General features: G+C 46.4%; 2 protein-coding genes across 2 annotated transcripts; one reads left to right on the plus strand and one right to left on the minus strand.

The window, feature by feature from the left end:
- Positions 1-6,760: 6,760 nt before the first annotated feature.
- On the minus strand, positions 6,761-83,818 carry LOC115093352 (autophagy-related protein 9A-like). The gene is given in 10 exon segments (XM_029604983.1): positions 6,761-6,874; positions 7,903-8,150; positions 8,153-8,653; positions 19,825-19,966; positions 28,820-28,981; positions 63,163-63,227; positions 63,922-63,965; positions 77,721-77,864; positions 81,889-81,974; positions 83,752-83,818. Coding segments are annotated over 8 exon segments (1,368 nt in total). The 5' UTR covers positions 77,824-77,864; positions 81,889-81,974; positions 83,752-83,818; the 3' UTR covers positions 6,761-6,771.
- A 157-nt stretch (positions 83,819-83,975) lies between these two features.
- Positions 83,976-118,111, plus strand: LOC115093353 (ankyrin repeat and zinc finger domain-containing protein 1-like). Its single transcript, XM_029604984.1, has 5 exons — positions 83,976-84,012; positions 90,248-90,404; positions 115,346-115,455; positions 115,712-115,814; positions 117,822-118,111. The coding sequence occupies exons 2-5, from the start codon at positions 90,269-90,271 to the stop codon at positions 118,094-118,096; spliced, it is 624 nt and encodes a 207-aa protein (XP_029460844.1). The 5' UTR covers positions 83,976-84,012; positions 90,248-90,268; the 3' UTR covers positions 118,097-118,111.
- The last annotated feature ends 6,978 nt before the right edge of the window (positions 118,112-125,089 follow it).

Below are 125,089 nucleotides of genomic sequence, written 5' to 3' on the forward strand. Positions count from 1 at the left end.
AGCACGGCGCCCCTCTCCGCACCATCACCGTGAGACTAAAGAGGAGCACGGCGCCCCTCTCCCGCACCATCACCGGGAGAAAAAGAGGAGCACGGCGCCCCTCTCCCGCACCGTCACCGTGAGACTAAAGAGGAGCACGGCGCCCCTCTCCCGCACCGTCACCGTGAGACTAAAGAGGAGCACGGCGCCCCTCTCCTCACCATCACTGAGACTAAAGAGGAGCACGGCGCCCTTCTCCTCACCATCACCGTGAGACTAAAGAGGAGCACGGCGCCCCTCTCCTCACCATCACTGAGACTAAAGAGGAGCACGGCGCCCTTCTCTCACCATCACCGTGAGACTAAAGAGGAGCACGGCGCCCCTCTCCCACCATCACTGAGACTAAAGAGGAGCACGGCGCCCCTCTCCTCACCATCACTGAGACTAAAGAGAGGAGCACGGCGCCCCTCTCTCACCATCACCGTGAGACTAAAGAGGAGCACGGCGCCCCTCTCCCGCACCATCACCGTGAGACTAAAGAGGAGCACGGCGCCCCTCTCCTCACCATCACCGTGAGACTAAAGAGGAGCACGGCGCCCCTCTCCACCATCACCGTGAGACTAAAGAGCACGGCGCCCCTCTCCTCACCATCACCGTGAGACTAAAGAGGAGCACGGCGCCCCTCTCCCGCACCATCACTGAGACTAAAGAGGAGCACGGCGCCCCTCTCCGCACCATCACTGAGATTAAAGAGGAGCACGGCGCCCCTCTCCTCACCATCACCGTGAGACTAAAGAGGAGCACGGCGCCCCTCCCCTCACCATCACTGAGACTAAAGAGGAGCACGGCGCCCCTCTCCTCACCATCACCGTGAGACTAAAGAGGAGCACGGCGCCCCTCTCCTCACCATCACCGTGAGACTAAAGAGGAGCACGGCGCCCCTCTCCCATCATCAAACTAAAGAGGAGCACGGCGCCCCTCTCCTCACCATCACTGAGACTAAAGAGGAGCACGGCGCCCCTCTCCTCACCATCACCGTGAGACTAAGAGGAGCACGGCGCCCCTCTCCCGCACCATCACTGAGACTAAAGAGGAGCACGGCGCCCCTCTCCCGCACCATCCCGTGAGACTAAAGAGGAGCACAGCACCCCTCTCCTCATCATCACCGTGAGACTAAAGAGGAGCACGGCGCCCCTCTCCTCATCATCACCGTGAGACTAAAGAGGAGCACGGCGCCCCTCTCCCGCACCATCACCGTGAGACTAAAGAGGAGCACGGCGCCCCTCTCCCGCACCATCCCGTGAGACTGGTAGGAATACAGCCTTCCTCTTTGGCAGGAGCATATGTGGTTCCAAACATGAGTTTGTAGTCTATTTAATTAGAACAATGGCCCATGAAATCCAGCATCTTGTCTCCGACAATGCCAATCCACATCACTATGAAGTACCTGTTAAATCCAAATGAGTATATCCATTTCCTCTTGGTCACTCACCAAGGTAAGAAGTGGCGATCCCAATTTGTACATAATTGTTAATGGACCTGTCTTTCAAAAACTTGACCTAGTCCCACTTGACTTGACCACAACACCAAGCAACAAATTCCACAGCTTAATTGTGCAAAGACTGAAAAATTACTTTGCTTCATGAACTGTCCCTGGTCTTTATACTACTTGAAAAAGTAAATAACCATTTCCTATTTACCTGACTTTATATATCTCTATCATATCATAACATTCGGTTTACTTTGAGAACTGCTGCACACTGAGCCGAGGATTTCACTATATTATCCAGAGTGACCTTTACCTGAGTGACTCCCAATACAGAACCTGGCATTGTGTACCTGTACTTGTGATTATTTTTCCTTATGTTCATCACTTTGCACTTTTCTATTTTAAATTTCATCTGCCATTCAGTTGCCCAATCTCTGAGTCTCACAAGTTCTCTCTGCAGTTCCTTGTATTTCACTGCCATTTTAACAAATTTGAATAATTTTATGTCATCTGCAAGTTTGATCACCTCAGTCATGGTTCCCTTTTCCAGATCCCTCTGCTATTACTGGCATCAGTAGCATGGGATCTATTTAGTGTTTGGGTACTTGCCAGGTACTTGTAGCCTGGATTGGCCACTGTTGGAAACAGGATACTGCCTTGGTCTGACCCAGTATGGGGATTACTTATAGGTCACAGTATCGTGCCCTACGTACTCTGCTAAAGAAAAATTGGTTCTAACCTGCTAATTTTAGTTCCTGGAATAACACAGATCAGTCCAGACAAGTGGGTTTTGCATCCCTACCAACAGAAGGAAGAAGAGAATAAAATCTTTTCAGATACTGCTACAAAACCGAGAGTGCCACCTGCAATCCCTCAGTATTGACCTGTACCCAAGTCAAGATGTTTACTTCAAACCACCAAGGATTTATTCATTCAGAGTGAGTCAGGATCAAAGTTGGAACCCCCAATAAATTTGGACCCCCCAACCTCAAGGGCAATGAAAACTTCCAACCCAAAACTGATTAAACCATGTACAATTATGCAAATTCTGCATCACCAGCATCCAGAAGCAGGAATGGTCTTTCAAAAAATAATGGGGATGGGTCTTTGGACTGATCTGTGGTATTCCAGGAATGAAAATTAGCATGTAAGAACCAATTATCCTTTCTTGTTCATACCCCAGATCAATCCAGACAACTGGGATATACACAAGCCCCTCTACACTGGGCGGGAACCCGAAAGACCCGCACGCAGCACAATTTCTCCAATTGTGGCTTCCTCCGGAGCCCAAACATCCAAACAATAATGCTTGGTAAAAGTGTGCAATGAAGAGCGTGTTGCTGCTCGACAAATCTCCTGCAGAGATAACAGCTGGCACTTCGCCCAAGAGGCTGCCTGCGCCCTAAGAGAATGCACCCACAGTTCCTCTGGAACCAGCTGACCCTTACAGATATAAGCCGAAATATTCGCTTCCTTCAACTATCGTGCAAACATGCTTTTAGCAGCTTTATAACCTCTCTTTGCTCCACTGAATAAAACAAAGAGATGATCCGACTTCTAAAAGTCATTCGTATCTTTAAGATACCGCAACAGAACCCGATAAATGTCAAATGGTGAAGCTCCTTCACATGTGGCGAATCTGATGTCAGGTGCGGAAAGGCCAGCAATTCCACCATATGGCTGAGATGAAAAGAAGATATGACCTTGAGCAAAAAGGAACTGTATGCAATGAGACTCCATTGTCCAAACTCTGCAGAAAAGGATCCCTGCACAACAAGGCCTGTAGCTCTGAAATTTGCCTAGCCTTACAAATTGCCACCAGGAAAACGATCTTCAAGGTGAGGTCCTTTAAAGACACCCTTCTCAGTGGTTCAAAAAGAGGCCCATAAAGCACTCTAAGAACAAGATTAAGGTTCCATGATGGACACATCCTACTAATCCGAGGGCACAAATGCTTTGCGCCCCTTTAAGAAAACATACAATATCAGGCTGATACCTGTACTCGAAGAGAATTATAGGCTAATCCCTTTGACAAGCCATTTGCAAAAAGGCCAAGATCTGGGCAACATCCACCTCCAAAGGATCAATGTTGTGGACCCCACAACATGACTCAAACAAGTGCCACACTCAGATATACACCAGAGAAGTAGATGACCTGAAGTACAGTAGTAATCACTGGTTCTGAATACTCTTTCAAGTGAAAGTGCCACCTCTCAAAAGCCAGGCCACTAGACAGAGGCGATCTGCCTGTTCCGAAAAAATGGCCCTTGGCGAAGTAACCTCTGCAGGTGACTTAATGGACCAGGACCATCTACTGCTAGTTGAAACCAGATTCAGATGGCACGGCCATTCTGGCACCACTAGGATGTTTATTCCTGGATGTTGTTCGATGCGATGTAACACCTGCCCTGTGAACGGCCACAGAATACATACAGCAGAAGTCTCACTGGCCACGGCTGCACTAGAGCATCAATTCCTTTGAAGCTGAATTCCCTCCTGCAGCTGAAAATCCTGACAGTCTTTGCATTTCCTCAAGTTGCCCTCAGATCGAACTGGGGCTTGCCCCACCTGTGCCGAATGAGGGCGAAGGCCTCCGTTGACAGCTCCCTTTCCCCCAGGTCCAGCTGCTGTCTGCTGAGATAATCCGCCTGCACGTTGTCCACTCCTGCCCTGTTAGAAGCTGCTAGTATTGCCAGATTTTTTCCACCAAAAGAGCTCCAGAACCACTAGCTGACTCTTTGTTCCGCCCTGACGACTGATGTAAGCCACTGTTGTTGCATTGTCTGTCTGAGAACACTTGCACCACAAGCCCCCGAATCTGTCGAAGGAAGGCAAGTAACTCCCTGCGAACCTCTCGTTTCCAGTCAGTTGATCAACTAGGACAATTCTACCGGCATCCACTGACCTTGAGTCACCAATCCCTGACATACCGCTCTCTTCAACCACTGAGGCTGGCATTCTGTAGTCACTATCACCCAGTCCAGGACCTCCAGCTCCACCCCCTTTCTCCAACTGGAACACAACAGCCACCATGAGAGACTGGATCTGGATTCCCTCTGGAGTGGTAATGGTAGCTGAAACTCCTCTGATAACGGATTTCAACTGGAAAAAGCACCTTCTGGAGAGGTCGCATGCGAGCAAACGCCCATGGAATCAACTCCAGCATAAATGCCATGGAACCTAGAACCTGTAAATAATCCCAAACTCTGACAGATTCAGCAGTTAAAACTTGCTAAAACTTGAGCCTGCAACTTGACCACTCTCTCCAAGGTAAGGAACACCTTGCCTAACCGGGTATCAAATCAAGCCCCAGATACTCCAATGACTGAGACAGCTGCAGGTGGCTCTTTGTTAGGTTTATCACCCAGCCCAGGGACCTTAACCATTCCGTAACGTGTCGAATCAAACAGAGGGTTGTGTCCAGTGTCTAATAAAAAACACACTTGACCTTACGGTTTCTAGATCCTCTGCATCACTAACTGGATGCAGCCTTTCTTTATGTTAAAACAAGCCTCCAGGGACTGAGAAGGTTGCAACTTGCTCTTTGAAAGTTTATTACCCAACTCAGTTCCTGCAGCAACTGAACCACCCTGGTGGTCACTGTCTTGCTTTCCTGGGCCGACTTTGCCACAGATTAACCAATCCTCCAGATAAGGATGAACCAAAATTCCTTCTCGATACAACTACTACAACTACTACCATAATCTTGGAAAAGGTCCTTTGGGTGGTGGCCAATCCAAAAGAAAGGGCTCAAAACTGAAAATGGCCTCCCAATACAACAAAGAAAAGTTATTTCTGGTGACTTTCTTTGATGGGAATGTGCAGCTATGTGCCCTTCTCTTCCAAGGATGTTAGGAATTCTCCATATCTCACTGCCACTATGAACAATTTCAAAGTCTCCATCCTGAAGTGAGGTACTTTTAGGGCCTTGTTGACTTATTTCAAGTCTATAATAAAGCAAAAAGATCCCTCCTTCTTGGAGAACACAAAATAAATTGAATGCCAACTTTGACCCCACTATTGGATTGCGACCAGAACTACTGCCTCTATGTAAAGAAGGAGACCAAATGTTGTTCATATTGCCTCCTTTTGAGCAGAATACAAGAAGAAATCATATCTGAAATGAGACGAGAAAACTCGGCAGTAAGCTAGTGTGTATGTGTGTTGAAGAGCACGTGTATGTGAGTGTCAAGAAGTTATTGCGTCCCCTCCCCACCTCAACTATTAATCCATGACAATCTCAGGGTGACTAGAAATCAAACGTTCCCAGGTATGGAAAGAATACTGGCAGGTTGAGGTCAGCATGGGAGCCTATATGGGGTGATGTCAGCAAGCGTTTTAGTCTCTGTCACCATCTCCTGTTTGGCAGATATAATCCATGCATCTGAACTACTCTGGCTGGATAAAGAGGAAATCTATTTTGGGATATACTAGGTATTTGTTATCTGGACCGGCTACTGTCAGAGACAGGATGCTGGGCTCGATGGACCTTAGTCTAACCCATCATGGCATTTCATATGTTCTTATGTAGAAAACATTTCATGGAACTAGCAGGTTGCAAATTTAAAACAAACTGGAGAAACTATTTTTTCAGTCAACACACAATTAAGCTAATTATAGTATTTACAAACAGTCTTAGAAATGTTAAGTTAGTTTTATCATTTTTATGTTGTTTGTATTATTTTGAATTTTATGAATGTTTTATTCTGTGATGTTTTATTCTGTGAACAGTTTAGAACCATGGATAAGGAAGCATATAAATACAAAAATAAATAGGAAATTTGTTGCTGGACAGTGTAGTTATGGCTAGAAGTATAGCTGAGTTAAAAAAAAGGTTTGGATAAGTTTCTGGAGGACTAGTCCATTAATAATTGTTAGCCAAGTAGACTTTGGAGTCTCCATATCTTACTTCTGGGAACAACAGATCTACCTATAAAGATCTACCAAATACTTCCAGGCAACCCAGATAGGCCACTTTCACAAACAGAATGCTGAGCTCAATGGACTTTGGTCTGAAACAGCACAGCACTTCTTATGTTTTACATACAATTTGCTAATGATCATGTTTATTCCTATTTTCCTCATTAGTACTCGTTTCCAATTTTTAGAGGATACCTTTTTAGCTTTAATAGCATCTTTCACAGCAGCATTTAGCCATGCTGATAGTCATTTGGCCTTCTTTGGACTATTTTTTTTTGTTTTACTTGTGGAATACTTTTTCTCTGGGCTTCCAAAAATTTATTTTTAAACAGTTTCCTCACCTTACGCAGACTTTTAACCTTTATAACTGCTCCTTTCAGTGTCTAACTTCTTCCTCCAGTGATTATCTTGAATTTGATTGCATTCTGATTACTACTGCCAAGCGATTCCACCATCATTACCCTTTGTATCAGGTCTTGTGTTCTCCTGAGTACCAAAGTGGAGGAATAGTCTAATGGTTAGAGCAGTGGGCTATGAAGCAAGGAAACCACCGTTCAACTCCTGCTGCCACTCCTTGTGACCTTGGGCACATCACTTCACTCTCCATTGTCTCAGGTACAAACTTAAATTATGAACCCCCTGGGTACAGGGAAATATCTATAGTACCTGAATGTGATCCACTTTGAATTCCATGAAAAGCATAATTTAAATCAAATAATAACTAAATAAATATACCTAAAAGTAGCCTCCCCCTCTCTCTCGCTGATTCCAGGTCCAACTGCTCCAAGAAATGGTGATTTATGGCACCTAGAATGTCTTGATAAGACGTTCACTCATTCAATACTGGGATAACTGAAATCTTACATTATTGTGTTTTCAATTTGTCTATTTATTTATTTTGAAATTTTTATATTCTACAGCATCCCATCTCTATTAGTACTTCACAAGTTGTTTCCCCAATTCTGGTCAGGTGCATGATAGTATAACGCCCTTGCTAAACTCTTCCCCGTCACACACATAATTTCTATCTATAGAATTTCCAGAGTACACTTTGCTGCTTGCAGAAATGTTATCATACTTAACTCTATTCCATCCCAAGACCAGCATAGTCTATTCTGTTATATTGATAGATTTTGTATTCTGGTATCACAGTGTCCCCTTGGTTGTCCTCTTTACACCAGGTGTCCAAGATGCTTATCTGATCTATATTTTTGTTTAGTGCCATATGTTCTAACTCTCCAGTTTTATTTTTTTGTACCCCTGGCATTTTACACAGACAACTAAATGTATTCTTTTTATTCCTATTCACAGACTGCTTATTATTAGCAGTTGATTCAGGTAATTTGGAATCATTCATATTTGTTTGTTCTTCATGTAAATCCATCTGAGCTATCTTAAATAGGTGAGGAGAAAACAGGCAGAATACTCCCAAAATAATAAGTTTACAGTACTGTGACTAGCAAGACTATTTATTGAAAAGATACAGACTGCTTACTGAGCAGAGGACTCCTCACCTGCAGATGGTGATGCACACACCCAACAGAGTGACCATAGTTAGCACATGTTCTACAGCCAGTACATCCTCATCATAGACGGTGAGTGCAATCAGGACAGCTAAAATGGAGCCTGCAAAGAAAGCCACGTTCTTGGCCACAATGGTAAGAAGCGGTGACAGAAAGCAGTTCATGTACTTGAAGGCAGGCTTATAGCCTTTGCTGAGGCGGGAGTGCAGCTCATGATCTAGTTCATTGAAGTGGCCGCAGGGTAGCAACGTCCATAGAGTGACCAGCAGCGTGCCCCCAGGCTGCCAGGCTCCCGTTTCAGGATCTCTGTGTAGCTGAAAAAGGCATAAAGGATCTGCCAGATGAGGATGAGTGGGCACAACAGCAAATTGGCTATGCCTGTCCACAGAATGCGGGAGCCTAGCTTCTCAGCCAGTTCCAGTCGATTCCCCACACGCTTGTACTCACTCTTCAAGCTCCACTCATTCTCAAACAGAGAGCCTGGACCCCAGAAGAAGATAAGCTGGAAATTGTATTTGAGGCCACGAGTGTAGAAGACTGTGTCTCCCAGCAGTGGCAACTGGAAGCGGATTGGCAGCAGAGACTTGTTGACCATGGCCACCATGTAGTTCTTGAAACGCAAAATGCGGTGGTAGATGTCCAGCTCTGTCAGTTCTTTTTTGTGAATGCAGATTTGATGTTCCTTCTGGATCTGGACAATACGGGCTTGGACCTCTTGCCATGTGTAATAGGGGAGGTCAGACTGTGGAAGGAAGGAATAGAGAGAAAACATCAGAGATCAAAATGCACAGATATATCAATACTCATACAACATTCATTGAGAAAGAGCCGGAGACAGAATTCAAGAAAGCTCAGGAGAAGTATGGAAGATTTGTGAGCAAGAGGAACAGATTGTAAAGCTATGCAGATGTGTAGATGGGCAGACTGGATGGGCCATATGGTCTTTATGTGACATCATGTTCTATATTTCTAAGAGCGAGAAAGAGAGTGAAGGGCCACCGAACACTTAAAAAAAAAAAAAAAAAAAGCTGACAGGAAGGAGTGGGGACCGGGCCATAATTTAACATTTATTTATTTAACATTTTTCTATACCGACCTTCAAGGATGAATACCATATCAGGTCGGTTTACATCGAACAGGGGGTAGATAAATATAACATAAGGAACAACTTTTATAATCAGAAGAAGCAAAAAGTATAAAAGTAAAAAGTTACATAAAACAAGGACCATGAACTTGGAAGCTGATTCAGCTGGAAGAAGAAAGGCCTTAAGAAGGTATTAAATACAGTGATTCATGTCCGAGTCTGGTCTAGAGCCAGTTAACTTATTAGGGTAGGTAACTAGTAAAAGAGGTGAATATTGGAGGAGCGGAGTTCCATATTAATGAGCGGATTAGTTATCTAGTGAGAGTCTGATGGATCAGGGAAGGCTTATATGAACAGCCAAGTTTTGAGTTTTTTCTTAAATGTTAGCAGGCAAGGTTCCAGTCTGAGTTCTGCGGGGAGGTGGTTCCAGATGGCTGGTCCTGCTGTAGAAAAAGCTCGGTCCCTGGTCGAGATGAGTCGTGTGGCTTTAGTTGGCGGGGCTTGTAGTGCTCCTTTGTAGGTTTCTCTCATTGGTCTGTTAGAAGTATGGAGTTTGAATGGGAATTCGAGGTCGAGATGGAGGAGATTATGAATAGATTTGTGAATTAAAGTTAGAGATTTGTGTAGAACCCTGTGATTGACTGGTAACCAGTGTAGGTTTCGGAGGATGGGTGTAATATGGTCTCTCCGGTTGGTGCTTGTCAAAATTCTAGCTGCGGCGTTCTGTATCATCTGTAAGGGCTTGGTTGTTGAGCTGGGTAGGCCTGTGAAGAGAGCGCTGCAGTAGTCTATTTTGGCAAATATCAAGGATTGAAGGACCGTCCTAAAGTCATGGAAATATAGGAGAGGTTTGAGTCTTTTTAACACCTGTAGTCTGTAGAAGCAATCTTTGGTTGTGGTTTTGATCATATTCTTTAGGTTAAGGCGGTTGTCGATAATTACTCCAAGGGCTCTTACGTGAGTGTGGGTGAAAAGGTGGTTGTGATGGGTCTGAGACGGGAGGTTATCTTGGTTGGAGGAAATGAAGAGGAGTTCAGTCTTAGAAGCAAAGAGGACCAAATTTAGACTGTTGAGGAGATTAGTGATGGCTTGTAGGCTGTTGTTCCAGAGTGAAAGGGATTTGTTAATAGATTCTGTTATGGGAATCAGAATCTGAACATCGTCCGCATAGATGTAGTGAATGAGGTTAAGACTTGTTAACAGTTGGCAAAGGGGGAGGAGGTAAATATTGAAAAGAGTGGGTGATAGGGAAGAACCTTGTGGTACACCAAGAGAGGAATTTGGAGATGGTGATTCTTTATTGTTGATTTTGACTTTAAAACTTCTGTTACTGAGGAAAGACTTGAACCAATTGTGGATTGTTCCTGATATGCCTATGTCTGAAAGGCGATTAAGGAGGATGGAGTGGTTGACGGTGTCGAAGGCCGCCGAGATGTCTAAAAGGATTAAGAGAAAGGAGTGTCCTTTGTCTAGACCCATAATAATGTGGTCTGTTAGAGATATGAGTAGTGTTTCTGTGCTGCGAGATTTGCGGAACTCATATTGGGAAGGGAAAAGTAAATTGTGATCTTTTAAATAATCCGAAAGCTGGATGTTGACCAATTTCTCTGTGAGTTTGGCTAAAAATGGTAGATTCGAGATGGGGCGGAAATTAGCTAGTACACCAGGGTCTAAATTATGTTTCTTGAGGAGTGATCCCTGGTTCTGCTGATTTTTTTCTTACCATAAGAAAAAAATCAGCAGAACCAGGGGTCACGATTTGAAGCTCCAGGGAGGAAGATTCAGAACCAATGTTAGGAAGTATTTCTTCACGGAGAGGGTGGTGGATGCCTGGAATGCCCTTCCGGAGGAAGTGGTGAAGACCAGAACTGTGAAGGACTTCAAAGGGGCGTGGGATAAACACTGTGGATCCATAAAGTCAAGAGGCCGCCAATGAAGAGTGGGTGACTCGCCAGAATGATGGCTACTGCCTGGAGACAATACCCTTAGTCAATAAACAGACACATGGTTACTGTGACTCCAACATCATTCTAAGCTTCAACAGCAAGAGGAAATGTGGAAAAAAGGATTTGCACTCACAAAGACGGGAGTAGCTGGCTTGTTACAGCGGTTACTACCCCAAACCAAATATCCAAATTACTACCTCCACCTTCCTCTATTCCTGATGCCTTTCAACTAGCTTGATCACTCCATTCTTATACTTCACTTTCAATGCATATCCAGCATAGTTCTCTGCTTCAACAGCAGGGGAAAAGAAAAACTGTTACTTCACACATCCAGCAGAGCTCTCTGCTTAAATGGCAGGGGAGAAGAAAAAAGGGTTCGCACTCACAAAGCGGGGAGTAGCTGGCTTGTTACGGCGGTTACTACCCCAAACCAAATGTACCTGATACTTCACTCTCGACGCATATCCAGCATGGCTCTCTGCTTCAACGGCATGGGAGAAAGACTGATACATCACGAATTTCCAGCATAGCTCTCTGCTTCAACGGCAGGGGAAAAAAAAAACTGATACTTCACGCATATCCAGCATAACTTCAACGGCAGGGGAGAAGAAAAAAGGATTCACACTCACAAAGCGGGGAGTAGCTGGCTTGTTACGGTGGTTACTACCCCAAACCAAATGTGCCTGATACTTCACTTTCGATGCATATCCAGCATAGCTCTCTGCTTCAATGGCAGGGGAGAAGATAAACAACCAATAAGGGCTGTATAACATAATCTGGGTAAAAACAAATAAGCATGGGTGTAGCTTGCTTATTGCGGCGGTTACTACCCCTACTACCTCTAACTAATCAAGCTAGATATTTCACTTGGATGCAGCTCCATCACCGCTCTCTACATTAATGGCGGGGGTGGAAGGGAATTAGAACCAAGAGCTAAGAGAAACAGATAAGTATGGGAGAAGAAATGAGGGAAGCTTGCTGGGCAGACTGGATGGGCCATTTGGTCTTCTTCTGCCGTCATTTCTATGTTTCTATGTTTCTATGTTTAAGGGACGCGTTTTTTAGACTATCTGGGTAGAATCCTTGTGTTAAGCAGCAGTTTATGATGTTGGTTAAGGGTCCGGAGATTATGTTTGGGATAAGTAGCAGTAGCTTGGAGGGTATGTTGTCTGATGGGTGGCTGGAAGGTTTCTGCCTTTTAAGAATGGATTCGATCTCTTTGGTAGATGTTAATTCGAATTTGTCGAATTTGACTCCCTTAAGCATGTAGGGAGATTCAAATATGCAGGAAGGCTGTCCTCACACATGGTTGAATCCGTAGCTACAAGTTGTTCCCCCACATAAAAGGGGACCAACAAAACACCAAAAGGCACAACAAACAAGTTCCGAAGAACAGACTGGACAAACCTGCTGTTGCGTCAGCCATCCCTATCCAGACAGTAATGTGATGTGAATGTGTGGAGAGAACTTCCATGTTGCAGCTCTGCAGATCTCCTCCATAGGAACTGCTCACAAATGGGCCACCAATGTTGTCATGGCTCGTACAGAGTGAGCCTTAACATGCAATTCTGCATGGCCATAACAGAAGGAGATGCAGTCAGCTAGCCAAAAGGGATATGCATTCATGTGCATCCATTCATTTGATTAGTTTCAATGCTAAGCGCATATCTAACAAATGGACACACAAAACGAATGGTGTGCACTTATGTGCTTGCCCACAGACATAAGCAAACACACTTCATTTTGTGCGCCTAGCATCCATTCATTAGATACGCACTTAGTGGTGAAATCAAACGAATGGATGCACAAATGCACATCCCTAGAAGCCAACTGAAGAGTATCTGCTTGGCAATGGCAATACCCAGCCTGTTCTGGTCAAAAGAAACAAAAAGCTGGGAGGCCTGTATGAGCTTCTATCCACTCCAGATAGAAAGCTAAGGCTCTTTTGCAGTCCAAACTGTGCAGAGCTTGTTCGCCTTGGTGTGAATGGGGCCTGGGAAGGAATGTTGGCAAGACGATGAACTGGTGAAGATAGAAGTCCAACTCATAAAAAAGAGCTCGAAAAATCCATCAAAAATATACGCTAGTCATAGGAAAAGATGGAAATGTTATTTGAATTTTGAAAAAATGCTCCAATAAAACTAATTTTATAGCCTTTGTTGTCTATTTTTTATATTTCCAGTTTTTTTAATTTTTAATTTTTTAATTTTTTTAATTTTTGATTTTTAATTTATGTTACAAATTTTGTGAAGAACAGAAAAATGCTTAAATATTATTGTGAATGTGAACTGCATCAGCAAGCCAGTCGGCGGCAGACCAAGAATTTTTATGGTGAGCGCCCGGTCTTCTCAATCATTTGTAGTCACTTGTATAGCTTTGTTTCATCTTTGTATGTAAGTAACTAGAACTGATGCAATAGATAGAAGTCCAACACTATCTTAGACAGGAACTTAGTGAAGCTTCAAGAAAGTCTTCACTACCAGTGGAGACTGAGGATATGCGTACAGAAGACCCTCGTCTCAATATGATGTGCCTTACGAATGTTGGTAAAGAAAAAAGCTCATAAATAAATAAATATAGGGTGAAGGCATCTGAGGCTGGCCTACTGTGAGTTGGAAGATACAATTCACCACACCCTGATCCAGAGACCACTTGTAGGGCCTTAAGGCATGACTCAGCCTGTCTGCTAATATATTCTCCATGCCGGCCAGATACATGGCCCTGAGCATTATCCCGTGGGAATGAGCACCTGACCAGATCGGAACCGCTTCCTGACACAGGAGGTACGAATCCGTGCCTCCCTCTTTGCTGACATACCACAACATTGCAACTCGGTTGTTGGTCTATATCAGGACAATTTTGTTAGACAGACAATCTCTGAAAGCCCAAAGCGTGCACCTGATCACCCAGAAGTTCCAGGAAATTGATCTGATAACGCCTTTCCTGGGAGGAGCATAAACCTTGGGTACTGAGCCCATCTACATTATGGGCTCAGCACATGTCAACATAATTTGAACCTGGGGACTTTGGAAGGTAACAGAGAAGGGCAACTAAAATGATAAAGGGCATAGAACAGCTCCCCTTTGAGGAAAGGCTGAAGAGGTTAGGGCTGTTCAGCTTGGAGAAGAGACGGCTGAGGGAGGATATGATAGAGGTCTATAAATTCACAAAAGGACTTGAACAAGTAAATGTGAATCGGTTGTTTACTCTTTCAGATAATAGAAGGACTAGAGGGCACTCCATGAAGTTAGCAAGTAGCATATTTAAAACAAATTGGAGAAAATTCTTTTTCACTCAACACACAAGCTCTGGAGTTCATTGCCAGAGGATGTGGTTAGTGCAGTTAGTGTAGCTGGATTTAAAAAAAGGTTTGTGTAAGAACTGTAAACCTTGCTGCTGTTGTGAGATTGGCTCAGCCTATAGGGTAGGCCCAGGAGGCCCTAACCAACAGCTGGTGGAACTATGCTAGAGAGAGATGGAATAGGAACTTCTCCTATACCAACCTTGTTCCTCTTGGGTTGAGCCTTTGGGTTCCAGGGGCTGGCAGGTCTTAGGCAACAGTCTCTGTGGAAATGGCATAAGTGTGTATCCAGGGCCAGGCTAGGGTCTGGGCAGGTGGCAAAGAAGAATGGTCAATGTCCAGGCAGGGTCATATCCAGAAGTCAGTCCAAGGGAATACAAGTCAAGGCAAGGTGGAACTGGAAAGACAAGTCAAGACTTGGCTGGAGAGACTAGGCAGGAAGTAGGAGCACAGGAACACAGAACCCATGTAGGATACCCGTTGCTTAGGTGAAGAGGAGACATTCAGGGAACTCTTATATAGGGTAATCAACAGTGATGTCATCCAAGGGCGCTGTTGCCTTTTCCCACCGTGGGCCCTTTAAATGTTATAAGATTGGGCACATGTGTGCCTATGGAGCAGCGGCAGGGGTCTTCGCGGCTTCCCGCTGGGCATACAAACTCTGGCAGATCCCACCGGCAAGGAGAGGCCCAGCTGTGCATGGCGTTCGAAGGCGAGTGCAGCAACTTGCAGGGTCATCCTGCAAGCTGCCAAATGTAACAGTTTGGTTAAGCTCCTGAAGGAGAAGTCCATAAACTGCTATTAATCAAGCTGACTTAGGGAATAGCCACTGCAACAGGATGCTGGGCTTGATGGACCCTCTGTATGCCTCAGTATGACAACTTATGTTCTTAACCCCTCCCATTCCAGATTGGAAATGTCCCACCACCAGGACAGAGTCCCAGAGGGCCAGAGAGATTCGAATGTCTTCTCGGAGGTCCTGTGTGGCCTGATGCCACACGGGACCTCAGGGTCTCTCATGTGCAGCCGTGCTAGGGGAGTGGCATGCACTGTAGTGGCCATATGGCCCAGCAAAAATCAACATGTCCCGGGCTGATACCTGGCTCTTTTGCATCCCCGCCACAATGGTCATCAGTTTGATGACCCATTGCTGTGGTAGGAAGGCCTTGGCCTGAGCCATGTCTAGCAGGGCTCCGATAAAGTCTAGTTAAGGTGACTGGCTGAGATGGGACTTCAGATAGTTAATGACAAACCCTAGTGATTCCAGTACTTGAAAGGTCGAGCACATGGACGCTTTGGCTCCTGCCCGAGAGGCGCTCTTGACGAACCAATTGTCCAGATAGAGGAAAACATGGACTCTCAGCCTGTCCAACTGCACCGCCCCCACAGCTAGGCATTTTGCAAAGAAATGTGGGGCGGACACTAGCACAAATGGCAGTACATGGTACTGGAAGTGTTGAGTTCCCACCATAAACTGGAGATACTTCCGATGACTGTGGAAGATCTCAATATGGGTGTACGTATCTTTCAGATCAAGAGAGCATAACCAGTCTCCTTTTTGAAAGAAAGAGATTACAATGACCAGGGAAACCATCTTGAACTTGTGCTTATTCAGAAATGTGTTCAAGGCCCTTAGTTCTAGGATGGGACAGAGTCCCCCTGCTTTCTTTGATATCAGGAAATACCAAAAGTAAAATCCCCCACCCTCTTTCCCCTAGTGAAACAAGTTTGACCACTCTGGCTGTTAAGAGGGAGAAGAGTTCCTGGTCTTCAAAAAGGACTTGGGGGGAGGGGCAATTTGGTGGGGCACTCAAATTTAATTTGTACCTATTGCACACGATGGCAAGGACCCACTGGTCTAAAGTTACATTGGGCCACAGGTTCACATAGCATTGCAGCTTGCCCCAGGACTGGAAGATCCCTTGCCATGGGTACGGTGGACCTGGCTCTGCTCCTCCTAATCCAGAGATATCATAGAGGTCTATAAAATCATAAGTGGTATGGAATGGGTAAATAGGGAACACTTGTTTACCCTTTCCAATAGTGCTAAGACTAGGGGTCACTCCATGAAGATAATAGATAGCACATTTAAAACAAATCAGAAAGAGTATTTTCTCACTTAGCACACAAACTGTGGAATTTGTTGTAGGAGGATTTGGTGAAAGCATTTAGTGTAGTTGGGTTTAAAAAAAGGGTTAGACAATTTCCTGGAGGAAAAGTCCATAAACCATTACTAGCCATGTACACTTGAGAAAGTCACTACTTATCCCTGGCTGTAAGCAAGAAGGACTGGACCCATTCTTCGGAATCCTGCCAGGTACTTGTGACCTGGCCTGGCCACTGTTGGAGAAAGAATGATGGGCTTGATGGATCTTTGGTCTGTCCCAACATGGCATTTCTTATATTCTCACATAATACATTAACAAATAAACTGAGTATGCATGACCACTACTACTGGGTGGTACACAAATGATGGGAAAATGATTCCTAGATCAGTTATTAACGCTGTATCCGTATGTGAGGACACAGCAAGTGGGGTTCTAAAGGAATCAGTCTTGAGTCCAGTACTATTCAATAATTTTTATGATGGGCTAGAGAGCACTCTTATAAGATCTGCAGATGGTACTGAATTGAGAACAGGATTATAAGTCAAAATGATATGAACATAAGAACATAGAATATGTCAGCATATAAGGATGGTCTGACTCACAGTTGCCACCTCCCTCCCTTGTCCTCACCACTCTGTGCCTGTCCAGAGTTTACTTGAATTCTCTCTCAATACTTGTTTCCACCATCTTTGCTAGTGGCTCTTTCAGGCATTCACTTCCCTCTCAGTAAAGAAATAGTTTCTTCTGAGCCTCTTTCCCTCCAAATTCAGATTATGACTCCTTGTCCTTGAATTTTTTTTCTACAGAAAATGCCTCCATTGTTATTGATGTGGACCCTTGTCTCGAGGTAGGCAGCTACCGTCGATGGGCGAGGCCTCTGGACAGGAAGAAGTTGATTGAAGACTTCACCCTGGAAGCACGTAATCCCCCCGGAAGGAGCCTGTAGGGATCCGGCCGCTGGGACTTAGGAAACTCCTCTGAAAACTGAAGAAAGGTCTGGATGCAGGCGCCTCCTGAAGGTCGTGGGTTCCAGACGGCTGGCGCCTCCAGCAGGTTGTAGCAGTCTGAGGACGGAGTCATAGAAGAGTCAAAAAGCCGGTCCAGGGGTTCGGTACACAGACGAGGTCGAAATCCAGTCCAGGGTTTAAGCAGGAGAATGGTCCAGAGCCATACCAGGGTCAAGTCAGGAGAAGGGTCCAAAGCCATACCAGGATCACGCCAGGAGAAGACACGTCCACCAGTCCAGAAGTCAAATAGCCAAGAATCAATCCACGGAACAGGCAGCAGAGAAGGACGAAGAACCACGAACAGAGATCGCTGGAGCAGCTCAAGGCAGGAACCTCAATACCAAGGCAAGGTCTGAGACCCAGACCTTGCCTTAAATACAGGATGTTGGGGGCGGAGTCTCAGGGGGAGCCATGACAGTTTCCTGTCATGGCTCCTTTAAGAATCGTCTTCAGCCACGCGCGCGGCCCTAGAGGAAGAGAGGGGTGGAGTCGAATCCGCGGAGCCAGCCAGCCGGACCCGAAGCAGTCGCGAACGGAGCAGAAGGGCAGCCTGCCCCGCCGGAGCCCCGGATGACACCCGAAGTCATTTTTTATTTATTTATTTATTTCGGATTTTTATATACCGGCATTCGAGATAGCAATCACATCATGCTGGTTCACATAGAACAGGGGTGCAAAGTAAAACATTAACTATAACAATGGTGCGGAAAAATGCAGTTACATTTAACAGGGATGTTATGGGTAATTACCGTATTTTTCGCTCCATAAGACGCACCTGACCATAAGACGCACCTAGGATTCAGAGGGGGAAAATTTAAAAAAAAAAAAATTGTGCTAAACCGGCTCTGCGTCTGGGCGTCTTATGGAGCAAATTAGGGGAGTGCATAGGTTTTTTTTTTCTCCCCATTTTGTTTTCGGGTCTGGGGAGGGCCATTTCGGTCCACTCCCCAGATCAGAAAATTTTTCTTTCTGTGGGAACCCCCAAACCCCCCCCCCTATCCCAACCCTTTAAATTAACAACCTCCACCCCCCTGACCCCCCCAAGACCTGCCGAATTAATTTCCTGCAACCCCCCACCCTCCTGACCCCCCCCAAGACCTGCCGAATTAATTTCCTGCAACCCCCCACCCTCCTGACCCCCCCAAGACCTGCCAAACGTCCCTGGTGGTCCAGCGGGGGTCCAGGAGCGGTCCGGGAACGATCTCCTGGGCGTGAGCCGTCGGCTGCCAGTAAACAAAATGGCGCCGACGGCCCTATGCCTCACTATGTCACTGAGACCGACCGCTGCTATTGGTCGGTCTCAGTGACATAGTGAGGGCATAGGGCCGTCGGCGCCATTTTGTTTGCTGGCAGCCGACAGCCCTATGCCCTCACTATGTCACTGAGACCGACCAATAGCAGCGATCGGTCTCAGTGACATAGTGAGGGCATAGGGCCGTCGGCTGCCAGTAAACAACATGGCGCCGACGGCCCTATGCCCTCACTATGTCACTGAGACCGACCAATAGCAGCGGTCGGTCTCAGTGACATAGTGAGGGCATAGGGCCGTCGGCGCCATTTTGTTTACTGGCAGCCGACGGCCCACGCCCAGGAGATCATTCCCGGACCCCCGCTGGACCACCAGGACGTTTGGCAGGTCTTGGGGGGGTCAGGAGGGTGGGGGGTTGCAGGAAATTAATTTGTCAGGTCTTGGGGGGGGGGGGGGTTGTAGGAAATTAAGTCGGCAGGTCTTGGGGAGTCGGGGGGGGGGGGTGTTTGTTAGATTTTTGTTTGGTTTCTTTTTTATATTCGCTCCATAAGACGCACATACATTTTCCCCCCACCTTTGGGGGAAAAAAAGTGCGTCTTATGGAGCGAAAAATACGGTACTCCTGCAGCACCCGCCGGTCTGCCACGGCCGGCGGCCATGGCGCCCGGCCCCGGTCGCGGCTTGCCGCAGCCGGTGATGCTAACATCCATACTCAAGGCAGAGAAATATTTGAAATGTTTCTACCACATCCACCCCCTTCTCTTATTTCTTAGAGAGAGTACATGACAGCACTTCCCTTGTTCTTGTATTTCGGCGGAATAAGGTCTAGGCTGCAGGCTCCAGTGCATATAACAAGAAATTGTTACATACACTGTATGGGAGGATCATAATTTGATTGCTGGTTTGACCAGTGATGTCTTGCCCCTGAAGAACGATCTTTGAACCCCAATGTCAGTGTCAGGTTATGCATCTACTTGGACCTTATTTTCCACTTGCAATAAGATATAGTAAATGTTGCTATTTTTGAATATTTTAATGCATAAGAAAAAAAGTTGATTTGTTATGACCAATGATTATAAATGATGGATGGTTGCTGTTGATTTTTGCACAGCATTCTTAGACCAAGTATGATGGGCTTTCTCATTCATTTTTGCCTTATCTGAGCAGCATTTGCATAAGGAGACTCGATTACTTACTTTTAATTTAGAGAGAACTTACCATGGGGATCTTAAGAGCACTAATGTAGAACGAATGAATCTCCCAGTAGCAGCAAATGTTGTAGATAAATTTAATCAGTCGATGGATCCAGAAAACACTGGCAATTAGCAGGATGAACATTAGAAAACCATTGCTCTGTATGCTGTAAAAGAAAAAACACCGCGATCAAAACCACCCAACGGAACAAGAATTCAGAAAACTCGTAGAGATGATTCTGGTGCCAGGCACCTTTAAAGACTACGTCAAACCCTGGGAAAACACCAACCTGCAGGGCCTGACAGCAACAGCTTGCAGAATTTATTTTAAATCCTCTCCCTGAACATATGGCTGATTGGGTACCCAGGAAGAAACCCAAAGAACGGACTGACCTGGCATATCCCTGGGAGGATGCTCTGCTGATTCTAATATTAAAATCACACATTTACCGTACTTTTGTAGAACTCCCTTACCAGAGGTATTACACACACCCCCTGAGAAAACCATCAACTTCCACAAACCATGTAAAACTGAAGACCTCATTGAAGCCCTCTCAGATGAACTTCCCAAGCTGGACCTTACAGATGCCAACACCGCCCTCTCCTCTTGGATTCAACTTACCAACACAGTGGCTGACAAATTATGCCCCACACAATGTCGAGAAATCAACCCTGCCAATAATAAAAAGAAACCATGGTACACTCCCGAACTCAGAACCATGAAAACTCACCTCAGAAAACTCGAAAAAAGATGGCGCAATGAGCAAGTCCCTGCCCTACAAGTGCAGTTTCGATCATCCTTCCACACCTATCGTGAAGCCACCGACAAAGCCAAAAAAGACTTCTACTCTCATAGAATTCACCAGTTCTAATTCAACCCCCGAGCCCTCTTTCAATATGTTTCCAATTTAATTACATCTCCCCTCAAACCCTCCCCCGACAACAACGACCAATCCAAATGCGAAAAACTGGCCTTATTTTTCCATAATAAAATTGAAACACTGATGTCATGCTTCACCTCCCCCCTCACACCCACCAACACCCTTCCAACTAGTTCTACGTCTACCATGCTCAATACCACTCAAACAGCAAACACCACTGCTACACTTACTTCCTTTGAGAACACCACCCCCTTAGAAACAGAATCCACCCTCAAGAAAATAAAACCGCCAGTGCATCCCTCGGATACTATCCCTACCAAGACCCTCCTCACCATTCCCAACATCATATCTAAACCCATAGCCAACATTATTTACAAATCCATATCCCTTGGCTTGGTTCCAACGCAACTTAAACACGCCATCATAAAACCTATTCTAACACCCCCCCCCCCCCCCCCGGATCCCTCTGAACCCACCAACTATCGCCCTGTCTCCAACCTTCCTTTCTTTTCTAAAATCCTGGAAAAAATCATCAAACGGCAGCTGACTGACTACCTTGATGATCATCACATTCTCTTCCCCTCCCAATATGGGTTTCGCAGACATCATAGCACCAAACCCCTTCTCATCTCCCTCTCGGAATGCATACTTAAAGCTCTTGACAAAGGGCAATCCTACATTCTTGCTCTCAGACATTTCATCCACATTCGACACGGTCAATCACAACATCCTTCTAAAGTGCCTTAAAGAGATCGGTATCTCTGGTACCCCCCTCCGCTGGTTCCAATCATATCTAAACGACAGGCACTACAGTGTAAAAATTGGACACTGTGAATCAAAACCTATTAGCCTGTCTAAGGGGTGCCACAAGGCTCCTCACTTTCCTCCACACTCTTCAATATTTACCTCCTCCCTTTCTGTCAACTCCTCTCCAAACTCTTTATCTATGCTGATGATGTGCAGATTCTTATTCCCATTACTGATTCATTAACGAATGCCTTAAAAACCTGGGACTCAGCACTCACTGACATCAACAATCTACTTTCAGACAACTTCCTGGCGCTTAACACCGCTAAAACAGAGCTCCTTATCATATCATCCCACAACATCTCCTTCCACTCCCCATCACTCCACACTCAATCCCCTCCCACCACATTCCCTCAGCATGTCCGCAGCCTCGGTGTAAACCTAGACAATCACTTCAACCTAAAAAAGTTCATCTCCTCCACCCTTAAAGATGGCTTCTTCAAACTTCACACTCTCAAAAGACTAAAACCCCTCTTACACCTCCACGACTTTCGCACCGTGCTCCAAGCTACTATCCTAGCCAAGATTGATTACTGCAATGCTATCCTCCTAGGCCTCCCAAAATATTCCATCCAACCCCTGCAGATGCTACAAAATGCTGCCGCCCGCATACTCAGCAATGCCCACAGTCACAATCACATTGCACTGGTTCTCCAACACCTTCACTGGCTACCAATCTCCTCCAGGATAATTTACAAATCCCTCACCCTCATACACAAATCCATACACAACCAAAACATGCAATGGTTCTCACAGCAATTCATATTCTGCAATCCTAACAGACCAACCAGAACACAGCATCAGCAAAACTACTTACACCATCACCCAAACTTACTAAGCATGTCTCCACCAGAGAACGCTCTCTTACCACTGCAGGACCAGCCCTATGGAACAAAATGCCCCCAGGTCTACGCCAGGAATTGTGCCCCAGGAAATTCAAACAAAACCTCAAGACCTGGCTTTTCAAACAGGCATACTCTTGATTTCCTCGTACCTGGCAATTCACCCAAGACATCAATCATACTGGCACCTATTACCCCTCTCAAGATAATTTCCCCTGTAATACCCTCTCCAATTGCTCACACTATCTCACTATGTCAAAGCACTGCTCTTAATCTTTTGTTGATCTGCTTTTATTCTCATTTCTCAGTCGCTGTTAAGTTTTTAAGTATTACCGTATTTTTCGCTCCATAAGACGCACTTTTTTTCCCCCAAAGGTGGGGGGAAAATGTATGTGCGTCTTATGGAGCGAATATAAAAAAGAAACCAAACAAAAATCTAACAAACACCCCCCCCCCCGACTCCCCCAAGACCTGCCGACTTAATTTCCTACAACCCCCCCCCCCAAGACCTGACAAATTAATTTCCTGCAACCCCCCACCCTCCTGACCCCCCCAAGACCTGCCAAACGTCCCTGGTGGTCCAGCGGGGGTCCGGGAATGATCTCCTGGGCGTGGGCCGTCGGCTGCCAGTAAACAAAATGGCGCCGACGGCCCTATGCCCTCACTATGTCACTGAGACCGACCGCTGCTATTAGTCGGTCTCAGTGACATAGTGAGGGCATAGGGCCGTCGGCGCCATGTTGTTTACTGGCAGCCGACGGCCCTATGCCCTCACTATGTCACTGAGACCGATCGCTGCTATTGGTCGGTCTCAGTGACATAGTGAGGGCATAGGGCTGTCGGCTGCCAGCAAACAAAATGGCGCCGACGGCCCTATGCCCTCACTATGTCACTGAGACCGACCAATAGCAGCGGTCAGTCTCAGTGACATAGTGAGGGCATAGGGCCGTCGGCGCCATTTTGTTTACTGGCAGCCGACGGCTCACGCCCAGGAGATCGTTCCCGGACCGCTCCTGGACCCCCGCTGGACCACCAGGGACGTTTGGCAGGTCTTGGGGGGGTCAGGAGGGTGGGGGGTTGCAGGAAATTAATTCGGCAGGTCTTGGGGGGGGTCAGGAGGGTGGGGGGTTGCAGGAAATTAATTCGGCAGGTCTTGGGGGGTCAGGGGGGTGGAGGTTGTTAATTTAAAGGGTTGGGATAGGGGGGGGGGTTTGGGGGTTCCCACAGAAAGAAAAATTTTCTGATCTGGGGAGTGGACCGAAATGGCCCTCCCCAGACCCGAAAACAAAATGGGGAGAAAAAAAAAAACTATGCACTCCCCTAATTTGCTCCATAAGACGCCCAGACGCAGAGCCGGTTTAGCACAATTTTTTTTTTTTTAAATTTTCCCCCTCTGAATCCTAGGTGCGTCTTATGGTCAGGTGCGTCTTATGGAGCGAAAAATACGGTAATATGAAGTTCCCGTTAACTTATGGATTTCTGTGTAATGCCTGTTACCTTTTGTTAGTTGTTAAGTGTTTTATGTAAAGCCCGTTGCTGCATTATGTTTTACTGTAAACCGAGGTGATGTTGCAAGCGTGCCGCGGTATATAAAAATCTCTTAAGTAAATAAAAAATAAATAAATAGTATAGTACGAGGAGGAAAACCTGGCTTTGAAATGCTGCTTTCAACAACTCATTTTCTGGATTTAGGCAATATATGCTGGTCACATATTTTTGAAATATGGTTGCACATTTGATTTATTAAGAGGATTTTAATTGTAATTGTTGTTGTTTTATTTTTGGCTTTTACTATGATATGAGTGCCACGGTACCTTACCATGCATTATATTAATGAAGTTTATTTTGTCTGAATTTATTTTTGTATTACTGTATTAAAAAAAAAAAAAAAGTAACATCCAAGAATTTACTTGTAACAGAAAAAGGGTAGAATACAAAACTGACAGCAGTTGGGGAATGGATGAGCTCCAATGGACTTGTTCTAAATTTATTTATGTTTGTTTTTAGCTTTTCTATACCGATGTTCCTGTAAAATATACATATCACAACGGTTTACAATGCAACTAAAACGTTCGCTCAGGGCGATACAAAGAACAGAGGTAGCAATTAACAGTAGAACAGGACCTAACATAACATATCCTTACATGATAACTCAAAGCAAATCATCTCAAAACAAATGAGATGAAAACTGGATAAAACAACGGAGATAATGAACTGGACAATTTAGCTAAATCCAAAGTGTTATGGATTTTTAGAAGACCAAGACCAGACGACTTCCAGACTATAGTAATTTTGCAGATCAGGTAAAAAATCTGGGTGTTATTTTTGATAGTAATTTGGATTTTAAGGCTCAGTTGAATCATATTCTTAACACTGGTTATTATAAGCTGAGGCTTCTCTATTTTGGATCCCACATCCTTTAGAACAGCGGTCCAAGCTTTTATTTTATCTTCCATAGCTTATTGTAACTCATTATATGCGGGTTTACCCCAAAACTGTCTGCGGGTTTTACAGTTGCTGCAAAACTCTGCAGTGCGTTTAACTGCAAAAAGTCCATTAAAAGAGCATGTCACTCCCCAGCTACAACTCCTTCACTGGTTACCATTTGTGTTTCGAGTTAAATTTAAAATATTAATTATGGAATTTAAAGTTTTACAAGGGAACTGTAAATATGTTTAAGTTTTACCAGCCATTTCATGGCCTACGATCTGCCACTCAAAGGCTTTTAGTGGTTCCGCCCATGGGGGAGAAAGTCGGTCATAGTCCACGAGGAGCCGGGCTTCATCTTTCTATGGGCTTCTGTCCGCTCCAGTCCAAATTGTGCAGTGCTCTTTCGCCTTGGTGCGAATGCTGGCAGGACGATGGACTGGTTAAGATGGAAATCCGTCACCACCTTAGGCAGAACTTAGGATGCATACGCACGACCACCCTGTCATGATAAAACAGTGTAAGGTAGATAAGTCACTAAGGTCTGGAGCTCGCTGACCCTGCGTGCTGAGGTGACTGCCACCAAAAATATGACCTTCCAGATTAGGTATTTCAGGTCACGGGTGTGCAGTGGCTCAAAAGGAGCTTTCATCAGCTGAGCTAACACCATGTTGAGGTCCCAAAACACAGCGGGAGGCCTTATGGGATGCTTCAACTGAAGCAGGTGTTGCATGAAACATACAACTATAGTCTGTACAGAGATGGGCTGGTGGTATGTGCCAATTGCACTCAGGTGAACTCTTACGGAATTGGGTTTTAAGCCAGCTTCTGATAGGTGTAGAAGGTAATCTAGCAGTTTTTGTGTGGGGCAGGAGAACAGATCTAGGGTCTTCTGCTCCCACTAGATGGAAAACCTCCACTATTTCAGTGCATAGGACTTTCTAATGGAAGGTTTTCTAGAAGCCACCAGAACCCGAGACACATCTTGTGAAAGATTAAGAGGTTGCAGGATTAACTTCTAGGCTGTGAGGGATGCCGTAACCTGCCTCGATCTTGCGTGATGAGATCTGGGGAAGTCTTAAGACTGATCAGTCTCCGAATGGACAACTCCCGTAGGAGTGGAAACCAGAACTGTTTTGGCCAGTGACAAGCTATGAGGATCATAGTCCCCTTGTCTTCGTGAAGCTTCAAGAGAGCCTTTGCCACTAAGGGAATCAGAGAATATGCATACAGAAGACCCTTTCCTCAATGACAGGCGAGGGTTTAAGAGGCTGGTTTGATGTCTGACCTGTACAGGGAGCAATACCGAGGCACCTTCCTGTTGCAAAGGGACGCGAACAGATCTATGTCTGGGCTCCCTCAGAGGCGGAAGAGCTGATTTGCTACCCCCTGGTCCAGGGAACACTCGGGAGTTTGAAGGCTCGACTGAGCCTGTCCGCTACCATATTCGCCATCCCGGCCAGGTACATGGCCCTGAGCACCATCCCATGGGACAGGGCCCACAACCAGATCTGGACTGCTTCCTGACACAGGAGGTACAATCCTGTGCCTCCCTGCTTTTTGACATACCACATGGCTACCTGGTTGTCTGTTTGGATCAGGACAACTTTTCTGCACAGCTGACCTCTGAAAGCCCATAGCACATACCTGATTGCCCGAAGCTCCAGGAAGTTGATTTGACAGTGTTCCTGAGCGGATATGAGCCCATCTACATGAGCTCCCCATCCCAGGGTGGACGCATCCGTGGTTAAGACAATTTGGGTACGGGGACTTTGAAAAAAGATCCCTCGTGCTCCCAATAAAGTACAGAATCTTATACAAAACACTAACAATCGTTCACAAAACCATACACAATCTCATTCCTCTGGATCTCAACATTCCACTTCAATTTCATCTACCAACCAGACCAACGAGAACAGCTTACAAAAACACTCTCATAACACCACACACCAAATCTTCTCTAAGCAAACGTTCCTTTTCTGCAGCAGGCCCAACTCAATGGAACTCTCTACCGCCAGCACTCAGGACAGAACAATGCCCAATCAACTTCAAAAAGAAACTAAAAACCTGGCTTTTCGAGCAAGCGTTCCAATTATGATAACAATTACCTCAACACCACCACACTTTTCAACAGACTAAATAAAGACTCTTAAACCAAGCTTATAATATCACATTTTATAATAAGATTAAGTTACGTTTTTGTTTCTCTTTTTCTATTATGTTCCTTGTTTTACTGTATACTGTACCAAGTTTTATTTCCTGTTCTATGTAATTAGCATTCTTACATGCTTGTTTTTTCAGTTACAATGTAAACCGAGACGATATGCTAATTCGCATGAATCCCGGTATATAAAAATGTTAAATAAATAAATACATTTGAAAGTACCCGCCACCAGGACAATGAATCCCGGAGAGATGGGATGACTCGGATGGAGAGGCCTGGCACCACTGCAACCTCAGGGTCCATTGAGTTCTGCACATGTGTAAACGTGCGAAGGGAGTGACAAGGATGGCTGTGACCATATGGCCCAACATGTGCCAGGCTGGCATTTTCTGGCTCTGCTGAATCTCTTAGCGGCAAGCCTGGCGACGTGTTCAAACGTACAAAGTTGAACCGTCCGGTCTGATAATCATTTGCGGCTCTTACCGGCTGTGAAGCCTGTAATGAAGTGTTTTTTTGTATTCAGAGTTTTTAGCAATATTATTATAATCCCGTATAGAAAACAGCTCTTAGGCTTGTCACACTGTCCCAACTGTGTGAAATGTAATTCTGAGACCGACAGCGGCCGGTGTTTCGCTGCAAAAGTGCAGTTTCAGCGGGAGAGAATCACCTCCTTCTTATGGACACCAAGTCTCGTAGCAATTCTTCATAAACCTGTTTTCTATACGGGATTATAATAATTTATTTATTTATTTATTTTATTTATTTTATAATATTATTATAATAATATTGCTAAAAACTCTGAATACAAAAAAACACTTCATTACAGGCTTCACAGCCGGTAAGAGCCGCAAATGATTATCAGACCGGACGGTTCAACTTTGTACGTTTGAACACGTCGCCAGGCTCCCACATTTGGCACTGGTTGAGGAACCTGTAGAGAGGAATGGACCGGTCGACTTTCACTGGGGAGTCGTAGCCCCCGATCCCGATGGAGGGCCACTTTGTTTCCCAAATCTTCTGCCATGAAAGGACAAAGGCCAAGACGATTGCCGGGACGAGCTTGTCTGGTAAGACGACCCAGAAGACCTCGCTGGACGAGACTTCCTGTTCCCCCGGAACCGGGTCTTCGAGGCCGAGGCCTGTCCTCAGGCAGCTTGTAAGCCTTGTTGTCTCCGAGGGATTGCATCAGATCATCCAACTGCTTGCCAAACAACAACTTTCCCTTGAACGGAAGGGAACCAAGGTGGGCCTTGGAAGAACCATCCACGCCCAATTCCGAAGCCAAAGGAGACGGCGAGCGGAAACCACGGAGACCATGGATCTGGCAGACGTGTGCAGAAGGTCATACAGCGCATCCACGCTGTAGGCGATCACCGCCTCCAAACGATTCGCTTGAGCCGCTCCGACCGGTCGGAGCAGCTCAGGGTTTGTTCCAACCCTTCCTTAGGCATGAATTTCAGGGCTGAGACGAGCAAGAAAATGTTCTCCTGCTTGCACCTCCTTTCCCTCCTCTCACATTTAAGCTCTGGAATTCGATGCCAGAGGATGTGGTTAAGGCAGCTGATGTAGCCGTGTTTAAAAAAGGTTTAGATAAGTTCCTGGAGAAGTCCATGAAACAGCTATTAATCAAAAGGGAATAGCTATTGGTTCTTGCCTGCATTAGTAGCAGGGGATCTATTTGTTTGGGTACTTGCCAGGTACTAGTGATGTGGATTGGCCACTGTTGGAATCAGGATACTGGATGTGATGGACCCTTGGTCTGACCCAGTATGGCATATCTTATGATCTTATGTAGACACCAGCGGGAGGGCATCAGGCAAAGCAGAGAGATGCTAATAACCAGTGCTGCAGACACTGCTAGGACACAACAGGCAGTGAGAGACAGACAGATGCTGTTACCTGGCACTGCAGACACTGGGCATCAGGAAAGCGTCGGGCAGTGTTATTTTGACATGGTCACTTGGGTGCTGGCTGTGGTTCACCATCTTGTTTGCGAAGAGAATGTCATAGTCAATGCAGCTGACGAGGAAAGTGCTGAAGGTAACCACGAAGATAAACTGTCTGCAGAGAGAAGGCAAAGGGGGAGAGAGTAAAATAAAGATGGCAAAGCTGGACTCTGCACACACACATACAAAGACATATCAGTTACCCAGGAATGAATACACACACACACACACACACATACAAAGACATATCAGTTACCCAGGAATGAATACACACATCTGCCCAGGAACAGCATAGTATTATCCCAGGAATAAACACACACACACACACATACAAAGACTTATCAGTTACCCAGGAATGAATACACACATCTGCCCAAGAACAGCATAGTATTATCCCAGGAATAAAACACACACACACACACACACACACACATACAAAGACATAGCAGTTATCACAGGAATGAATACACACATCTGCCCAGGAACAGCATAGTATTATCCCAGGAATAAACACACACACACATACAAAGACATAGCAGTTATCCCAGGAATGAATACACACATCTGCCCAGGAACAGCATAGTATTATCCCAGGAATAAACACACACACACACACACACACAAAGACATATCAGTTACCCAAGAATGAATACACACATCTGCCCAGGAACAGCATAGTATTATCCCAGGAATAAACACACACACACACACACACACACACACACACACACACACACACACACATACAAAGACATATCAGTTACCCAGGAATGAATACACACACACACACACACATACAAAGACATATCAGTTACCCAGGAATGAATACACACATCTGCCCAGGAACAGCATAGTATTATCCCAGGAATAAACACACACACACACACACACACACACATACAAAGACATATCAGTTACCCAGGAATGAATACACACATCTGCCCAGGAACAGCATAGTATTATCCCAGGAATAAACACACACAAAGACATATCAGTTACCCAGGAATGAATACACACATCTGCCCAGGAACAGCATAGTATTATCCCAGGAATAAACACACACAAAGACATATCAGTTACCCAGGAATGAATACACACATCTGCCCAGGTACAGCATAGTATTATCCTGGGAATAAACACACACACACACACACACACACACACATACAAAGACATAGCAGTTATCACAGGAATGAATACACACATCTGCCCAGGAACAGCATAGTATTATCCCAGGAATAAACACACACACACACACACACATACACATATACAAAGACATATCAGTTACCCAGGAATGAATACACACATCTGCCCAGGAACAGCATAGTATTATCCCAGGAATAAACACACACACACACACATACAAAGACATAGCAGTTATCACAGGAATGAATACACACATCTGCCCAGGAACAGCATAGTATTATCCTGGGAATAAACACACACACACACACACACACACATACAAAGACATATCAGTTACCCAGGAATGAATACACACATCTGCCCAGGAACAGCATAGTATTATCCCAGGAATAAACACACACAAAGACATATCAGTTACCCAGGAATGAATACACACATCTGCCCAGGAACAGCATAGTATTATCCCAGGAATAAACACACACAAAGACATATCAGTTACCCAGGAATGAATACACACATCTGCCCAGGAACAGCATAGTATTATCCCAGGAATAAACACACACAAAGACATATCAGTTACCCAGGAATGAATACACACATCTGCCCAGGAACAGCATAGTATTATCCCATGAATAAACACACACACACCGTACCCAAGGAACAGGAAAGAGTTATCCCAAGAACGAACACACACACACACATACACATGCAAAGACATATCAGTTATCCCAGGAATGAATACACACATCTGCCCAGGAACAGCATAGTATTATCCCAGGAATGAATACACACACATACTGCTGCCCAGTATTTATTTATTTATTTTATTTAAAAACTTTTCTATGCCGTCGTTAAGTTAAATACCATCACAACGGTTTACAGAAGGGCGCGTTAAAGAAACATATGGGTGGTATAGATTACAAATTAATCATGTGCCATCATAGTACGGTAACAATTTAAAATAATAAACTAAGTGTGTAAATTAATCCTGATTGTTAGGAACAAGTTAGGCAGTTTGATTTTAACATTAATATGCTTTTGTAGGTTACTAATAACTTCTAGCTTGGTGCATTCTTATCTATCAACTATTTTTCTCCTTCTCTTTATCTTTATAAAATGCTTGTTTAAAAAGCCAGGTTTTCAGATTAGTTTTGAATAATTTCACATTTCTCTGTAGTCTTATTTCGAGTGGCATGGTGTTCCATAGCACAGGACCAGCCAGTGACAGTGCTCTTTCCCTTACTTGCGTGAGATGTGCTGATATGACAGAGGGGATGGTTAGAAGAGCCTTATTAGCAGATCTCACATTTCTCTGTAGTCTTATTTCGAGTGGCATGGTGTTCCATAGCACAGGACCAGCCAGTGACAGTGCTCTTTCCCTTACTTGCGTGAGATGTGCTGATATGACAGAGGGGACGGTTAGAAGAGCCTTATTAGCAGATCTCACATTTCTCTGTAGTCTTATTTCGAGTGGCAAGGTGTTCCATAGCACGGGGCCTGCCAGTGACAGTGCTCTTTCCCTTACTTGCGTGAGATGTGCTGATATGACAGAGGGGACGGTTAGAAGAGCCTTATTAGCAGATCTCACATTTCTCTGTAGTCTTATTTCGAGTGGCATGGTGTTCCATAGCACAGGACCAGCCAGTGACAGTGCTCTTTCCCTTACTTGCGTGAGATGTGCTGATATGACAGAGGGGACGGTAAGAAGAGCCTTATTAGCAGATCTCACATTTCTCTGTAGTCTTATTTCGAGTGGGATGGTGTTCCATAGCACAGGACCAGCCAGTGACAGTGCTCTTTCCCTTACTTGCGTGAGATGTGCTGATATGACAGAGGGGACGGTTAGAAGAGCCTTATTAGCAGATCTCACATTTCTCTGTAGTCTTATTTCGAGTGGGATGGTGTTCCATAGCACAGGACCAGCCAGTGACAGTGCTCTTTCCCTTACTTGCGTGAGATGTGCTGATATGACAGAGGGGATGGTTAGAAGAGCCTTATTAGCAGATCTCACATTTCTCTGTAGTCTTATTTCCACTGGCATGGAGTTCCATAGCACGGGGCCTGCCAGTGACAGTGCTCTTTCCCTTACTTGCATGAGATGTGCTGATATGACAGAGGGGATGGTTAGAAGAGCCTTATTAGCAGATCTCACATTTCTCTGTAGTCTTATTTCGAGTGGGATGGTGTTCCATAGCACAGGACCAGCCAGTGACAGTGCTCTTTCCCTTACTTGCATGAGATGTGCTGATATGACAGAGGGGATGGTTAGAAGAGCCTTATTAGCAGATCTCACATTTCTCTGTAGTCTTATTTCCACTGGCATGGAGTTCCATAGCACGGGGCCTGCCAGTGACAGTGCTCTTTCCCTTACTTGCATGAGATGTGCTGATATGACAGAGGGGATGGTTAGAAGAGCCTTATTAGCAGATCTCACATTTCTCTGTAGTCTTATTTCGAGTGGGATGGTGTTCCATAGCACAGGACCAGCCAGTGACAGTGCTCTTTCCCTTACTTGCGTGAGATGTGCTGATATGACAGAGGGGACAGTTAGTAGAGCTTTATTTGCAGATCTCAGGTTTCTTTGTGGTACGTGCACCCGCAGTGCCGTAAGTCAGTCTGCTTTTTCATCGTGGATTAGTTTATGGATTATACAAAGTGCTTTATATTGTATTCTTTGTTCAATTGGAAGCCAGTGGAGTTCAGCAAGTGTTCCTGTAATATGGTCACTCTTTTTTTTTTTGCCTGTCAAAAATCTGGCAGCGGAATTTTGCAATATTTGCAGAGGCCGAATTGTATATTGAGGTAGTCCTAAAAGCAGGGAGTTACAATAATCTGTGCTAGCGAATATCATTGCTTGTAGAACTGTGCAAAAATTGTTAATCGTTAGTAGAGGTTTTAGTCTTCTCAGGATCATTAGTTTTGTGTAACCTTCTTTTATTTTCTGTGAGATGTGTTGTTTCATGTTTAGTTCAGGGTCAACTATTACTCCTAGATCCCTAACTTTTATTGCTAACTCAGCGGTTTGAATGTTGGTTGTGTTTGGTGTGTGTTTTTACGTTCAAGGTGTAAGAATTCAGTTTTGTCAATGTTTATTACCAGTTCCATCTGGTTTAGGAGCTGTTTGATTATTTCTAGATACATATTGGCTTGTTTCATTGTTTCTTCGATGGTGTTTGGAATGGGTAACAGTAATTGTATATCATCTGCGTAAATGTAGTGTATGATTCCCAGTCCTGCTAGTAAATGACATACTGGGAGGAGGTAAATGTTAGAGTGTTGCAGATAGGGCTGATCCCTGTGGGACACCAGTTAGCAGTGTGACTTTGTCTGATAGTGCATTTTTGATTTGTACCTGGAAACATCTATTGTTTAAGTATGACTCGAACCATTTTATTGTTTTGTTAGTGAGTCCTATTTCTTTTAGTCTATTGATTAGTATTCTGTGGTTTACAGTGTCAAATGCTGCAGAGAGATCTAATAGAACCAGAATGTATTGTGTTCCTGTATCAAATCCTCTTAAGATATTGTCTGATAGAGCTAATAGCAACGTTTCTGTACTGTAGTGTTTGCGGAATCCATGTTGTGCTGGGGTATGTTGTTATTTTCAAGGTGGTTTGATAGTTGTTTTTTTAACTGATTTTTCGATTAGTTTGGCTATTAGGGGTAAGTTGGAGACTGGTCTGTAGTTGCTAAGATTTAAGGGGTCAAGGTTCTTTTTCTTAATAATTGGTATGATTACCAGCACACAGTTATCTCAAGAATGAACACACACACACCTCTGCCCTGGAAAAGCATAGAGTTATCCAAAGAATGAACATACCCACACACACCGCTGCCCAGTTCCAGCATGCATACACACACACACACACACCTCTGCCCTGGAAAAGCATAGAGTTATCCAAAGAATGAACACACACACACACAAACACACTGCTGGCCAAGAACAGCACACAGATATCCCAAGAATTAGCACACACACCCTCTTCTGGAACAGCTCACACATTTTCAAGAAACAAGCTTAAACACACAGAAGTTGATATTTGAAGGCATTGTGCAGATAACGTTTGAGTTACCCAGATAAAACTGATGTTTGAATATCAGCAGAACTTATCTGGATAAAATGTAGCCAAATTATTTAGGGGCGCCTGAGTGGCATTGTGTGGCTGAATAAGTTATTTGGCTAACTCTAAAAATGTGGCCCTGAGAAGATAGCACATTTTCTTACTGTAAGTGGTGTTCTCCATAGACAGCAGGAAGAATTAGCTGTGACACATGGATGACATCGTCCGACAGTGCAGAACAGACTTTTCTCTCTCAGGGGCTGATGCAAAAAATGTTGCGCTGAAAGTGGGCGCTGTGTGTTCAGCGCCCTCTTTCCTAACGCGCCCCCAGGCACCTCACCTGGGGACGTGATGCAATATTTAAAATTAGGGCTCGTGCTGTCGAGGCTCCTTGACAGAGTGCACCGGAGAGAGGTCCTCTGTCGATGGCTGTCTGCCTGTTAAGAAAACGGACGGCCATTTTCCTGACCAGTGCACATGTAGGGGTTAGGAAAACGGACGCTGATAAATATAGCATCCATTCTCCGAACCTGACTACCGGCACCAGAAGGAATGTATAAATCAATATTAAATATTAATTTATTCACTCCTTCACTTATTGCCCATTGGTCCCTTCACTGTCACATGTCAGTGAAAGGACCAATCATCTTTCAGAAGGCTGTCCTAAAAGGGGATTGGTCCTTTCACTGACAAAAGTCAGTGAAAAGGACCAATGATATTAAGTAGGAGGCAGTACAGAAAAGCAGTTTTTTCTGCTTTTTATTCATTTTATTTATTTGCAGTTTTTATATACCGACATTTGTTTAGTAACCTCACATCGGCTCACAATTAACAGAAACATTGCAGCTGTGCTAAATAAAACGAACATTTGCAACAGTGCTTTACAATAAACGTATTAACCGGGGGGGGGGGGGGGGGGGGAGACAGTGGAACAATGAATAAGAAACGTAAAATAAATAATGGTACATTGATATATTGCTGAACTTATAGGTCTATAAATAAATGGAATGAACTTTTACTATAAAGTTGGGAAAAGGAAAAACAAGGGGTGGGGGAGAAAGGGGAGGGGTAGAAATCTTTTAGAAGCGCTCAGCAATTAATGCCTGCTCTGGTCCTAGACACCCTTTTTTTTTTCATTGGGCGTGAATAGCTAAAAGCCTCATTCACATGCATAAGCATGTGATGAGCGCTATTAGTTTCACTCCTCGTTAGACGTGCATTGTGGAGGCGCTAATCCCCTTATTGCATAAAGGGATCAGTTAGCGCCTATACAACCCGTGTCCAACTGCGGGTTATATAGTGCGCCCTGTATTGCAGCGGCCCCTTAGTTTATAGAGGTTTTGTTCTGCTGAGCATGTGCAGGAGCTGCTGCACAGGATTTGTCTCCTAAGCCCCTCAGTCTATTTTAGAGACAGCTTTAGCTAGATCTCTAAACCTCCAGGGATGTGGGGTGGGGGCGGTATTAAGCATGACTAAGTCTATAGAGAACACTACTTACGTTAAGCAAACTTGCTTTCTCCATTGAGGATCAGTGCTGAATTAGCCATGACACAGGGGAGCCCCAAGCTAAGGGCTGCAGCAGAGCATTTCCTGAATAAAGCAACGTAGACTCCACCATGGAGACTAGACTACTGAGGGAACAGGCTGCACTGAGAGGAGGGGGTCACCTTGCTGGTGGCTGAAAGGAATCAGTACGTTTTGCTTGGGAATTTTTTTTTTAAAGTATTGGGGCGAAGTAAACTATTGCGGTATATTATTTAGTGTGTTTGTGATTTTAGTAGTCAGTAAGGCAGCAAAGAAACAGAGGTTAGACTTAGTTTTTGAGTACTTGCCAGGTTCTTATGGCCTGGATTGGCTGATGGACACAGGATGCTGGGCTTGATGGACCCTTGGTCTGACCCAGTATGGCACGTTCTTATGTTCTTATCTACTGTCACTTCTTGACAAACTATCTAGACAGTAATGGGATGTGAAAGTGTGTACTGACGACCAAGTTGCAGCTTTGCAGATGTCCTCAAAAGGCACAGCTCGCGGACGAGCCACTGGTGCATAAGAACATAAGAAATTGCCATGCTGGGTCAGACCAAAAGGTCCATCAAGCCCAGCATCCTGTTTCCAACAGAGGCCAAACCAGGCCACAAGAAGCTGGCACGTACCCGAATACTAAGTCTATCCCATGCTACTGTTGCTAGTAATAGCAGTAAGCTATTTTCTAAGTCAACTTAATAGCAGGTAATGGACTTCTCCTTCAAGAACGTATCCAATCCTTTTTTAAACCCAGCTACACTAACTGCACTAACCACACCCTCTGGCAACAAATTCCAGAGTTTAATTGTGCGTTGAGTGAAAAAGAACTTTCTCCGATTAGTCGTAAATGTGCCACATGCTAACTTCATGGAGTGCCCCCTAGTCCTTCTATTATCCAAAAGTATAAATAACCGATTCACATCTACTCGTTCAAGACCTCTCATGATCTTAAAGACCTTTATCATATCCCCCCCTCAGCCGTCTCTTCTCCAAGCTGAACAGCCCTAACCTCTTTAGCCTTTCCTCATAGGGGAGCTGTTCCATCCCCTTTATCATTTTGGTAGCCCTTCTCTGTACCTTCTCCATCGCAAATATATCTTTTTTGAGATGCGGCGACTAGAATTGTACACAGTATTCAAGGTGCGGTCTCACCATGGAGCGATACAGAGGCATTATGACAATTTTCTGTTTTATTAACCATTCCCTTCCTAATAATTCCTAACATTCTGTTTGCTTTTTTGACTGCTGCAGCACACTGAGCCGACGATTTTAAAGTATTATCCACTATGATGCCTAGATCTTTTTCCTGGGTGGTAGATCCTAATATGGAACCTAACCGTGTAACAAAGCAAGGATTATTTTCCCCTAAATGCAACACCTTGCTCTTCTCCACATTAAATTTCATCTGCCATTTGGATGCCCAATCTTCCAGTCTTGCAAGGTCCTCCTGCAATTTATCACAGGCCACTTGTGATATAATTACTCTGAATAATTTTGTATCATCTGCAAATTTGATAACCTCACTCGTCGTATTCCTTTCCAGATCATTTATAAAAATATTGAAAAGCACCGGTCCAAGTACAGCTCTCTGAGGCACTCCACTGTTTACCCTTTTCCGCTGAGAAAATTGACCATTTATAGAAACATAGAAATGACGGCAGAAGACCAAATGGCCCATCCAGTCTGCCCAGCAAGCTTTCACATTTATTTTTTTTTCTCATACTTATCAGTTACTCTTGTCCCTTATTAGTAACTCTTTGGTTCTATTTCCCTTCCACCCCCGCCATCGATGTAGAGAGCAGTGCTGGAGCTGCATCTAAGTGAAATATCTAGCTTAATTGGTAAGGGGTAGTAACTGCCGCAATAAGCAAGCTACTCCCACGCTGATTTGTTTACCCAGCCTGTGCAATTCAGTCCTTGTTGGTTATCTGAATATAAATCCTCTTTTCTTTATTCCCCCTGCCGTTGAAGCAGAGCACTGCTGGATATGTATTCCAAGTGAAGTATCAGGCTTAACTGATTCAGGGCAGTAACCGCCATAACAAGTAAGCTACACCCATACTTATTTGTTTACCCAGACTATGTAAGTCAGTCCTTGTTGCCTGAATATAAATCCTCTTTTCCTCTTTCTCCCATGTCGTTGAAGTACAGAGTTATGCTGGATATGCGTGAAGTATCAGACTTACTTGGTTTGGGGTAGTAACTGCCGCAACAAGCAAGCTATGCCCCTGCCTTTTTGTGAATGCAAATCCTTTTTTCCACATCTCCTCTTGCCGTTGAAGCATAGAGCAATGTTGGAGTCGCATTAACAATGTCCAATGTTGGAGTCGCATTAATCCCACTCTCAGTTTCCTGACTTTTAACCAGCTTGAAATCCACAAAAGGACATCGCCTCCTATCCCAGGACTTTTTAGTTTTCTTAGAAGCCTCTCATGCGGAACTTTGGCAAACGCCTTCTGAAAATCCAAATATACCACATCTACCGGTTCACCTTTGTCCACGTTTATTCACCCCTTCAAAAAAGTGTAGGAGATTTGTGAGGAAAGTCTTCCCTTGGATAAATCACTGTTGGCTGGGCCCCATCAAACCATGTCTATCTAAATGTTCTGTGATTTTATTCCTTATAATAGTGTCCATGATTTTTCCCAGCCCTGAAGTCAGGCTCACAGGTCTATAGTTTCCCGCCTCACCCAGGAAGCTGCCTGCGCTCTCATAGAATGTGTTTTCAAACCAACTGGAATGGGCCAAAAATAACCTAGCACCACCAAGCAGACGTGCAGGAAGGCAGCCGGCAGCGGAGAAAACCAAAATGGCTCCCACGCTTAAAATACCTTGGCACCGCCAAGCAATCGCGTGCAGGGAGGCTCCAACCTCAGCCGGGAAAGGACAAGCCCCACGGCCCTGTAAGAAAGCTACCTGCTCCCCCCTCCAGAACCCTCCTGATCAAAGGGCTGCTGGGCTCAGCCCTGCCGAGCAGACTGAGGCACCCGACAGAGCTGCTGACCTAAGAAATCAGAGGGAAGAAAACTTTTTCTTTTTACTTAACATATCAATGAAAACAACAAAACTTCCTCAAAACGGATACTTCCCTGAGCCAGCTGACACCCAGAGGGAGGCTTCGGGACCGCTGAGAGAGCCAGTCCCCTGGCTATTGGGAGTCCCAGGACACTTGGGCTATCACTGCCAGGGGTATCTAACCCCCCGTTCACCCAGCTCTACCCAAGGGATGGCCCAATACAGAACCTGGCACCTTGGGGAGCAACCAACTCCAGAAAGCTCAGCCAAGAGCTGCAGGTATGCACCACCACCATCTGCTGGAGACAGAGAAATACTGAGGAGCTGCAGGTGGCACACCTGGGGCCGGATTTTAAATGCCCTGCGCGCGTAAATCCGGCCGGATTTGCGCGCGCAGGGCCCTGGCGCGCCTATTTTGCATAGGCCGCCGGCGCGCGCACAGCCGCGGGACACACGCAAGTCCCGGGGCTTCGTAAAAGGGGCGGGGAGGGACGTGACCAGGGGCGTGGCGCCGGCCCGGGGGTGTGGTCGAGGCCTCCAGACCAGCCCCTGGGTCGGGTGATGGCGCACCAGCAGCCCGCTGGCAGGCGTAAATCTGCCAACAAATGTAAGGGGGGGGGTGGAAAGAAAGTTCCCTCTGAGGCCGCTCCGATTTCGGAGCGGCCTCGGAGGGAACAGGGAGCACGCGCCAGGCTCGGCGCGTGCAGGTTGCACAAATGTGCACCCCCTTGTGCGCGCCGACCCCGGATTTTATAAGATACGCACGGCATCTCTTATAAAATCCAGCATACTTTTGTTCGCGCTCGCGCAAATTTATAAAATCTGCCTGTTGGGATATAGCAGTTCCTCAAAGTTTTGTTCTCTGCCTCCATCTGCTGGTGGGAGTGCATAACCCACTGGTCTGGACTGATCTGGGTATGTCTAGGAACATAAAATAAATAGGCCCACACTACATGGTCAAATGCCTTTAAAACATCAAAGTTGACCATGAGCAAGGCGGTCCCATTTCGTCTACTCATCTCCATAGCCACCAGTATGCTTCACACATTAGTTATGGAGATGAGACATCTCACAAACCCCATATGAATTGTCAAAATATATTCAGGGAGAAAAAGAGTGAATCTATCTGCCCACAACTTCACAAGAAGTTTCACCTCAAAGTTTATTTATTGGCAATTGATATTGCACTTTTTACCATGAATGGCTTTCGAACCGATTACAATAAATTTAAAGTAGGTTACCATAGTGTTAAATCAACACACAATATTTATTTATTTAATTCTTTTCTAGACTGATGTTCATGGCAAGGTCATATCACATCTGTTTACATCGAACATGGGTGAATTGCCTGAAGATCTTTTGTTGTTGCTGTAGAAAAAGGAATACTTCTGTGGTAACTAGGTTGCTGGTCAGGAAGTCTTTGTTGAGAATGTTTGGCTAAAAAGCCAAGATTTAGCTTTCTTTCAGAAGGTGAGGTAACGTAAGGATAATGGACGCATGGTCCAGATCTGTGGTGTGTAACACCTAAATCAGAGAAATCAGATGGTAAGATCCCACAAGGATTGGATCCTTCGCTGGTTTAAGAATAACTATAATCAGAGCTATGTTCGAGTTGAGGGATAACCACTCCATTTGGATCAAAGCATTAAAATACATATTTACAGGCTTCACCACTTCGTCCAATAACACCTTGTAGAACTCTGCCCTAAAGCCATTGGGTCCTGGAAAGTTACAGGCCTTAGCCTTTTGAATACCAGCCACAACCTCGTCCCTAGTCTTGTCATTAATCGAGGAAGAGATATGTGCCTTAGAAGGAGGCACATCGGTCCATATCACTCCCCTGAGTACAGCAGCAATCTACATAAAATTCCTCCAACATCTTGGAGATCTCTGAACTAGTGGCTGCAGCTTTTTATTTTTTAATGTTTAAATTTATTATTATTGAAAAAGGCAACTTACAACAAAAATACTTCATATTGGATCCAGGAAGTACATCAAAATCATGCATATCACACAAAAATAATCAGGAAATGAAACCAACATCGACTAAGCATGATAGAACAAATAAAATGGAGACTGAAGCGTCCCGAACCTTCATTGATAAGTTGGAAGAGAGAGAACAGAAGAATAAAAGAGAAAAAGAGAAGAAAAGGAGAGTGAAAGGGCAGAGAGATAGAGAAAAAGTTCGAGAGAATACTAGATGTCGAAGGAAGAAGGCATAGTGTCAGTTTACAAGGCACATTTTGGTAAAGATAAGAACATAAGAAAATGCCATACTGGGTCAGACCAAGGGTCCATCAAGCCCAGCATCCTGTTTCCAACAGTGGCCAATCCAGGCCATAAGAACCTGGCAAGTACCCAAAAACTAAGTCTATTCCATGTAACCATTGCTAATGGCAGTAGCTATTCTCTAAGTGAACTTAATAGCAGGTAATGGACTTCTCCTCCAAGAACTTATCCAATCCTTTTTTAAACACAGCTATACTAACTGCACTAACCACATCCTCTGGCAACAAATTCCAGAGTTTAATTGTGCGTTGAGTAAAAAAGAGCTTTCTCCGATTAGTTTTAAATGTGCCCCATGCTAACTTCATGGAGTGCCCCCTAGTCTTTCTATTATCTGAAAGAGTAAATAACGATTCACATCTACCCGTTCTAGACCTCTCATGATTTTAAACACCTCTATCATATCCCCCCTCAGTCGTCTCTTCTCCAAGCTGAAAAGTCCTAACCTCTTTAGTCTTTCCTCATAGGGGAGTTGTTCCATTCCCCTTATCATTTTGGTAACCCTTCTCTGTACCTTCTCCATCGCAATTATATCTTTTTTGAGATGCGGCGACCAGAATTGTACACAGTATTCAAGGTGCGGTCTCACCATGGAGCGAAACAGAGGCATTATGACATTTTCCGTTTTATTCACCATTCCCTTTCTAATAATTTCCAACATTCTGTTTGCTTTTTTGACTGCCGCAGCAAACTGTACCGACGATTTCAATGTGTTATCCACTATGACACCTAGATCTCTTTCTTGGGTTGTAGCACCTAATATGGAACCCAACATTTTGTAATTATAGCATGGGTTATTTTTCCCTATATGCATCACCTTGCACTTATCCACATTAAATTTCATCTGCTATTTGGATGCCCAATATTCCAGTCTCACAAGGTCTTCCTGCAATTTATCACAATCTGCTTGTGATTTAACTACTCTGAACAATTTTGTGTCATCTGCAAATTTGATTATCTCACTCGTCGTATTTCTTTCCAGATCATTTATAAATATATTGAAAAGTAAGGGTCCCAATACAGATCCCTGAGGCACTCCACTGTCCACTCCTTTCCACTGAGAAAATTGACCATTTAATCCTACTCTCTGTTTCCTGTCTTTTAGCCAGTTTGCAATCCACGAAAGGACATCGCCACCTATCCCATGACTTTTTACTTTTCCTAGAAGCCTCTCATGAGGAACTTTGTCAAACGCCTTCTGAAAATCCAAGTATACTATATCTACCGGTTCACCTTTATCCACATGTTTAACTCCTTCAAAAAAGTGAAGCAGATTTGTGAGGCAAGACTTGCCCTGGGTAAAGCCATGCTGACTTTGTTCCATTAAACCATGTCTTTCTATATGTTCTGTGATTTTGATGTTTAGAACACTTTCCACTATTTTTCCTGGCACAGAAGTCAGGCTAACCAGTCTGTAGTTTCCCGGATCGCCCCTGGAGCCCTTTTTAAATAATGGGGTTACATTTGCTATCCTCCAGTCTTCAGGTACAATGGATGATTTTAATGATAAGTTACAAATGTTTACTAATAGGTCTGAAATTTCATTTTTTAGTTCCTTCAGAACTCTGGGGTGTATACCATCCGGTCCCGGTGATTTACTACTCTTCAGTTTGTCAATCAGGCCTACCACCATTTTCTAAGTTCACCGTGATTTGATTCAGTCCATCTGAATCATTACCCATGAAAACCTTCTCCATTACGGGTACCTCCCCAACATCCTCTTCAGTAAACACCGAAGCAAAGAAATCACTGAACAGTGGTCTGAATTCTTCCCATATCTGAAGATACCCTACTTACCATAATTAACAAGCAGAAACCATCTAACTCTCCTGAAAATCCATGTTCAGGCGCCTTCTTTAAAGCTCTTGGCCCACATGCCAGTACTTTTCTCTGTTCTTTAGTTAACCAATCCCTAGAAACAGGACATTTTCCAAATAAGTTAAAAATGACTTCTATTTTACCTATCTTGAAATCGAAAACAAAAGATGTAACAGATCTTAACAACTATAGACCTATTGCTACACTCACCTCTTTAGCCAAAGTAATTGAATCTGCAGTTCTTCGCCAACTAACCGAATTTCTTTCAGATAATAATATTCTCCACATCAACCAACACGGCTTTAGAAAAGGACATTCTACAGAAACTCTTCTTTTAGCATCTTTTGACACTCTATTCCGTGCTTTTGACTCTTACACCGATTATATCATTGTTTTCTTAGATATCTCTGCAGCCTTTGACACTGTAGATCATCACATACTTATTTCCGGTCTCAAATCCATTGGCATCACAGGTACAGTCTTAAACTGGTTCACTTCCTTTCTTACAAATCGTCCCCAACAAGTTAACTTTAATCATCATTCCTCCGAATCTTATACAATTCCATCAGGTGTTCCGCAAGGTTCCTCACTGTCTCCTATATTATTTAATATATACCTCCTGCCCCTCTGTCATATTCTCTCATCACTCAACCTACAATTCAAAATCTATGCAGACGACATTCAGTTCCTAGTACCCTACAAAACATCCTGGTCTAATACATTATCTATGGTCTCTCTTTACTTGTCTACCATCAACTCCTGGCTTTCCCACAACCGTCTAAAATTGAACCCATCCAAGACTGAAATTGTTCATCTAACATCCATTTCAGACACTTCTATAGGCCCACCCCCATACTGGTCTATAAACGGATCACCTATTCCCATTACACAATTCGCTACAAATCTAGGTGTCATCATAAATTCAGATCTATCAATGAAACAACACATCTCTTCTATAACAAAAAAATCCTTTTACAAGTTACAGCTCCTTAAACGTCTCCGTCCTCTTCTTTTTCACCAAGATTTCCGAACTATTCTCCAATCTTTAATTTTTTCTGGCTTAGATTACTGCAACGCTCTCTATATAGGACTCCCCGACTCTACAATTCATCCCTTACAAATTATTCAAAACAGTGCAGCTCGCATTTTATCAGGTATTTCTATTCGAAATCATATTACACCTATCCTTCAATCTCTTCATTGGTTACCCATAAAATACAGAATAAAATATAAAATCCTTACTATCATTCACGGTCTAATAAATAACCCATCTTCTACTTGGCTTTGCTCATTACTCCGTATCTATAAACCAGTAAGACATCTAAGATCACTCACCCAAAATCTACTTGACACTCCTTCCCCCCGACAGGCTAGACTAGACATCACCAGGAAAAGGGCCTTCTCAGTCGCAGGCCCTCTTCTCTGGAACTCACTACCCAATCCTCTTCGTCTAATATCCAACCCCCAACAATTCAAAAAATCATTAAAAACACATTTTTTCCAATTGGCATTCAATACTTCTCCACAAACAACTCAACATCACTCCACAACTTAGTAATCGCTCAATTCCCATATCTTTATTTTTTATTTTTTCCTTTACTTCACATCCCCCCCTCCCCCAAACCGCTACCCTCCTGATTTTTGAATTCAGGCCCAGCTCCATTAATAGTCATTTTTGTTAAATATTTTATTTTTTACCTATAAGGTATATATCAGTTTTATGTATTTTTATAGTATTTTTTTTAGTTTCTTCCATCTATTTATTTTTACTTTTATTTTATTGTAAACCGTTTTGACAAGATACCTTGTTTTGAAAAGCGGTATATAAATACTTTTAAATAAATAAATAAATAAATTTAATCTTTCCGCGATGGCCTTATCTTCTCTAAGTGCCCCTTTAACCCCTCTATCATCTAACGGTCCAACTGACTCCCTCACAGGCTTTCTGCTTCGGATATATTTAAAAAAGTTTTTACTGTGAGTTTTTGCCTCTACAGCCAACTTCTTTTCAAATTCTCTCTTAGCCTGTCTTATCAATGTCTTACATTTAACTTGCCAACGTTTATGCTTTATCCTATTTTCTTCTGTTGGATCCTTCTTCCAATTTTTGAATGAAGATCTTTTGGCTAAAATAGCTTTTCACCTCCCCTTTTAACCATGCCGGTAATTGTTTTGCCTTCTTTCCACCTTTCTTAATGTGTGGAATACATCTGGACTGTGCTTCTAGAATGATATTTTTTAACAATGACCACGCCTCTTGGACATTTTTTACTTTTGTAGCTGCTCCTTTCAGTTTTTTTTCTAACAATTTTTCTCATTTTATCAAAGTTTCCCTTTTGAAAGTTTAGCACGAGAGCCTTGGATTTGCACACTGTACAGAGAAGGGCAACCAAAATGATAAAGGGGATGGAACAGCTCCCCTATGAGGAAAGGCTGAAGAGGTTAGGGCTGTTCAGCTTGGATCATGAAAGGTCTTGAACGAGTAGATGTGACTCTGTTATTTACACTTTCGAATAGTAGAAGGACTAGGGTGCATTCCATGAAGTTAGCAAGTAACACATTTAAGACTAATCGGAGAAAATTCTTTCACTCAACGCACAATAAAGCTCTGGAATTTGTTGCCAGAGAAGGTAGTTAGTGCAGTTAGTGTAGCTGGGTTCAAAAAAGGTTTGGATAAGTTCTTGGAGGAGAAGTCCATTAATGGCTATTAATCAATTATACTTAGGGAATAGCCACTGCTATTAATTGCATCAGTAGCATGGGTTCTTCTTAGTGTTTGGGTAATTGCCAGGTTCTTGTGGCCTGGTTTTTGGCCTCTGTTGGAAACAGGATGCTGGGCTTGATGAACCCTTGGTCTGTCCCAGCATGGCAATTTCTTATGTTCTTATTAAATCAAATTTGATCATATTATGATCACTATTGCCAAGCGGCCCCACCACCGTTATCTCTCTCACCAAGTCCTGTGCTCCACTGAGAATTAGATCTAAAATTGCTCCCTCTCTCGTCGGTTGCTGAACCAATTGCATAGTCATCCAATAGCTTCCACACTTGAGCCCAAAACGCTAGTCTATGATATTTAATAACCATAGTTTTTTCGTATTTACTACAGAGACAAACTGAATTCCACCAGAGACGATACGAGAGCAGGTCATTGCGTTTCCAGTTTGACATAATATTGTGTAATGCTACCATGAATAGGAAGTCAAATAGCTTCCGTTGGGGTAAGGAGAGATCCAAAGTTGGGTTCGCACCCTTGAAAAAAACCATAGCATAAGTGAGAGGTTGAGTGATGGAAAAAATGGATGATATGGTTTGCCAAATTTGCATCCAAAAAAGTATGAACAAAGGGCAAGAAAATATCATGTGTTGCAAGGTGGCCTTGGGTGTGAAGCAGGTCCAGCAACAAAAGAAAATTAGGTTCTTACCTTCTGCTAATTTTCGTTCCTGTAGTACCGATGATCAGTCCAGACTCCTGTGTTTTGACCCCCCTCTAGCAGATGGAGACAGAAGTTTATAAACAAAAACTCCGCCTATATCTAGGCTGGTGCCACCTACAGTCTGGCAGTATTACTTAATGTCAAAGCAGCAGGATAACCCGCAACATATAACCACGAGAACACGCAAAATACCACAAAACTATGGCAAAAAACGAAGCATGAACTCCACTCAACTGGGTACCGAACTCGAGGTAACCAACAAACAAAAATCTTCCTGATTCAGTTAACGCACACACAGCCCACACAACCTCTCCCGGCAGAAAAGAACACTGGGCAGGACTCTGGACTGATCCTCGGTACTACAGGAACGAAAATTAGTAGAAGGTAAGAACCTAATTTTCTTTTCCCTGTACGTACCAGGATCAGTCCAGACTCCTGGGATGTACCAGAGCTTACCTTACTTAGGGTGGGAGCCGGAGAGGCCTGCTCTAAGCACCCCTTCTCCAAACCCCGACGACACTGGCGCTTTCACATCCAAACGATAGTGCCGGGCAAAAGTGTGGACCGATTTCCAGGTGGCCGCCCTACAGATCTCCTCCGTAGGTATATGGTGGCATTCCGCCCAGGAAGCAGCCTGGGCTCGAGTAGAGTGGGCTCTCAGCCCCACAGGCAACGACCTCCCCTGCAACAGGTATGCCGACCGAATGGTTTCTTTCAACCATCGAGCAATCGTAGTCTTGGAGGCCGCCTTACCCCGCCTTGAACCACCATAGAGCACGAATAGGTGGTCGGACTCCCTGAAGGCATTAGTGACTTCCAAATAATGCAGCAATAACGCCGCACATCTAACTTACGAAGATCCTTAGCCATAGGGTACGAAGACGGCACCTGCCCAAAGGGTGGCAGCTCTACCGTCTGATTCACGTGAAACGATGAGACCACCTTGGGTAAAAAAGACGGTACCGTCCGCAATGAGATTCCTGAATCCGAAATCCGCAAAAAAGGCTCCCGATACGACAGAGCCGGAAGCTCAGAAATCCGCCGCGCCGAGACCATGGCCACCAAGAATACCACCTTTAGCGTCAAATCCTTAAGGGTGGCATGGCGAAGAGGTTCAAAAGGTGCCGAACACAACGCCTTAAGAACAATATTCAAATTCCAAGACGGGCACGGCTGTCGAAACGGAGGGCGCAACTGCTTCGCCCCCCGAAGGAAACGTACCACATCCGGATGCGCCGCCATCGAAGCTCCATGCACCCGACCACGGAAGGAACCTAACGCCGCCACTTGAACCCTCAAGGAACTACAGGAAAGCCCTTTGGACAACCCGTCCTGGAGAAACAGCAGTATGTCCGGAATAGCCGCCCGGGTAGGCACTACACCGCGCTCCAAACACCAAGACTCAAAAAGTCTCCACACTCGCACATAAGCCATGGACGTAGACTTCTTACGGGAACGCAAAAGTGTAGATACTACCGACTCAGCATACCCCTTTGATCTCAACCGCTGCCTCTCAAAAGCCATGCCGCTAGACAAAAGCGATGAACCAGGTCGAAACAAACGGGCCCCTGATGCAGGAGGTCCGGAAGAAACGGAAAACGAAGCGGCCCCTCGACCGCTAGATTCAGTAGATCTGCGAACCACGGCCTCCTTGGCCATTCTGGGGCGACCATGATCACATGCGCCGGGTGCTTCTCTTTGCGACGCAGCACCCTTCCTATGAGTGGCCACGGAGGGAACACGTATAGTAACACATCCATCGGCCACGGTACCACCAGCACGTCTACTCCTTCCGCCGACGTCTCCCGGCGGCGAGCAAAAAACCGTGGAGCTTTTGCATTCTTGAAAGTAGCCATCAGGTCTACCGCTGGTGAGCCCCACCGATCGCAGACGAGCCGGAATGCTTCCTCCGCGAGCTCCCACTCTCCGGGATCCAACCAATGGCGACTGAGAAAATCCGCCTGGACGTTTTCTACTCCGGCTATGTGTGAGGCCGCAATACTGCTCAGGTGGGCTTTCACCCATATCATCAATGACCGAGCTTCGGCCGCTACCGGCTGACTCCGGGTTCCCCCCTGCCGATTGATGTAAGCTACCGTGGTCGCATTGTCTGACAGAATCCTGACCGACCGACCGCGGACGAGCGGGAGAAAATTCAACAGAGCCAGCCGCACCGCTCGAGTTTCCAACCGATTGATGGACCACGACGCCTCCCGAGCCGACCAAGTTCCCTGAACTGCCTGCCCGAGACAGACCGCTCCCCAACCGAGCAGACTGGCGTCCGTGGTAACCACCGTCCACGATGGAGTTTCCAACGAAACCCCTCGACTCAAGTTTGCCTGGCAGAGCCACCACGGCAAGCTGTCTCTGGCGTCCTGGGTCAATGGCAAGCTGAGGAAAAATTCCTCCGAGACGGGGCGCCAGCGGGATAGCAACGCTGACTGCAAGGGACGCATATGCGCAAACGCCCATGGAACTAACTCTAGCGTGGAGTTCATAGAGCCCAATACCTGTAAATAATCCCATACTACTGGTACTGGTTTGCGTAACAACCTGTGAATCTGACCCTGCAATTTTAATATTCGATCCTGCGTTAAGGTCACCGTACCTCGACACGTGTCGAACACAGCTCCCAAATATTCCAGGGATTGCGACGGAACCAGATGGCTCTTGGCTACATTGACCACCCAACCCAGCGAGCGTAAAAAATGTAGAACTCGCTGGACCGCCAGATGACAAAGTTCTCTCGATTTGGCCCAAATCAGCCAATCGTCCAAGTACGGATGCACCAACAGCCCCTCCTCGCGGAGTCTCGCTGCCACCACCACCATAATCTTGGTGAATGTGCGCGGAGCCGTTGCCAGGCCAAACGGCAACGCCTGAAACTGGTAATGCTGCCCCATTACCGCAAACCGGAGAAACCGTTGGTGCTCCTGACGAATGGCAATGTGAAGATACGCCTCCGTGAGATCTAGCGAGGCCAAAAACTCCCCTTTCCTTACGGACGCGATTACGGACCGCAGGGTTTCCAACCGAAAACGCGGCACCCGTAGACACTTGTTGACACTCTTCAGATCGAGAATGGGACGAAACGTTCCCTCCTTCTTGGGTACTATGAAATAAATGGAATAACGGCCCTGCCGGAGCTCGTCGGGAGGGACCGGCACTACGGCCCCGAGCTCGCGCAGCCGAGCCAAGGTCGCTCTTACCGCCTGACGCTTCTCTGAAAACCCGCAAGGGGACACCAGGAAGCACTGAGGTGGGTGGTAAGAAAAATCTAACGCATAGCCTTGTCTTATCACCTCTAGCACCCACTGATCCGATGTGATTCTGGTCCATTCCTCGTAAAAGTGGCTTAATCTTCCGCCAATTTTGGGAACGGGGGAATGGACCGGCCGCACATCATTGAGTTTGCTTACTGCTCTGCGCCGATTGACCAGCTCCCGGACAGCCGAAACGGCGCCCACGAAAGGACTGAGAATACATTGCTGGCGAGTAGCACTGTGACGAAACGACGAGTTTGACCCTCGAGACGCCTGAGGTCTACGACCCCCGCGAAAGCGAGGTCGGGAGGCCGGAACCCCCCGGTACCGGTGTCTATCCTCCGGGAGACGGTGCACCTTATTCTCCCCCAAGGACTCAATTAAATCTTCCAGTTCCTTGCCAAACAGCAACTTCCCCTTGAAGGGAAGGGAGCCCAATCTAGCCTTGGAGGTGCCATCCGCCACCCAATGGCGCAGCCAGAGCAGTCGCCGCGCCGCTACCACGGAGACCATGGTCCTTGCAGAAGTGCACAGGAGATCATAAAAAGCATTGGCACTGTAGGCTATGACTGCCTCTAACCGACTGGCCTGCCTTACCTCGTCCTGTGACAGGGACTCATTAGCCAGAAGCTGCTGAGCCCAGCGAAGACCTGCTCTCAACGAAAAATTACTACAAATTGCTGCACAGATACCCAACGCCAAAACCTCAAAAATGCGCTTCAGTTGAACTTCCAACTTCCTGTCCTGATTATCCTTCAGCGCCGTACCTCCCGTTACCGGGATGGTGGTCTTTTTGGTTACCGCTGCTACCGCGGAATCAATCCGTGGCAACCCGCAAGAGCTCCAGAACGTCCTCAGGCAGTGGATATAACTTATCCATGGCCTTTGCAACCTTTAGGCCCAAATCCGGAGTATCCCACTCCTTAAAGAGTAAATCCAATGCCGAAAAGTGTAGCGGGAATGCCGAAGACGGACCCCGGAGCCCCAGGACGACCGGATCCGTCTGGCCAAGACGAGACTCAACCTGGGGAAGCGGAATCCCCAGCTCCCCCAGGATTTCCGGAATGAGGGGTCCTAACTCCTCCTTATGGAAAAGCCGGACCACCTTCGGGTCATCCCCTTCCGCTCCATGGGGGCCGGCACCTTTAACTCCCGTCTCCCCATACCCCTCAACCCCCCTCGGGGGCTGGGATGGGAACTCCAGATCCTCCTCCTGCTCCTCGAGCTCCTCCGACGAGGAGTCTTGAGAAACCCCAGTCCCCCGGGAGCGAAGAGGCCGGACCCGAGCCGGCCCCCCTCCCCCGGGCCGGGTTTCTTCACCTTCTCCGCAGGAGCCCCAGACTCCGAGGCAGGGGTCCCCTGCGGTCTTTTCCTGGCCAATCGTCTGGCCTTAAAGGCCTTGTGCATTAGCAAAACAAATTGAGAATTAAAGGAGGAGTCCGAAGACCCCTCCTCATCACCCCCTTCCCCGGGGGAATCAGCATCAGTAATTATAGTACCTGCTGGCCTGTCCCCCCCCGTAGGGCCCTGCTGGGGGGACAAACGTGGAGGATCCACCAAGTCTGCTGTGCCGCGCCGGCCCTCGCTGATCTCAGCTGCCCGCGCTGAGAAAATGGCTACCGTTCCCACCGAAAATGCTGACAAAATGGCGGTCGCCCCCGGCTGCACCGAGGACGACCGCTCCGAAAAAGAAAAAATCGCGGAGGAGGCCTCAACGCGCGACTGCCTGCCCCTCCGGGTCCTTGGAGCTGCTGTCGACCCCCCCCTCTCCGCCGCCCACGCACCCAGAGCACAGGCTGTCTCGCGACAGCCGTGCCGCCGCCGCGGACCCGCAGGCCCTGCAGGCTGCCTGCCTGGGCATCACGAACGCCACGGAGACGGAAGAGAGCCCGAACAAACAAACAAAAAAAAAAAAAAGAAAAAAGTAAGTTTCCCCGAACAAAACTCCCCGGATCGCCAAGCCCCAGCCCCCCCGAGGAAGGAAGCCAAAACAGTAACAGGTTCACACACAGACAGGAACAAAACACACAGAATAACTTTTTTTTTTTTAAACTCAACAAAAAAAAGAACTTTACCTCGGATCCGGAGCCGGCTGGGGGAAGTGAGCCGGGACCCCCGGTATCACCCCCAGTCCTGTAAGAGCCGGTACGTGGGGCTCCCCCACTCCTCGGCTGCCTCTACCAGGGGGAAATAGTCCCCTCAGGACCCTACCGTCCCCTGGGAGGCGGGGACTGGGACCAGCAGGCAAGCCTCTGCGGTCCTTCCCCTCCGAAAAAACACAACACCTACCTGTGCCATATTACAATGAACTTTAAACTTTTTTTTTTTTTTTACAATCACCTAACCTAGGCCCTAATAGACTGTAGGTTTTGCACCCTCTCCACCTGCTAGGAGACAGAAGAAGACTGCCAGACTGTAGGTGGCACCAGCCTAGATATAGGCGGAGTTTTTGTTTATAACCTTCTGTCTCCATCTGCTAGAGGGGGGGGGGGGGCAAAACCCAGGAGTCTGGACTGATCCTGGTATGTACAGGGAATGGGACATAAGAAGGCCTGCCCTGTGTAATTTCCATAGAGTCCTTGTAGCTCTATGCAGAATTAAAAAGGAAGATTGTATCAAACTGGATGATAATGAAATGGTTGTAGATGTGGACCTTAAATGCTTCCATATTTGATTCGTTATGGGAATATTAATGTCCGTGGCCCAAGCAAAACCTAAATGATTCAGTTTAGGAAGATTGGAGAACTTTATTATAAGTTTATAGATCCTGGAGGCTAAGTGTCCTTTTGTTCCGTGCTCCCGGTAAATGCTGAGAAGAAAGGGGCATTTATTCTGCCAATGAACTAACATTAAATTGGAAGAAAGAATGCTCCATAATTGTAACCAATAATAGAATTGGTTATCTGGTAGGTCAAATTTCATTTGGAGTGCAGAAAAGGATAGCAACTGGGTATTGTCAATGACAGAGGAAAGAAACCAGATGCCCTTTGCGTACCAGGGAGGCCAATTAAGAGTGTGACTTCGAGATTTCAGTAACAGGTTACGCCACAAAGGGACCATGTTAGAATTATTCCAGGGCCATTCACCTGCAGGACATAAGGAGTTCAAATTTACAAACACTTTGTGCAAGGAGCGTAATATAGGTTGGGACGCGTGCTGATAGAGTAATTTCATACCAGGAAAACAGGAGGTTGTTATGGTGCAAGAATGCTATTTTCTATGCTTAACCATCTGGGTTGTTCCCAAGGGTGTCTCTCAGTAACAAAATGGTGATACACCTGCTGTAATATAAAAGCTGGGTGGTAGGCATAAAAGTCAGGAAAACTGACGCACCCCCCCCCTCAATTTTTGTCCTCTTCAATTTAGATAAACTAATACAAGGAACTTTGTTGCACCATAGGAATTTGAAAAGTAGTCTATCAATATGTTTGTAGAAGTCGGTAGTAAAAATTATAGGTAACATGGAAAGAATATATGTAATCTTAGGTGCAATAACTATTTTGATGGTTTCCAAACGTCCCCACCATGTTAAATGTAAAGGGGACCACCTGAGCACCAAATCACGTATGGTAAGTAGGAAGTGGGTCTCTGCATGACTCAGAGTAACCTGTGGGTCAGAAGAAAATTGAATCCTTAAGTATTTGAGACCTTGGGGAACCTTTCGGATCGGAGACTGAGATATATCTACCAGGGAACCCAAATAGTTAAGGGGAAGAAGTTCGGTCTTATTCCAATTTATTTTATATCCAGATATGGAAGAACAGGAAGCTATCAGATCCAACAAGCGGGGGAGAGATGAGTCCGGATTAAGAAGGAATAACAAAACATCATCCACATATGCAGAAAGTTTAAACATATTAGAGCCAATTGTCACTCCTTCGATGCTTGGATCCTGTCTAATTGCAATAAGTAGTGGTTCCAAAGCCAGGTTAAATAATAAGGGGGAAAGAGGGTAGCCCTGGCGGGTGCCTCTATGCAGTGAAAAGAGGGGTGATCTCTGGTTATTTATATAAAGGAAAGCTGTAGGGAAGTGATATAATAATTGTATCCAGGAAATTAATGTGGGCCCAAACCCAAAGCTACGCAAGGTGGAAAAAAGAAAAGGCCATTCGACCCGGTCGAAGGCCTTTTCTGCGTCTAGAGCTACCGCTACTGCCGGAGAATGGAGTGATAGGGCGGCCTCATGTATATGAAGAAAAAGACGGGTATTATTAGCAATCAACTGGTGCTTTATAAATCCTGATTGATCAGGGTGGATCAGAGATGTCATGATTGTCCTCAATCTAGTGGCCAATATTTTAGTAAAAATCTTATAGTCCGTGTTCAGGAGAGAGATTGGACGATAGTTACCAATATGAGACTCATCTCTGCCTGGCTTTGGCAGTACCACTACACATGCTTCTGAGAAAGAAGAAAAAGATTAGGCTGTAAAGGAGCTGCCAAGTAATAGGCATGTAGGTGCGGAAGCAGTTCCTTCTGAAAGGCTCGGAAGAAATCCATAGTAAACCCATCTGGTCCAGGCGCCTTTCCCGTAGAGAGAGTGGTGATGGCTTTAGTGATTTCCATAGCTGATATAGGCTCATCTAAGCGTGCCATTTGTTCCGGTGTTAGAGAAGGATGAGAGATGGTGGAAAATAATTTTTGGACAGTGGTATCAGTGGAAGTTAGTTCAGACTCATAAGTTATCAAAGAAGTCTCAAAGCTTGCAAAATATCTGCATCAGTGGTCAGTGGACGATTGGATGGAGAATAAACCTTGACCACTCTCTTCTTATCCACTATTTTTTTCAGATAAGATGCTAATAAATGACCACACTTATTATTTCCAGCATAATATAAAGCATGCGAATGAGACACATGTAATCGCACTGATGCAGTAAGTGCTTGATTATAGAGATATTTTGCCTGTAATAAAGAGATGGACGGCGGAGAAGTCTGTGGCTCCGGCCGTGGTGAAGAGGAGGCTTGATGGGTGGCCTCTGGGCCACAGGAAAACGGCAAGTCCGCGTCTCCGGCCGCGATGAAGACCAGGACTAGATGGGCGGCCTCTGGGCCGCGAAGATAACTGAGGCCGCGGCTCCAGCCACGCGGGAGGGCCCGACTTCGGCGGCTCCGAGCCGCGTCGGGCATGGCAGCAAAAACCAGGTGAGCAGTGCCTGCTTGCGGGGGGGGGGGAACGGGACGGACCCAAAACATGAGGATAGAGTAACGCTTTAAATATAATTGGCCTGGGGTATTTCGCTTGTGAGGGAGGCCTTGATGGGATCCTGTGCGCTCTCTCTGTTTCAAAATGTGAGCCAAATCCAAACGCAGGCATTCGGGAATCATACGCGCCAAAAATTGCAGCATATCTGATCCCTCGTATCCTTCCGGGATCCCCAGAATTCGTATATTGTTGCATCTGTTGCGATTTGAGAGATCTTGTAGTGTTTGTTGCATTTTTTCAAAATCTTTCATGAGGCGAGGAATCGACGCGGTAGTGATCAATAAAGACTATACTTGAGTCTCAACGTCGTCTATACGAGTTTGAAAAACTTCCATCTTCATTGTCATAGACTGTAAGTCACTCCATATGGCTGTCGTCGCCTCAATATTTAATTGGATTAAGTCTTTCAATTGCTTAAGCTCAGTGAGCACTAAATCCGCAGACGCCATTACCTTCGTAGGCGGGCCTTGTCCGGCGATGGAGGATCTGCTTTTGCTCATTTAGAGCCGGAGGCAGCTGTGAAGGCGGCTTCAATCTTCCCTGATTTATTGGTCGCCATCCAGCAAGATTATGAATGTTATTAGAATTCAAAATTGTTCCGTAAACTGGCCAAATTTCTCCGTTAAGGAGCAAGGTCTGCAGGAGCTGCGGGCTTAAGCGGCCATCTTGGTCGCTGCTCAAGAGCGCCCCCCGGCTGCGGCTTTTTTTTAAAGACTTACAAAGCTTAATCTCAGAGACTTCAGAAACATCCAGCCACAGTAGCAGAAATTAGTGCATCATGATTAGGCTTGAAACACTGGTAACAAATATCATAGCCAGTGACAGACATCTTCTTATCGCACACACAGTTCTTGAAGTTGGCTGAGGGTGGACTTCCTGGAGCCTCACTTTATTTATTTATTTATTTTATTTTTTGAAAGGTAGCACTTAAAAAGTGCTGTTTGGGGACTGCTGAGGTAGTGAGGCAACAGTTTCTAAGAAAAAAAAATCAAAAAATAATGAAAAATATAAAGAAAAACTGAGACAAGGGTACACTTTTGTGTTGTAGCTTGGAGAAAAAAAAAAAAAGACTGAGGGGCTGACGAGGCAACACCCACATGGGAATTCCTGCACATGTTTGGTACAGAAAAAGCTCAATGAGCTGAAAGAAGGATCCATTCAGTACCATCAGATAACGTAACCCAGGTGTGTCATGGCTAATTCTATCTTATTTCTGTTCCATCCCCTTTATCATTTTGGTAGCCCTTCTCTGTACCTTCTCCATCGCAATTATATCATTTTTGAGATGCGGCGACCAGAATTGTACACAGTATTCAAGGTGCAGTCTCACCATGGAGCGATACAGAGGATTTTCAGTGCCAGTGCAAGCCCCGGGAATGAAGAAATGGAAGAATGGACTTGAGAGAAGTCACTTCGAAAAATTCCCCCTCTGGTTTTTTTTGGTAGTACCTGTAGTTCTTACAGGATATGTCTCTGGTTAGGTGACAAGTGTAGTCTTAAGACGACAATGGAAGTCGATGTAATGTGATTTCAGGCTGAAAGACAAGTGGGCAATCGTCATCCCAGATGTGGTGATGGCGGCCTTATGATTGCAAAAAAAATTATTTTTTTTTTTTGGTTGAGGATTCGGCAGCAGCTGACGAGTCGTCGTAGCATGCTGACATGATACCTGTTGTTGAGTAGTGTGTTGTCTCGATGGTTAGCGAGACTGAGACTTATAGTAGGAGTGAGGCTTAAGCTTTTTCTTTTTTTTTTTTTTCCGATCCTCATCCTGCTGTCCTGTGAGAACACCTGTTACAGGTAAGCAACTCTGCTTTCTTGATGCCAGGAACAATGACATAGGAGATGCCTTCAAACAAACATTTTATTATGCCATCAGTTTTTTCTCTCTTTTCATGTCTTTAAAATTGCTGAGAACTTCGTGATATAGAAGTTGGTTGTTGTTTTCCATTCATTAAGTCTTGTGAACAGTTCAGTGCACTGATGCTGAAAAAGGTTTCTCAACTATATGGTAAAGCTTTCCATATGTCTGGTACCTCTTCTCTTATGGTTGTCAACCAGACGTCTTCCATGATTGCGTCATCTAGGCATTTGCTGAAGTTTTAGAAGAGACAACAAATATTTAAGAAATGGAATTACAGAAGTGCCTCCATCCCTTTTTTGAGGGAATGGCATGGAGGAGGAAAAGATAGCCTCCTCTTCCACCCGGACGTCCCGACCCGAGGGGTTCGCAGGCCTGAGCAATCGGCGCAAGGGACCCACCGGGGTAAGGCCTAACTTTAATCCTCTTACCCCAGCGGGTCCACCCGGCCGACCACGAGGCTCCCTCCGTTCTTCTTAGGGCCTCTTCCGTCCGGCTGCAGCGCTTACCTCACCGACGATCCGGCCAATCAGGGATCTTCTTCCTCGCTGCAGACAGCCAATCAGGCTGTCCCTTCGGCGTTTCAAAATCCAGCTCCTGCCGGCACCGCCTCCTCTTCCACCCGGACGTCCCGACCCGAGGGGTTCGCAGGCCTGCGCAATCGGCGCAAGGGACCCACCGGGGTAAGGCCTAACTTTAATCCTCTTACCCCAGCGGGTCCACCCAGCCGACCACGAGGCTCCCTCCATTCTTCTTAGGGCCTCTTCCGTTCGGCTGCAGCGCTTACCTCACCGACGATCCGGCCAATCAGGGACCTTCTTCCTCGCTGCAGACAGCCAGTCAGGCTGTCCCTTCGGCGCTTCAAAATCCAGCTCCTGACGGCGCCGCACGCCGAAGGTGCGCGACAAAGGGGCTAGCCCCTTTGTGCGCCCCTTCGTGTGGACTCTAAGAACGTAGCGGAACTTCACAGCGGTAAGCAAAATCAAACTAGTTCATCCTCAAACACCCACCAGCGTCCTTCCTTTCCTTTCGACGTCTATGTGGCACACACAGTGCAGCCTCACCAAACATTAACCATACAAACCACCAGTCATCCTATCCTTCTTCATACGTCTGCAGACAAACAGACAATACAAACAGAGAATCAGACAATACAGCACAGACAACTAGACATTCAAACTAACGAAACGAAACTTCCAGACGCCACAACTTAAACTACTACTCAGACAGCTCAACTTCTACTCAGACAACAACTCAGACAACAACTCAGACAACTCTCCTTCTACTCACAAACACCAACACTACTAACAATGCAAACAATGTGCCAAGGTCTCCCAATACCGATTTTCCATCATCGAACGCTACTCACAGGAAAATCAACCATACTCTACAATCAACGCACCTACAAATCCCTCATCCCTATCATGATTGCTCCAATCACCCAACTTCTAGGATTTACTCTTTTTTCACTGATACTATTTAATGCACAATCACTTTCCAAGAAATCACTGATCTTAAATGACCTTCTCCTAGACGCGAACCCAGACCTCTATGCTATAACAGAAACGTGGCTAAAATCTACAGATACAGCTTTAATTAATCAGCTACCAACTCAGACCTATGACTTCTTCTCCATCCCTCGACAGAAGAAAAGGGGTGGGGGTATTCTCCTAGCAGCTAAAAAAGATCTTAGATTCTCACACCACCCAATTAAAACTGACTCAAAACTAGAAACAGGCCTGTTCAAATCAGACACTCTCCAAATCCTTCTAGTATACGCCCCACCTGGCCTCCTAGAAGCAGATGCATCACCTATCCTAGAAATCATAGCATCTTATCTTAAACCAGACTCTCCAACGATAATCCTAGGAGATTTTAATTTACACGTCGACAACCCCACACTCTCAACCAGCTGCGAAACATTCCTTACCGCTATGTCCGCAATGGGATTCAAACAAATAATCAATGAACCTACGCACAAGGCAGGTCACACACTGGACCTTATCTTTCTGAACTCAGGTATAAGACATTTTACACACCCTACATGCAAACCAGTTCCCTGGTCAGACTATTCACTAATCTCCACCACCTTTGACGACCCAAATGAGCAACAACCACCCCTCACAACACTCATTTCTCTACAGAAAAGTATGCTCATCTGACGATCTCAGCAATCATCTAATCACGGATCTCTCACTCATAGACGTCACGACACCTAATTCAGCCATAAACTCCTGGTCAACAATAACAGAAAATGTGGCAAACAAACTATGTCCACTGATAACAAAAAAAGTCAAACAAGGTGCATCAAAAAGGCAGCCTTGGTTTACAAACGAACTTAAAAACCTCAAACTCAATTTACGTCAGAAAGAAAGTAAATGGCGTAAAGCCCCTTCCCCCACTACACTTTCTTCTTACAAACTCGCCCTCCACTCATACAAGAGCTCCACATTAAAAACAAAAAGAGACTACTACGCACATAAGATTCATGACATTATCTTCGACCCCAAAGCGCTTTTCACTTTCGTCTCCAATTTAACTCAGGCTAATACACCGGACATACCATCCAACCAAGCTCAATCAAAAGCTGATAAGCTGGCACTCTTCTTCAGTAATAAAATTACAAACCTTCTAACACATCTTAAGCCCAATACAGGCACCCCAGCCAGCACTTACGAACTCCACAACAAGGAAATATCCCTACAATCTTTTGAACTCACCACCTCCGCAGAGATCCAAACACTTCTGAAGAAAATGAAACCTTCTTCTCATCCCTTCGACCAAATCCCATCTAAATTACTACTTCTAATCCCAGACACCATAAACAAATCTCTAGCGGACATCATAAACTGCTCATTCACCCAGGGTTACTATCCAGATGACCTTAAACTAGCATCCATCAAACCGCTTCTCAAGAAACCTAATCTGGACCCCAAAGATCCTAACAGCTACCGTCCAATTTCCAATCTTCCTTTCATTGCCAAGGCGATGGAGAAACTAGTAAACACGCAACTATCGGATTACATAGAAAAACACAAAATTCTATTCCCTACTCAATTCGGTTTCAGAAAAGCCTCAAGTACCGAATCACTACTCATTTCACTTACGGACTACCTGACTTTGGGCCTCGACAAAGGACAGGCCTTCCTATTGATCCTATTAGATCTATCGGCGGCTTTCGACACTGTAAACCACGCCATATTACTAAACCAGCTGGCGAACATCGGTATTGCAGGATCAGCGCTGACTTGGTTCAAGACTTTCTTAGAGAACAGAGGTTTCAAAGTTAAAATCAACAACAAAGAATCCCATAGATACCCATCTTCACAAGGAGTTCCTCAGGGTTCCTCTCTCTCACCAACACTCTTCAACTTATATCTTCTCCCGCTTTGCCAACTTCTAAACAAATTGAACCTAATACACTTTATTTATGCCGACGACGTCCAGATTGTGATCCCCCTTAAAGAATCCATCAACAAAACTCTAGAATTGTGGGAAAACTGTTTTCAAGAAATTAATGACCTTCTATCCAGCTTAAACCTAATTCTTAACCAATCAAAAAGTGAATTCCTGCTAATCTCTCCAGATAACTGCAAAATCTCCACGAACCCGCCAGCCAACTTACAAATCTCAAAAGTAAGAGATCTAGGAGTTTCGATAGACAACCAACTAAACCTAAAATCATTTATTAATCAAACAACTAAAGACTGCTTCCACAAACTACACACATTAAAAAGAATAAAACCCCTATTTCCATGATTACAGAACAGTGCTCCAAGCAATAATCTTTGCGAAAATAGATTACTGCAACGCTATTCTACTAGGCCTCCCATCATCCCATACTAAACCTCTCCAAATGATTCAGAACACGGCAGCAAGAATCCTAACGAACAAGAGGAGAAGAGATCACATTACGCCAGTACTTAAAGACCTTCACTGGCTGCCAATCCACTACAGAATAATCCATAAGTCCCTCACCACAATCTTCAAAATATTCATGGACTAGCTCCTCTCAATCTACAAATAGCTCTCAAAAAACACTCCTCCAACAGACCCATCAGAGAAGCGTACAGAGAATATCTACAGGTACCACACGCCAATACCACCCAACATATAACACTGAGAGACAGGGCCTTCTCTACAGCAGGTCCCCCATTATGGAACTCAATCCCCTTAGAATTACAACAGGAACCATGTCTTCCAACCTTCAGAAAGAGACTTAAGACATGGCTGTTCAAGAAAGCCTTTCCGGACCCTGACTGATGCTCTCCCACCAAACACAGCAAGACTGATTATCACCCACTAAACTGATACAGACTTACCAACCACTGCACGTTCTCCTTCTTGTTAAACTTCTTGTTAAACTTCTATCATCCTCTTCTTCAACTCCCAGTTAGAACCATCCTTGTTTTATTGTAACTGCTTTTTCTGCGCACTTGTTATAATTTGTTATATTTTGCAAATGTATACTCTCATGTTATAGTTATGTACGTTTATAATTTATTGATCACCCCTTGTTTTATGTAAACCGACATGATACGAACTCCGTGAATGCCGGTATAGAAAAAACTCAAATAAATAAATAAATAAATAAATAAAATATGCCGAGGTTTGCTGGAGATGCGTGATGGTTTGAAGGGAGGCCTAAGTATTTCAGATGCCCGGGTCTATGCCTCCCTTTTTTTTTTTTTTTAAACAGTTATCCAGTGACTTATTACCTGCAGTCTGTGGTGTGGCTTGGATTTACAAGCCAATGACCTTGTCGACTGGACCGCCAGGGAGCAACTGAAAGGAGAACTTGCATTGTACTTCAAGTCGATGATAGGAAAAGTTGGTATCATAGGACTTTTATATGTTGTGCATTGGATTTTGTTAAGTTACTGGTTCCGTAGGCATGGTACCAACCCTTTGAATACCCAGAAGTCCACTGACGTGGAAGTGGACTCAGGCTGGTGTCTGTGACTAGTATGTCACCGAAGTACACGGCCCGCTTTTGAGGTAGAACGCGACTGAGTACGTAACGGGCTCTAGTATGCGAGACTCCGTTCGTAATTTTTTATTTTCTTCCATTATTAGTTTGTAATCCAAAATAATTACCTGGATTTTTGCAATATAAAATTTGTTAAAATCTTTAATAAAATATATAAAAAAAAAAAAAAAAGACAAAGGAAAGGTCTGGGACTCATCTGAGTCCCGATCCTGGGGAAAATCACCTCCATCAGAGCTTTCATGAACCAGAGGGAAATCCTCCGTCTGAATCTCCCCGGTCTATCCCTACGCCTGCCACCGCCGCAGGCAGATGCAATGGAGAACCCCTGGCCTCTCTCAAAAAATCAGTCAGCTGCGTAGCAGAATCCAACATGGCCGTTGTTCCCGTGCTATGAAGACGGTCTGGCTATCCACACCAAAGAAACAGATCAGCTGACGCACCCTTCCCACCTGAAACACACCCAGAACACAAGTCTTCACTATTCAGGTGCAAACGTGAGCTCCCACAGGCACGGCATATGCTGTTGCGCACCATTACCCTACCCACAGGGTCCCGAATCACATGCCTCACTTTACACTGCTGTGTGCCTCGGGAGGCCTGACCTGCGCTCCCTGCCTCGGGTCGATTCACCAGAAACCAGCTCCGCACGCCCGAGCAACGGCACACTCCTGCACAACAGCACAAACAAAACAGAGCGCCCTTCTTTTTTTCTTTCAAATAACTTTAGCAAGCAGCACAGGAAACCACCATAAAATAATACTTCCCTGCTCCTTCTGGGCTCATTATGTAGAGTTGCCAGCAGGTTATCACGCTGTCTCATGAGGTCCGAGGGATCTGGTCCACCACATGGACCTCAGGACTGAACTATAAAAGGTCACCAACCCCAAGCTCGTCCACATCAAAACCAGGGGGATGGCCCCACGAGGACCTCAACCTCCTGGGAGAAACAAGAAATCTTCTGCTGATCACTTCTTCTCTTTCTTTTTTTTTTCCTTTCACCAGACAGCAGGTTTTTCACTATCTGCTGGAGACAGAAATACTGAGGGGCTGCAGGTGTACACTGGGTTACATACAGTCTCAGTCAAACTTTCTCTGTCTCCACCTGCTGGCAGAGAGGCAAAACCCAGGAGTCTGGACTGATCTGGGTACGTACTGGAACTAAAGTTATCCAGAAACATGCTCCCGGATAACAGCCGGTTACCTGGCCATCTCATGGTTTTTTTTAAACAGCCTTGCAGGCTTGGCAGCAGGATTCCCTGACTCCCTCCCCACGCCGGGCTGAGCTTTCACCTCACCAAGCTCTTGAAACATTACCTAAACAGGTAAAGTGATGTGGGCTGATCGCTGCCCCATCAGCTTCCCAAACCCCTCTGTTCACTAGTTAATGGAACTCTCACACGGCTCCCAGCAGCTTCCAGCATCGCTCTGACAGCAACAAGTACCCACAAAACGTTAAACCTAACTGATGATATTTGAAGCTAGCTGTCTATATTTAAAGTTATCTGGATAACTTTATTCAAGGATTTTCAGCAGAACATTTATCAAACTGAATAGCCGGTTTAACTTATTTGGTTAACTTTAGCCATATAAGTTATCCATCTTTTTAAACATTGGTCACACAATATTTCCAGGAAAAGAACTACATCCAGCTCCATCATACACACAGCCACACACATTTACTCACATTAGCTCAAAAATCTCTCCAGTCAGCATGCAGGTAAAACCATTCTTCTGGTGCAGATGATATACCTGAGAACATCAGTCAAGGACAAAGTTCTCTCAGCCTGGATCCTGTCCTCATTGCAGAATGTGTCATTATATAAGCAGATTCCTACACCAGGGGTTCTCTGTGAAGGGTGCATGGGTCTCAGAACGAAATTAATTCACATAGCTTGGTTACTCAGAAAACCAGAGCAGTTCTGGCTCTCAAGTACTGGAGTTGAGAGCCCCTACCATAGGTCATCAGTCAAGCAAGAAATCCTTTGGCACCAAGAGGATCTAACAGGTGTCTCAGGGCATCACAATACCATCCTGCCTCTCTGTCCTAGACTGTAACTCATCTAAGCGGATACTACAAAAACTTTGGTTGATATTCAAAGGTTTTCCCAAGTAACTTTTAGAGCTAACTGCACAAAATCTGAGATCTGAATATTTTCCCAACTGAGTGGCTAAAAAGAGGCAGCACTAGAGGCATTCCAGGGCAGTAAATGCTGAGATAACGTCTGGTTGGTACGACACCTGGATGAATTTACCTGGATATATGCTGCATATCACTCACCCGGTAGAATGGCACTGAATATATGGGAAAGTCGCCTTTCTGACATGTGAAAATTAAAGCATATCTGGATAACTGAATATTGATCTCTCTGTAACCCCTAAGTGCCATCCCCCAGAACCTGACTCTGCAAGCACCGTGTCCAAATGTGGCCACCAGAAAGGATACACGACAGAAGAACAGATCCAGGTTTTCTATGTGATGCCATTGAGCTGCAATGAATAGGAGACAGGTTAATGCAACTACACAAGAGAAAGACTTCCTGCAGATGTGGCCAATTTCCCCGTCCCTTGACATCGCCTCATTCCACTGAACTCTCTGAATCACTATGTGAATCTCCTCTGTTTCTCTGTGCTTTCCCAGCCCAGTTTCCTACCTCTGATGGTAACCAGCAGCAGCTGCAAAGCAGAAATGTATGAGAAACACGGCCAGCTTAGAGATTCCCTTCTTACAGTCAGGGTTTAGAGATTTTTGAAACTGGGATAACATTCCTGGCTATTATGATAAATAATCTGTGACTTAACATAGTAAATGCAAGAAGATAAAAGCCAAACTGGTCCAACCAGTCTGCCCAGTTGAGATTCTGCCACTTGGAATAGGTGAGAACATAAATTCCCATATGTAACAAGCTCCTTCCACACCATATCATTTTCACCAACCTTCAAGATAGGAAAATTGGTTCTTACCTGCTAATTTTCATTCCTGCAGTACCCCAGTTCAGTCCAGACAAGTAGGTTTTTCATCCCTACCAGAAGATGGAGGCAAAGAATAAAAACTTTGAGTAATTGCTATATAACAGAGTGCCACCTGCAGTCCCTCAGTATTGACCTGTACCCAAGCCAAACTAAGTAAAACGCAACTATCCTCTGTCCTCGCAGGGCGAACGTCAAATCATGAGTTGGATCCCCCACATCAACCCCACAGAACCAATCAAACTTGGTAATCCTGTTTAAGTTCTGAATATATACATAATGAAATTCCTCAGATGGCATCAATGCAAGTTGAACAGTCTTCAGTCTTTTGTAAATAAGGGGCTGGATCTCTAGACTGATCTATGGTACTTCAGGAATGAAAATTAGCAGGTAAGAACCAATTTTTCTTTCCTGTTCATACCCCGCATCAGTCCAGACAAGTGGGATGTTCAAAAAGTGCTCTTACACTGGGCAGACATGCAAAAGATCCGCTCTCAACACTCACCAAAATTCGATTCTGCTGGCGATTGAACACTCAACCGAGAGAAAGTGTGCAATGAAGACCACATTGCTGCCCAACAGATCTATGATGACCCTAAATGACACTCAGTCCAAGAGGCTCTCTGAGCCCTATTAAGAGTGCGCCTGCAATCCCTCTGGAACCTTCCGACCCTTGCAGAAGTAGGCCGAAAAAATAGCTTCCTTCAACCAACGAGCAATAGCACCCTTCTTTGGCCCACCAAACAATACAAATAGATGATCAGACAGCCGGAAACTGTTGATGATCTTCAGATATCGCAACAGTACCCGACAAACATCCAATAAATGAAGCTCCCTTGACTATGGTGTCTCAGACAACCAATTCAGAAACATGGGAAGGTCCACTGGCTGGTTAAGGTGAAACGAGGAAATAACCTTGGGTGGAAACAAGGGTACTGCGGGCAAAGACCCCCCCCCCCCTCTGTACTTCTCAGAAATGGCTCTCTACAAGACAAAGCCTATAGCTCCAAAATCCATCTGGTTGAACAAATCGCACCAGAAAAACCATCTTCAGGATGATATCTTCCGTAGCAGTTCAAACGGAAGTCCACATAGCACTCAAAGGACTAAGTTCAAACTCTTCGCCAGACCGAATCTGCACACCAGCAGCTGTAAATGCTTGGCCCCCTTCAAATACTATACCACATCCGGTTGCGACGCCAAAGTCCTCCCTTGTAGCTTACCTCTGAGACATCCCAAGGCTGCCACTTGCACCCAAAAGGAAACTGTAAGCTAAGCCTTTGGACAAGCCCTGTTGTAAAAAGGCCAAAATATGAGAGATCTCCATGTGCAAACGGTCTAGGCCTCCCTCTATTCACCAAGACTCAAAGACCCTCCACACCCGGAAATAAGCCATAGATGTGGACAGTCTCCTGGCCTAAAGAAAAGTGGCAATGACTGCCTCTGAGTAACCTTAAACATCTCCACTCAAAAGCCAGGCCATGAGAGAAAAGAAATCCGCCCGATCTGAGAAGATAGTCCCTTGTTATAATAGGCCCGGAAGATGAGCCAACATGTGGGGTCCATCTACAGTGAAGTGAATCAGATTCACGGTCAACACGGCCACTCCAGCGCCACAAGTACTATCCGACCTGGTTGTTTCTCGATGCATCTCAACATGTGACACATACAGCAGTATCCCTATCGGCCATGGGAGAACTAGAGTGTCTATGCCCTTGGCTCTGACCACTCTTCTGTGACCAAAAAACCATGGCATCTTTGCATTGCTCCACAACGCCATCAGATCCAGCTGGGGGGCTGCCCCAGTGAACCCGAATCAGGTCGAAGGCCTCTATCGACAACTCCCATTTCCCCAGGTCCAGCTGTTGCCTGCTGAGATAGTCCACTTGCATATTGTCCACTCTGGCCACATGAGAATCTGCCATCCTTTCCAAATGCCACTCCACCCAGACAAAAAAAACAAAACTCTTGGGCCTCCTGAGCCACAGTGTGACTCTTTGTGCCACCCTGCCGACTGATATTTGCCACTGTCGTTGAATTGTCTGAGAAAATTCACCATACGTCCTCAGACCTGAGGGAGGAAATAAACACCTTGCAAACTGCCCTCATTTCCAAATGATTGATAGACCAGGTTGCTTCCATAGGTGGCCACAGACCTTGAGACATCCGTCCAAGGCAGAGCACCCCCCAACCACCAAGGCTGGCATCCATGGTCATCACTACCCAGTGTGGAGTCTCCAGATTCACCCCTTCTCCAAATTGTGGTAAGACAGCCACCATGAGAGACTGGATCTGGGTTCCCCCTGCAGTGGTAAAGGCCATTGATAATCCTCCGACCACAGACTCCAACGGGACAACAGCGCCCAGTGGAGAGGTCTCAGGCATGGCACCAAATATAATGGAGATGCCATAGAACCCAGCATCTGTAAATAATCCCAGGCCTTGGGAACTGGCAGCCTCAAGAAACGCCCTATCTGACCCTGAATCTTTGAGATTCTCTCCAAGGTGAGAAAAGCCCTGCCCACCTGGGTATCGAGCCACGCCCCCAGATAGTCCAACGACTGGGTTGACACCAGATGACTCTTGGCTAAATTTATCACCCATCCGAACAACTAACACCTCCATCACCCGGCGCACCAACTGACAACGTTCCCCTTTGGACTTTGCTCAAACGAGCCAGTCATTCAGATAAAGGTGGACCAGAATCCCTTCCCTCCTTAACACTGCCACCACCAGCACCATCACCTTTGTGAATGTTCATGGTGCTATACCCAAAAGGAAGAGCCCGAAACTGGAAATGCTGTCCCAGCACCATAAACCTCAAAACGTTTTGGTGCTCCAGCCGAATAAGGATATGCAGATAGAATTCAGTCAGATCCAGGGACGCCAGAAATTCTCTTTTCCGAACCTCTGGAATGACCATCTGCAGCATCTCCATCTTGAAACGTGGCACCCGCAGCACCAGGTTGAACTTCTGGAGATCCAAGATGAGTCTGAATGTACCCTCTTCCTTGGGAATCACAAAATAGCTAGAGTACCTTCTTTGCTCCCTTTCCAGAGCAGGAACTGGCACAACAGCATTCAGCTCTTGTAAGCTAAGAAGAGTGCCCCGTATCGCCTTTCGTTTGGATCGGGATACGCAATTGGACACCATGAAAGCGTCCTGTATTGGCTGGGAAAATTCTAAGGTGTAACTATCTCTTATCACCTCTAGAACTCACTGGTCCGCCATGATCCTGGTCCACTCCTCATAAAAGTGGGCCAATCTCCCTCCTACTGCTTTGACCAAAGAGTGGACCAGCCTGACTTAATTGTGAAGTCTTACCTCATCTGGTTCCTTGACTGGAACCAACCCTGGAAATCTGGCAGGAACCCTGAAAGGACTGCTGACAACCAGAGGCCTGCTTTTGCCCCCGCCTGAGGCCATCTTGCCAGATCCTTCTGCCGCATATCCCTAAACTGGGTACGTGGCAGACATGTATTCTTGACAGCCTTCTTGTCCTCTGGAAATCTATTCCCCTCGGATTCCCCCAGACTATTCATCAACATCTCTAGGTCTTTACCAAACAGCAACTTCCCCTTAAAAGGAAGATTACACAACTGCGACTTAGATCACACATCCACCGAACAGTTATGCACCCATAGCAGCCTACTCATCACCACTGCATATTCCTGGCCGTCCGGACCAAGCCATATAGTGCATCAGCCACATAGGCCATTCCCAGCTTCCAGCCGAGCCACCTGCTTAGAAGGTTCTGGTGAATCATCTTTCTCCTATGCCTTCTGCACCCAGCGCAAACAGACCTGTTAAATCAGGCTACCACAAATCGCCACCTGAAGGCTCAAGGCAGACACCTTGAACATTCTCCTTAACTGGATCTCTAACCTGCGGTCTTGCCCATCCTTTAGGGCGGATGACTACCACAGGGATAGTGGTCGTCTTTTTGACCGCCAAAACTGCCACATCACCTTGGGCAGCCTCAGCTACTCCAAGGTCTCCTCCATCAGCAGATACAATTTTGCCAAGCCCTGCTGACCTTCAAGCCGGCTTCCAGAGAATCCCACTTCAAATCCACTAGCTTCCTGATATTCCTGGGCAATGGAAAAACCTTTGGCAGATCCTGCAGGCCATCTAGAACCAGATCAACACCCTTAGTGTCTGAATCCTCCTGAGTGACCTTGATACCCAGCTCATCCAAGACAAGGGGAATGATGGGCCTCAGCTCCTCCTTCCGAAATAACCGAAAAACTCTCGGGTCATCCTGTTCGGTCACCGGAGTCTCCTCCAGAACGGCTGCATCATTATTCACCCCTGGAAAGAGGACAGAGTTCTAGACCTGTCTTCAGGCAATTTAAATGCCCTGTTTTCTCCGAGCGACAACATCAAATCATCTGTTTGCCAAACAACAATTTTCCTTTAAACGGCAGCGATCCGAGGTGAGTCTTGGACGACCCATCCGCCGCCCAATTGCGTAGCCAAAGGAGATGGCGTGTGGAAACCGCCAAAACCATGGATCTGGCTGACGTACGAAGGAGGTCATAGAGAGCATCCGCACTGTATGCAATCACCGCCTCCAAAAGATCTGCCTGAGTGGATTCTTCCTCGGAGAGGTCCGCATTGGCTTGGAGTACTTGGGCCCAGCGCAGGCCAGCCCGCAAGGCGAAATTACTACAGATGGCTGCGCGGACCCCCAATGCCAAAACTTCAAAAATCTTAGGAAGCTGGAGCTGCAGCTTCCTATCTCGTATGTCTTTGAGAGCTGTGGCTCCTGTGACCGGAATCGTCGACCGTTTCGTAACCGCCGACACCGCTGCGTCCACTCTGGGCAGACTGAGGAGCTCCAACGAGTCTTCTGGAAGCGGGTAGAGCCTATCCATGGCCTTACTCACCTTCAGGCCCAACTCTGGCGTATCCCATTCCCGGAAAAGAATATCCGACGCCGAGAAGTGGAATGGGAAGGCCACTGCCGGCCCAGTGAGGCCCAATAGCACCGGATCCATTTTGGCCCCCAGTCGAGATACCATCGGCGGAGCTTCCATACCTAGCTCCTGAAGGATAGCCGGAATGAGCGGGGCCAGTTCATCCCTTCTAAACAGATGGACCACCTTCGGGTCATCACCATCTACTGTCGGTGTTCCTTTGCCGGTACCCGGCTGGGAGGGACCCTCTCCAGTCGCCCCATCAGCCCCCCCCCCCCCCCCCGAGGGCTCTCCGGACAGGTCTGCCTCGTCCGGCGACGTGGAACTGGTGTCCGTGTCCTGAGGGATACCCCGCAACGGGCGCTTCTCCTTAGGCGGGGCTGAAGCACTGCGAGACTCATCCTTGGACTTCCTCTTCCGGGATCCGGACTGTCTGTCGGATCCCCTTGCAGACATCCTCTTCCCCGCTTTCCGCCTGTAGAGTTTGTGCTTAAGGACTTTATGCAGCAGAAGCACAAAGTCCGAAGAAAGGAGGCCTCCGAGCCCGAGGACGCCTCGCCTGCGCTATCTTCAACTGGGGACTCAGCCCCCTGCAGGGCGCCCCCCCAGAAGGCCGCTGCTGTGGCGAAAGCACGGGAGGCATGCCGCCATCACCAGCAGCCTCCTGCGCGACTTCCCGGCCGGTTCCCAAAATGGCCGCCACTCCCTCGCTAAGCGGGAACGGCTCAGCAGCCACCTCTGCGGCCTTCCCTTCGCGCGGCGGCGATCGCGCCGGCCAGGACCGGCCCCGCCGCCCGAGACACAGACAGAGCAAATCCCGTCGCAAGCCCCACACGCGGCAGACCGACCCCCTCGGCATCCTTCCCTCAGCCGGAGCGACCGTGAAAACCAAACAATGAAAAACTAACGAAAAACTAAAAGCTAGCCCCCCCGGCCGAAGAAACGGAGAGTCGGCGCACCAAAAACAAACGTTTCTTTTTTTTTTTTTATTCAACTTGCCGCTGTCCCCGGTCCTGAGGCTCCTGCTCCAGCGGGGGTGAGAGAACCGGGCTCCCCGGTGTCACCCCCGACGCTGCTACCTGGAAAGGCCGGGTCCTCGACCCTTAGCAGCGGCCTCAACCAGGGGGGATGGTCCCCACAGAACCTTCCAACCCCCCTGGGAGGCACATCTGACGGGGACCTTCCTTTCACTGTCTTTTTTTTTTTTTTAAACACTAAAATCAAAACAAACCCTGACTATCTACAAGACACCCAGGGATCCAGAAGCTGTGGCTGCACCTGCACCATCTGCTGGAGACAGAGTAAGACTGAGGGGCTGTGTGAGGCACGTTGCTATATATGGCTAAGCCCGACAGATCTTGCTCTGTCTCCATCTGCTGGTGCGGAGTCACAACCCAGGTGCCTGGACTGATCCGGGTACGTACAGGGAACCAAAAGGAAAATTAGTTTCTTACCTGATAATTTTCGTTCCTGTAGTACCAAGGATCAGTCCAGGACACCTGGGTTGTGACTCCGCACCAGTAGATGGAGACAGACTAAAACTTGTGGGCGGAGCCATATATGCCCCTGAGCCAGTCACAGCCCCTCAGTCTTACGGAATGTCAAAGTAGAACACAACCAGAGAAGTAAACAAAACTAGATACCGCTAAACTAACGGGGAAAGAAACACCCCTTCTGGAAACGGACTCTCCAACCGAGAGAACGAACAAGCGGAACAGAGCAAATCAAAACACAGAGCGGACTCTCCATTACTTCAGCGCAGCACTGCGGGCGGGATCCTGGACTGATCCTTGGTACTACAGGAACGAAAATTATCAGGTAAGAAACTAATTTTCCTTTCCCTGTACGTACCAGGATCAGTCCAGGACACCTGGGATGTACCAGAGCAACCTACTGAGGGTGGGAAGCAGAGAGTCCCGCTCGGAGTACCCTCTCTCCAAAACCCCCGGAATCGGTAGCCCGGACATCCAACCGGTAATGCCGGATAAAAGTATGCAACGACTTCCAGGTGGCCGCCCTACAAATCTCTTGAGGCGACACCTGAGAAGCTTCCGCCCAAGACGCTGCTTGAGATCGAGTCGAGTGAGCCCGCAGCCCCACGGGAAGAGGTTTTCCCCGCACCAAGTACGCCGAACCAATGGCCTCCTTGAGCCAACGAGCGATCGTTGTGCGGGACGCTGCAGCTCCTTTCTTTGGTCCAGAGAACAGGACAAACAGATGATCTGTGACCCGAAACGGATTAGTGACCTCCAGATATCGGAGAAGGGATCTCCGCACGTCAAGCTTCCGTAACTCCCTCTCTTCTGGAACAGAGGACTCTCCGCACGCAAAAGCGGGCAACTCCACCGATTGATTCACGTGAAACGACGAGACCACTTTCGGAAGAAAGGAAGGAACCGTCCGTAAGGAAACCCCCGAATCGGAGATACGCAAGAAAGGTTCCCTACAGGACAGGGCCTGTAACTCGGAAACACGCCGTGCCGAGGCAATTGCCACCAAGAATGCCGTTTTTAAAGTGAGATCCTTAAGAGTTGCGCGTTTCAAGGGCTCAAACGGCGCCGTGCATAGAGAGGAGAGAACCCAATTGAGGTTCCAAGCCGGACAAGGAAGACGTAACGGGGGGCGAAGGTGCTTAGCACCCCGAAGGAAACGAGCAATATCCGGGTGAAGCGCCAGAGACGTACCACGGACCTTACCTCGCAAACACCCAAGCGCCGCCACTTGGACCCGTAGGGAACTGCACGCCAGACCTTTGGCCAGACCCGCCTGGAGGAACGCCAGAACATCAGAGACGGAAGCCGAAGTGGGGTCCACCCCACGCTGCACGCACCAGTTCTCAAAGACCACCCAGACACGGACGTAAGCCAAAGACGTCGACTGCTTCCTGGAACGCAGTAGCGTGGCCACCACCGCATCTGAATAACCTTTTCTCTTCAGTCGATTCCTCTCAAAAGCCATGCCGCGAGACAGAAGTGATCCGCATCCTCCAAACAGACGGGGCCCTGATGGAGCAGGGCTGCCATTCCCTGGAACCGAAGGGGTGCCGCTACTGCCAGTTGTACGAGGTCTGCGAACCACGGCCGGCGAGGCCACTCCGGTGCCACCAAGATCACGTTGGCCGGATGCAACTCTATGCGCCGTAGAATCTTGCCGATCATCGGCCACGGGGGAAACACGTAGAGCAGCACATCCGTCGGCCAGGGAAGCACCAACGCATCGACGCCTTCTGCCCCCCGCTCTCGACGTCGACTGTAAAATCGCGGGGCCTTCGCGTTGTGCCACGTGGCCATCAGATCCATGTGGGGCACACCCCACGTTTCGCAAATGAGAAGAAACGCTTCGTCCCCCAGCTCCCACTCTCCGGGATCCAGACGATGACGGCTGAGATAGTCCGCCTGCACGTTGTCGACTCCCGCAATGTGAGACGCTGCGAGGTTGCTGAGATGTAGCTCCGACCAGGCCATCAAGCGCTGAGCTTCTTCCGCCACCTGGGGGCTTCGTGTCCCCCCCTGAAGGTTGATGTATGCCACGGTGGTCGCATTGTCCGACAACACTCGGACTGCCTTTCCCCGCAGCAACGGTAGAAAAGCCTGCAGGGCCAGACGGACCGCTCTGGTCTCTAGGCGATTGATAGACCACTGGGCTTGCGACACTGACCATAGGCCTTGAACTGAGCTCCCTAGGCAGACCGCTCCCCAACCGGAGAGGCTGGCATCCGTGGTCACCACTGTCCAACTGGGTACCAGGAGAGAGACTCCGGCGGACAGATGACTGGGGTCCAGCCACCAACGCAGGCTGGACCTCGCGTGTCCCGCTAGAGGAAGCGGTAAATGGAAGTCCTCCGAGACCGGCTTCCAGCGGGAAAGCAAGGATGACTGTAAGGGTCGCAGATGAGCGAACGCCCAGGGAACCAGCGCCAGCGTGGAAGCCATAGACCCTAGGACCGTAAGGTAGTCGCAGACCCGCGGCTGGCAAAGAGACAACAAGCGTTGCACCTGAGTTTGCAGTTTGCCCCTCCGTTCGAGCGACAGAAACACCTTGCCCTGCTTCGTGTCGAAAAGAGCTCCCAGATATTCCAAGGTCTGCGTGGGTGTCAGATGACTCTTGCTGAAGTTGACCACCCATCCCAGGGACTGCAACAGATGGAGGACCCTGGCCACCGCCATCCGACACTGATCCTCGGACTTCGCCCGAATCAACCAATCGTCCAGGTAAGGATGGACCAGGAGACCTTCTCGGCGCAGTTGCGCCGCCACCACGACCATCACCTTCGTGAATGTACGAGGGGCCGTTGCGAGCCCAAACGGGAGCGCCCGAAACTGGTAATGCCGTCCCAGAATGCAGAATCTGAGGAAGCGTTGGAACGACGGCTGAATGCCTATGTGAAGATACGCCTCCGTGAGGTCCAGGGAGGCCAGGAACTCGCCTGGCCGGACCGCGGCGATGACTGACCGGATCGTCTCCATTTTGAAGCGAGGAACGCGAAGGCATCGGTTCACCCCTTTGAGATCCAGAATTGGTCGGGACGTGCCGTCCTTCTTTGGTACAATGAAGTAAATGGAGTAACGGCCTTTGCCGTGTTGGCTGACCGGAACGGGGGAGATAGCTCCCAAGTCCTCTAAGCGGCGGATGGTGTCTAGCACCGCCGCCTTCTTCTCGGGAGCCTTGCAGGGTGACACAAGGAACTTGTCCACTGGAATGCGAGCAAAATCTAACGCGTAGCCGTGTCTTATCATGGTGAGGATCCACTGGTCCGACGTTATTCCGGCCCATCTCTCGTAAAACGACAGCAACCACGCCCCGACGTTGGGAACGGCGTGCTGAGGCTGCGGCGGGAGAAGGGCCGACCCCCTTTCATTGTGAAGATTTGGGCGCCGTGATGGCCAGGGCACCCCCTGGTCTACCAAAGCGCCTCCCACGAAAGGACTGCTGCTGCTGCCACTGTGGGGTACGGGAGGAGGAAGACCTGTACGATTGCCCCGATGACCTTTGAGGGCGCGACTTCCTGGGCCCACGAAAGCGGGACCTGGCTGCAAAGGAAGACCGCGACCTGGATCTATCTTCGGGCAACCAGAAAGCCCTATTTTCCCCCACGGAAGCCATTAAATCATCTAATTCCTTGCCAAACAGTAACTTACCCTTGAATGGCAGAGCCCCGAGGTGAGCCTTAGAAGAGCCATCCGCCGCCCAGTTGCGTAGCCACAGGAGGCGGCGCGCCGAGACAGCCGCCACCATGGATCTAGACGAAGTGCGCAGCAGATCGTGGAGTGCATCTGCGCCATATGCTATTGCCGCTTCCAACTTATCCGCTTGCGCTGCCTCGTCTGCCGAAAGATCCGCATTGGCTTGGAGGACCTGAGCCCAGCGTAAGCTAGCTCTCAAAGCGAAATTCGTACACATGGCGGCCCGAATTCCTAGCGCTGAAACCTCAAAAATCTTCTTGAGCTGTACTTCCAGCTTCCTGTCCTGAAGGTCCCGAAGGGCTGTCGCTCCCGTAACTGGAATAGTAGATCTCTTCGTTACCGCCGAAACCGCTGAATCCACCTTGGGAAGCTTGAGAAGGTCCAGCGCATCCTCCGGGAGTGGGTAAAGCTTGTCCATGGCCTTGCTGACCTTCAAACCTAACTCCGGGGTGTCCCATTCCCGGAACATGATGTCCGTTGAAGAAAAATGGAACGGAAAGGCAACTGCCGGACCCGTGAGGCCTAACAGGACCGGATCCATGTTCGCTTCCTGACGAACCACCGCCGGAGGGGGGGTCTATTCCCAGTTCCTGGAGAATGGCTGGAATTAGAGGTGTAGAAAATTTCTTATAAAGTGCTAATATACACAGCAGTTTTGAAAATAATTTTTTACAAAATAGTATTTTTCCAAGAATATTTTTATCTTTTTTATATAATTTAAACCGCATCAGCAAGCCTGACAACGGCAGTGAACCCACTTGCCGTCCGGACTTCTCGTCATGTGCGGCATGGTGTTTACCTAAAAGCTGATGCTTTTTTCACTCAAAAACAGGATTTAGAGGATATCTAACGAATTGCCTCCTATTAGAAACACTTTAACAATATTTAGGTAAACACCATGCCGCACATGACGAGAAGTCCGGACGGCAAGTGGGTTCACTGCCGTTGTCAGGCTTGCTGATGCGGTTTAAATTATATAAAAAAGATAAAAATATTCTTGGAAAAATACTATTTTGTAAAAAATTATTTTCAAAACTGCTGTGTATATTAGCACTTTATAAGAAATTTTCTATACTTTGTTTTTTTGGTTGCTTAAGAGTTTGTTAGACAAAACAAGTGTTTTGGTTCTTTGTGTTTTGCTTTGGAATTAGAGGTGGTAATTCTTCCCTACGGAATAGCCGGACCACTTTGGGATAGTCTCCCTCCACTGCCTGTGAACCTTTTCCTACGCCGGACGTAGCGGAGCCGTCCGTCGGGTCCCTTCTGGGTCTCCTCAGGGGAATCAGCGTCCGCCTCAGGGGAGGAATCGGTGTCCGCCTCCTGTGGGACGCCACGTGGAGGCCGCTTCCCCCGCAAGGCGCCCTGGGGCCCCTCCGCGACCCCCGAAGGCCTTCTGGACCTCTTCTGCAGTGGAGCCTTGCGAGCGTCACTCCGGCCGCGCTTGCTTTTTTTGTATTTCAGGACTTTGCGCAACAAAAGCGCAAGGTCCTCCGAAAGCGAGCTCGAATCTGAAGAAAAGTCAGCGGGACTCCCTGGGGACCCTGGGTCCCCCGAGGGACCCCCTCCGACCGCGATCCGCTGCGGGGAAAGCGCGGGAGGCAAGGCCGAAGGCCCTGTCGTTTCCCGCGCCATTTCGTGGCCCGTGGCCAAAATGGCCGCCACTCCCGTGCTAAGCGGGAAAAGCTCTTGGGGCTTTTCTACGGCGCCCCCCCCCGCGCGGAGGCGATCGCGCAGGTCGCGAACGAGGTCCCCGAGGCGCCCCGGACGACCCCTCTCCGCCCGGGATGCAAGCGGCGCACAGGCTCTCGCGCGCGCGCCGAGCCACAGGCCCGGCAGACCGAGCCGCGAGGCATGCCGGCGAAGAGGCGCGAAAACGGGACAGGAGACACGAAAAATAAAAAATTTTGAGCGAACGGCCTCCCCCCGACAGCGGCGCCCCCACCACGAGCGGCGACGCGAAGCAAGAGAGAGCCGGCACAGAAAATAAAAACAAACCTTTTTTTTTTTTTTTTTTTTTTTTAAACAAAAAGGCCTGTCGCTGTCCACGGTCCTGGAGCCCTAATCCAGCAGGGGTGAGTGAACCGGGCTCCCCGGTGTCACCCCTGATGCTGCTACTAGGCCAGCTGGGTCCTCGACCCTAGCAGCGGCCTCAACCAGGGGGGGGTGGTCCCCTCAGAACCTCACAACCCCCCTGGGAGGCAGGGCGGAAGGGACCTAGGGACAATTTAGAAAAAAATATTCCCAAATAGAAACCCGTAGCCTAAACTGGCCTAACAAATCAAAAAAGAACCGACCCTGACGGAATACCAGAACCAGGGCAGGCAGGGCTGTGACCGGACCTGCACCATCTACTGGAGACAGAGTAAGACTGAGGGGCTGTGACTGGCACAGGGGCTTATATATGGCTCCGCCCACAAGTTTTAGTCTGTCTCCATCTACTGGTGCGGAGTCACAACCCAGGTGTCCTGGACTGATCCTGGTACGTACAGGGAATTTATTTTATTTATTTTATTTAAGGTTTTTATATACCGGCATTCAATGTACAATCACATCATGCTGGTTTACAGTTGAACAGGGGGTGCAAAATAAATAAAATAAAACTGGAACCTGTGCAGAGGAAAATTAAAGTTACAATGAACAAGGAAGATCGAACTGGGAGAAGAGAAAAAACAGTAGTAATTTAACATCATATAGAGTTATTTACAAAGAACTGGTGTGGCTGCATTACAGATGTTGATGAGGTGGAATTTAGGAGGAGTCCGGAAAAGCTGGTTTTAATAGGCTTATGGCTGTGTCAGGTAAGCCGATACTCGCACTGGTAGGTGCATGGAGTAGGGGAAAGGCAGCCATCTGAAGGGCATGGGTCAGAGAGAAGAACAGGTCATAGAAGGTATCAGCTAGTTCCTGCCTCATACCAGCACAGCAATGTCCCCTCCCTCCATTCTTACCCTGCTGAAGCACAGGAACATTTCCTATGTTCTTATTAACCCCCTCCCCCCAATCACTTGCTTCACCATTCTTCCAGGCTACATTAAAGTTACACACCACACCATCTCTTCTGGGCTTCCTCCCGTACACACTTCAAGCCACCCTTCCCTCCATCTTTCTTCTAGGATATTAAAGAGGGAGGGGTGGGAACTGAGGCCTGAAAAGAGAACATTGAATTACTTACATTTGCTGCCCTCAGGGACATAAACCAACAAGTCTTCATCTCCAGGGGGCGAGTCATTGTAGGAGGATTCCAGGCGCTGGTACTCTGTGTCAAAGTCAGCCATCTGAGCACACAGGCTTCCCTCAGGGACCTATCCCAGGGAACCTACGGGAAGGGAGCAAACGCATTCAGAAAAAAAAGATGGAATCAGGTAGGGAGGGAAATAGGGGAAACTTTCAAAAAGTGGAGAGAGGGAGAGTAAGTGAGAGAAAAGAGAAGATCAGAGACCATGGAAACAGAGTCCGAGTGAGAAAAGAAGAATTTAGCAACCACGCGGACAGGACAGGTAATACAGGTGGCAGCTCCCTCACTGAGGGTGCGCTCGGTAACCACGTGGACAGGGCAGGTAACACACGTACAGCTCCCTCGCTGAGGGTGCGCTCGGTAACCACGCGGACAGGGCAGGTAACACACGTGGCAGCTCCCTCGCTGAGCGTGCGCTCGGTAACCACGCGGACAGGGCAGGTAACACACGTGGCAGCTCCCTCGCTGAGCGTGCGCTCGGTAACCACGCGGACAGTATGTGTGACCTGTCCCATGTTCACTGCGGGGAATGCAACCAGAGTTCAAGAAAAAGCTTTCATGCACGTTTGGGTGGATTCCTGTAGACTTTGGACTGACTGCCTGTCCACTGAAAGTGCAGCAAAACCTAGAATAATTGTTACAATAAAGTGATATAAAAACATTTCCCAACATGGCCCTGCTGTCATCAGAGCAGGGCAGTTACAGGTAAGTAATTACACATTCCCTCAAGGCAACCAGTCCTGTGGGACTGACTAAGGACGGGAGAAGGGAGACAAGCCAGTAGCAAAGTCCTTAGAGAAACACACACTAAGGGCCTATGTAAAAAAACCTAAGAATACACGACAATCAAACCTCCGACCCTAGACACCAAGGAATCACTGATATTACTCCCTCTGATCAGATACGAGACCTTGGAATTTGGATCGATGAGAACTTCACTGTCAGGCCAATACAGAGCGGTGGTGCGCTCTGGACGCACGTTTTCGACACGCTATTATTATCCCTTATACACTAAGGGGTATTAGCGCAAGGAAAACCCATGTCCAACCCCCCAAAAGCTAACAGCGCCCGCAACATGCAAATGCATGTTGAAGAGCCTATTAGTTTTTCCCGCGCCATACAGAAAGTAAAATGTTCAGCCAAGCCGCACATTTTGCTCTCAGAAATTAACGGCTGCCACCGGGAAAGTGTACAGAAAAGCAGAAAAAACTGCTTTTCTCTATACCCTCCGACTTAATATCAGGTCGGAGGCTCCCCCCAAAAAAAAAAAAATAAATAAAATAATCAGCCCATGGCTCGCGGGTTGGAAGACGGACGCTCAATTCTGCCGGCGTCCGTTTTCAGAACCCGTGGTTGTCAGCGGGTTCGACAACCAACGCCGGTAAAATTAAGCGTCTGCTGTCAAACCCGCTGAGAGCCACCGCTTCTGCCAATAAGGAGGCGCTAGGGACGCACGAGTGTCCCTAGCGCCTCCTTATTACCGTGGGCCCTCATTTGAATACTAAATCGCGCGCCCAGGAGAGTAGCCTGGATGCGCGTCGGGAGAGCGGGTGCTCACCTGCTCTCCCGTGGATTTTATTGTATCGGCCCGTATGATAAAGCACATAAGCAAATTAATCAAAACAGGGTACTCCAAGCTGGGAATATTACATTGACTGAAACCCTTGTTAACAATACAGGACTTCTGCACTGTCTTACAAACACTTATATTATCAAACTTACACTACCGCAACTCTCTCTTACTAGGCCTACCATCGAGACTACCAAAACCACTACAGCTACTTCAAAATGCTTCTGCAAGACTCTTACCAGGAAGAGGGAAACGTGAGCACATCACCCCCGCGCTGATCGCGCTGCACTGGCTTCATTATAAAGTTCTCTTTCTCTAATAGCAAGTATCAACAATATTAATCCAAGTTTATTAGGAGTGGCAAATCAATACTACACACCACAGAGAGCCCTAAGATCACAAAACAAAGGACTGCTTATGGTATCTTCCACTCAGAACACACACCTAACGCAAATAAGAGACCAAATGTTTACAATAGCAGGCCCCAAGCTGCGGAACGGACTTCCAGAGTCAATACGTCTGATAACAGCAAGAAACAGTTCAAGTGTGAACTGAAAACACGGCTCTTTAGTGAAAGCATACGATTCAACGTAAAAGATCAACCCACTGAGAACTACATCAGTACCAGAGATAATGTGAATGAAGCGAGCAATAAGCAATGAAGGATGTGAAGTACATTGTTAGTAGGATTGGAACCTTTATTTACTGTTAGATCAAGCAAGAAAAGGCATGACTATGAACTGGATTATATAGTAGCTAGTGTAATATGCTAGAATATTTATGATTATGAACTAGAATATGTACACAATGCGGTATCAAACTAGAAGGTGAATGCTGACACACAGTGTATGACCGTTGACCATGAACATGTTTGCAGATTTTGTAAACCATCATGATCTTCTCTTGGAACGATATATAAAATGCCTAAATAAAGGGCCGAAAAATAGCATGCTGTGCAGCAAGGCCTAAATTTGCATATTAAGACAGAGCCCAGTCACAAAGTTAGCTCTTACCCGTATGTAAATGAGAGAATGCAATATGCATAGAGGCTTTATTTTCCACGAGCTTGGTAAGGCCTGTCTCTAACCAGGTGTTAGTATTTCTGTGGGTCTGCTGCTTCAGATCACCTAGCATGTGATGGGCTGAAGCCCTCCTGGAGGGTCATTCAGCGCACAGCAGAAGGGCTTTGACATCCCTCCTGTCCGTGAATGTTAAATCTTCCTTCCGAAGGGATGGTGGGGGGACTGGGAATGGACAGGACTGTTCAGAGAGGATTGGGTGGGTGGGTGTGGATCGGATCATACTGTCACTCATGGGGAGGATTAGTGTCAGACATGCCAGGACTTGAACCTGGAGACAGTTCTCTGATCAAGAAGCCAGGAGAGCCAAATAAATAGAGGACCCTGCGGTAGTATAACTATGAATGTCACTTTGTAAACCGTTGTGAGCTATACATGGAACGACAGTACATAAAATGTCTAATACAATAAATAAATAGTGAGTTAGCTATTAACAGACAGGTTATACCATGCACATGGCCAATAGCGCAAGGCTAGGAAAAGGTGGAAACCCGAACTTGAATCCCACTCAGACTCAAGGCATTTGCTGGTACAACTGAGCTCCTGAGGTCTCTAGTTTCCTCTGGCTTCTGGGTATCCTGACTGTTCCTCTGCCTGGAACCTCCAATCCTGCTGTGGCCTACAACCTCCTGATCTTGACATATTTCCACCTGGGTGCCTTATTCCAACCATTCTGCAGGCTAAATCTTTCCTGTGGGACCTGGACTCTCACCCAGAATTAACTGCTCATGCACCAGTCAGTACCGACACTCGGAAAACACAAAGCAGGGGAGACGAAATGCCCCTGCTAACCACCCCTTTAAACTTCTGGCTGATTAGCAAGGGAGATTTCCTAAAGTAGGAAGGTTCATCGTATAGTGTTTTTTGGGATAGTAACAAAGGAACAAAGTAGAGGATGGCAGGGTCTGTGTGCACTGCCAAGGCTCTACGCTAGTTAGTAGCCATGCAGCATGACCACTCCTTTCTCCTTAGCACTGAAATCCAGGACCCCATCCACCCCACATCAAACCTTTCCCCTGAATCTCTGGCCTTCTAGATCCCTGCACAGACTGAGGAGGTGTCCTCCCTGATTCAGTCCCCTGGTCAGAGTCTGCTTCTAAGCATTAACTCATTGTTAATCCCAAATCCATGTTCCAAATCCCAATCCCAAATTAAATTAAATTAAATCCAAATCCCAAATAGATTCCAGGTGCTCAGTTAAAAGCCAAGGGCTCAAGTCCTCATGGGTTCTTTGTTTTGGATTTTTAAAACATTTTATTTTGTGCAAAATCTACTGATTTTGCCTGGAATGCAGACCTAAACCACACAAAAGAAAACCTATGAATAAACTCAGAACAGGAAAGAGAAGAGCTGAGGAAAGCAAGCAAACAGAGAGAGGCAGGCAAGCAGCACTGTGACTTTAGTACTGTGGCCTGCTTCGCTCTCAGAGACTGGCAGAATTACAACACTTTCTTACCCTCTCCATTCAGGTGCAGCCTGTCAGCGATGGCCATGCACCAGCTTTCTTCATCCAGCTCTCGCTTTCTGGCCTGCTCTGCTGAGCTGACAGAGGAATGGGAGAGAAGCATCAGAAACAAAACTAAAAGTAAAAGTCTAGCAGGCAGTAAGGGAGAGGGAAGGGCCGAAAAAACCCTGAACTCCCACAAATGACCTTTTCTCGTTCTCTGCCCATGGAAACATTCTGACATGAAAAACACCTATAGTTCAAACACCTGACTCCAGGTCAGAAGGAACAGTGAAGGAAGTCCTGGATGTTCTGCCCCTGTGCCTCAGAAAAAATAACACCAAGAAAGCTTTGAAGTCACCACTGAAAACCAGGACTGATTTCCTTGTTCTTCTGGCCTGGAATCAGATCATTCTAGTCCCACAGCCACGGGGAGTTCTTTAACAACCCCTGGCTCAAGCACCCCACTAATCTACACCTTTGATTGTAGGCTCCTGCTAAACTAATCTGTGTGTCCCTCAGCCTGAAGGCCCACACATCCCCGATCTCACACCTGCATTAATCTGTTCCTAAACCTCTCAAATCTCCCGACCTGGGCTGCTCATCAATCTCCCACACCCCCTTACCTGAGCTCTCCACTAACTAGAAAACAACTTCCCAGACCCTTTGCCCCTAGTCCCCCTAAATTAATCTTGAACTTCCCACACCCCCTTACCCAAGACCCCCCTTCAACTAACCCTGAACCCCCTCACCAAATCTTGAACCTCCCATCCCCCTCAGGAGGCCCTAATGTACCTAATCCTAAACCCCTTATCTGAGCCCTCACTCACCTAATCCTGAACCCCCTTACCTGAGCCCCCACTCACCAAATCCTGAACCTCCCACATCCTCACTCACCTAATCCTGAACCTCACCTGAGCCCCCACTCACCTAATCCTGAACCTCCCACACCCTCACTCACCTAATCCTGAACCTCACCTGAGCCCCCACTCACCAAATCCTGAACCTCACCTGAGCCCCCACTCACCTAATCCTGAACCTCCCACACCCTCACTCACCTAATCCTGAACCTCACCTGAGCCCCCCACTCACCAAATCCTGAACCTCCCACACCCTCACTCACCTAATCCTGAACCTCACCTGAGCCCCCACTCACCAAATCCTGAACCTCCCACACCCTCACTCACCTAATCCTGAACCTCACCTGAGCCCCCACTCACCAAATCCTGAACCTCCCACACCCTCACTCACCTAATCCTGAACCTCACCTGAGCCCCCACTCACCAAATCCTGAACCCCCTTACCTGAGCCCCCACTCACCAAATCCTGAACCCCCCTTACCTGAGCCCCCACTCACCAAATCCTGAACCTCACCTGAGCCCCCACTCACCAAATCCTGAACCCCCTTATCTGAGGCCTCACTCACCTAATCCTGAACCTCACCTGAGCCCCCACTCACCTAATCCTGAACCTCACTAAACCCCCACTAACCTAATCCTGAACCTTTCACTCACCTGAACCCCCCACTCACCAAATCCTGAACCTCCTTACCTGAGCCCCCACTCACCTAATCCTGAACCTCACCTGAGCCCCCACTCACCTAATCCTGAACCTCACCTGAGCCCCCACTCACCTAATCCTCAACCTCCCACACCCCCTCAGGAGGCCCTCACTCACATAATCCTAAACTCCCTTACCTGAGCTCCCTTCCCCATTAATTTAATTGTAAACCTCCCGCACCCCACTAACCTGTCCCTTCTCTTATCCATCCCACCTCTTCTGTCCGTTCTCTCGCTCCTCCCCCCTCCCGCTCCGTCCCCTGTCCATTCTTTTGCCCCTCCCTCTCTCTCCTGCCCCCTTCTTTTGCCCTCGCACCTTTTCACACGGTCTCCTATAACAGCGCCGGAACCAGGAGTCCATCACTCTCAGCGCCCGACAGCCTTTCTGACCAATCAGGCATTGAGGCGGGCCCGCCCTGTCTTTCCTAACCAATGAGCTGCGGATGGGCGGAGCCAGGTCGGAGGGACTGAGGGGCGGGGTTTCGGTTTGTTGTAGTTTCTCCCAGCGCAGGCTGGGCCTGGGAGGACGGTTGCGCAGAAGGGCGGAAGTGACGACATACCCGGAAGGAGAAAGCTGGTTAGCGGCGGCGGCGCCTCCCCCCTCGTGCTCCCGGTGTGGTGGGGAGGGGACGGCTGGGGGCGGAGAGACTCGCAACGCCTTGGGCAGGTGGCGGACAGCATCGTTCCGGGTCGGACTTCCGGTGCCTCTGACCGTGGCCGGTCCAGGTAGCAGTCTCCATTAAAGTAGCTGTAATTCCCGTCTCCCTCTCCCGGGGACAGCGACAGCTTTCTTCTAGTCCTCCTGGCTAAGAACGTGCGGTGGCCTTTTCCTCCAGGAGCTCATCCAAACCTCCTTCAGATCCCGCAATGCTCGTCGCCTCCGTCCCTTACCCTGGCAATAGATTCCGCAGCGTGACAGTGTGTTTATCGCCTCAGAAAGGACTTCATCCGATTTGCCACTTAGTTTCATGGCGCGCCCCCCTTCAGACCTGTCCTGTTGAACTTCTTCATGAATGATCTGGAAAGGTGAATAACAAGCGGTCAGATATGAGGGGTCAGGAGTTATTCAAAGCTGTTAAAGACAGCAGTAAATTGCGAGGACCTGGGAGACTGGGCACCTGAATGACAGATGAAAGTTAATGTGGAAAAGTGCAAAGTAATGCACATAAGGAAAATTATCCAAACTATGGCTATACAATGTTGTTCCCTGTACGTGCCCAGATCAGTCCAGACTCCAGGTTTCCAGTCCAGGTTTTGCCTCCCTTCCAGCAGATAGAGAGAAAGGAAGTTTTGCTGACACTGTACATAACTCAATGTGCCACCTGCAGTGCCTCACTATTTCTCTGTCTCCAGTAGATGGTAGAGGTGCAAACCTTTAGTCTGAAACTAGGTTAAAAAGGAAAAAAAAGAGATTGTTAACTTCTTGAAGATTTCCTCCCAGGAGGTTGGTAGGTCCTGGTGGAGGCAACCCTCCTGGTTCTGACGTGGGCGAGCAGCGGGTTAGGGGCCATTATTTTGCATGGTCCTTTCCCACCGGGGGGGGGGGGGGTACAAATCTAGTGGAGCCAGTTCCCTCTCCCCCAGAAGGACTTGCAGAGCCTGCTGTCACTCTTCAGTTACAGGGAAGTGATTTTTGTCTTTTCTTCTAAAGTTTTAAAAGAAAAATAGAAGTCTCTTTATTTGCTTTCCCTAGCGTTCGGTGGGAGAGCAGGGCTGAAGCCTGACGCAGTCTCTGCGTCAACGGCTCTTGCAATTTGAGCTCCTCAGGCATCTGACTGTGCTCATGATCTGCGCAGTCTGAAGACATACCACATGATTGCGCACCAGGAACTCAGGCTGGCCTGTGTTTCTGATGCCTCTCTGGGGGAGAGGGTGATTCCGGGACGACCGCAGCAGCGTCAGGACAGCAGTGTGGGCCTGGTAGGTCCTTGGTTGCATCAGGGGAAGCAGCAGGTCCCTTCCCAATTAGTGTGGGAATTGCAGCCATTTTGTCTTCCTTCGTGACTGCTTCTGAAGTTGCAGGGGGGGAGGGGGATCTCCATCTGCCGTTGTCCCCAGTTGATCTGAGCCCCGTAGAGGGCTAGGGGGCCGAGGAACTTAGTCAGGGAAGGACATGGACCTCCTGGAGGAGGCTTCTGATGATTCTACAACCTTCTCATCTGACTTCGTCCTGTTGCACAAGGTTTATTTGGCCAGGAAAGCTGCAGGGCAGTGTGGGTCCAAGCAGGGGGCTTCAATAGTTCCGCAGCCCAGGAAGAGGTCCAGAGCTTCTTGGACTACTGGAGCTACAAGGGTTAGTGCTTGGGATGTCTGCACAGGCAAGCAGCAAAAGAGCCCTTTGATAATTCAAAGGACGGAGCTCTGCCTGAAGCAGACCCTCCTGACGTGGATCCTTCCCTAGAGAGGATCTAGAGGAGGGGTGGGGGAAAGCCCTGGCTGTGAAGGGAGATGATCTGAAGGTGGATCGTCTATTTCACAGGGAGCATTTGGGACTCCTGATCCCCTTGTCCTTGCGGAGTTAGGGATAAATGTTCTGCAAGAGGAATCAGATCATGGATGGCTTACGAGGTCTAGCAAAGGCTTTCCCTTTCCATAAGTCAGTTAAAAACTTGGTGATCAGAGAGTGGAATACTGATATGATTGCCTGAGCTTGAGACCAACATGGAGACGGCAACTGACTCAGAATCCTCTGCTATCTTAGCCTTTCTGGCTATGTGAACATTAAATGCCCTACTGAGCCTGGCCTGGAGGAATTCCAAGGCACCTGGTCAGCAGTTGAAGCTGGCGACAATTTGTGATGCCTAATTATAGGGTCACAAGAGCAGAAGGCAACGGTTAGAACTTCAGGCTAGAATATCATTACAGGGACATCTGTAAACACAGCCTAAGATGTAATGATTGCCCTGAGCAGCAAGATTTTAACAGAACAAAGGATTATCTAAACAGTAATGGTGAATGGGCCCCAACTTGGAGAACTGGTCAGGGTAATGTAGGGAATACTCTATCTTGCTATTGACATGACAACCTTTGTAAATGATACTCCGGGTGGTCACACAACTTAAGAATTTCTGACCTAGCACTGTATTGTATTTTACCTATAAAAGAAGGATCAGTTCATGTATACAACGAGATGCTGGTGGTCAGTGTGTCAGAAAACGGGCATTCAGCATCTCCCAAGAATACTTATATTGCTCAATAAAAATTATACTTTCTACAAAATCTAAGTGTTCTTGTATCCCTGGGTAAGCGTCATAAAGCGTGTTTTGGCCTTAACAATACTTCGAAGACTGGTTTTAAGGAGTGATGGATAAGTTATATCCTTTGCCTGAAGACACGCTGGAACTTTTGAAGGTTCCAAAAGTGGATGCCTCCGTGTCGGCAGTTACTAAGAAGACTATCATTCCTGTGGCCGGTTCTGCAGCGCTGAAGGATCTGCAGGATAGGAAGCTCAAAGTCCAACTGAAGCAGATTTTTGAGGTGTCTGCTCTAAGCATTCGTGCTGCGTTGTGCAGCAGTTTTATGCTTCGAGCTGGACTGCGCTGGGTACCGCAGTTACAGGCGGACAAATCCATGTCTGCATCAGAGGCGGAGCAGCTGGAAGCTGTGGTTGCCTAAGGAGCCGATGTGTTGTATGAACTCATTAGGATTTCTTCTAGAACAATGATGTTGGCGATCTCGGCCAGGCAGCTTCTTTGGTTGCGTAACTTGTTGGCGGTTGTTTTGTCCAAGTCTCGGTAGCAATGCCCTTCAAAGAGAGGTTCTCTTCGAAGAAGTCTTGGGGTAGCTGATCAAATATCTAGGAAAGAGTAAAGGTCATAAATTACCTGAGGATAAGCTGAAAGGGGGGCCAGCTCACTCTTCAGTTCTGGTCATAGGGGGTCGGTTACCTCTTTTTTTTTTTTTTTTTTTTTTTGAGTATTGGGCCAAAATCATCTCAGACCAGTGGGTCTTAATCATGATAAGGCAAGGTTACGCTTTAAAATTTGCTTGTCTGCTAAGGGACTTATTCCCTTATTGCGCTTCCACGGAAAAAAACTAATCAGAGAAAATTCTTTTTTACTCAACGCACAATTAAACTCTGGAATTTGTTGCCAGAGGATGTGGTTAGTGCAGTTAGTATAGCTGTGTTTAAAAAAGGATTGGATAAGTTCTTGGAGGAGAAGTCCATTACCTGCTATTAAGTTCACTTAGAGAATAGCCACTGCCATTAGCAATGGTTACATGGAATAGACTTAGTGTTTGGGTACTTGCCAGGTTCTTATGGCCTGGATTGGCCTCTGTCGGAAACAGGATGCTGGGCTTGATGGACCCTTGGTCTGACCCAGTATGGCATTTTCTTATGTTCTTAAACCTTTTATTCGCCGACCTCAGGTTCCTTTGTGGGCTATGCAAGTGTAATGTGCTTTTTCTTGGTCTACCGGCTAGTTCTTTACGAACATTACAGTTATTACAGAACGTGACGGCCAGAGTTTTAACTGTCAGAAGTAAATTTGATCACATAACGCCTGTGCTGATGGGCTAACACTGGCTCCCAGTTAAGTTTAGAATGGACTATAAAATTTTATGTTTATTGCATAAATCAGTTCATAATGAGAAAATATAATGGCTAAATGCCTCATTATAATAGTCAAGGTTCGAAAAAAATCAAAGTCTGGAGTATCGATTGAAATTCATCATGACATAAAAGGGGTTTCAATCATTTTAGCTTGTATAATTTACCATAGCCATCTCTTATATTGTGGCTAATTTCTTTCTTCAGATTGCAATCACTATCTATAATTATATCAAGGTCAGCAGCTTGGCACGTATTTGTTTTAAAAATATTTGTACTTGATAGTGATTTTCTGTTCAGTAAAATAATCTGTTTTTTTATTATTCAAAACCAGTCTCATGAGATGAGTTGCCCAATTGCAGTAAAACACTCTTATTAGTTACAGTGTATCCTCCATGGAGTCCTCTATTGGCACTAGGAATTGTACATCACCTGCATTGATATAGTGTACGATGCCTGAGCTTGATGATAACTTACACAGTGGTAACATGTACATGTTAAAAAGGGTAGCTGAGAGTGAAGACCCTTGTGCTATCCAGAGTCCATTTTTACCTTTCCCATCTTAACCTGGAAGAAACAATCTGTAAGATAAGTAAACCATGACAGCGTAGTGTCACTAGATATCACGTAATCTCTGAATAAGTATATCCTGCTCTACAGTATCAAATGCAGCAGATTGAGTAAGATTAAGAAGTAAACCATGACAGCGTAGTGTCACTAGATATCACCTAATCTCTGAATAAGTACATCCTGCTCTACAGTATCAAATGCAGCAGATTGAGTAAGATTAAGAAGTAAACCATGACAGCGTAGTGTCACTAGATATCACGTAATCTCTGAATAAGTACATCCTGCTCTACAGTATCAAATGCAGCAGATTGAGTAAGATTAAGAAGTAAACCATGGCAGCGTAGTGTCACTAGATATCACGTAATCTCTGAATAAGTATATCCTGCTCTACAGTATCAAATGCAGCAGATTGAGTAAGATTAAGAAGTAAACCATGACAGCGTAGTGTCACTAGATATCACCTAATCTCTGAATAAGTATATCCTGCTCTACAGTATCAAATGCAGCAGATTGAGTAAGATTAAGAAGTAAACCATGACAGCGTAGTGTCACTAGATATCACGTAATCTCTGAATAAGTATATCCTGCTCTACAGTATCAAATGCAGCAGATTGAGTAAGATTAAGAAGTAAACCATGACAGCGTAGTGTCACTAGATATCACCTAATCTCTGAATAAGTACATCCTGCTCTACAGTATCAAATGCAGCAGATTGAGTAAGATTAAGAAGTAAACCATGACAGCGTAGTGTCACTAGATATCACGTAATCTCTGAATAAGTATATCCTGCTCTACAGTATCAAATGCAGCAGATTGAGTAAGATTAAGAAGTAAACCATGACAGCGTAGTGTCACTAGATATCACGTAATCTCTGAATAAGTACATCCTGCTCTACAGTATCAAATGCAGCAGATTGAGTAAGATTAAGAAGTAAACCATGACAGCGTAGTGTCACTAGATATCACGTAATCTCTGAATAAGTACATCCTGCTCTACAGTATCAAATGCAGCAGATTGAGTAAGATTAAGAAGTAAACCATGACAGCGTAGTGTCACTAGATATCACGTAATCTCTGAATAAGTATATCCTGCTCTACAGTATCAAATGCAGCAGATTGAGTAAGATTAAGAAGTAAACCATGACAGCGTAGTGTCACTAGATATCACGTAATCTCTGAATAAGTATATCCTGCTCTACAGTATCAAATGCAGCAGATAGATTAAGAAGTAAGCCTGGCCATTATCAAATCCTCTTAAAATTATATCTCAATGCTGAGTGCAAAGTTTCAGTATTATAAAACTTTCTAAAACCAAATGAGACGGATAAAGAATATTATTTGTATTAAGAAAATCTGCTAATTGTTTCAGTAATACTTTCCAATAATTTTCATGAGCAGTGGAAGCTTCGATGTATTGATTAATGTGCTATGACCAGAAACTTCCTTAAGGTCCCTACTGAGAGAATTTAAGAGGGTTCTGAATCGCCCTGGAGTTCTGAGCCATGGGCAGATAATGCTATACAATACTTGGGCATATTAATTCCAAAAGATTAATATACAGATGCTGTTTTCTACTGCTAAGAAGTTGTTGAAAGCCTGGCCACCCCTGAATATCGCCCTTATTCAAGGCTTTGGAGAAGACTCAGGCTTGTAAACCTTTCCTGAAGGGAGCTATTGTTTGTGATTGCAGGCTGGAAGTGGGATCTCGGTGATGTCTGGGATAATGCAGGTAGAATATCGATCTGTGTTTGAGGCTGGCCAGGACTCTGCTCTCCTGGAAGGACTCTCGCTGGTTAACCTCTCCACGAGCCACATCCACCCTGAAGAACCCGTCAGCACATCCACAGGTAGCTGCAGCTTTACAGAGCTCTGAAAAATAATGAATGCTCAGGTTTTGCTGCTGGCAGACCTCCGATCCCTGGATGAGACACTGCAGCTTACCACTCTGATTGATAGGGTGCTGCGACGTGCTGAAGGGGTGGCTTTAATAAGTGAGACCAAGAGTCTCCTGGCAGGATCCCAAAGAGTAGATAAGACTCCATGCTGCTTATCCCAGTGGATTTCCCCAAGTCTGCTTAGTTAGACCCAGCTACACGATAAGGTAGACTTTAAAAGGGCCGCACGCATGCCCATAAAGGTGTGTATTTCGCCGAGCTGTTTTATGAGCTACGCAGACTTGCAGCTGACTCGTTTGAATTTTGGTTTGGGATCTGAACGAGTTGCATTGCGCCAGTGGCTTCGGGAGGATCCTGCTCGAGAGATCGTCTGCCCTTTGGCGAAGTTTGCAGAACCATAACTCTGTCAGAGACATGGGGGGAGGGGGGGTACCAGGGGGTGGGGGTCTGTGTGTGAATGTGTGTATGGTCAGCTGTTTTTGAGGGAAGCCTGAGCTGAGAGGTCTTGTCCTGAAAATTGCTCAATTTAAGCGGCTTTGGTAAAAGTTTGGAAGGGACAGTGACCACAGTCACTATTAGTTCTATCAGTGTAGATGGTTTGCACTCCCTATTAAAAGAAAAAAATTACTGAGTTAGGAGGGGGAATGCTAATGTGGCCTTTCTTCAGGAAATCATCAAATACAAAAATAGGGGACACTGTAGTATTTCAATACACCTATTGTATTAAGCATCCCATGGTTTAATTCACATACACTGCTTTATTCAGACTTTTACACACAGAATCAAATCTTTTGCTTTTTACATTATTTTTTTAAAATATATCAAATATGGACACATGTAACATCCATAATATTACCACATTAAATACGCCACTTAATATTCGTGTTCATTAACACACCCCCTAAAACAATACACACATACTCATCACTCATACGAAGGACAATAATTAAAATTAGCCCCCTTTATCCCATTGATCTTACAAATGATTTTCTACTGGTATTTCTCCTATAATCCCTTCAAGGATTCTTTTTTTCGCTCCTAGGGGCTTCCTCAGGGGATTTAATCTTCTCTTCATATATTTTTCCCCATAACCAGCATCAATATCTTCAACAGTCTCAGCTGTTATATTTCCATTTCCTTATTCACATATGTCCAACAGTGTCCTTCACCTACAGTACACAAAAACACACTTATTACCAATTATATAACACGTCTTATATTCATACTAATGTCCAATTGTTTAAATCGCCACTTACTAGCATCTCCTCACATCAATATCCCCGTTATTTTCTCAATTCTCAACCACCGTATATTACTCCAATTCTACAACAATAATATAATCTTTGTCAAAGGACCTCAATACCTTATTTATCACACATTCATGTTGTCAACGCGTATAATTCAAGCCTACCACAATTCTCTTGCAAAATGGCAGTTTCACCATACTAGCATTCCTCCAATGCCTTAAACTGGTTCCAGATTCTTTTCTTATTTTATTTATTTACTTATTTGTAGACTTTTATGTACCATTGTTTGGTACTTGCCTTCACAATGGTTTACAAAGATAAAAATAAACATGAGAAAATTGCAATCTCTAAAACAATAAAAATAAGACACTAATACAAAAATTATTTATACATCAAACAATCAATAAAAATAAAAAGATTAATGATAGATATATAATTTATATATGCCTAATTTATAATATAATTTATATATATAATTTATATACCTAATTTATAGGAATTCTGCTAGTTAAAATTGTATATATTGTATATTGTATAAGTTATTATTTATTCAATTCAATGTTGTCCAAGTTCCATAGTTTCCCTGTTCTCTGTAAGACATTCGTGTTAAGTCATTTCTAAGTTCTATGTAAACCGAAGTGATTGGTAACATTACCAGAACGTCGGTATATAAAAATGTTAAATAAATAAATATAAAAACATAAAAATACAATAAAATAATCTAATCTGAGTTAATTATAAATACAAAGATTCAAGCCTTCATGACTCATAAAAGAACTAAAACCTTAATAGAAACTAAAAATAGACCTAAATGAATCTAGTAAAATAATCCTAGCCTGTTACATAAAATAATGTAGTGAGTATGGAAATGCAGTTTAGCCTATGCCATCTCTCTATGCTTGCTCGAACAACCATGTTTTGAGGAGTTTTCTAAATAGCTTGAAAGAAAAATCTCAAACAATCCTAATACTATGCAAATCGACAATTCAGTTATTAAGTTAGGTGACAAAGTGAAGGATCTTGGTATATGGATTGATCCAGAATTGAATTTTAAAAAACACATATCCATGAAGATAAAAGAAGGATTTAGCAAACTATTAATACTTAAACGCTTAAAACCACTTCTAAATCAATCTGACTTTAGAACCATACTACAATCTTTGATTTTTACAGGCTTTGATTATTGTAATTCGTTGCTATTAGGTCTACCCAAATCAATGATACGACCGCTTTAAATCCTCCAGAACGCAGCTGCTAGAATTTTAACTGGTCATAAAAAAATGGAACACATCACCCCTGTCTTAAAAGCACTCCACTGGTTACCCACTGATAAACGGGTCGAGTTCAAAGTACTTTCCATCTTGCACAAGACAATATATGGCAGGGAAGTCGAATGGCTAAATGCAGTAATCCGAATACATACTCCACAGCGTAATCTGAGATCGGCAAATAAGGCCTTTTTATCTACACCCTCATTCACATCTGCTCGACTTACTACAGTAAGGGAGAGAGCGATTTCCTTGTTGGGACCAGGTCTGTGGAATGCATTACCAGAAAATTTAAGGCTGCAGAGCAATTTTAAGCTATTTAGAAAACTCCTCAAAACATGGTTGTTCGAGCAAGCATAGAGAAATGTCATAGGCTAAACTGCATTTCCATACTCACTACATTATTTTATGTAACCGGCTAGGATTATTTTACTAGATTCATTTAGGTCTATTTTTAGTTTCTATTAAGGTTTTAGTTCTTTTATGAGTCATGAAGGCTTGAATCTTTGTAGTTATAATTAACTCAGATTAGATTATTTTATTGTATTTTTATGTTTTTATATATCTATCATTAATCTTTTTATTTTTATTGTTTGATGTATAAACAATTTTTGTATTAGTGTCTTATTTTTATTGTTTTACAGATTGCAATTTTCTCATGTTTATTTTTATCTTTGTAAACCGTTGTGAAGGCAAATACCAAACAACGGTAAACAAACAAATAAATAAAATAAGAAACAAATTTGGAACCAGTTTAAGGCGTTGGAGGAATGCTAGTATGGTGTAACCGCCATTTTTCAAGAGAATTGTGGTAGGCTTGAATTATACGCATTGACAACATGAATGTGTGATAAATAGGGTATTGAGGTCCTTTGACAAAGATTATATTATTGTTGTAGAATTGGAGTAATATACGGTGGTTGAGAATTGAGAAGAACGGGGATATTGATGTGAGGAGATGCTAGTAAGTGGCGATTTAAACAATTGGACATTAGTATGAATATAAGACGTGTTATATAATTGGTAATAAGTGTGTTTTTGTGTACTGTAGGTGAAGGACACTGTTGGACATATGTGAATAAGAAATGGAAATATAACAGCTGAGACTGTTGAAGATATTGATGCTGGTTATGGGGAAAAATAAATGAAGAGAAGATTAAATCCCCTGAGGAAGCCCCTAGGGGCGAAAAAAGAGTCCTTGAAGGGATTATAGGAGAAATACCAGTAGAAAATCATTTGTAAGATCAATGGGATAAAGGGAGCTAATTTTAATTATTGTCCTTCGTATGAGTAATGAGTATGTGTGTATTGTTTTAGGGGGTGTGTTAATGAACACGAATATTAAGTGGAGTATTTAATGTAGTAATATCATGTATAAGAACATAAGAAATTGCCATGCTGAGTCAGACCAAGGGTCCATCAAGCCCAGCATCCTGTTTCCAACAGAGGCCAAACCAGACCATAAGAACCTGGCAATTACCCAAACACTAAGAAGATCCCATGCTACTGATGCAATTAATAGCAGTGGCTATTCCCTAAGTAAACTTAATTAATAGCCATTAATGGACTTCTTCAAGAGCGTATCCAAGCCTTTTTTGAACCCAGCTACACTAACTGCACTAACCACATCCTCTGGCAACAAATTCCAGAGCTTTATTGTGCGTTGAGTGAAAAAAGAATTTTCTCTGATTAGTCTTAAATGTGCTACTTGCTAACTTCATGGAATGCCCCCTAGTCCTTCTATTATCCGAAAGTGAAAATAACCGAGTCACATCTACTCGTTCAAGACCTCTCATGATCTTAAAGACCTCTATCATATCCCCCCTCAGCTGTCTCTTCTCCAAGCTGAACAGTCCTAACCTCTTCTGCCTTTCCTCATAGGGAAGCTGTTCCATCCCCTTTATCATTTTGGTTGCCCTTCTCTATACCTTCTCCATCGCAACTATATCTTCTTTGAGATGCGGTGACCAGAATTGTACACAGTATTCAAGGTGCGGTCTCACCATGGAGCGATACAGAGGCATTATGACATTTTCCGTTCTATTAACCATTCCCTTCCTAATAATTCCTAACATTCTGTTTGCTTTTTTGACTGCCGCAGCACACTGAGCCGACAATTTTAAAGTATTATCCACTATGATGCCTAGATCTCTTTCCTGGGTGGTAGCTCCTAATATGGAACTTAACATTGTGTAACTACAGCAAGGGTTATTTTTCCCTATGTGCAACACCTTGCACTTGTCCACATTAAATTTCATCTGCCATTTGGATGCCCAATCTTCCAGTCTTGCAAGGTCCTCCTGCAATGTATCACAGTCTGCTTGTGATTTAACTACTCTGAATAATTTTGTATCATCCGCAAATTTGATGACCTCACTCGTCGTATTCCTTTCCAGATCATTTATATATATCTACAAGCCGTTAAGCCCGTCACAACGGGCTACATTACATTTTTGTTTTCGGTCCATTTTCGAACACAGCACCCTCCTACACTTTTTCTCCCTCATTCCCCCTTCCCCTCAGTCACTCACCCCCTTCCCACCCCTCAGTCTTACTCACTCTCTGTCTCCCACTGCCTCCTTCCCCTCACTCTCACCTCCCTCCCCTTCCCTCAGTCACTCCCACCTCTCTCCCCTTCCCTCAGTCACTCCCCACCCTGTCTCAATCCCATCCCCTCTCCCCTCAGCCCTCCTCCACTCCTTTTCTCTGCTCCACAACTTCTTACCCTTCCACTTACTCACATCCCTGACTCTCACCTCTCCCTCATTCTCCCTCTCCCCTCACTCAGTCCCTCCCCCTCACTCAATCCCTCCCTCCCTCTCACTCAGTCCCTCCCTCCCTCTCACTCAGTCCCTCCCTCTCACTCAATCCCTCCCTCCCTCTCACTCAATCCCTCCCTCCCTCCCACTCAGTCCCTCAGTCCCTCCCTCCCACTCAGTCCCTCCCTCCCTCCCTCTCTCTCTCTCTCCCTCCTCCCTCCCTCGCTACTGGCCGCCGCTGCTCCTCGTCGTCGTTCGCCGCTGCCGCTGCCACCCGCCACCGCCATCGCCGCTGCCGCCCGACGCCACCATGTTTTTTTTTTTTTTTACGCTGGCTAAGACCGACGTCCTTGCCCGCACATGCGCAGTAGAGCTGCGCTCTACTGCGCATGTGCGGGCCGTCGGTCATGGCCCATTTATAAGGTAGATTGAAAAGCACCTGTCCAAGTACAGATCCCTGAGGCACTCCACTGTCCACTGTTTACGCTTTTCCACTGAGAAAATTGCCCATTTAATCCTACTCTCTGTTTCCTGTCTTTTAACCAGTTTGTAATCCACGAAAGGACATCGCCCCCTATCCCATGACTTTTTAGTTTTCACCTCACCTTTTAACCATGACGGTAATAGTTTTGCCTTCCTTCCACTTTTCTTAATGCACGGAATACATATGGACTGCGCCTCTAGGATTGTATTTTTAAACAATGTCCAAGCTTGTTGAACACTTTTAACCTTTGCAGCTGCACCTCTCAGTTTTTTTCTGACTATTTTCCTCATTTTTTCAAAGTTTCCCTTTTGAAAGTTTAGTGTTAGAGCTGCAGATTTACTTATTGTTCCCCTTCCAGTTATTAGTTTAAATTTGATCATGTTATGATCACTGTTGTCTAGTGGCCCCACCACTGTTACCTCTCTCACCAAATCCTGCGTTCCACTAAGAATTAAATCTAAAATAGCTCCCTCTCTCATTGGTTCCTGAACCAATTGCTCCATGAAGCAGTCATTTATTACATCCAGGAACTTTATGTCTCTAGCAAGTCCTGATGTTACATTTATCCAGTCAATATTGGGGTAATTGAAATCTCCCATTATTATTGCACTGCCAAATTGGTTTTCTTCCCTGATTTCTCTTAGCATTTCATCATCTGTCTGACCATTTTGTCCAGGTGGACGGTAGTATACGCCTATCACTATACTCTTACCCAACACACATGGGATTTCTACCCATATAGATTCTACTGAGCATTTACTCTCTTGTATGATCTTTATCCTGTTGGACTCTATACCCTCCCGGACATAAAGTGCCACACCCCCACCTGGTTGATCCTCCCTATCATTGCGATATAATTTGTACCCTGATATAGCACTGTCCCATTGGTTATCCTCCTTCCACCAAGTCTCTGTGATGCCAATTTTGTCAATCTCATCATTTGCTGCTATACACTCTAACTCTCCCATCCTTACCTCTTAGACCTCTGGCATTGGCATACAGACATTTCAAAGTGTGTTTTTTGTTTGTATTAACAACCTGCTTTTCAGTTGTTAGGGATAATTTGGAAATCATTAGCTTCGGTGATTTTTTACATATAGGCACATGGACTACGTTTGCTTTTAATGGAACCTCTCTGGGATTCCCTAACTCTTCTGTTTCATTAGTATCTTTCAAGGTTACATTTCTCCGAACAATGCACTGCTGAGTGACTGTCGGCTTTCCCCCTTGTTCTAGTTTAAAAGTTAGTGCCAGCAGCTTGGTTCCACCCTGGTTAAGGTGGAGCCCATCCTTTCGGAAAAGTCTCCCCTTTCCCCAAAAGTTTCCCAGTTCCTTAAAAAGTTGAAACCCTCTTCCCTGCACCATCGTCTCATGCACGCATTGAGACTCCGGAGCTCTCTCTGCCTCTGGGGACCTGCGCATGGAACAGGGAGCATTTCAGAGAATGGTACCCTGGAGGTTTGGATTTAAGCTTTCTACCTAAGAGCCTAAATTTGGCTTCCAGAACCTCCCTCCCACATTTTCCTATGTCGTTGGTGCCCACATGTACCACGACAGCCGGCTCCTCCCCAGCACTGTCTAAAATCCTATCTAGGTGACGCGTGAGGTCCGCCACCTTCGCACCAGGCAGGCAAGTTACCAGGCGGTCCTCACACCCACCCGCCACCCAGCTATCTACATTCCTAATAATCGAATCACCAACTATGATGGCCGACCTAACCCTTCCCTCCTGGGCAGTAGCCCTGGAAGACTTGTCCTCAGTGTGAGAGGACAATACATCACCTGGAGAGCAGGTCCTTGCTACGTGTCCATATTTGATATATTTTAAAAAAATATTGTAAAAAGCAAAAGATTTGATATATGTGTAAAAGTTTGAATAAAGCAATGTATGTGAATTAAATCATGGGATGCTTAATACAATAGGTGTATTGAAATACTACAGTTTCCCCTATTTTTGTATTTGATGTACTATTGAGTATAGGGGATTGCTAAGTCTCTGAGTTATGATTACCATAAACGGTTACCTTTCTTCAGGAAACTCATTTGGAAGATGGGGAGCACCAGAAGTTGCCACTTTCTTCTCATTTACTGTTAGGAAGAGGGGAGTTGTGATCCTAAAAAAAAAAAAAAAAAAAAAGAGAGAAAATGTCCTCATGGACCCTAATGGCAGGTTTGTCATCGTTGTAGGGTAGCTGCAGGGCTGGAAAGTTATCTTGGCCAACATCTCTGTCCCCAATCAATATTCTCATGGGTTCTTCATAAATCTGGTGGGGAAGCTGGTTGCTTGGGACAGCTACGCTATCATTGGGGGGGGGGCGGGATTTAATTTGACAGACAACCCACTCTTGGATTGCAAACAGGCTCAGACTCCCAGAAAGAACGAGGTGGACATTTGGGTGGGGTTTGTGTCAGGAGCTGCACTCACGTGCATTATGTTATACAGAAAAAGAAAGAAATATTCTCGTATTGCTTTTATCTTAGTCTCTGAAATACTCTTTAGTAAGCTTCTTTCTAGCTCTATTCGAGATGTCCCATTTTCTGTTCATACTGTGGTGGCATTGACAGATGTTACTCATGGCCCCCACATCTATATCACGATAAAGGCTTTGGGGCCTATTTACATAATAAATGGAAAGATTATGTTTAATTTGCTTCCTGATAACTGATTCCTTAGTTTTTTGGAATACAGCTAAAGCGGTTGTGAGTGGAAAGATTATTGCCTAGTTAGCTGGGGTAAAAAAAAAAAAGAGAGAAATGCCAGTGTAACCGTCTCTTTTTAGTCAGTAAGGAGGTCCAGACAACTGATCCGTAAAGATAGACTTTTATTGCCAGCAAGATGCAGCTAAGACAAAGGCTCAGTACAACTGCATGCCACGCCCCCTTAGGAGCAAACTTTTATGCACTTTACAACTCTTATCTTTCACACATGCGTTCTGGTTTTGCTGAACAAACAATTTACAAACTGCTGAACAAGCATTAGCTAGCGTGGTCCTCTAGTAGGTGTAGCTTATGATCAGACTATTGTTTCGTCATTTAATTGACGTGTTAGACATTTTACAGCGGCGTTCGTATTAATACAATACAAATTATTATTCCAAAATGGAGTCACGTTACACTAAATGTTAGTGCGTAACTGCGTCACTACGCATTACGTGCCGTTTGCGTTGCAAATATTAGTACATTAAAAATGGCTGTGCGTTTCACTGCTGGCATGGTTAGACGAGAGACTTTTCAGTTGTTCAGTCTTCAGAGGTTCACGAAATTGAACTCCTTCATTCCCCCCTTTGATACTTCGGCTGAAGGCGGAAGTATCACTCACACCTGGGAAGTAACTGAAACGACAGACAAGAATTAATACTTGTAACAGTCAAGGTGGGCCCTAAGATGCAGCCAGGTGGTTGGTTTCTTCACGGGTTTGAGATGGGTGGACCCTATTGGTGTCACAGATGTTCTGCATCGGACAGTGCTGCGGGCGGCAGGGGTTTAATTTTTTTTTCTTGAGTCTGTGAATTTCCTTGCACTACAAATATGGCCTCCGCAGATGACGCCTGCTCTTTGCTTCCCAATATGGCCGCCTGTCCCTTTCTCTTCCGGTTTGGGGACTTCCGGTCACCCATTTTGTGCACTTGAGCTACCATCACGAGGGCGGCTCCCTCCACTAACTTCTTTGCCCATGACGGAGGATTCTCAATGACTGCGAGCCAAGCAGTTATATACGGTATATCCTCAGGGCAACCCGCATCCCCCTGTTTCAGGGCTATATTCAGGACCCTTGTGGCCGTTTGGAAATTGAAAGTTCCTGCCGGAGGCCAATTTACACACAAACTGGGCCACCTATGGGTACAACGCTGAATCATTCCGGGTTTTGTACATTTTCGTCTGTTGAACACTTCACTATAGTGCTTCGTCATGACTTTTAGTGGAGTTGAATAGCCCCCTCCCATTAGGATAGAATCACAGACAAAGGAGGGAAGGGAAGACGGATAGGTAAGGGGTCCGTATCCGTCAGACACAAAAGGGTCACAATCGCCCCGACTAGGACGCGGTCAGCCCGGCCTAGAACTGCGAGGCCATTCACTCTCTTTCACACAACAAGAAACCTGTTCCCGCTATTATATATTTCACTTATAATTTTCTTCTTATGCGCGTGGTCTTCGGAACAGAATTCCTACTAAAACACTGCGCGGGGGTGTGATCAAGGCCCCCTCGGTCCGCCGGGGATGGACCGGTTATTTCCTTATCTACTCTTTTACTCCTTCCACTATTCCCACAATACTCGCCTGCAGGGGTCTTCCGATCGTCACGAAAGCCTTCTTCCCGGATCACCAGCCCAGAGGTCTCAGAAGAATTTCTGTGGAACGGTCCCCTCAGAAACCTGATCACTGAACTCAGCGGTGGCCACTCACCAGGTAAGTCTGGGGGATCGCTCCGCCACCAAACTACCGGACCAACTGGGGGGCTAAAATAGCGTCCCCGGTACCTCCTGGCTGGCTCGCCAAATGTAACCGTCTCTTTTTAGTCAGTAAGGAGGTCCAGACAACTGATCCGTAAAGATAGACTTTTATTGCCAGCAAGATGCAGCTAAGACAAAGGCTCAGTACAACTGCATGCCACGCCCCCTTAGGAGCAAACTTTTATGCACTTTACAACTCTTATCTTTCACCAGGATATTGGAATTGACTAAAAGGACTATAGAGCTGTAGCATTTATATGTTCAAGAGCTGTCACAGCTATCAAAGGAGAAGTCATTTCCTGCCAAACGAGAGCTTAACACTATTTTAGAGGCGAGGCCTAAGAAAAATTTGCTGTATTTTATAAATGGGGCAATAAATCTGGCAGCTTGTTGGCCCATTTGGTAAAATCAGGCTCCCATGCTAAAGGTATTGTGTCCTGCATATATTATGATCACAATCTTTTTTTTTTTTTTTCACACTGCGTGTCCTCCAGGTTTTTGAAACATTTTATAAAAAGTTATATGAGGCCGGGCCCAATTATGAAGCTGGTGAGGAATCCTTTTTCCAAGGATTAGTGCTGCCTTGGTTGAAACAGCCACCGTATCTGAGGGGTAGATACGATGCACAATCGCCTGTTTGAAGCTAATGAACGCGCCAGGGCTGGATGGGCTTCCCCTTGTTCCACAAAGTATTGGGGGATTTTTGTCTCACCCCATTTAAAAATATGTTCCGTGTGGAGCAAGAGAAGGGGGAGTTTGAGCAGGGCCATAATTTAGCGACTATCACTCTATTGCTTAAACTTGGCAAGGACCCCTTTTTACTGCAGTCTTATAGGCTTACTTCTCTTCTGATCCAGGATTTAAAAATCCTGGTGGCTGTTTTGGCCTCTCAGTTAAATGAGGTGATAGGGAGTGTGGTTTCCCTTGACCAAACTAGCTTTGTTAGGGGGAGGCTAGCAAATATGAATGTTTTGAAGGCTTACATGGCTATTCTCATAGCTCAAGCTGGGAATGGGGATGGACTGTTGGCCAGTCTAGATGCTGAAAAAGCATTTGATTGTGTTGAGTGGGTGCTAGAGGAATTCAATATAGGACCCTCTATTTTTTTTTTTTTTTAAAGATGGGTTAGCCTTTTATATCATCGACCACTTGCACAGATACTGGTCAACAGATTTTTGTCGGGAATGTTTGAGCTGGGTCGGGGAACCAGACAGGGTTGTCCCTTATCTCCCCTGCTTTTTGTGTTGGGATTAGAACCGTTGGCAGTCAAGCTTCGTGGTTTGCCCTCTTTTCAAGGGATTCGGGTCAAGCCCAAAAAAATAAAACTTAGCATGTTTGCAGATGATCTATTGCTTTTCATTGGTAATCCGCAGTTTTGTCTTCAGGAGATTATTAGTACTGTTACAGATTTGGGGCGTTTTTCTGGGTTGCGGATTAACTATGATAAATCTGAGGCTTTTCCCTTGCATACTGCTTTGATGGATAGATGGGTGGGCCAGGGACCAGTTTCGGTACCTGGGGATTTATCTAGCTCGTACTGTGGAGGATTTGTGCCATCTTAATTTTGACACAATAAATCCCTTCTCTGCCTTTGCCATTGCTGGGGAGGAGTGCTCTGGTTAATATGGTAGTTCTCCCCAAGGTGCTGTACCCCTTGCAAATGCTGCCATTGTGGATTGATAATGGGGCTCGTTTGTTTGGAATAATAGAAGGGTGCGGATCCGTTATGATGTGCTGAGACTGGATAAGAAAAAGGGTGGGATAGAGCTGATGCATCTGCGAGTTTTCAGCGCGGCTTGTCTTTGCCTATTGCAGGAGTGGGTATCGGGCAAGCAAACTTTTGATGTGGAGGGGTTGTTGGATGCTTGGACCTATCCTTATTTGCCAGTCAACTTGGTTCATGCACAACAAAGTGCTCTTAATTCCTCTGGGGTTGTTGCCTTCTGGCTGACAGCTGCTCGGAAGGCGTGGAGGTGGTGGCGCAGCCTTCTGGGTTGGGATGCTCGTGTCGCATTTTCTTACCTTGCTGGGGACTCCGGCTTTTTTGCCTGGACCCAGTGTGCCATGTTTCATGTCTGGGCCAGCAAGGAGGTAAGAAGTTTGGTGTCCTTAGCCAACAGGAGGCATCCCGATCCACTATCTTTTCCGCAGCTACAGGAGGAATGGCAGTTACCAAATAGTCATTTTTTGGCATTTTCGCAGGCCCGTCACTATGGGGTGAGTGTTTGTCCTGGAGAATTGTCTAGGATTATTCTTATGGATGAGGAGGAAAGCTTTTTTTGTTTTGGTTTTTTGTGTTTTGTTTTGTTTTTTCATACTGGACCCAAGTTTAATAAAATTTCAGTCTGGGTCTCATTTAAAATAACTCTTGCCTACCTGCCACATGGAACATTTAGAGATGAAATGGAGCGAGGATTTGGGGGACTCATTGATCTGGACATTGAGATCGGCTTTTACGCTGGCTCACAAATTTAATTTGGCTGTGGATATGTGGGTGATTCAATATAGACTGCTTCACAGTGTGTATATTACCAGAGCTGTAGGGGTCAAATGGGACTTTGGGAATCTGATTCATGTATCAAATGTAAAACCCACACTGGGACTCTGTGTCACAAGTTCACTGGATGTGTTAAGCTTCAGGGGTTTTGGGATGAGGTCTCAGACTTCTTGTGCGGAGTTCTGGGAGCAGAGTTGCTTGGTCTGGGAAGTTAATGTACTTGCATATTATAGATGGCTTTTGGCCCCTGCAGGGGGGAATGGGGTTTCTGGCAGTAGCATTGTTGCTTGCTAAGAAAATTGTATTTCCTAGTGTGTAGCAGATGGACTCAGGACCAATGGGTATAGTGTGCTCCTGATAGCGGTTGGAGACGGAGTCAGATTTCAATCTGGCGTCATCACTACATATGCCCGTGCAGGAAGCACTGCCCTTCAGTATCCCTCCGTCTCCTTAGCAGTTCGGGACTCTACACACACTTGCACAGTGTAGAAAATCCAAACCAAAGAAATAAGAAAATTCAAAATCTTACCTCTACAAGACGAGCCCCGCTCTCCTGCGGTGATACCTAAGGGTCCTTCCCCCAGTCGAGAATTCTTGAGATGATTTCCGAGATCCCTCAGAGGTAAGCCTCGGTCCAGTAGCCGGTTCCCAGCGTGGACTTAGTCCCCTGGAACGGGAATGGCTGAGAGGCGGCGGGTGCAATACCGAGCGCGGCAGTGAAGGTACTTTTCCCTCTCCCCCCGCAGCCGGAGACTGCCCGGCACGAGACCGGGAAACGCCGAGACAAGGTAAGGTAGAAAACTTTCTTAAAGTCGCCGGTCTCCGAGGCTCAGATAGCCGCACAGATCACCAGCCGGTGTCTGTCCTATCGGGTTGATCAGCCCCGTACGGCTAGACCCCGATCCGGTACGAGGGTCCTCCCACCTGGAGTCCCTCCGGAGGGGGGCGCCATCTTGCCTGTGTGGTCGTCTGCACCATTTCCCCCCCCCCCCCCCCTCAATCGCTGTACTATCCACTTAACTGAGCCGTGCGCATAGCGGCAAGCCGGGCGCATAACCTACTTGTGCGCACAGCTGCCTGTGCGCATCTGTGGCGGGCGCACAGCGGCCTGCACGCACATCTTCGTCACCCCCGGAGCGCATATCTAAGCCTCCCGGTGTGTGCATATAAACGCATAGACCAGTCCTGAATGACCCTACGCGTCCAAACCATGGCACCACCGGCCAAGAAAACCAAGACACAAGTCCTTTGCCCAGCCTGCCACCTAAGAGCTGTGCAACACGAGGAGAAAAATAGAAACATAGAAATGACGGCAGAAGAAGACCAAATGGCCCATCCAGTCTGCCCAGCAAGCTTTCGCACTTTTCTCATACTTATCTATTACTCTTGGCCCATAGTAACCTTTTGGTTCTATTTCCCTTCCACCCCCGCCATTAATGTAGAGAACAGTGTTGGAACTGCATCTAAGTGAAATATCTAGCTTAATTAGTTAGGTGTATTAACCGCCACAATAAGCAAGCTACACCCATGCTTATTTGTTTATCCAGACTATGTAATTCAGTCCTTGGTTATTGTCTGTATACAGATCCCTTTTTCTTCATTCCCCCTGCCATTGAAGCAGAGAGCTATGCTGGATATGCATTGAAAGTGAAGTATCAGGCTTATTTGGTTTGGGGTAGTAACCGCCATAACAAGCAAGCTACTCCCCGCTTTTTTGTGAATGCAAATTCTTTTTTCTATATTTCCTCTTGCCGTTGAAGCTAAGAGCAATGTTGGAGTCGCATTAACCGTATGTATGTTTATTTAATAAGGGTATTGACTCCAGGCAGTAGCCATCATTCTGGCGAGTCACCCACTCTTCATTGGCAGCCTCTTGACTTTATGGATCCACAGTGTTTATCCCACGCCCCTTTGAAGTCCTTCACAGTTCTGGTCTTCACCACATCCTCCGGAAGGGCATTCCAGGCATCCACCACCCTCTCCGTGAAGAAATACTTCCTGACATTGGTTCTAAGTCTTCCTCCCTGGAGTTTTAAATCGTGACCCCTGGTTCTGCTGATTTTTTTCCAATGGAAAAGGTTTGTCGTTATCTTTGGATCATTAAAACCTTTCAAGTATCTGAAAGTCTGTATCATATCACCTCTGCTCTGCCCTGTGCCTACAGTGGGAGGCGGCCCTGGGGGAACAAGGACAAGGCCCCTCCCGGCCAGTAGAGGAATCCGGCTCCACCAACGAGAGTACCCCGAACCTTTCTATCCCCGGCTCGGCCCCTTCTCAGTTGGACCCCACAGGGAACGCCGCTGGCTTCAATATGGACCCAGGAACCTTTTCCTGGGTAGAATTCTTCATAGGGCTCCAAACCTTTGTCCAGACTCAATCGGTGACACAGCCACAGCCTCCACCAGAAGACCAAAACCTTCCAGGCCCCTCTCAGCCTCCCCAAGACGTGCCCCTTCTGGACAAAAGCCTCCTCTTAGGGGACACGGACACCTCGGAGGAAGAATCAGACTCCCTGGAGGAAGGAGAAATCCCTCCAGGAACGGAACCATACCGAACCATGATGCGTTTCTTCTCCAGAGACTAGTTACCAGACCTCGTGTCTCTGAGCCTGAAGGAACTGGCCATCCCAAGCACACGCGCCACAGCGGAACCAAAAATGAGCCCTCTTCTGGTCAGGCTCCATCGGGCCTCTCGCCATTTCCCATTGCTACAAGCCATACAACAACTGATCGACCTGGAATGGAATGCTCCGGAGGCCAGTTTCAAAGGGGGCCTCCGGAGCATTCCTAGAAGCCCTATACCCACTGGATCCCTCAGCCAAAGAACTCTTGGTGTTTCCCAAAGTGGACGCCATGGTCTGCGCTGTCACAAAGCGCACTACCATTTCAGTCGAAGGAGGAGCGGCACTCGAGGATGCCCAGGACAGACATCAGGAATCCATCCTTAAACAGTCATTTGATGCAGCAACTATGTCACTACGGATTGCTGCCTGCTGTGCCGTGGTGACACGTGCCTGCTTATCGTTCGCCAGGAACGCTACCACACCCGTTGAAACATTAGAACCAGCGATATCCTTCCTCACAGATGCGACGTCTGACCTGATGTGCGTCTCATCCATTGTGGCAGCCAGAAGGCAACAATGGCTCCGAAGCTGGTCAGCCAACGCGACCTCCAAGATGAAGCTCACGAGAATGCCCTTTAAAGGAACCCTCCTGTTCGGAAGCGAACTGGAGAAGTTAGCCGACAAATGGAGCTAATCCCCAGTACCTCGGCTACCGGAGGACAAGAACAAAAGTCATCGTCCCTCTCCCCGAACATCCAAGGGCAGAGCATCACAGCGCTTTAGACCGTAGAAGAATACATACCAAGCATCTTGCCCTGCAGGCAGGGGCCAGCCCTTTTGGAACAAACACAAGAGGGGAGCCAGCTCAGCTTCAGGCCCCAGCCACACCCCACAATGAGAATCAACAGACCCATCCACAGGAAGAAGCCGTAGGGGCAGGCTTGCCCTATTCTACCGAAGATAACGTTGGACAAGTAGGTCCTAACCATCATTCGAGAGGGATACTATCTGGACTTCCACAGCATCCCTCCAAACAAATTTGTGAAATCCCCTTGCCACTCCCCCTCCAAGAGGACGGCAGTGGAAACCACACTGTCAAAATTGCTCTCCCTAGAGGCGATAACAGCAGTGCCCAAGCACCAAGAAAATACTGGGCATTATTCCATCTATTTTATTGTCCCCAAGAAAGAGGGAACGTTCTGGCCCATCCTGGACCTCAAGTCTGTCAACCGCTACCTGAGGGTATCACACTTCTGCATGGAAAAACCCTATGTTCGGTCTTAAGGGCAGTACAGCCGGGAGAATTTCTGACCTCTCTGGGTCTGTCGGAAGCCTATCTGCACATCCCGGTTCATCACGACCATCAGCACTTCCTACATTTCGCAATCATGGAACACCACCACCAGTTCCGAGCGCTACCCTTCGGACTAGCCACTGCCCCTCGGATGTTCACCAAAATCATGGTGGTAGTGGCAGTGACACTGAGGAAAGAAGGAATCCTCGTACACCACCTGTACCTGGACAATTGGCTGAGGAGAGCAAAACTTCCAGAAGAAAACCATCAAGCGACCTCCAGAGTCAAGAACCTACTGCAAAACCTTGGGTGGGTCGTCAGCACAACTAAGAGCTGTCTGCAGCCCTCCCAGTCTCTAGAATACCTGGGAGTCCAGTTCGACACCCAACAGGACAAGGTCATCCTTACCGTTAACAGGAGAAGGAAATTGATGGACCAGCTGAGAACACTGTTGAACGGCATTGGCCCCACAGTATGGGACTACCTCCAAGTCCTCGGACTCATGACATCAACTCTAGAAGTTGTACCATGGGCAAGGGGCCCACATGCGATCACCTACAACGCTCCCTACTGTCACGATGGAACCCAATGTCCCAGGACTACACCGTCTGCCTCCAGTTGCCGGCAGAGGTACGAACCCAGCTTCTATGGTGGCTACAAGAAGACCATCTGAGCAAGGGAGTAAGACTATCCCCACCAACCTGGGTCTTGCTCACCACGGATGCGAGCTTACGAGGGTGGGGAGCCCACTGTCGGGAAATGACAGCCCAGGGGCAATGGGACAAGGAAGAGTCGGGATGGAACATCAACTGATTGGAAGTCCAGGCAGTCAGACTAGCCTGCCTATGATTCTGTCAAGACTCTGAGGAGAAGCTGTCAGTCATGTCGGACAATGCCACAACAGTGGCGTACATCAATCGCCAGGGAGGAACTAGAAGCCATCAGGTGTCCATGGAAATAGAACCCTTAATGACGTGGGCGGAAGCAAACCTGCAAGGGATCTCAGCCGCCCACATCACGGGAAAAGACAACGTCACTGCGGATTACCTCAGCAGAGAAAGTCTAGACCCAGGGGAATGGAGGCTGTCAGCCACAGCCTTCCAATTGATATTAGACCGCTGGGAACCCCAGCCATGGATCTTCTGGCAATCCGGTCCAATGCCCAAGTTCCCAACTTGTTCAGTCGCAGACGAGATCCTCAATCCCAGGGGATCGACACCCTCGTCCAAACCTGGCCACAGGAAGACCTGCTGTATGCCTTTCCTCCATGGCCACTACTGGGCGGGATCATCTGCAAGATAGAACACACAGGGCTTCTAGTGGCCCTGGACTGGCCAAGAAAGACCGAGGTACGCAGGCATGTGAAGACTTCTGGCTGGGAACCCCCTATGTCTACCTCCACACAGGGACCTGCTCCAGCAAAGACCGATCCTCCACGAAGACCCCAACTCTATTCTCTTTACAGTCTGGCCATTGAGAGGACTTGCCTGAAGAAGAGCGGATACTCGAGGGCAGTAATTGACACCTTGCTCCAAGCACGCAAGTTTTCCACATCTTTAACTTATATACGAATATAGAGAATATTCGAAGCCTTGTGTGAAGACCGCAACATCCTCCCGCGGACAGTCAAAATTCTCATGATCAGGAATTTCTGCAGGCGGCCTGAAGAAGGGGTTGTGTCTCAACTCCATCAAAGTTCACTGGCCGCGCTGACCTGCTTCAGAGCCAAGGTGGCCGGCATCAGTCTATCTTCCCATCCAGATGTTTCCCGCTTCTGAGAGGAGTCAAGCAAATTCGACCACCACTAAAGTGGCCGGTACACCTATGAAATCTCAATCTAGTACTCTATTTCCTAGGGGGAGCTTCCTTCAGACCTACACGCGGTCTGTCCCTATGGCTCCTAAACTTGAAGACTGCATTCCTAGTGGCAATATGTTCAGCCCGTCGCATCTCTGAACTTCAAGCTCTATCCTGCTGGGAACCGTCCTCAGATTCACATCGGGATCCATACAGTATAAGCCCTGTCCCCTCCTTCCTCCCAAAGGTGGCTTCTCATTTCCATCTAAACCAAACCATCTCGCTGCCATCTCCAGACGAGCATAAGGACTCTGAAGATTCACGCCGCCTACGCCATCTTAACGTCGACAGACCTCCTAGTCTGCTACCTGGAAAGATCGGAGTCCGTACGAAAGACGGACTACCTATTCATCCTTCACAGCGGGAAGAAACCAGGGGAAGTGGCCTCGCAGGCAACCATAGCCAGCTGGAATCAAAGAAGTAATCATGTGGCCATACCTGTGCAAGTCTCCACTTCTATAAGTCAAGGCCCATTCACAAAGGGCCCAGGCACAGTGTCCTGGGCAGAAACCAAGATGCTGTCACCTGCCGAGATCTGTCGGGCGGCCAATGTGGTCCTCATTCACACCCTTCTCGAGGTTCTACTGCTGGATATTCAGGCCAGGGAGGACACAGCATTTCACAAAGGGCAGTACTAAGTGGGCCACGGGCAGCCCTCCCACCCGGTTTGGGAGCAGCTCTTTTGTACATTCCATTGGTCCCATTTCTCCATTTCCTGCTACACGCTAGGAAATGGAGAAATTACTTACCTGATAATTTCATTTTCCTTAGTGTAGACAGATGGACTCAGTATCCCGCCCATGGCTGCCTCAAAATACGGAAACCTCTGGTGACAATTCCCGAGAGCAAGACAAGCACAGGTAAGCCAGACTTTACCCCCAGTCAAGACACCCATAGTTACCAGGTTGTCTGCATTTCTCGGTTGACGACACTGGCGGTCTCCAGCTACAATTCACGTCAACTAGTTCAAGTTAATCAAGTTATTCAAACACTCATATCAACTATTGCTTTTCGAGGAGAATACTGAAGAGCAGTGCTTCCTGCAGGGGTATATGTAGTGCTGACGTCAGATTGAAATCTGACTCCGTCTCCAACTGCTATCAGGAGTACACTATACCCATTGGTCCTGAGTCCATCTGTCTACACTAAGGAAAACGAAATTATCAGGTAGGTAATTTCTCCATTATCATGTTGGAAAACCAGTGATGCCCCTGAATTTGCTGAGGGATGGCGCTGATACGGAAACTGCGCAGATTGAAAATTGCGATAGAAAAGACTTAACCTTTAAGAGCTATAAAAACCCTTTTTGAGCTGTGGGGGAAAGTCTTACAGAAATGTGGAGCGAACCATCTCCTCGAACTTGTTCAAGCTGGATCTAGCATTGCTTCCAATCTTTGATACTGGAGTGAGTGGGTGAATGGGGTGCGATGAAGTGTGTGTTGGGGATTCTGTTTTCTTCATTGTAAAATGTTTGAGCATAAAGGTTGTTATTCTTGGGATATTTTTCTGTTATGTTTCAATGTCCTACCTTGCTGTGTATTAGATTGGGTGTATGTTTTGTTTGTTGGCGCAAACAGATTAAAAAAAAAAAAAACAGAAGCAAAGACCAGGAAGTTTGGAGAGGGCCACCCAGGGCCATGGATCACTGTGGATATTCCTTCCCCCTCCATCCCACCCTGAGAAGGGCAAAGAAAAGGCCCGAAAGTGCACACAGCATCTTCCTGATACCACCACCAGCTCTGTCTTAGCAACTAATTTGGCCAGAGAACAATGCAGCTCCCACAGCTGCTCTTAGCCTCGCCCTCCATGCGTGCAGCCCACTATTCCTCTATCCGCCTGGACTCCTCAGCAAATGGTGTGCAGCGGCTGGTGACAACCTCACAGGCAGAGCTGGCACACAGGCTACACAGTACTCTGTAGCAGAACGTCAGGTGCCCTGCTGCCACACACAAGGGCCCTCTCTCCCCAGGTGCAAATCTTTCTCCAGCCGGACTCTTGGTTTCACCTTCTCATAAAAGGTATAAAATGTATTAAGTGCAGGCCTTGCCGTCTGCAAGGCTTGAGTGTGGGTGTTAAATGTAGGAAAACAGGGCTTTGCATCAAAACTGTAATTGTAGTGTCCACTACCAGGGGTGAACATAAACTGCCATAATGGATCAGACTAAGGGTCTGTCAAGCCCAAAATCCTGTTTCCAACAGTGGTCAAGCCAGGCTACAAGTACCTGGCTGGATCCCACGGATAGAGACGATTCCAAGCTTCCACATTAGGAGTCAACATTCAGGAAAAAGAATCGTAGGTGGTCATTGCTGAAAATATGTTGAAATCTTCTGCTCTGTGTGCAGCCAAGAAAGCAAATAGAATGCTAAGGATTATTAGGAAAGGAGCGGAGAATGAAAAGAGAATATCATAATGCCTCTGTATCACTCCATGGTGCATCCTCATCTTGTGTTCATATATCATACACAAACAGAATGCTGGGGATTATTAGGAAAGGAATGGAGAATAAAACAGAGAATATCATAATGTCTGTATCACTCCATGGTGCATCCTCATCTTGTGTTCATATATCATACACAAACAGAATGCTGGGGATTATTAGGAAAGGAATGGAGAATAAACAGAGAATATCATAATGCCTCTGTATCACTCCATGGTGCATCCTCATCTTGTGTTCATATATCATACACAAACAGAATGCTGGGGATTATTAGGAAAGGAATGGAGAATAAACAGAGAATATCATAATGTCTCTGTAATCACTCCATGGTTGCATCCTCATCTTGTGTTCATATATCATACACAAACAGAATGCTGGAGGAGATTATTAGGGAAAGGAATGGAGAATAAAACAGAGATTATCATCATGCCTCTGTATCCGCTCCATGGTGCATCCTCATCTTGTGTTCATATATCATACAACAAACAGAATGCTGGGGATTATTAGGAAAGGAATGGGAGAATAAAACAGAGAATATCATAATGCCTCTGTATCACTCCATGGTGCGACCTCATCTTTGTGTTCATATATCATACACAAACAGAATGCTGGGGATTATTAGGAAAGGAATGGAGAATAAAACAGAGAATATCATAATGTCTCTGTATCACTCCATGGTGGCGACCTCATCTTGTGTTCATATATCATACACACACAGAATGCTGGGGATTATTAGGAAAGGAATGGAGAATAAAAACAGAGAATATCATAATGCCTCTGGATCACTCCATGGTTGCATCCTCATCTTGTGTTCATATATCATACACAAACCGAATGCTGGGTGATTATTAGGAAAGGAATGGAGAATAAAACAGAGAATATCATAATGCCTCTGTATCACTCCATGGTGCATCCTCATCTTGTGTTCATATATCATACACAAACAGAATGCTGGGGATTATTAGGAAAGGAATGGAGAATAAAACAGAGAATATCATAATGCCTCTGTATCACTCCATGGTGCATCCTCATCTTGTGTTCATATATCATACACAAACAGAATGCTGGAGATTATTAGGAAAGGAATGGAGAATAAAACAGAGAATATCATAATGCCTCTGTATCACTCCATGGTGCATCCTCATCTTGTGTTCATATATCATACACAAACAGAATGCGGGATTATTAGGAAAGGAATGGAGAATAAAACAGAGAATATCATAATGCCTCTGTATCACTCCATGGTGCATCATCTTGTGTTCATATATCATACACAAACAGAATGCTGGGGATTATTAGGAAAGGAATAGAGAATGAAACAGAGAATATCATAATGCCTCTGTATCACTCCATGGTGCATCCTCATCTTGTGTTCATATATCATCACACAAACAGAATGCTGGGGATTATTAGGAAAGGAATGGAGAATAAAACAGAGAATATCTAATGCCTCTGTATCTCTCCATGGTGCATCCTCATCTTGTGTTCATATATCATACACAAACAGAATGCTGGGGATTATTAGGAAGGAATGGAGAATAAAACAGAGAATATCATAATGTCTCTGTATCACTCCATGGTGCATCCTCACCTTGTGTTCATATATCATACACACACAGAATGCTGGGGATTATTAGGAAAGGAATGGAGAATAAAACAGAGAACTCATAATGTCTCTGTATCACTCCATGGTGCATCCTCATCTTGTGTTCATATATCATACACAAACAGAATGCTGGGGATTATTAGGAAAGGAATGGAGAATAAAACAGAGAATATCATAATGCCTCTGTATCACTCCATGGTGCATCCTCATCTTGTGTTCATATATCATACACACACAGAATGCTGGGGATTATTAGGAAAGGAATGGAGAATAAAACAGAGAATATCATAATGTCTCTGTATCACTCCATGGTGCATCCTCATCTTGTGTTCATATATGAACACAAACAGAATGCTGGGGATTATTAGGAAAGGAATGGAGAATAAAACAGAGAATATCATAATGCCTCTGTATCACTCCATGGTGCATCCTCATCTTGTGTTCATATATCATACACAAACAGAATGCTGGGGATTATTAGGAAAGGAATGGAGAATAAAACAGAGAATATCATAATGCCTCTGTATCACTCCATGGTGCAAGCTCATCTTGAGTATTGTGTGCAGTTCTGGTCACCGCATCTCAAGAAAATATAGCAGAATTAGAAAAGGCACAGAGAAGGGCGAGGTCTTTAAAATCATGAGAGGTCTTGAACAAGTAGATGTGAATCGGTTATTTACTTTTTGGGATAATAGGACTAGGTGGCCCTCCATGAAGTTAGTAAGTAGCACATTTAAAATTAATCATAGAAAATTCTTTTTCACTCAATGCACAATTAAGCTCTGGAATTTGTTGCCCGAGGATGTGGTTAGTGCAGTTAGTATAGCTGGGTTTAAAAAAGGTTCGGATAAGTTGCTATTAATCAAGTTTACTTATTTATTATTTTATATACAGACATTTGATCTGCGATATCACATCAGTTTACATTCAGGTACTGTAGGTATTTCCCTATGGGAATCTTAAGTTTTTGTACCTGAGGCACTGGTACAAAAACTTACCAGTGCCTCGGGTACAAAAACTGGAGGGTAAAGTGACTTGCCCAAGGTCACAAGGAGCAACAGCAGGACTTGAACCCTGGTCTCCTGGTTCATAGCCACTGCTCTAACCACTAGGCTACTCCTCCTCCCTTCTTAGGGAATAGCCACTGCTATTAATTGCATCAGTAGCATGGGATCTTCTTAGTGTTTGGGTACTTGCCAGGTTCTTGTGGCCTGGATTGGCCACTGTTGGAAACAGGATGCTGGGCTTGATGGACCCTTGGTCTGACCCAGCATGGCAATTTCTTTTTTTTTTATCTTGCAAAAAGCGCTCCAAGTGTGAGGGATCTACAAAAATAAATTTATTGTTCTTATACATTATATGGCATTTGCAGGGAAACTTAAGAAAGAAACTTGCTCCTATTTCTTTTTTTTTACTTTATTTTTATGCAATTTCACAAAAATTACAAGAAGCATCTTACATTAGAAACTGAGGTTTACAGAAACAGCAAAAGGAAAAAACAAAGAATCTAACGATCATCCTGAAAATGAATATACAACCCAATATATTTCAGGAAATGTGGGGGGCAATAGAAAATTGAGCGGAACACAGTGGTAATAAAATAGGAAAACACTGAAAAATCCCCAGTTACAATTTATATACGATGGAGCATCCAAAAGCGCCCTAAGTTGATCAGGTTCAAGAAAAATATAATTAGCATTTTTATACCTTACCAAACATTTGCAAAGATACCGTAACATGAAATACCCCACCTTAGATTGTACCTCCGAACGCAATGAGAAAAACGTTTCCAACAAATCTGAGTGATCTTAGTAAGATCTGGGTAAACCGAAATCTTTTGACCATCAAACAATAAGGAACGGGATCGTTGATGAAAAAGCAAATGTTACTACCAGCGTCCCTTTTGTTGAGCGCTCTCATTGGATGAATTGTCTTGGTTTCAGAAGGCCTGGTTATAGCTGTGAGATGCACTGCAGCCTTGCTGGAAGATTTGTCTGCCAGAGACGTTAGTGGGCATACAACTGTGCATGTAGCGCAGCTCTGCCCACTTAGATGGGTCAAATTATTATGGCTCGGAGTTGCCACTTGATAGATCTGGAATTATCAGTTTGAGGAAAGAATTGGGTCCGAAAGCCACCCTATCCCCGTACTGAATTTTGGCAAGGTCCAGGGACCTCTCAGATGGCAGAACCTTTGGCTTCACAAAGTCATGTTTCCTTACAGTTTTATAGTTTCTTGCTCCTCTGGTTGCTGACACGTGGGCTGAAGTAACAACTCCCTTTCTCTTTGCCAAACTGAAGTGCAGTCACCTGGCATAATGAGGGGAGGCGCGCAGAATCATTAGGACGGCTGGGGTTTGTATGGGTTGCACTGCTGCAAATGTGAGCCGCACTGAGTACGTACCACATCTCTCTCTGTCTTTTTCAGAGCAGACCAGGGGCATAGACGGGGAAAAGAGTGCTCATATAATTCCGGAGATATCGGATCGGATGTGCTGTTCCACCTGCCAGTGTGTCTTCGGGAGCCGTGATGAGCAAGTGAGGTGGAGAGGGGGATGATGGGGGGGGGGGGGGAGCAGGAGGGTGAGTGAGAGATGGGGGAGAGAAGAGATCCTGCAATATCAGGTTTTCTGAGCTATCAAAAAATCCTACCCGAAAGCACTTTTCCAGTCTTTGCAACAAATTGTACCCCTGTCCAGCCAAGTGTTTTGCAATTTAATGCCCCAAACTTTCTAATTCCCTCCCCCTCCTCCCACCATTTAATCAGTGTTTTTTGCAATAATGTCTCCTACAGGTTGAACACTACAAGCTGGACTGGCATCGCTTTAACTTGAAACAGAAGCTTATTGGAAGGGTTGCAGTGAGCATGCAGGAGTTTGAGGACAAGACATGTGCAGGTGAGAGAGATGCAGGTGGTACTCTTATCACGTATTCTGTTCTCTCGCCCAAGAAATCTGCATAATAGTACATTTATCATGGAGACTAAACGAGCCACCCCCAGGAATAAAGCAGGTAACTGAAGGGCTTCTCATCCTGTGTGCCTTCCTTCTTCTCTATCAGAAGATAGGATGGAGGGGATCATGTGATGCACGAGAGAGAGTTAGCTGCGTTTCTCTGGGGCTCCTGCTCTCATCGCCAAAATGTAAAGGAACCCACAAGGGAAGGCGCTATTCTTGACTTAGTGCTCACAAATGGCGATGGCATCTCGAATGTCCAGGTGGGGGCCCACCTGAGCACCAGTGATCATCAAACAGTATGGTTTGATATCGCAAATAGGATCCGAGAAGTTACACAAAGACCCGAGCTTTGAACTTCAAAACTACAGACTTTGCTGAAATGGGAAAATTCCTGGAGATGGAACTTGATGACTGGAAGAAAATGGGAGAGGTGGAACAGTGGGCCCAAATAAAAGGAGCAATTACAAAGGCAACTAATCTTTACGTTAGAAAAGTAAACAAAAGCAAGAGAAATAGGAAACCTGTCTGGTTCTCAAAGGAGGTGGCTGATAAAATAAAAAGAACAGCATTAATCGTATGCTTTTGCTCTCTACTCTCCCACTCTGTAAACCCCCTGTTCACTGTAACTTTATCTTCATAGTTAATTGGTTACCCCTTGTTTCAATGTAAACCGGTACGATAAGACACTAGTCTTGAGTATCAGTATATCAAAAGTATTTAAATAAATAAAATACAATTTGAGAAATTTAAAGGATCCCAAGAAGAACACAGGGAAGAATATTTGGTTAAACTGAAAGAGACAAAGAAAGTAATCAGGAAAGCAAAAAGTCAGGCGGAAGAAAGGATTGCCAAAGAGATAAAGCGAGGTGACAAAACATTTTTCAGATACAACAGAGAAAGGAGAAAAGTCCAAAGAGATATAGTGAAACTGAAAGGTGAAAAGGATCAATGGGTGGAAGGAGACAAAAGGCGGAAATATTAAACAAATACTTTAGTTCGGTGTTCACTAAGGAAGACCCCCGGAGAAGGACCATCGCTGGTTAACAAAGCTGTGGGTGGGGGTGGATTTGATGAAACTGCCTTTCCCTGTACGTACCAAGATCAGTCCAGACTGGGTTGTGTCTCCCTTCCAGCAGATGGAGTCAGAGAAAAACTGAAAGGCACCTCCCATATAACCCGGGGGTGCCACCTGCGATCCTTCAGTATTTCTCTGACTCCAGCAGGTGAGGGTGACAGAACCTGCGGTCCTGATCCATTTAAAAAAAAATAAAAAAGCAAAGCAAGCCAAGAACAGTAAGGGGCAGCGTCCCTTTTTTCTTCCAAATTTGTGCTTTTTAATGCACAAGGCCTTTTTGGAGGCCGAGGCTGAGTTGCAGAGTGAGGAGCCTCCGCCTCCGGAGTGAGGACAGACCGTGCAGTTTTGGATCCCTTCGGGACCCCGGCTTCCGATCCCTCGGATCCCCCTTCGCTGGACCCTCTCCTCGGGGATGTTGATGAGCCCACCCCAGTTGAGGGGGGCTGACCAGAGGGTCCTCAGGTTGTTTCGGAGGGAGGAGCCTGATCATTTAATCCCTCATGTTCTGATGAAGCTCGGTATTGAGGCACCGCAGCTGAGCTCTGAGGCTACTAAGGGGGACCCCATTCTCTCGGGGCTTCGGGCCCCTCCTAAAGCTTTTCCTTTTCATCCGATGCTACTGGAACAAGTGACCCGAGAATGGGAGTCTCTCGAGGTCAGCCTTCGGGTGGGGCGAGATATGGAGAAGCTCTACCCGCCGCCAGATGAGTCCTTTAAGGGTTTTTTTTTTCCCCATAGATGCAGAATGGGGAAAGAATCTTCAGTATATGAGGCCTCTGGGGACAGGGAAATACTTACGAGACCTGAATGTAATCTGCTTTGAAGTGTCTCAAAAGGTGGAAAGAAATAACACTGATTATTATTATTATTAGGTGATGTGTCCAGCATCAGTGGCTCAGACGGGGAAGATTCCTCTGAAGAGATCGAGATGGAGCCACTCCCTGCACACACTGCAGACAGTGATCCAACCGAGAGTGGCTGTGAGGAGGGGCGTAACATGGGGAACCAGCCCTACAAAGTGCTCTTCCGAAATGCCGAAGGAAAGTTCCTTTCTGTGCATCGCTGTGCGCTGAGCACCTGGAAGGCAAGTGACAGCCCAAAAGCGCATAGGTACAGGAGACCCCAGGGCAGCATGACTGGTTCCTAATACAGGAAATGGAATAGGATGGGACACCCCAGCACGAGTACATAAGTACATAAGATATGCCGTACTGCGTCAGACCAAGTGTCCATCAAGCCCAATATTCTGTGGCCAATCCAAGTCACAATTACCTGACAAGTACCCAAACATTAGATAGATCCCATGCTACTAATGCTCTTAATAGCAGTGTCTATTCCCTAAGTCAGAAACTTATCCAAACCTTTTTTAATCCCAGCTACACCAACTGCCTTAGCCAAATCTTCTGGCAATGAATTCCAGAGGTTAATTGTGCATTGAGTGAAAAAGAACTTTCTCCGATTAGTCTTAAATGTGCCCCATGCTAACTTCATGGAATGCCCCCTAGTCCTTCTGTTATCTGAAAAAGTTAATAACCAATTCACATTTACCTGTTCTAGACCTCTCATGATCTTAAAGTCCTCTATCATATCCCCCCTCAGTCGTCTCTCTCCAAGCTGAAAAGTCCTAACCTCTTCAGCCTTTCCTCATAGGGGAGCTGTTCCATTCCCCTTATCATTTTGGTTGCCCTTCTCTGTACCTTCTCCATCGCAATTATATCTTTTTGAGATGCGGCAACCAGAATTGTACACAGTATTCAAGGTGCGGTCTCACCTTGGAGCGATACAGAGGCATTATGACATTTTCCGTTTTATTAACCATTCCCTTCCTAATAATTCCTAACATTGTTTGCTTTTTTTGGTTGCCATAGCACGCTGAGTTGATGATTTCAAAATATTATCCACTCTGATGCTTAGATCTCTTTCCTGGGTAGTAACTCTTAAGATAAAACCTAACTTTTTTTTGTATTAAAATTTATTTCCTAGCATGTAGCAGATGGACTCAGGACCGATGGGTATAGTGTACTCCTGCTAGCAGTTGGAGACGGATCAGATTTCAATCTGACGTCAGCCCCTAGTATATATATCCCTGCAGGAAGTGCAGCTCTTCAGTATTTTCCGTCTCCATAGCAGTTAGGGACTATCTGCATATTCTCGCAGCGTTAGAACCAAATTCAAAGAAGAAAACCAAATTTTAAAGAAGAAACCTACCTGAAGACGAGCCCCGCTCTCCTGCGGTGATACCCTCTGGTCCCTTCCCCAGTTGAGATTCCCGAGGTGATTTCTGTGGTCCCTCGGAGGTAAGCCTCGGTCCGGCGGCGAGGACCTAGCCCCCGATCCTCGGGCGCGGCTGAGAGGCAGCGGGTGCATCCTCGAGCGGGTGGTGGTGAAGGTATTTGTCGTCCCCCCCCCCTGCGCAGCCGGAGACCACCCGGGACGAAATCAGGAAGCGCCGAAGACAAGGTAAGGTAGAAATCTTCTGCTTGAATCTGGTCTCAAGAGTATCGAGGAAGAGCACAGGTCATCGGCCGGGACTAGTGCCTCCGGGTTGATCCACTCTAGCAGGGCCAGGCCCCGGCTATTTCCAAGGGTCTACCCACGTGGAGACCCTCCGAGGGGGTCGCCATATTGCCCACGTGCTCGCCGTCACCATCTTGGTCCTATTCGCTGCGCCGTTCGGCCTGAGCGCACAATACTGAGCTAGGCGCACAAAGCACTTGTGTGCATAGACTTACACGCACATAAAACCTTGTGCGCATAAGTTGCATGCACAGAGCTGGGCGCATATCTACAGCTGGACGCACAGCTGCACGCACAACTCACACGCTCATCTTAAGCGCACCGGAGTGCATAAGAGTTTTTGCGCCGACAGCCATGGCACCACCAGAAACAGGGATAAAGGCTCAAGGCCTCTGCCCAGCATGCCACATCAGAGCAGCACAAAGTGAGGAGGCAGACGCCCTTTGCACGCAGTGTGAGGAGGCCCTGGGAGATCCAGTTCAGGGCCAGTCCCACCCAGAGCCGAGTAGTACTAGCTCCTCGGGGAGTTCCCCGGACCTAGCAGATCCCAGTGGGACCTCCCCACAGACGGGGACCCCAGGGAGCAAGCGCCCCTCAGCTTGGATCCAGCATCGATCTCATGGGTGGAGTTCTTCAAGGGGATTCATGCCTTTGTTCAAATGCAAACTGAACCTCCAGTTGGTCAGCCACGTGCTCCGCCAGAGGACCCTCAGGCCCCAGGTCCTTCAAGACCCAGGCTTCCACTACCCAGAAGCCCCACCTATGGGGACACGGACATCTCTGAAGAGGAAGCTGAGTGCCTAGAAGAGGGGGAGCTCCCCCCCACCCACCCCCCTGGGGACAGAGCCTCACCGAACCATGAGACGCTTCTTCACAAAAGACGAGCTCCCAGACCTGGTCTCCCAATGTCTGACGGAGCTCGCTATCCCAGGCCCAGTTACTTCGGGGGAACCTAAACCGAACCCCCTCCTGGAGGGTCTTCGACAGGAGGGCACAACAGCTGATTGACCTGGAATGGAATGCCCCGGAGTCCACATTCAAAGGGGGACGAGCTTTGGCTGCCATGTACCCCCTGGACCCGGCGACCAAAGCTCTTCTTGCATGCCCAAGAGTTGATGCCATGGTCTACGCGGTCTCTAAGCGCACCACTATCCCAGTAGAGGGAGGAGCAGCGCTCAAGGATGCACATGACCGGCATCTGGAATCCATCCTCAAACAGTCATTTGACGTAGCCGCTATGTCTCTACAAATTGTGGCCTGCTGCACAGTGGTGACACGTGCCTGCTTATCCCAAACCAGGAACAAACCCCGGGAGAAGACATGGAACCAGCAGTATCATTCCTTGCGGACGCTGCCTCCGACCTAGTGCGTTCAGCGGCCAGAGTCGTGTCATCTGCGGTGGCGGCCAGAAGGCAACTCTGGCTCCGAAGCTGGTCGGCTGACACATCTTCCAAAATGCGCCTCACAAGGATGCCCTTCAAAGGATCCCTCCTGTTTGGCAGCAAACTAGAGAAATTAGCCGACAAATGAGGCGAGTCCCCAGTGCCGCGCCTGCCGGATGATAAAACGAAGAGAAACCAGCGACTCTTCCCCAGGTCCTCCAGGGGCAGAAGTTCACAGCGCTTCAATCCTTACAGGAGCAACTATCAAGCGCCCCGCCCTACGAGCAGGAACCAGTCCTTTCGGAACAAGCACAACAAGAGGGGTACCAGCTCGGGTACAGGCCCCCAGCCACACCCCACAATGAGATTCAGCCGACCCGTCCAAGGGAAGAAGCCATAGGGGGCAGACTAGCCCTATTCTACCGCAGATGGGTCGAGATAACTTCGTACAAGTGGGTCCTAGCCATCATTCGGGAGGGGTACTACCTGGATTTTCTACGTACCCCTCTGGACAAGTTCGAGGAGTCACCCTGCCACGACCTCTTCAAGAAGGCGGCAGTGGAAGCTAAACTGTCCAGACTATTGGCCCTCGAGGCCATAACCACATTGCCTCCACAAGAAATAAATACTGGACATTATTCCATCTATTTATCGTCCCCAAGAAAGAGGGAACATTCAGGCCCATCCTGGACCTCAAGTCGGTCAACTACCACCTGAGGATTCCCCGCTTCCGCACGGAAACCCTGCGATCAGCAATAAGGGCGATACAACCGGGAGAGTTTCTCACATACCTGGATCTTTCGGAAGCCTACCTACACATCCCAATTCATCAGGAACACCAGCGCTACCTACGCTTCAAAGTCCTGAACCGTCACTACCAGTTCCGGGTACTGCCTTTCGGGTTAGCCACAGCACCCTGGACGTTCACCTAGGTAATAGTAGTGGTGGTGGCAACACAGGAAGGAAGGAATCCTCGTCCACCCTTACCTAGACAACTGGCTGATCAGGGCAAAGTCACCGGAGGAAAGCCACCAAGCAACCAGCGGAGTCATAACTCTACTGGAGAGCCTAGGATGGGTGGTCAACACAACAAAAGCTCCCTACAGCCCTCACAGTCGCTGGAATACCTAGGAGTCCGATTCGACACCAAAGACGACAAGGTCAGCCTGACCCTACAAGGAGATTAAAACTGTGGAACCGGCTGCATACCTTGCTGAAAAATCCTAGTCCCACAGCATGGGATTACCTGCAAGTCCTCGGGCTGATGGCATCCACACTGGAAGTTGTGCCATGGGCGCGAGCCCACATGAGGCCCCTACAGCACTCATTTCTATCACGGTGGAGCCCACGGGCCCAGAACTACACCGTACGACTATCACTGCCGGGCAGAGTCCAGAACCAGCTATGGTGGTGGCTGCAGGCCAACCACATGAGCCGAGGATCAAGACTATCCTCTCCAATCTGGACCTTACTCACCACAGATGCCAGTCTACAAGGATGGGGAGCACACTGCGAGGAGTTAACCGCCCAAGGGCAGTGGAACGCAGAAGAAGCGGGATGGAACATCAATCGCCTAGAAGGGCGGGCAGTCAGACTAGCCTGTCTGCGGTTCGCTCACAGACTTCGAGACAAAGCGGTTAGAGTAATGTCAGACAATGCCACGACAGTGGCGTACCTCAACCAGCAGGGGGGAACCAGAAGCCAACAGGTGTCCCTAGAACTAGACCCCCTGATGGCGTGGGCGGAAGCAAATCTCCAGGAGATCTCCGCCGTCCACTTTGCCGGGAAAGACAACATCACTGCGGACTTCCTCAGCAGGGAAAGTCTAGACCCAGGAGAATGGAGGCTGTCGTCTGCAGCTTCCAAAAATAGTGAATCGGTGGGGGACACCATAAATGGACCTTCTGGCAAACAGATCCAACGCCCAAGTGTCCAGAAACTTCAGCCGCAGGCAAGAACCGCAGTTCCAAGGGATTGATGCCCTGGTACAGACCTGGCCACCATGGACCCTATTGGGCGCAATCATTCACAAGATACAGCTACACAGGGGGCTAGTTCTTCTGGTGGCTCCAGATTGGCCAAGAAGACCCTGGTACGCAGACATGAGAAGGCTGCTGGCAGGGAACCCCCTACCCCTGCCTCCACACAGGGACCTACTACAACAAGGTCCGATCCTCCACGAGGACCCAGCTCAATTCTCTCTTACGGTCTGGCCATTGAGAGGGCCCATCTGAGAAAAAGCAGATACTCGGGGGCTGTAATCGACACCCTCCTCCAAGCACGCAAGTTCTCCACATCGTTAACGTACATAAGGATTTGGAGAGTATTTGAAGCCTGGTGCGAAGACCACAACATCAAGCCACGCTCATTTAAAGTTCCCGTTATCCTGGAATTCTTACAGAACGGACTATAGAAGGGACTGTCCTTCAACTCTATCAAGGTACAGGTGGCCGCATTGTCATGCTACAGCTTCAAGAGTGAGGGCGACAGCATAGCCTCTCACCCGGACGTGTCGTGCTTTCTAAAAGGAGTCAAACACATTCATCTGCCACTAAAGTGGCCGGTACCTCTGTGGAATCTCAATCTCGTTTTGGATTTCCTAGCGGGAACCGCCTTCAGACCCTCCGAGGACTGTCCCCTCTGCCTGTTAACCTTAAAGACGTGTGTTCTTGCTGGCAGTTTGTTCAGCCCGCCACATCTCGGAACTACTAGCACTGTCCTACCGGGAGCCATCCAACTACGCACGGTCCCGCCTTCCTCCCCAAAGTGGTCTCACACTTCCACCTTAACCAGACCATCTCGCTACCAACAACAGATGGCTTGAAGAATTCGGAAGAAGCCCGTAGTCTACGCCACCTCAACACACGGCAGACTCCTATCCAGATACCTGGAAATGTCAGAACCCGTACGAAAAACGGACCACCTTTTCATCCTTCACAGCGGAAAGAGACAAGGGGAAGCGGCCTCGCGGGCAACCATTGCCCGCTGGATCAAGGAAGTCATCAAGGCGGCCTACGTAGAAGCTGGCAAGCCACCACCTCTACAGGTCAAGGCCCATTCTACCAGAACCCAGGCAGTATCCTGGGCAGAAACTAGAATGCTGTCACCTACCGAGATCTGCAGGGCGGCGACATGGTCCTCCATCCATACCTTCTCCAGATTCTACCGTCTGGATGTTCAGGCTCGGGAGGATATGGCATTTGCAAGGACAATTTTAAGTGGGTCACGGGCAGCCTCCCACCCGGTTCAGGAGTAGCTTTTATACATCCCATTGGTCCTGAGTCCATCTGCTACATGCTAGGAAATGGAGAAATTACTTACCTGATAATTTCGTTTTCCTTAGTGTAGACAGATGGACTCAGCATCCCACCCTTGGCTGCCGTAATGCATGGACTTTCAAATGATTCAAGGGTAAGCCACGTTTTCATTTGCCTAGGGCATCCATCCTGCCGGGTGTTGACGCTTTCCGGTTGAGTTGAGTTCACTGGCGGTCTCCAGCTATCGTCAATCAACCAGTCCAAGTTAATCAAGTTGTAACATTTAACTAAGTTATGAAGTTATTCAAGTTAATCAAATTATTAAGTTAATCAGTCAGTCACACACATATCCACAATGCTTTTCAAGGAGAATACTGAAGAGCTGCACTTCCTGCAGGGGTATATGTACTAGGGGCTGATGTCAGATTGAAATCTGCTCCGTCTCCCATCTGCTATCAGGAGCACACTATACCCACTGGTCCTGAGTCCATCTGTCTACACTAAGGAAAACGAAATTATCAGGTAAGTAATTTCTCCATTAATCGCCTAACTCTAGTAGGCCTAGGCGATGTACAGAATATACATACATAATAAAAACAAAATTGATAAAATACAGACAAATTTTAGTTTCACAGAAACTAAAAGACAAAATACCATATATTGGTAGTAAATAAGTATCATAATAAGACAAATTCTATCCTTCAGCAATTGATGTTCACAAAAAATCAGAACATAGAGTAACTACAGGAAGGGTTATTTTTTCCTAATATGCATCATCTTGCACTTATCCATATTAAATTTCATCTGCCATTTAGATGCCCAATCTTTGTGTTTAAAAGTATATAGTCGGTGAAGGCAGTCCACAGAAAGATCTATTAAAATGTAAAATCTGCACAAAAACACAGGGATGGTCATCTTGATCCTCAAGAACCTCAAGCCTAGTTTTCAAGAGCTCCATAATGATTATGCATGAGATAGGTTTGT

This window comes from Rhinatrema bivittatum, chromosome 6 (genome assembly GCF_901001135.1).
Source record: "Rhinatrema bivittatum chromosome 6, aRhiBiv1.1, whole genome shotgun sequence".
In the NCBI taxonomy this organism is placed as follows: Eukaryota; Metazoa; Chordata; class Amphibia; order Gymnophiona; family Rhinatrematidae; genus Rhinatrema; species Rhinatrema bivittatum.

Coding starts and splice junctions, on each gene's coding strand:
- LOC115093353 (XM_029604984.1), top strand. CDS start 90,269: ATGTCTGGGATAATGCAGGTAGAATATCGATCTGTGTTTGAGGCTGGC. Junction 90,405..115,345: donor ACCCGTCAGCACATCCACAG/GTAGCTGCAGCT, acceptor TGTCTTTTTCAG/AGCAGACCAGGGGCATAGAC. Junction 115,456..115,711: donor TCGGGAGCCGTGATGAGCAA/GTGAGGTGGAGA, acceptor TGTCTCCTACAG/GTTGAACACTACAAGCTGGA.